The sequence below is a fragment of the Oncorhynchus nerka genome, unplaced genomic scaffold (genome assembly GCF_034236695.1).
Source record: "Oncorhynchus nerka isolate Pitt River unplaced genomic scaffold, Oner_Uvic_2.0 unplaced_scaffold_38___fragment_2___debris, whole genome shotgun sequence".
NCBI lineage: Eukaryota > Metazoa > Chordata > Actinopteri > Salmoniformes > Salmonidae > Oncorhynchus > Oncorhynchus nerka.
The window spans coordinates 101,052-245,230 of NW_027040320.1; the positions used below are offsets into that span (position 1 = coordinate 101,052).

Below are 144,179 nucleotides of genomic sequence, written 5' to 3' on the forward strand. Positions count from 1 at the left end.
GACAGTTGACCATTGGGGTCGGGGCTAATTGGGGAGGCCACCGCTCCACTGGGCATGGTGACGCGGGAGGATCACAAGGAGAAAACCTGTTTTTTCCTTATTGATTCTCCTGCGTTTCCCGTGGTGCTGGGTATACCCTGGTTGGCCTGTCATGACCCCACTGTTTCGTGGCAACAGAGGGCTCTCACGGGGTGGTCACGAGAGTGCTCGGGGAGGTGTTTAGGGGTTTCCATCGGTGCGACTACAGTGGAAAGTCCAGACCAGGTCTCCACCGTGCTCATCCCCCCTGCCGAGTTCACGTCCTAGACAGTCGACCATTGGCGTCGGGGCTAATTGGGGAGGCCACCGCTCCACTGGGCATGGTGACGCGGGAGGATCACAAGGAGAAAATCATTTTTTTCCTTATTGATTCTCCTGCGTTTCCCGTGGTGCTGACTCAATTACTACCCCATCGACGGGGGATTGTGTAATAAATCTCCTGGTAGACGCAGCACTTCCCGGGAGTCCCGTGTATTCCCTGTCACAAGAGGAGACGGCGGCTATGGAAAGATATGTCTTCCGAATCCCTGGAGCAGGGGTACATTCGGCCCTCCACTTCACCTGCCTCCTCAAGTTTCTTTTTTGTGTACTTAAAAGTGTGTAATTGTTTAGGTCAACTTACACATGTAAAGTTCACATGACTTCTCATCAGGTTTTGTGTCAGTACCACTTAAAGTGTTTGAGTGTGTGAAACGTTTGGGGATATTTAAATTCAGTCTACTCAATATATTTGTGCTAGTAAAGAATAAGGGTTTACAGTGTATAATGTCACCAAGTCAACTTTCACTTTCCTTTTGTTGGAGACTTTGAGTTGGCTCATTGAACCTCAGAGGCTCATGACTTGGAATACTTGGTGTTGCCATGACAAGCAGTCTGCTGCCTTTTTTATATCCAGAAAAAGATGTTTGAGTGTAATTATGGCAGGCATATTGGATTCCCAACATAATTGAATTGCACAAAAATAGTATTGAGTCCAGATCATAATAACAGACAAATCGGAATGTCTCTCATAAAACAGGTGATTAAACAGTAATTGAATGTTATTGTGGCAGCCATATTGGAGTTTCCTTTGCGGGGAGGGCTCTAACGTAATTGCAAGAGTGTGGGCTGAACAAATGAAATCCACAGATGAACCATTGACTGAAAAAAATTAGTTTTTAGCGTCTGAGCCTACTTGTTTTCCTTAGAGCCGATTAGATTACAATAGCCACAACATCAAAAACATGTGTAACTGTTTGTATTTTCGTCAGACAGGACCATACAGGAAATTTGACTTCTAAAGTGTTCTATTTATCAGCTTCCAAAACGTAAAACTTACATTCATTATAAATATTAATTGTAGATTTGTATGCCTATTGTATCTCTGTGTTTCCAGGTCTGTCCAAGATAAAATAAGATATCTTAATGCTATTTGTGTAAGTAGTGCATACGACTGACAACTTGTATTCCAAATTTGAGCAATATCAGAGCACATGATATTGGGTTGCATGAGTTATGTGCCCCATCACCACTCAAGCCAGGAATTATTCTGCACTTTTTGAGTTTAGGGGCAGGGGGTTGTCACAGTACCTATCAATTTAACCACTTTTGCGTAAAATATTTCTACACAACCATCCGTTTCATAAATGGGAGACAGTAGGGATGTGAAAAAAACGTTTGTATTGGGTAGGGTTATCTGAAAAAGATTGGGGGGCATTTTTTTTATATATATATATATATATTTTTTAAAGGGGTGGATCAGCTAAATATTGCAGAAATAAAGTAAAGGGGCTGAATAATTTTGCACGCCCAATTTTTCAGTTTTTGATTTGTTAAAAAAGTTTGAAATATCCAATAAATGTCGTTCCACTTCATGATTGTGTCCCACTTGTTGTTGATTCTTCACAAAAAATACAGTTTTATATCTTTATATTTGAAGCCTGAAATGTGGCAAAAGGTCGCAAAGTTCAAGGGGTCGAATACTTTCACAAGGCACTGTATATAGACATACATACTTTTTAAAAGAATATACCTTAATTATTATTCCCCGCAAACCCTACCACCGCTCCCCCAATTGGAGTAAACTAATAAACACTTGTCTTTTACCTTCAATTTATACATCTTAATACACATTTTACATTCACAGTCTATTTTACAATAGTTATTTTTTGTTTGTGTTTAGTCCTTCCTCTATTTCTGATGTCCATCCAGTTTGATTTCTATTTGTAACTGTGCTATTTCACAAAAGTTCTGAACATATATACATTTTACAGACCAGGTATGTTCTACGTGTTTTATCTTGCTATTAGTCCCACCCTTCAGCTCCATTCAACCTCTCCCATCTATCTCTCAACATCATCCATTTTGGATTTCTATTTGCCATATATTTTTCAACTGTGCTGTGATGCTTCACAAACGACTTGAACCTTTCTATGCTCATAGATTCTACAGATTGTAAATTAAAAATCAACATTTTTGCTTAAATAATTATATTATTGATTGATTGACTATGGCTTTTCAAATCACCCAGTATTGCTGTCTGCAGTGTTAGTTCTAGGCAAATGTTGCAATTCTTCAGCCATTCCTGGACCTGTGACCAAAAACGAGCTACATATGAACAATACCAAAATAAATGATCTAATGACTCTGCCTCCTCACAGCAGAATCTGCAGAGCTGGGAAGATTGTATCCCCCATATATATAACATTATATTAGTTGCAATAATTTTGCATAGAAATTTAAATTGAAAAATTAGAAGTTTTGCATCCGGCGTTGTTTTGCGTATCAATTCATAAACCATGTGCCATGGAATGGGTACATCGAAAATCTCTTCCCTACTATTTTGCAATTTATATGGCACGTTTGGTGTCCGTTTTTGGTCCTTAAATGAAATTGGTATATGTTTTTATTTATCACACTTTTCTTTAACCATTTACGTTCTTTAATACAAGGCCGACATACAAGTTCGTTACTTTTTTCCCCTTCTACTTGCCTCTTACATTTGTGGTAATGCTGCAATTAATTGGTTGTAATTTTGGGTAGAGCAGACATTTCCATATGTCTGTGTTAGCTGCATGTGGGACATAACTCCACCAGTCCTATTTATGATATCATTCACAAAAATTATACATTTTTTAAAAATTTCTTCGAAAAATACTGTTTTTTTAATCAATAAGTATTTTTGAATTTAACCACAATATTTGTTGTATTATTTGTTCTGTCTTTTCAGGTGAATTAAACTGAAATTACAACCAACTTTCTAAGGCTTGTTTTAAAAATAAAGATATATTGGAGATTATTTCCTTTTCAAACAATTGAAAGTGGGCCGTTGTAATCTGAATTAAGGGTTAAAGGCCCTTCTTGAACATAGGATGAGACATTCGTACCAATTTACTAGAGAACCAGTTTGGATTTAAGTATACCTTTTGTATGACTGATGCCTTTAGTGAGTAGTCTAATGCTTTAATATTTAATAATAATAATAATAATTTCTGCATATTCGTTATATAAATAGGCCCTTTTCATTTTATCTGGCTTGCCGTTCCAAATCAAATTATTTTATGTTCATATAATTTAAAAAGCAGGTCACTAGGTGTAGGCAAAACCATAAGCAAATAGCTCAACTGTGATATGACTAAAGAGTTAATCAGGGTGATTTTTCCACAAATAGACAGGTATTTTCCTATTCATGGTAGCAAGATCTTATCTATTTTTGCTAACTTTCTATTACAATTTATTGGAGTGAGAATTTCTTCCTTTTGGGATTTGTATACCGAGTATGTCCACTTCTCCATCAGACCATTTTATTGGTAAACTACATGGTAATGTAAATTTGCATTTTTTTAGTGATCCAATACGTAATATAGTACACTTATCATAATTTGGTTTTAATCCAGAGAGGATAGCAAAAGTATCTAGATCCTCTATGAGGCCGTGTAGTGACTCTAATTGTAATTTTAAAAGAAAACATGAATCATCAGCGTACATTGACACCTTAGTTTTTAAACCACGGATTTCTAATCCCTTAATTTTATTGTTTGATCTAATTTTAACAGCTAACATTTCGATGGCAATAATAAATAGATATGCCGATAGATTGTATTGGGTAGGGTTATCTGAAAAAGATTGGGGGCATTGCCACTTGCCCATTACATAACAAACACTGTTTGCAGAGAGAGAGAAAAACTGCCAGGAAATGTCGTAATGTCAGTAACCCACACACACATCAGCTAAATCATAAAAAATGTACCAGTTATTGGTGGGCAAGAATAATGGCTCAAACATCTATTTGGTCAAAGTTAAGTAGAAACAGAAATGTTGCATCTATCAGAAACCTACTTAGCCTATTGTTTTTCATTAGAGTCTCTCAGTTGAACTACTTCACACATTCATTTAATTTATCTAGCCACATGTTTCCCAAGTTCTCGTTTTTTTAAGATACCCACATGCCATCTTAAGCACTGACATGCATAGGTATAGACTTAACAGCAATAAATATAGAATTACACACAGTTAAGAGGAGTCTCATTAATTAGGTGGCAGAAGTAGGATTTAAGGGGAGTCTTGTATCTCGCTCCCAATTCTGCTAAGAACAAATAGAGGGAGGGAGGGTGAGCGTGTTGTCTGGCACCCGTCCCAATGTGGAGGGTCAAGGACAGTTTCGGTCAGGAAAATGCAACGATAAAAGCTTGAGCCTGGGTGAAGCAATTTCATTTGGATTTGAATCAGACTCACAATGAAGCGGGTCGAACTGGTGTTGCTGGCCGCTGTGGCTCTATCTCTCCCTCTGCTCTCCAATGGTGAAGTGCTGTGAGTACATCATAAAGAAGATAGTTTAACGTGGTACAACATTTGGTCCCACAATTGTAAAGGCAATACATCAGCCATCATTCCAAGAATTGTCATGGTAAACGTATCATAGAAACATTGATAAGTAGTACTTCTAAAAATGGTAGTAGTAATAGCTAGGTTTCCATCCAATTGGCGACATTGCGGATCTGTTACGGATAAAATTGACTAGTTGTGGATAAATATCTGCGTATAATGACGTAGTGCATTACAATTACGATAATAATAACAACAATAATGACGTAGTGCATTACACACAGAGGTTCAATGTGTTTCTATCGCATTTTCAATTTGCGTTAAATAGCAAATGTGCCTACCCTGGTCTTGGCAAATGCGCTCTAGCCAACCGCTCGCAGATACAGTGCGGGTAGGCTAGTCTAGTTGATGCGATTATTATGGATAAGAGCGAGAGAGAATATTTGTATTTGTCAAACGGCAGTCAAGCATCGATCATCATATCACCAGAATAAGACCCTCAATATTTATTGGAAAGAAGCATCAAGATCACTGTGCACTTTTAACCACCCTGTGAGGTTTATCATATTTTCATAATTTAATCTGTAGCCTAATAAACCGAATGGTTTACCAGATCGTAGTGGGAGGACCACACACTATATCACCGCGTGACTCACAAATGTAGCTCGATATTATGGTTATTATATCAATATTTGTGCATAAAGGACTTTCCACAGCAATTAATTTTACAGACACAAAAAGATGACATGTCAAACAAACAAATGATCTGTCTGCATTTATAAAATTGTACCGAAATTTATAGTTTCCATCACAACTGTCGTGAATTTTTTTTTTTTTGACGATGATTTTTACACTGTGGATGATACGTGGCTAGCGCCATACAATTTATTGTTTACCATTTGTAATCTGTGGTTAGGTTCTCTTTAAACAACCTCAACAAACATCAGCTTACTTTAGCCACCGTCTCGACCTCTGCTGTCTCCACCTCTGAATGATCGGCTATGAAAAGCCAACTGACATTTAGAATACTAGGGGGTAACTAGCCCCTCCTAAGAACAATGTCTAATTGTTGACAAGGTCATGCTTAGGCGAATAAACTATAAAGGGAAATAAATGGGTACAGTTTACATGTAAACTCCATTTAATACGTTTTATTTGGAAATTATTTAGTAAGTAATAATTCAAAGCTAAGTCTAGTTTGAATTATTTACATAAAATATGTGGGGGGGGGGGGAATGGTGTTGCACATGTCACTATTAATATCCACAGTATGAGGAGTTTTATTGTAAAGTGACTTTTTAATTCACCTGCACATGAATTTACTTTGTTATTTCTTTGTTTTGTTTTTTCCATACAATCCATTATTGTCACGTTCGATGTATGGAGGAGACCAAGGCGCAGCGTAAGATAAATACATACTTCTTTAATGAAGACGAAGAAACACTAGACAAACTTACAAAACAATAAACCAAACGTGATGCTATATAATATAAGTGCAGACACATAGGCAATAACCCACGAAATACACAAGTGCCTAAATATGGTTCCCAATCAGAGACAACGATAAAGGTGGGTGCTGTCGCTGGACGCTCTGGACTGGGTACTGTCGCCCGACGCTCTGGACTGCCGAGGCGCACTATAGGCCTGGTGCATGGTGCCCGCACTGGTGGTACCAGGCTGGGGACACGCAGCTCAGGGCGAGTGCGAGGAGCAGGGAGTACTGGACCCTGGAGACGCACTGGAGGCCTGGTGCATGGTACCGGCATTGGTGGTACCGGGCTGAGGACACGCACCTCGGGGCGAGTGCAGGGAGGAGGAACAGGGCGTACAGGGCTCTGGAGACGCACAGGAAGCCTGGTGCGTGGTATTGGCACTGGTGTTACTGGGCTGTGGACAAGCACCTCAGGGCGAGTGCGGGGAGCAGGCACAGGACATACTGGGCTGTGGAGGCGCACTGGAGGTCTGGAGTGTAGAGCTGACACAACCCGTCCTGGCTGGATGGTTATACTTGCCCTGCAAATGCAGGGCACTGGCACAGGACGCACAGAGCTGTGCAGACTCACAGTACGCAGAGCCGGCGCAGGATATCCTGGTCCATGGAGGTATACTGGAGACCAGGAGCGCTGAGCCGGCACCCTCCTTCCTGGTTGGATGCCCATTCTAGCCCGGCCAATGCGAGGAGCTGGAATAGAGCGCACTGGAGATGCGCACTGGAGACACACGGTGCCTGACCAGTAACACGCTCCCCACGGTAAGCACGAGGAGTTGGCTCAGGTCTCCTACATGACTCAACCAATCTCCTCCTGTGCCTCCCCCCAAAAAATGATTGGGGCTTCCGGGCTTCCGTGCTAGTCCCCTGCCATTACCTCCTCCCAGGTCCAGTATGTCCTCCACTCCTCTTTCTCCCAAGTCCACGATGTCCACTCCTCTTTTTCACGCTGCTTGGTCCTTATATGGTGGGTTATTCTGTCACGTTCGATGTATGGAGGAGACCAAGGCGCAGAGTAAGATGAATACATACTTCTTTAATGAAGACAAAGAAACACTAAACAAACTTACAAAACAATAAACCGAACGTGACGCTATATAATACACTGCTCAAAAAATAAAGGGAACACTAAAATAACACATCCTAGATCTGAATGAATGAAATATTCTTATTAAATACTTTTTTTCTTTACATAGTTGAATGTGCTGACAACAAAATCACGCACAAATTATCAATGGAAATCAAATTTATCAACCCATGGAGGTCTGGATTTGGACTCAAAATTAAAGTGGAAAACCACACTACAGGCTGATCCAACTTTGATGTAATGTCCTTAAAACAAGTCAAAATGAGGCTCAGTAGTGTGTGTGGCCTCCACGTGCCTGTATGACCTCCCTACAACGCCTGGGCATGCTCCTGATGAGGTGGCAGATGGTCTCCTGAGGGATCTCCTCCCAGACCTGGACTAAAGCATCCGCCAACTCCTGGACAGTCTGTGGTGCAACGTGGCGTTGGTGGATGGAGCGAGACATAATGTCCCAGATGTGCTCAATTGGATTCAGGTCTGGGGAACAGGCGGGCCAGTCCATAGCATCAATGCCTTCCTCTTGCAGGAACTGCTGACACACTCCAGCCACATGAGGTCTAGCATTGTCTTGCATTAGGAGGCACCCAGGGCCAACCGCACCAGCATATGGTCTCTCAAGGGGTCTGAGGATCTAATCTCGGTACCTAATGGCAGTCAGGCTACCTCTGGCGAGCACATGGAGGGCTGTGCGGCCCCCCAAAGAAATGCCACCCCACACCATGACTGACCCACCGCCAAACCGGTCATGCTGGAGGATGTTTCAGGCAGCAGAACGTTCCCCACGGAGTCTCCAGACTCTGTCACGTCTGTCACATGTGCTCAGTGTGAACCTGCTTTCATCTGTGAAGAGCACAGGGCGCCAGTGGCGAATTTGCCAATCTTGGTGTTCTCTGGCAAATGCCAAACGTCCTGCACGGAGTTGGGCTGTAAGCACAACCCCCACCTGTGGATGTCGGGCCCTCATACCACCCTCATGGCGTCTGTTTCTGACCGTTTGAGCAGACACATGCACATTTGTGGCCTGCTGGAGGTCATTTTGCAGGGCTCTGGCAGTGCTCCTCCTGCTCCTCCTTGCACAAAGGTGGAGGTAGCGGTCCTGCTGCTGGGTTGTTGCCCTCCTACGGCCTCCTCCAAGTCTCCTGATGTACTGGCCTGTCTCCTGGTAGCGCCTCCATGCTCTGGACACTACGCTGAAAGACACAGCAAACCTTCTTGCCACAGCTCGCATTGATGTGCCATCCTGGATTTGCTGCACTACCTGAGCCACTTGTGTGGGCTGTAGACTCCATCTTATGCTACCACTAGAGTGAAAGCACCGCCAGCATTCAAAAGTGACCAAAACATCAGCCAGGAAGCATTGGAACTGAGAAGTGGTCACCCCCTGCAGAACCACTCCTTTATTGGGGGTGTCTTGCTAATTGCCTATAATTTCCACCTGTTGTCTATTCCATTTGCACAACAGCATGTGAAATTTATTGTCAATCAGTGTTGCTTATTAAGTGGACAGTTTGATTTCACAGAAGTGTGATTGACTTGGAGTACATTGTGTTGTTTAAGTGTTCCCTTTATTTTTTTGAGCAGTGTATAAGTGCAGACACAAGCAACTAATACATAGACAATAACACACAAAATACCCAAGGAATATGGCTGCCTAAATATGGTTCCCAATCAGATACAACGATAAACAGCTGCCTCTAATTGAGAACCAATCTAGGCAACCATAGACATACATAACACCTAGATTAGTTAACACCCATAGACATACAAAACCCCTAGACAGGAACAAAAACACATACATCGCCCATGTCACACCCTGACCTAACCAAAATAATAAAGAAAACAAAGATACTAAGGTCAGGGCGTGACAATTATGTACAATTGCACGGAATATTATTTGAATAATGCAAGATTTTAAATCCCAGCAGTCAATAAAATTACATTTAGGAGCAAAAGGTTTTCAACAGTTGTTTTTAATAAATCCTGTTAGGGCTAGGCAGAATACTGCCCCCTTTGGATGAATAGTGTGCCCATAGTAAACTGAAAGAAAATCTTTCCAAAATTGCTAATATATGCATATAATAATTATTATTGGATAGAAAACACTCTAAAGCTTCTAAAAACCGAACTGAATTATGTCTGTAAGTATAGCAGAACTCACAGAGCAGGCAATCTCCCAAACTATTTTTGGAGTACTGAAAGTTGGGGCAACTTTGACGTCATCGCCCCCACCCTTCCCAACCAGCTATGGATCTGGAGACACTTTCTATGTCTTCCACTAGATGTCCTCATTCAGTACAGCGTTTAATTGTGCAAATCCCGCAAGTTTTGACCCTTTGGTAGGCAAAAGAGTGAGTGTCGCAAGAAAATACATGGTGACTAGAGCGCGCTTTTGGAACAGACCTTCCTTTGTTCCAGAATGCCTGAGAAGAAGCAAGATTGTCCGGTAGATTTGAGAATTGTTTTGTACGTTTAGAACATCCTAAAGCTTGATTCTGCACTTAGTTTGACCAGTTTAGTCGACATATAATATGTCATTTTGATGTTTTGATGCGCAACTGTTCGGGACCAGAAGTAATTTTGGATGCATTTCAGCTGGAACTCGTAGCATATGCTACTATAAAGGCACACGAAATGAAACCAAACGTTATATTAGGTAAGTATGACTCCTTCCACTACATTCTGATCGAAGACCATCAAAGGTAAGGGAATATTTATGTTGTAATTTTGTATTTCTGTTGACTCCAACATAGCGGAGAAATATTGCTTACGTCTGAGCGCCGTCTCAGATTATTACATAGTGAACTAATTCTGTAACGTTAAAAATAAATGTGGCACAGCGGTTGCATTAAGAAGCAGTGTATCTTTCTAACTATATGTAGAACATGTATATTTAGTCAAAGTTTATGATGTTTATTTCTGTTATCTGGCGGTGCTATCTATAATTTCTCCGGACATTTTTGTGCATTTTCTGAACATGGCGTCAATGTAAACGGAGATTTATGGATATAAATAGCATATTATTGAAAAAACCATAAATGTACTGTGTAACATGTCCTATTACTGTCATATGATGAAGATTTTCAAAAGGTTAGTGAATTATTTTTCTTTTAATCCTGCGTTTGTGATTGCATCTTTTGTTCGACAAAATGGCTGTATATCGTTTGTGTCTTTGGTGGTGGTTTGACATAAATATGTGCTATGTTTTCGCCGTAAAACATTTTAGAAATCTGACACGCTGGCTAGATGAACAAGGTGTTTATCTTTCATTTGAGCTATTGGACTTGTTAATGTGTGGAGGTTAAATATTTCTAAGAATATTTTTGCACGTTAACAGGTTCATATATATATTTTTTAAATATAATATTGGAATAGGAATATAACTAATAACATTGGAATATAACATTTAATAACAATAACTTAACTAATTAACAAATCCCTTCAGTGTAACATAGATATCTTATGCTCTGTTATTGCACAATTCTAATTTGTACATAAGCCTACTAGAACCTTGTTCAGGGGTAATACATTTCTAACACACAATGATGGTCTCTGCAATTTACAGAATTTTGCTATACTTTATGAATGGCGTGAGAAATGGGAACTAAAAAAGGATTATTATGCAGCTCCAAAAACAGCATGTTTCTGCAGACAGATGCCCAATAAACACATATGCAGACAGATGCAAGTACACACACACTGATCAGATGTCAGTCATTCCGTAACAAAAAGGTGTAGGCCGGGATTGAGTGCACTAGACAGTCAACAATATGCCTTTTAAAGGCATTTTCCCCAACATTCACTGAGATCACATTCATGGTAAATGCTGCTCATGTCAGCTCAACTGTAAATTACCTTTAAAGTCTGTTATTGTGTGCTGTGCTATGATGTGCCTTGAATTAAATCCCGGCCTTAGTCAAGTACAAATCAATCTTCCACCCTCCATATTTTTCATCTTCCTTTCTCCTCTCTTAACCACTGCAGGTATGTCATGTCTGCTCCCAACCCTCTACGGGTGGGTAGCATGGAGAGGGTCTTTGTTGAAGCTCAAGATTACTCAGGGGATGATTTCAATGTCAAAATCACGGTGAAGAACTTCCCTGCAAAAGATAAACAGCTCCCATCTACAAGTGTGTCCCTGAATTTAGTTAACAAATACCAGGCACTTATTGACGTTAACGTAAGTCTTTATATATGTTTCCTTACAGAAATGACATGTACAGTGGCTTCAGAAAGTATTCACACCCCTTGCCATTTTCCACATTTTGTGGTGCTACAGAGTGAATTAAAATTGATAATATTTAGATTTTTGTCACTGGCCTACACACAATACCCCATAATGTCAAAGTGTATTTTTTTATTTTTTATGTGACAAATTCAAAACTGAAAAGCTGAAATGTCCTGAGTCAATAAGTATTCAATTCCTTTGTTATGGCAAGCCTATATAAGTTCAGGAGTAAATGTGCTTAACTACTCACATAATTCATTGTATGCACTCACTCAAACACAGATTCAACCACAAAGACCAATGAGGGTTTCCAATGCCTCGGAAAGAAGCAGACATTGAATGTCCCTTTGAGCATGGTGAAGTTACTACTTACACTTTGGATGGTCTATCAATACACCCAGTCACTAAAAAGATACAGGCGTCCTTTGTAACATAGTTGCCGAAGAGGAAGGAAAACGCTCAGTGATTTCACCAGGAGGCCAATGGTGACTTTAAAAAAGAGTTTAATGGCTGTGATAGGAGAAAACTGAGGATGCATCAACAACATTGTAGTTCATCCACAATACTAACCTAATTGACAGAGTGAAAGAAGAAAGCCTGGACAAAATAAAAAATATTCCAAAACATGCATCTTGTTTTCAACAAGGCACTAAAGTAAAACTGCAAAATAATGTGGCATAGCAATCAAATCAAATGTAATTTTATTGGTCACATACACATATTTACCAGATGTTATTGCAGGCGTAGTGAAATGCTTGTGTTTATAGCTCCAACAGTGCAGTAATATATTTTTTAAACAATACACACCATGCACACAAATCTAAAAGTAAAATAATGGAATAAAGAAATATAGATATTAGGACGTGCAATGTCGGAGGGGCATGGACTAAAATACAGTAGAATAGAATACAGTTTATACATATGAGATGAGAAAAGCAAAAATATGTAAATATTATTAAAGTGACTAGTGTTCCATTATTGAAGTGGCCAGTGATTTCAAGTCTATGTATATAGGGCAGCAGCCTCTAAGGTGTCCTGAATACAAAGTGTTGTGTTTGGTGCAAATCCAATACAACACATTACCGAGTACCACTCCATATTTTCAATTATAGTGGTGGCTGCATCATGTTATGGGTATGCTTGTAATCATTAAGGACTGGGGAGTTTTTCAGGATAAAACAATTTATGAAATGGAGCTAAGCACAGGCAAAATCCTAGAGGAAAACATGGTTCAGCCTGCTTTCCACCAGACACTGGGAGACAAATTCACCTTTCAGCAGGAAAATAACCTGAAGCACAAGGCCAAATATACACTGGAGTTGAGTACAGTACCAGGAAGACTGTGAATGTTCCTGAGTGGCCGTTACAGTTTTGACTTAAATCTACTTGAAAATACTTGTCTAGCAATGATCAACAACCAATTTGACAGAGCTTGAAGAATTTTGAAAATTATAATGGGCAAATGTCGCACAATCCAGGTGTGGAAAGCTCTTAGAGACTTACCCAGAAAGACTTACAGCTGTAATCGTTGCCAAATGTGCTTCTGAAAAGTATTGACTCAAGATTGTGAATACTTGTGTAAATGAGATATTTCTGCATTTAATTTTCAATACATTTGCAAAAATGTCTAAAAACATTTTTTCAATTTGTCATAATGGGGTACTGTGTGTAGATGGGTGATGTTTTTTTTTTTGTTAACTTTTTTTCTTCTCAAACTTGTCAGATCTTGGATGGACCTGGCTTCTTTGATGAGGACTACACAGTGAACCAGTATGTGTACCTGCAAGCTGAGTTCCCAGGCCACCTTCTTGAAAAAGTAGTCCTGGTCTCCTTTCAAACCGGCTACATATTTGTACAAACGGACAAAACCATTTACACGCCAGAAAGTAAAGGTATGGCTAAGCCCACTGACCCAAAGCCTTCGAATTAACATTGCTCAGCAATCACCTCTGCTCAGGGGTGGACTGGAACCAGAAATCGACTCTATTATTTCCAACGAACCGGACCATTTTTTAAACTTGAGGCCACCACCATGTTTTTTCTTGGGGCCCCAAATATTAGCCAGATAAAAAAAACTAGTTAGACAGGCCCAATGGGCTAAAAATGGACCGGCCCATCTGTCATTTGCCTGAAATGCCAGACGGCCAGTCTACCCCTGTGATTCAGTTTGATTAATTTGGGGTCAGATCGAAAGTCACATGAAACATTAATGGACATTTATCTTCTTTAAAAAAAAAATATTTAACCTTTATTTAACCAACCAGGTAGACTAGTTGAGAACAAGTTCTCATTTGCAACTGCGATCTGGCCAAGATAAAGCAAAGCAGTTCGACACATACAACAACACAGAGTTACACATGGAATAAACAAACATACAATCAATAATACAGTAGAAAAATCTATATACAGCATGTGCAAATGAGGTATCTAGCTAGCTGGGAGATGAACATTGGGGTGATTGTGACCCAGAGTCAAAATCGTGTTGCTCTCATTTATCCACAGATAAAAGTTACACTATATAAACCTAACATCTTAAACTGCATTCTTAGTGTATTACAGAGTCTTTGCCTTAAACTCCGGTCTAGAGGCTGTATCAGATATCATCAATGTGGAAATTATGGTAAGTTGTCCTCATAAAAAATGAAACTGCATTGAGAATGCTTCCTTAGTCATGGTTGATGCATATGGCCAGATGACAAAATAGTTATTTTCTGGCATTACTAATGTTTACTACTGTCAATCTTGAGTAGCAACAGATTCATTATCTGTGATCTGTCCATGTATTCTTTCACATATCATGTACAGTTAAAGTCTGAAGTTTACATACACCTTAGCCAAATACATTTAAACTCAGTTTTTCACAATTCCTGTAAAAATTCCCTGTCTTAGGTCAGTTAGGATCACCACTTTATTTTAAGAATGTGAAATGTCCAAATAATAGTAGAGAGAATGAATCATTTCAGCTTTTATTTCTTTCATCACATTCCCAGTGGGTCAGAAGTTTACGTACACTCAATTAGTATTTCGTAGCATTGCCTTTAAATTGTTTAACTTGGGTCAAAGATTTTGGGTAGCCTTCCACAATAAGTTGGGTGAATTTTGGCCCATTCTTCCTGACAGAGCTGGTGTAACTGAGTCAGGTTTATTGGCCTCCTTGCTCACACACGCTTTTTAAGTTCTGCCAACAAATTATCTATAGGATTGAAGTCAGGGCTTTGTGATGGCCACTCCAATACCTTGACTTTGTTGTCCTTAAGCCATTTTGCCACAACTTTGGAAGTATGCTTGGGGTCATTGTCCATTTGGAAGACCCATTTGCCACCAACTTTAACTTTCTGACTGAAGTCTTGAGACGTTGCTTCAATATGGGGAGGCAGCGTAGCCTAGTGGTTAGAGCGTTGGACTAGTAACCGCAAGGTTGCAATATCGAATCCCTGAGCTGACAAGGAACATAAATCTGTCGTTCTGCCCCTGAACAAGGCAGTTAACCCACTATTCCTCGGCCGTCATTAAAAATTAGAATTTGTTCTTAACTGACTTGCCTAGTAAAATTAATAAAAAATATGTCCACATAATTTTCCTACCTCTATTTTGTGACGTTTTTTATTCTTTATATTTATATTTTACCTTTACTTAACTAGGCAAGTCAGTTAAGAACAAATTCTTATTTTCAATGACGGCCTAGGAACAGTGGGTTAACTGCATTGTTCAGGGGCAGAACGACAGATATTTACCATGTCTGCTCGGGGATTCAATCTTGCAACCTTTCGGTTACTAGTACAACACTCTAACCACTAGGCTAACCACTCTAACCACTAAGTGCACCGGTCTCTCCTGCAGCAAAGCACCCCGACTACATGATGCTGCCACCCCCGTGCTTCACGGTTGGGATGGTATTCTTCGATTTGCAAGCCTCCCCCTTTTTCCTCCAAACATAACGATGATCATTATGGCCAAACAGTTCTATTTTTGTTTCATCAGACCAGAGGACATTTCTCCAAAAAGTATGATCTTTGTCCCCATGTGCAGTTGCAAACCGTAGTCTGGCTTTTTTATGGTGGTTTTGCTGAGCGGCCTTTCAGGTTAGTCGATATAGGACTCGTTTTACTGTGGATATAACAAAGCAACGTCTGTACCTGTTTCCTCCAGCAGCTTCACAAGGTCCTTTGCTGTTGTTCTGGGAATGATTTGCACTTTTTGCAATAAAGTATGTTCATCTCTCTGTGACAGAACGTGTATTTTTTCTGAGCGGTATGACGGCTGCATGGTTCTAAGGTGTTTATACTTGCATACTATTGTTTGAACGTGGTACCTTCAGACATTTTGAAATTGCTCCCAAGGATGAACCAGACTTGTGGAGGTCTACAATTTCTTTCTGAGGTCTTGGCTGATTTCTTTTGATTTTCTCATGATGTCAAGCAAAGAGGCACTGAGTTTGAAGGCAGGCCTTGAAATACATCCACAGGTACACCTCCAATTGACTCAAATTATGTCTACTTGCCTATCAGAAGCTTCTAAAGACATTACATAATTTTCTGGAATTTTCCAAGCTGTTTAAAGGTACAGTCAACTTAGTGTATGTAAACTTCTGACCCACTGGAATTGTGATACATTGAATTATAATTTAAATTATCTGTAGTCTGTAAACATAGTCGGTAAAAATGACTTGAGTGATGCACAAAGTAGATGTCCTATCCGACTTTCCAAACCTATAGTTTGTTAACAAGAAATTTGTAGAGTGGTTGAAAAACGAGTTTTAATTACTCCAACCTTAGTGTATGTAAACTTCTGACTGTATATTGTTTACTTATAGAATCCTGATGGAATCACCTTAAAGCAGGACAATTACAAACCAACGAATGGAGTAATATCTGGACACTTCCCTATCCCAGAGATCACCAGGTTTGTTTTTGTTATTCAATCATCCTAACACACATATCATGAAAACGTTTGCCTGTGAACTCTTCTGCTCTCATTCTCTCTTAATATAGAAATGGAAACTGGAAAGTGGTGTCCAACTTCAAGAATAACCCACATAAGAACTTCACTGCAGATTTTGAGGTGAAAGAATATGGTAAGAAGGGTTTTCATTTGGGTAGCCGTTTATTAAAGGACAATTCCGCCACTTTCAACCTCATATTCATTATCTCCGGAACCATACTGTACCAGTCTACATATGTGAAAATGGCACATTTCTATAATCTGTGGTTAACAAAACAAGATGTTTTAATCTCTAATGATGCCATTATGTAGAACATTTTAGTTTCTATATTTTTTTCAATAAAATCTAGAAATGTACCATTTTCAATTTAAAAAAAAAGTGGTGGTGGAATTGTGTGGACAAGTGGCTTTTATACAGGTAACAAGTTGAAACAGGTGCAGTTAATACAGGTAATGAGTGGAGAACAGGAGGGATTCTTAAAGAAAACCTAACAGGTCTGTTGAGAGCCGGAATTCTTACTGGTTGGTAGGTGATCAAATACTTATGTCATGCAATAAAATGCAAATTAATTACTTAAAAATTATACAATGTGATTTTCTGGATCTTTGTTTTAGATTCTGTCTCACAAAGTTGAAATGTACCTATGATAAAAATTACAGACCTCTACATGCTTTGTAAGTAGGAAAACCTGCAAAAACGGCTGTGTATCAAGTACTTGTTCTCCCCACTGTACCTGCTGGAGCGCGTGCTAAGGTTGGGTGTTGTTATTGTGACCAGTGAGCTTAGATAAGGTGGAGCTTTACCAGCAAAGACTTATAGATGACCTGGAGCCAGTAGGTCTGGTGGCGAATATGTAGCGAGGGCCACCCGACGAGAGCATACAGGTCACAGTGGTGGGTGGTATATGGGGCTTTGGTGACAAAACAGATGGCACTGTGATAGACTGCATCCAGTTTGCTGATTAGAGTGTTGGAGGCTATTCTTTAAAAGACATCGCCGAAGTTGAGGATCGGTAGGATAGTCAGTTTTACGAGGGTATGTTTGGCAGCGTGAGTGAAGGAGGCATTTTTGCGAAATAGGAAGCAGATTCTAGATTTCATTTTGGATTGGAGATGCTTAATGTGAGTCTGGAAGGAGAGTTTACAGTCTAGCCAGACACCTAGGTATTGTAGTTGGCCACATATTCTAAGCCAGAACCGTCCAGAGTAGTGATGCTAGTCGGGCGGGCAGGTGCGGGCAGCGATCGGTTGAAAAGCATGCATTTAGTTTTACTAGCGTTTAAGAGCAGTTGGAGGCCACGGAATTGGAGTGTTGTATGGCATTGAAGCACGTTTGGAGGTTTGTTATTAACACAGTGTCCAAAGAAGGGCCAGATGTATACAGAATGATGTCGTCTGCGTAGAGGTGGATCAAGGAATCACCTGCAGCAACAGCGACGTCGTTGATTTATAGAGAGAAAAGAGTCGGCCCGAGAATTGAACCCTGTGGTTTAGTACCTTGAGTGTGGCTGAGGTGCATCCGTGAACAGCTCGGAAACCGGATTGCACAGTGGAGAAAGTACGGTGGGATTCGAAATGATCAGTAATTTGTTGGTTAACTTGGCTTTCGAAGACTTTAGAAAAGCAGGGCAGGATGGATATAGGTCTGTAACAGTTTTGGTCTAGAGTGTCACCCCCTTTGAAGAGGGGGATGACTGAGGCAGCTTTCCAATCTTTAGGAATCTTGGACGATACGAAAGAGAGGTTGAACAGACTAAAAATAAATTAGCTAATCTATGGATTTCACATGACTGGGAATGCAGATATGAATCTGTTGGTCACAGATACCTTAAAAAAGGTAGGGGTGTGGATTAGAAAATCGGTCAGTGTCTGGTGTGACCAACATTTGCCTCATGCAGATAGAGTTGATCAGGCTGTTGATCATGACCTGTGGATTGTTGTCCCACTCCTCTTCAACGGCTATGCGAAGTACCTGGATATTGGCGGGAACTAGAACACGATGTCATACACGTCGATCCAAAGCATTCCAAACGTGCTCAATGGGTGACATGTCTGGGGAGTATGCAGGCCATGGAAGAACTGGCACATTTTCATCTTCCAGGAATTGTGTAAAGACACTTGTGACATGGGGCCGTGCATTATCATGCTGAAACATGAGCTGATGGCGGCGGATGAATGGCACAACAATGGGCCTCAGGATCTCGTCACGGTATCTCTGTGCATTTAAATTGCCATCGCTAAGATGCAATTGCGTTCGTTGTCCGTAGCTTATGTCTGCCCATACCATAACCCCACCGCCAACATGGGGCACTTTGTTCACAACGTTGACATCAGCATTCCGCTCGCCCACGTGACGCCATACACACTGTCTGCCATCTACCCAGTACAGTTGAATCGAGCATTTGCCCACTGAAGTCGGTTATGACGCCAAACTGCAATCAGGTTAGTACCCTGGTGAGGATTAGAACGCAGATGATTTTCCCTGAGACGGTTTCTGACAGTTTGTGCAGAAATTCTTCAGCAAACCCCCAGTTTCATCTCTCATTCTTACAGTGCAACGCTCCCTCAAAACTTGAGACATCTGTGAAATCTGTGCACATTTTAGAGTTACCTTTTATTGTCCCCAATACAAGCTTCTTGATGTGCCACACCTGTCAGTTGGATGCATTATCTTGGCAAAGGAGAAAAATACTCACTAATAGGGATGTAAACACATTTTTGCACCAAATTTTTGAGAAGTACCCTTTGTGTGTTTACAAAATGTTGAGGATCTTTTAGTTCAGCTCATGAAACATGAGACCAACACTTTACATGTTGCATTTATATTTTTGTTTACTACATGAATTCTTCCTATCTAGTTCTACCCAGCTTTGAAGTCATATTGACAGTGAGCAAGTCCTTCTTCTACGTTGATGATGATGAGCTATCGGTCAACATTGATGCCAGGTTGGAGCTATTGTAGAATGTCAAAATATATCTATTGTTGTTATTTCCATGGTAACTAGTAACTAGAATTTCTACTTAACATATCATCTAATTTACCCCCTCCCTTAATTGTCTGTGGTGGTATTTCTGTATGGTTTGGGTGTGAAGGTACCTGTTTGGGGAGCCTGTGACAGGATTTGGTTTTGTGGTGTTCGGGGTGATCCAAGAAGATGGCAGGACGAGTTTTCCCAGCTCTCTCCAGAGAGTGGAGGTTTGTGAATGTAATATGGGAGGGAGTTTATTTGGATAATTCGGTACACATACAGGTATTCACAAACATTCACCATTGATGAGCTCTATAGCTATAATATCACAAGAAGTCTGATAGACAGACATTGTTTCTTTGTTTCTTACGAATGCAGCTTAGTAAAGGAGTGGGCAAAGCGGTTCTGAAGAAACAGCACATTAATGAAACTTTTCCAGACCTCAATAACCTTTTGCAGAAATCCCTCTACATATCAGTCAATGTGTTAACAGACACAGGTAAGTAGAATGTGTGTGGTACGTGCATACTTTTGCATCTTATGAAGTGTGCGTTTGTGTTCAATCTCAAAACAGGGAAGGTGTTGGTTTTATCCCTCAGGGAGTGAGATGGTGAAAGCAGAGAAAAAGGGAATCTTCATAGTCAAGTCACCGTATAGCATTCACTTCAAGAAGACCCCACTGTACTTCAAACCAGGAATGCCTTATGACATCTCGGTACATTTAAGAGCATTAAATCACTGTGTTCTACATGAACTCAATTACTATGCTATTCCAAAGTGTTGCCTAGTTATTTTAACCATGGAAACCTACCAAGTAACTGTGGTTAAAGGGGTAGGATGGTATATTGGGCTTGCACTGTCTTTCCCACCTATTGGTCTAATTGTACCACTTTCAATTTGTACCATTAGGTGTATGTGACCAATCCAGATGATTCTCCAGCCAACGATATTGAAGTGGAGGCTTTACACAAACACCAACGAGTGCAGGGGAAGACACATGAAAATGGTATTGCCAAAATGACAATTAACACGGATGTGGGCACTGCTGAGCTGCCTATCACGGCAAGTTCAAAACCCAAACTTGTTTTTTAATTGTGTCAAGAACAGTGTTGACACCTTGTAGTCATTCATTTTGTTGCTCTATTTCAACACAGGTGAAGACCAAAGTCAATGGACTTGGAGATGACAGGCAGGGCACACAGATGATGACTGCCAAGCCCTATAAATCAAAAGACAACTCACAGAACTACATTCACATAAACATCCATTCTGCAGAGGTCAAAATCGGAGAGCGACTCAAAGTAGACCTTAGCCTCGGCAGCAGTCCTGCGGCCCAGCATGACAAACATGAGATAACCTATCTGGTGTGTACCAGTCAACTTTAATCACTTAGACTTGTGCATTTGACCAAGCTGTGGTGCTATGGTTGGCAACATTACAGGGTAAAAATGCTGCATGGTGTGTATCGTGTGGTATGTAAAAAAAAAAAGAAGATATATATATACACTACCGTTCAAATGTTTGGGGTCACTTAGAAATGTCCTTGTTTTTGAAAGAAAAGCAAATTTTTTGTCCATTAAAATAACATAAAATTGATCAGAAATACAGTGTAGACATTGTTAATGTTTTTAAACCTACTTTATTTTTATTAGTTGATGGAAATGCCTGATTGTTAATGGAATATCTACATAGGCATACAGTGGCCCATTATCAGCAACCATCACTCCTGTATTCCATTGGCACATTGTGTTAACTAATCCAAGATAATAATTTCAAAAGGCCAATTGATCATTAGAAAACCCTTTTGCAATTATGTTATCACAGCTGAAAACTGTTGTTCTGATTAAAGAAGCAATAAAACTGGCCTTCAGACTAGTTGAGCATCTGGAGCATCAGCATTTGTGGGTTTGATTACAGGCTCAAACTGGCCAGAAACAAAGATCTTTCTTCTGAAACTCATCAGTCTCTTCTTGTTCTGAGAAATGAAGGCTATTCTATGCGAGAAATTGCCAAGAAACTGAAGACCTTCACAGAACAGCGCAAACTGGCTCTAACCAGAATAGAAAGAGGAGTGGGAGGCCCCGGTGCACAACTGAGCAAGAGGACAAGCACATTAGACTGTCTCGTCCTCAACTGGCAGCTTCAATAAATACTATCCGCAAAATACCAGTCTCAACGTCAACAGTGAAGAGGCGACTCCGGGATGCTGGCCTTCTAGGCAGAGTTCCTCTATCCAGTGTCTGTGTTATTTTGCCCATCTTAATCTTTTATTTTTATTGGTCAAGAAGGCCACCACCCTGGAGTTGCCTCTTCATTGTTGATGTTGAGACTGGTGTTTTGCGGGTACTATTTATTGAAGCTGCCAGTTGAGGACGAGACACTCTAATGTGCTTGTCCTCTTGCTCAGTTGTGCACCAAGGCCTCCCACTCTGTTCCTTACTTAAACCCGGGAACTCTCTGACTCCACCCATCACGGGCTGGCACTCTTTTCCAGTTAATGCCAGTTTGTCCCCCCCCTAGAGATGAATACTGACAAGTCTCTGTGTTCACAGATCTTGAGCAAAGGACAGCTCATTTTCTCCCAAAGGTTAGAGTGGAGGAAGGGACAAGGACTGGTGACACATTCTCTGACGGTGAACAAGGATATGATCCCCTCCTTCCGGATTGTGGCATATTACCACGTGGGCCAGAAAGAGGTTGTGTCTGACTCTGTGTGGGTCGACGTCAAGGATACGTGCATGGGATCGGTAAGAATGTTGCCTCGCAGTACAGAACCCATCGTCTAGTGGTTACACTCGGCTCTAGTCACATCTACCACTCTCCACCGGAGATCATGGTTCAATCCCTGTGTCCAACCTTTCTACTGTTATACACATTTGCCCATCTTCCCCTCTTAAAACGGTTGCCTTGCTGTGTTAGTATTTCTATGTGAGGTATTGCATTCAAGACAAACATTACCTCTGTCTGTGTCCCACAGCTAAAGGTGGAAGCTGTCAGTCCCAGGACTAGTTATACACCTGGGGCAGAAGTCACCCTGTCTGTCATTGGTGATTCAGAGGCCAGGGTGGGACTTGTGGCTGTGGATAATGGGGTCTACGTCTTGAATGACAAAAACCGACTTACTCAGACGAAGGTGAAGAACTGCAGACTGAACATACCCCATTTCTGACACCTAATTAATAAGACTCTTGAGTCTTCTCATCTAAATAGTCCATACTTTTTTATTTATTGATGTTAGTCCATACCTACAATGGGGTCCGGAAATGATTGACATGCTTGAAAAAGATGCGCAATAATGACTGTATAAAAGAAATACTGAGTTATATTGCATGTCCCCCCCAAAAATGGGAAATTATATTAATTTTATACTAATACAATTGCTCAGAGAAAGAGGTTTTGTTTAACAACTAATAAAAATAAAGTAGGGTTAAAAAATATTGATTCTTATAAATAAATAAAGTAGTCAAAAGTTGAGTATTTGGTCCCATATTCCTAGCACGCAATGACTACATAAAGCTTGTGACTCTACACACTTGTTGGATGCATTTGTGTTTCAGATTATTTTGTGCCCAATAGAAATGAATGGTAAATAGTGTATTTTGTCCTTTTAGAATAAAATGTGTTTTTAAACACTTCTACATTAATGTGGATGCCACCATGATTACGGACAGTCCTGAATGAATCGTGAATAATGATGATGAGAGGGTCCAAGATGACACCCCCCAAGACATGCTCACCTCCCCTGTTATTGGAACTGCAAATGCAAGCTTGATGTAGTCATTGTGTACTAGTAATATGCGACCAAATGCAAAAAAAAATGGACAACTTTATTTATAAGACTCTTTAGGGGTGTCCGTAATTTTGACACCTACCCATTTTTAGAATAAATAAATTAAACAATATCTCTTTCTCAGAGAAATGTATTAGCATAAAATAATATAATTTCCCAATTTTGGAGCGTACAATAGATGAGCTATTATTTTATACAGTCATTGTTGCAAATCTTTATCAATGGTGTCAAAAATTTCAGACCCCATGGAATGTAATTTCATGTCGGTATAAAAAAGTGACGTGTTTAAAAAAAAAGAAGCAATGTGGGTACAGTGCATTCGGAAGGTATTCAGACCCCTTGACTTTTTCCACATTTTGCTACGTTACAGCCTTATTCTAAAATGGATTAAATTGTTTTTTCCCCTCCTCAATCTACACACAATACCCCACAATGACAAAGCAAAAACACATTTTTTGAATTTTTGGCATATTTATATATATAAAAATTAAATATCACATGTAAATAAGTATTCAGACCCTTTACTCAGTGCTTTGTTGAAGCACCTTTGGCAGCGATTACAGGCTTGAGTCTTGATGGGTATGGCACTATAAGTTTGGCACACCTGTATTTGGGGAGTTTCTCCCATTCTCCTCTGCAGATCCTTTCAAGCTCTGTAAGGTTGGATAGGGAGAGTCGCTGCACAGCTATTTTCAGGTCTCTCCAGAGATTTTAGATCGGGTTCAAGTCCGGGCTCTGGCTGGGCTGCTCAAGGACATTCAGAGACTTGTCCTGAAGCCACTACTGCGTTGTCTTGGCTGTGTGCTTAGGGTCGTTGTCCTGTTGGAAAGTGAACCTTCACCCCAGTCTGAGGTCCTAAGCGCACTGGAGCAGGTTTTCATCAAGGGTCTCTTTGTAGTTTGCTCCGTTAATCTTTCCCTTGATCCTGACTAGTCTCCCAGTCCCTGCCGCTGAAAAACATCCCCACAGCATGATGCTGCCACCACCATGCTTCACCGTAGGGATGGTGCCAGCTTTCCTCCAGACGTGATGCTTGGCATTCAGGTCAAAGGGTTCAATCTTGGTTTCATCAGACCAGAGACTCTTGTTTCTCATGGTATGAGAGTCTTTTAGGTGACTTTTAGTAAACTCTAAGCGGGCTGTCATGTGCCTTTTACTGAGGAGTGGATTCCATCTGTCTACTCTACCATAAAGGTCTGCTTGGTGGAATGCTGCAGAGATGGTTGTCCTTCTGGAAGGTTCTCCCATCTCCATAGAGAAATTCTGGAGCTCTGTAAATGACCATTGGGTTCTTGGTCTTCTCCCGGACCAAGGCCCTTCTCCCCCAATTGCTCAGTTAGGCTGGGCGGCCAGCTCCATAAAGAGTCTTGGTGGTTCTAAACTTCTTCCATTTAAGAATGATGGAAGCCACTGTGTTCTCGGGGACCTTCAATGATGCAGACATTTTTTGGTACCCTTCCCCAGATCTGTGCCTCAACACAATCCTGTCTCGAAGCTCTACAGACAATTCCTTCGAACTCACGGCTTGGTATTTGCTCTGACATGCACTGTCAACTATGGAATATTATGTAGACAGTTGTGTCCCTTTCCAAATCATGTTCAACATCTCAACATCTCATGTTCTCAACATCTCAAGAATGAGCAATGGAAACAGGATGCACCTCAATTTCGAGTCTCATAGCAAAGGGTCTGAATAGTTACAGAAGTTTACATACACTTAGGTTGGAGTCATTGAAACTCGTTTTTCAACCACTCCACAAATTTCTTGTTAACAAACTATAGTTTTGGCAAGTTGGTTAGGACATCTACTTTGTGCATGACACAAGTCATTTTTCCAACAATTGTTTACAGACAGATTATTTCACTTATAATTCAATGTATCACATTTCCAATGGGTCAGAAGTTTACATACACTAAGTTGACTGTGCCTTTAAACAGCTTGGAAATTTCCTGGAAAATTATGTCATGGCTTTAGAAGCTTCTGATAGGCTAATTTACATAATTTTAGTCAATTGGAGGTGTACCTGTGGATGTATTTCAAGGCCTGACTTCAAACTCAGTGCCTCTTTGCTTGACATCATGGAAAAATCAAAAGAAATCAGCCAAGACCTCAGAAGAAAATTGTAAACCTCCACAAGTCTGGTTCATCCTTGGGAGAAATTTCCAAACACCAGCAGGTACCACGTTCATTTGTACAAAAAATAGTACGCAAGTATAAACACCATGGGACCACGCAGCCGTCAGACCGCTCAGGAAGGAGACGTGTTCTGTCTCCTAGAGAAGAACGTACTTTGGTGAGAAAAGTTCAAATCAATCCAAGAACAACAGCAAAGGACCTTGTGAAGATGCTGGAGGAAACAGGTACAAAAGTATCTATATCCACAGTAAAACGAGTCCTATATCGACTTAACCTGAAAGAACGCTCAGCAAGGAAGAAGCCACTGCTCGAAAACCGCCATAAAAAAGCCAGACTACGGTTTGCACCTGCACATGGGGACAAAGATCGTACTCTTTGGAGAAATTACCTCTGGTCTGATGAAACAAAAATAGAACTGTTTGGCCATAATGACCATCGTTATGTTTGGAGGAAAAAGGGTGAGGCTTGCAAGCCGAAGAACACCATCCCAACGGTGGAGCACGGAGATGGCAGCATCATGTTGTGGGGGTACTTTGCTGCAGGAGGGACTGGTGCACTTCACAAAATGGATGGCATCATGAGGGAGGAAAATTGTGTGGATATATTGAAGCAACAACTCAAGACATCAGTCAGGAAGTTAAAGCTTGGTCGCAAATGGGTCTTCCAAATGGACAATGACCCCAAGCATACTTCCAAAGTTGTGGCAAAATGTCTTAAGGACAACAAAGTCAAGGTATTGGAGTGGCCATCACAAAGTCCTGACCTCAATCCCATGGAAATTTGTGGGCAGAACTGAAAAAGTGTGTGTGAGCAAGGAGGCCTACAAACCTGACTCAGTTCCACCAGCTCTGTCAGGAGGGATGGGCCAAAATTCCCCCAACTTATTGTGGGAAGCTTGTGGAAGGCTACCCAGAACATTTGACCCAAGATAAACAATTTAAAGGCAATGCTACCAAATACTAATTGAGAGTACATAAACTTCTGACTCACTGGGAATGTGATGAAAGAAATAAAAGCTGAAATAAATCAATCATTCTCTCTAATATTATTCGGACATTTCACATTCTTAAAATAAAGTGGTGATCCTAACTGACCTAAAACAGAGAATTTTTACTAGGATTAAATGTCAAGAATTGAAAAACTGAGTTGAAATGTATTTGGCTAAGGTGTATGTAAACTTCCGACTTCAACTGTATGTAAATAAGTTATTTTATTTTTATACATTCGCAAAAAAAAGAAAAATCACTTTTCCATCATGTTGTGAGTAGATTGATGAGGATTTTTTTTTAAATGATCCTATTTAGGATTAAAACGTAAGAAAATGTAACGTAATAAAATGTGGGAAAAGGAAATGGGCCAGAATACTTTCCGAATGCACTGTATTTAACAAAATTCTGCTCAAATGAATTTACGAGGGAATTTACGAGGGAATTCAACTAGGAGAATCTATTGCTAAATGGGTTTTTGATAGATGCAACATTTCCGTTTGTTCTATGTCCTCTTTGACTTAAGTAATTTGGCCCAAACAGAAGATTGCGCCCTACTTGCCCACCAACACTTGGGAATGTATTCGGACTTAGGTGATTTGTGTGTTTGTGTGTTTTGGTTTTACTATCCTTGTGCTGACCAGAAGCAGACCAGAAGTCCTCACAAGGATAGTAAAATAGGAATGTTTGGACAAGTGTGGACATTTCGCCGGTCGCCACAAGGAAAATGGCTATTTTAGGCTTAGGGGTTAGGGTTAGAATTAGGGTTAGAGGTTTAGGTTTAGGGTTAAGTGCACGGTTGGGTTCGGGAAAATAGGATTATGAAATCAAATCAATTGTTTTGTCCCCACAAGAATAGGTAAATGTGTGTGTGTGTGTGTGTGTGTGTGTGTGTGTGTGTGTGTGTGTACATGGCATTGGTATGTGCATGAATCCATCCTTAGATCTGGGACATAATAGAGAAACATGACACAGGCTGCACTGCAGGGAGTGGAAAGGACAGCATGGGGGTTTTCTACGATGCTGGGCTGGTGTTTGCATCCAACGGTGCAGGGCACACCCCTGAGAGGACAGGTATGTGAAACCAAACTATAAGGCCTCTATATAAAAGCTGAAATACACATTCAGGCCTGCCTAGTCTTGCGTGGCCAGCCTTCCAAATTCCTATCTCGGTCACTTGACTATTGGAAGTCAGGCGAACTTCACAGTTGGATTTTTAGTTTGAATGGGAACGGCCGGAGTCAATTGCATTCAGCACTCGGATTTGATTGCCTTAGTAGAGGCAATTTTTCATATATTTTTTTGTTTTGTCCATGTCTCTGTTTTAGTAGCCTATGAGGCATTTGTTTTTTATCTTATGCACGCTAGCTTGCTGCAAGTCATAGGTATTTTTTTTCACTCAATGTCTCTTTGGAACTGCACCCATTCAAAATACTTTATTGGTTTGATAGAGGCAATGTGTCACTACCCACTGGGCACAAACTGGTTGAATCAACGTTATTTCAACATCATTTGTCAACATATTGTGACATTGAATCTATGTGGAAAATAAATTGGATTTTAAAAAAGTCAAACTTTTGGAAAAAGGGAAGGGAACTGTTGTTTTGAGGGTGAAATTTCAACCACAGGATTATGTCATCATGGTAACCCAATTGCATCATAGACAAACCTTTGTACCTTTAAAACAATGTCAGATCTTCAACGTTATATCCAGTATCAGAAAAAAACTATAGGCTGGGCAGGACCTCCAACTGGAGACTTGATCTATCAACAGCTGCCTTTTGGTCTCCCATCTAGGCTTTTAACCAAGCACTGCTTAGCTAGAAAAATCTCCACTTAAAACTAAATAGATTCACTGTTGCTATTGATATCAGGTATGAAGGTAAGACCCAGATGCAGACCACGTCAAATAAACAATAGTTTAATATTCCAACAGGGGCAGGCAATAGACAGGTCAAGGCAGGCAGGGGTTAGTCAACCAGAGGTGGGGCAAAGGTACTGGGCGGCAGGCAGGCTCAGGGTAAGGCAGAGGTTGGCAATCCAGAGGGGGGCAAATGTATAGGTCATTAGGTAGGCTCAGGGTCAGGCAGAGTGGTCAGGGCTCAGAGTCAGGACAGGCAAGGGTCAAAACTAGGAGTGTGAGAAAAGCGAGACTGGAAAAAGCAGGGGCTGTGAGACATGGGTTTGTCTCTGGACACGTGAAAGGTGGAATGTATATATGAAGGTTACGGGGCAACAGAAGATGAACAGCAGAGGGGCTAATGATCTTGGTGATGGGGAACGGGCCGATATTCCGGGGGGAGAGTTTGCAGAATTCCACCCAGAGGGGCAGATCCCGGGTGGATAGCCATACCTTCTACCCGAGACAATACCGGGGAGCCGGGATCCGATGGCGATCCGCTTGTCATTGATACCTGGAGGTGGTCTTGAGGAGGGCCGACCGAGCTCTCCTCCAAGGACGATGACAGCAGCGGAAAAACATCTGGGCAGAAGGTATGCCGACCTCATCTTCCTGCCCAGGGGAGAGCAGGGGCTGATACCGCAGGGAACAATAAAACTGTGATAGGCCCGTGGCAGAGCAGGGAAGGGTGTTGCGGGCGTATTCCACCCACACCAGCTGCTGGCTCCAGGTGGTGAGGTTGGCTGAGACCAGGCAGTGCAGGGTGGTCTCGAGGTCCTGGGTGGCTCGCTCCGACTGGCCGTTCGACTGGGGATGGAAGCCGGAGGACAGGCAGGCCAATGACCCAATGAGGGTGCAGAATGATTTCAAACTAATCTACTTTGTGAAGTGCACCAGTTCCTCCTGCAGCAAAGCAACCCCACAACACGATGCTGCCACCCCCGTGTTTCACGGTTGGGATGGTGTTCTTCAAACAGATCTATTTCTGTTTCATCAGACCAGAGGACATTTCTACAAAAAGTATGATATTTGTCCCCATGTGCATTTGCAAACCGTAGTCTGGCATTTTTATGTCGGTTTTGGAGCAGTGGCTTCCTTTGGCTGATTTCTTTTGATTTTCCCATTTTCCCAAGCAAAGAGGCACTGAGTTTGAAGGTAGGCCTTGAAAGACATCCACAGGTACACTTCCAATTGACTCAAATGATGTCAATTAGCCTATTAGAAGCTTCTAAAGCCATGACATCATTTTCTGGAATTTTCCAATCTGTTTGAAGGCACAGTCAACTTAGTGTATGTAACCTTCCGACCCACTGGAATTGTGATACAGTGAATTATAAGTGAAATAATCTGTCTGTAAACAATTGTTGAACATGTACTTGTGTCATGCACAAAGTAGATATCCTAACTGACCTGCCAAAACTATAGTTTGTTAACAAGAAATTTGTGGAGTGGTTGTAAAACTAGTTTTAAGTGTATGTAAACTTCTGACTTCAACTGTATATACTGTCCCACATTTGACAGTGCATGTCAAAGCAAAAACCAAGCCATGAGATCGAAGGAGCTCTGAGACAGGATCGTGTCGAGGCACAGATCTGGGGAAGGGTGCCAAAACATTTCTGCAGCTTGAAAGTACCCAAGAATAAAGTGGCCTCCATCGTCCTTGGAAGAAGTTAGGAACCGCAAAGACTCTTCCTAAAGCTGGTCAGGGAGGTGACCAAGAACCCTATGGTCACTCTGACAGAGCTCTAGAGTTCCTCTGTGGAGATGGGAGAAACTTCCAGAAGGACAACCATCTCTGCAGCACTCCACCAATCAGGCCTTTATGGTTGAGTGGCCAGACAGAAGCCACTCCTCAGTAAAGGGCACTTGACAGCTTGCTTGGAGTTTGCTAAAAGGCACCTAAAGGACTCTCAGACCATGAGAAACAAGATTCTCTGGTCTGATGAAACCAAGATTGAACTCTTTGGCCTGAATTCCAAGCGTCACGTCGGGAGGATACCTGGCACTACGGAGAAGCATGGTGGTGGCAGCATCATGCTGTGGGGATGTTTTTCAGCAGGAGGGGCTGGGAGGCTAGTCAGGCTCAAGGGAAAGATTAACTGAGTAAAGTACAGAGAGATCCTTGGTTAAAACCTGCTCCAGGTTGCCAAGGACCTCAGACTGGGGTGAAGATTCACCTTCCAACAGGACAACGACCCTAAGTTGACATCCAAGACAACACAGGAGTGGCTTCGGGAAAAGTCTTTGAATGTCCTTGAGTGGCCCAGCCAGAGCCCGGACTTGAACCAGATCGAACATCTCTGGAAAGACCTGAAAATAGCTGTGCATCGATGTTCCCCATCCAACCTGACGGAACTTGGGAGGATCTGTAGAGAAGAATGAGAGAACCTCCCCAAATACACGTATAGGTGTATAGGTCGGCACGTAGCCTAGTGTTTAGAGCGTTGGGCCAGCAACCGAAAGGTTGCTAGATTGAATCCCCGAGCTAACAAGGTAAAAATTGGTCGTTCTGCCCCTGAACAAGGCAGTTAGCCCACTGTTCCTGGGACATTGTAAATAATAATTTGTTCTTAACTGACTTTCCTAGTTCAATAAAGGTTAAATAGGTCTTTGGAGCTCTTCACATTGCTGTAATAATCTGCGCAGAATCTCAAAACGGCCTTAATCACTTGGACCATGTACTTTTAATGTAATCTCAACTGCAATCCAGGTGATTTGGTTCTGCTATTAGATGAAGCACAGTGATGACGCATTAATCCTTTGTATAAATAAACCAAATATATGACATTGTATTCCCATTTGAACTTTGCTGTGCATGTAAATGGTTGAAAGCGTAGTGATAGACATTTGGGTGACAACTAAACCAAAAATCTGACGTTGTTTTTCCATTGGAATTTGGTTATGCTTTTAGATGGTTGAAAGCATAGTGATAACACATTAGAGATTCAGTAACTGCCGGGTGTTTTTTGAGTGGGTGAATATAGGTTCTAATTTCATTGATCAATGCTAGCAATTTACTTCGAACTGCACAGAGACATAAAAATGGTATCCTTGAGTTAATCTGAAAATGGACAATCTTGCAATCTCTTTAATAACCTGATCTGAATGTGTGCAAAATATGTGTTGGCTGAAAATTGGATGTTGTGTGTCTCTCAAAACCATTGGCAGTCAGCTTACTTCTACTTCTGACCTTATAAGGGTTGATACCTCGGTTGGCCACGCAGAGTTATAATTTCTAGACACTTTGTAAAAGTCTTACAACGTAGCAAAAAGATGCCAATGACTACTAAGCGTTTGTTTTCGGACACACAGAACACCTGCTCACTCATTCGTACATTGATATATCACACTCATTCTCTTCATTGTGGCCTCCTTTCACTCTTTTTCATGTTTTTGTTTAGCCTGGCTTTGTTTTGACTACTGTTTTTTTTCTTCATTTCTACAATTGTTAAGTGACTTTGGTTATTTGCAAAGCGCTATAATAATCCCAAGTATTATTATTATTGTTGTTATTACTTAATTTATAATATTAATACTTAAGTTGTAAAATACACAATTGGCAATATCACATTTTAGCCCGTTTTAGCCAGTTATCAGCTGGTGTATCATATTTTACTTCACCATAGTATCTTCATTCTCACTGTGGAATTTGGTTGATGTAGGCCTAAAACATTTGTCCTTAATATTGCCTTGTCAAGTATCCCAGGCAGGTTTTGTGCATTGAAATCCATCTTCTTCTTTGTGTGCTTTAGTCTCCAGCTGCCCTGTCAACTCAAGGAGACGACGAGCAGTGACTATAAATGATGTTGTAACCACACTGGGTAGGACAGGAGTTTCTCTTCTTGTGATGCCTGATCTTAAAACTGGATGTTTTTGTTTTAACCATGTACATATATATGTATTTATTTATTAGTAGAACTTAGTACTTCTTTCTTACCAAACAGACATCTGTTGCAAGGATGTCAAATAGTGTTTTATTGTTTATGTTTTCAAAATCTGGGAATGAGAACCAATTACGAAATAGGAAGACTGCTGTCCACACTGGCCACTAAACAAACTTCAAATGATCAGTTTTTTTTTATTTCATTGAATTATATTCCTTTAAAATTCCTTTAACTCTCAGCACTGGGTTTCCCTAAAGGTTTTGCAGATCACTCTGCGATAATGCAGAATCTCACTGATAATGCACTTCTCTGTCCTAGCGAGCCAGTACACAGGCCTGGAGAGACAATGCTGCATGGACGGTATGAGGAAGAACATTCTAGATTACACATGCGAGCGGCGTGCCCAATACATCAGCGATGGAACAGACTGTGTGGAAGCCTTCCTGAAATGTTGTAGAGAAATGGCCACCAAACGTGAAGAGGCCAAGACTGACCAGCTCATATTAGCCCGCAGTAAGTGAAACAACTGTAGTGGACTGGAATGGTCAATTCTAAAATTGCACACCATGTAAATCCAGTGTGATGAAAAAAAAACAGAGTGTGAATGTATAAAATATTCTGGTATTCCCTTCTGTGTGAAATGGAAATACATTAACAGTGATGGGAACTGTCTGACTTTCTGTCACTCTTCGTAAGGTGAAGAAGAGGATGAAGATTTCGAAAGTTTTAACGACATCATTTCCCGTTCCTTCTTCCCTGAGAGTTGGCTGTGGAATGAGGAGAGTCTGCCGCTGTGTCCTGACAATAAGCAGTGGTAAGAGCAGTATTTATTGAGATCGTTCAATGCACTACAGTAAAATGCCTTCTAATCCATATTCCTTTTCCCATGTAATGAAAATCCTACATATTTTCTTTCTCTTTTTTACCATTTTAGTCCTGTGCATAACATAAAAATGACCTTACCGGGTTCCATCACCAGCTGGCAGATCACTGCCATTGGCCTGTCCAAAACACATGGTACTCACACTTACTTTTGCCCATCTTTCTATATTGGTGGCTACTCTTTCTACATCTTCCATCTTATGGCAACTCTCTTGCTCAATAGGAATCTGTGTGTCTGAACCCCTCAAAGTAATTGTTCGGAAGAACTTCTTCCTTGATCTGAAGCTGCCCTACTCTGCCGTACGCAATGAGCAGCTGGAAATCAAAGCCATTCTTCACAACTACATGGAGGAATCTATAACCGTAAGCTTATTGTCATTTAAAGGCAGGCACGCAACCGTGTTGAGTTGAACCTGCAGATGAAGGTAGTATACAGAGTAAACTGCTAGATTGCCCAAATATTTCATTCTAAAATCAGTATGACCTCTTCTGTGCCTTATTATAATTATTATTATACCATTCAGTGTGGTATTTATCTGATTAGATGCACGGCGATGTGACTACCCCTCTCCACCCCAATGGCAGGTCCGTGTAGAACTGAGGGAGACATCAGACGTGTGCAGCTCTGCCAGCAAGAAGGGGAGGTTCCTTGTTACTGTTATGGTGGACCCCAGGTCCACACGAAGTGTCCCCTTTGTCATCATCCCCATGAAGCTGGGCCTCCATACCATCGAGGTGAAGGCCTCCGTCCGAGATTGGGGTGGTCGCGACGGTGTTAAGAAGGAGCTACGTGTGGTGGTAAGGCAAACCATTGCTTCTTAACAGATGTAACTACCCTGAGGATGATATGTCATTTATATATGGACATGTGTCGATCAGTGTGAATCTGATTGATTGAGTCTGAAATCCCAGTCCTCGAAAAATGAGGGCATCCACCTTCCAATTACGCTAAGAGGTCAAACCTGGAAAGGAGCAGAAGGCGCTCAAACAAATTCAGATGAGGTGCCGCATAAAAAAAGAAACGGTCCAATTGTAACCAATAAGGGAGGGTTCTTTGGGCCAACATAGTGAAGGGGCCCTTGCCCTTCACAGAAACATCCTGTCGTCAATGTAGCCATTTCCAAATGTCTAAGTTATTGAAACAAGGTTTTGACTTCTCATTTAGAATGTGACCTTTCCCAACCTATCCCGAGGTGCAGGTTGGCTTTATTTGGTGCCACCCGTGTAACTACAATGTAAGAAGAACACTAAATAATTAGTGTTGCTAGAAAAAAGGAAGTTCACTTGTCACTGAAATCACTTGTCTTTATGATAAGATGGCAGAGTAGAAAGCTCCCAGTATCTGACACAAGGGGTCTGCCTGTCCAGGCCCTTGTGGATCTTTAGTTACTTGTAGAAGAGGGGGATGTTGGACATACATGAATGCTCCCTCATCAGTGATTTACTGCTTCCACCAATGTCTCCTTTACCCCTTTTTCATGATATCCAATTGGTAGTTACGATCTTGTCTCATCGCTGAAACTCCGCTGAGCTGGGGAAAGGCGAAGGTCGAGTCATGCATCCTCCGAAACGTGAACCGCCAAGCCGTGCTGCTTCTTAACACACTGCTCACTTAACCCGGAAGCCAGCCGCACCATTCAACTCATAATTGAGGTCAGCTTGCAGGTGCCTGACCCGCCACAAGGAGATGCTTGAGTGCGATGATCCAAGGAAAGCCCTCCGGCCAAACCCTCCCCTAACTTGGACGGCACTGGGCCAATTGTGTGCTGCCTTATGGAGTTCCCAGCCGGCTGTAACACAGCCTGGGATCGAACACAGACTGTAGACGCTCCTCGGCACTGCGCTGCAGTGGCTTTGACCGCTCCGCCACTCGAGAGGCACACCGATGTCTCCTTGTTCAGTTTGTTGCAGGTTGGGGTTGGGTCGGAGGACAATGGCCTGTATAAATTGAAGTCTGACAATTGTCTTTTGTATTCAACAATATAATTGCCAGTATCCATAATCACTGTCGCCCGCAGTGGTCCACTTGATGAAAATATTGAGTGTAGAATCTGCCTGTAGTTTGTTCAGGGACAGATTTTTGTTTTTTGTTTTGTTTATTCTGCTCCCACCAGACTTTACCTCGTCTTCCACAAGGTATTCATGGGTTTGAATTGAATCTCTTCAAGACAGGTGGAGTGGGTATCACTTGTGGGGGGGAAAAAACACAATCTGGTAGTGCTGAACATTTTCTGGTCAATAGAAATGTTAAAGTCAATAATAGGTGTTTTGGAACAAAATATGAATCTTGATTAAGAAGATTTCAGCTGGTGTGAGGTGCTTTTGGAAGAGGTTGACTTTTGGCTCGTCTGGTATTGTACTGTTGCCTCAAAACCTGTTAGCAAATACAGTGAGCTCTCCTTTAAAAATACACCTAATGGGACTTCTTGTACTAAGATCCGATGGTCCATGAGACCATTGTCCTCATTTTTGATACGAAAGTAATGTGGCAGTTCTTGAACTTTGTGGCGGATGTTGAATCTTGAATCTTTGGTAACTGGAAAGCCCAGCTATTTTACTGTGATTCCAGATCATTCCCATAAGAAGTAGGCCTATTTGCTGTTAAAGTAAATACTTTATCGTCCCTATTTGGAAAACCGAGGCCACCAGGTGAATTGTTGTAATTCAAGCAAAAAACATATATGCTGAGTTGATTAATAAGTAAATGAGCAAATTAACGTGTTTTCATTCTAACAATGACAGCCCGAAGGGGTGCTAACAAGGCTTCAAGTGAAGAAAGTGGAACTGGATCCCACCAAACACGGTGAGTGTATGGTAGCATATACAGATGTAGAGAATCTATAGTTCCAGTGACAGTATTACCATTCGTTGCACTGATGAGTATCATGATGGTTGATAATATACATTTTCCTCTCTTAATTAATATGCAAGTCAAATTGTATGTAGGTGAGATTGAATGGAAAAACTCATAACAACTGTTTACATTATTTGCTCTCTCTGTCTTTGTCGATGTCTCTCTCTCTGTCTCTGTCTTTCTCCGGTTAAAAGGGGGGGCGGATACTGTGCGTGTTAGGAGTGGTGCACTGGCTAACCAGGTTCCAAATACACCTGCCAGAACACACATAAGTGTGACAGGTGAGACGGAATGATCTGACACACATGGACCATTTAGAAATGTACTACGAATACGTGTTAACAACATTAGTTGAATAAGCTAGTTGCCCTAGGCTCACTAACGTCGTATTGGTTCACAAAGCTAGAGGACCACTGAGTAGCAAGTCTATTAGACCCATGGTATTCTTTATAGGTTAAGTTAAAAAAAAAGGTTAAAAGAAATAAATAAAAAGAAACTGTCTTTGTCATGTTGTCACTGACCATTGACTAAGTCATATTCCAGTTATTATTAGGTTTAATTGTGTGCATTTATAATGTTTTAACGTCTGCATTTATATATGTTTTACTATCTGCATCTTTTCAGGTGAGCAGTTGGCCAGAACGATAGAGGCAGCCATCAGTGGTTCACCCCTGGGCGACCTCCTTAGACAACCAGGTGGCTGTGGGGAGCAGAACATGATAGGCATGACTTTACCTCTCATCGCCACACATTACCTGGACACGACCAAACAGTGGGATAAGGTGGGATTAGAACGCAGAAATCAAGCAGTCAACTACATTCAAAGAGGTGAGAAAGTTATGAATTCCACATTTTAGTTTTGCATTTACAGTTGCACACCTCCCAGAGAGAATGGCATTGATTGGAAGTAAACACATTATAATTATGCTATAGGCCTAATGTTACAGTGCAGTTTTAACAATTAATGTTTTTGTTTCTCACATTTGATTTGGTTAACAACCACACAAAAAGCAATAGTTCGATTTTTTTGACATTTTTCTTTTTCTGCTTGAACAGATCAGGCGTGGGTTTCCTAGCCTTTGTAGCGAATTTGGTACTTTATCTTTCGACAATCAGTGATGTAGGGGTACATTAAAATAGGTGGGTAAATGCTGATCGTCGTTCGGGATGAGTAACTCTCCCTATATTTTCAAAATAAGTGTGTTTACTTCCACGACACAACTATTGACAACCCAGACTGAACGCTACTCGTACAAAAGAAAATAGCTTCATTTGTTGACATTTGTTTGTAAACGCACAGAAGCATAAACATAGATTTTTATCATTGTTACTCTGCTTTGTGACTGAGTTGTGGAGTGAAATAACATAACATGTTAGCTACAAAGGCTTTGGGAAACTCACCACACTACCTGTGGTGTTATCAATACAAGTTATTTCTTATCAGCACAAAACCAATCCGCTTTGATTATCTTCATGGTTCATGGTTTTCTTTTGTTATTATCAAGGTTATGAGCAAGAACTGGCCTACCGGAAAAAAGATGGATCATATGCTGCCTTTGATAAGGAGCCTAGTGGTACCTGGTGAGCTACACCTTCACCCACTTCCTCTCAATACCAGGGACACAACTTTAGTTGTACAACATATAGGCTGAGGTCTACTGTATGTTAAAGCAACAATCTGCGATTGGTGCGTCCATTTTTTAAACTAAACGAATGACATTGCCAATGATTCTTCAAGAATTTAACAGCTGTTTTACCCCATTAGAACCCAAAATATAAGCAAATTTTTACTAAAATGTTTGTAAAAATGTTTACAGTTTTTGATCTCATGAATGGTCGGTCCTTGCATCCACTGTATGTAAACCAATTTGGGTCTTTGCGTGTCAAAAAGATACACGTCAAATAACAAATCATTTGCTTCTTTAACTGAATAGTACAGTACCCCCCTGAATTATTGGCACCCTACGTAAATATGAACAAAAAAGGATGTGAAAAAATGTCGTGTTTGTTCATCAGATTGATTTTATACTCTAAATATCATGTCTATAACCTCAAATTTTTAAACCTCTAAAATTGTTCAAAGGAAAGAAAATGTCATCAAGAAATTATTATTTTATTCAAAAACATGCGTGTCACCATTATTGGCAGCCCTAGAAATTCTTATGAACATGAAGTTAGTCTGAGTCTTTGGGAACTCCTAAAACTTCTCTGGGATATGTGGGACACTCGCCAACAGCCAGTGAAATTGCCGGGCGCCAAATTAAAAACAACATAAATCCCATAATTAAAATTCCTCAAACATACAAGTATATCGCACCATTTTAAAGATAAACTTCTTGTAAATACAGCCACAGTGACCGACTTCAAATAGGCTTTACGGCGAAAGCACTCCAAACGATTATGTTAGGTCAGCACCTAGTCACGGAAAACCAAAGCCATTTTCCAGCCAAGGAGAGGGCTCACAAAAATCAGAAATAGCGATTAAATGAATCACTAACCTTTGATGATCTTCATCAGATGACACTCATAGGACTTCATGTTACACAATACATGTATGTTTTGTTTGATAAAGTTCATATTTATATAAAAAAATCTGATTCTACATTGGCGCGTTACATTCACTAGTTCCAAAAACATCAACATCAATTCAACAGAAATACTCATCATAAATGTAGATGCAAATACAAGTTATACACATAGATTTATAGATATACCTTTCCTTAATGCAACCGCTGTGTCAGATTTCAAAAATACTTTATGGAAAAAGCAAACCATGCAATAATCTGAGACGGCGCTCAGAAAATAAATACAATTATCCGTAATGTGGGAATCAACAGAAACCAGAAATAACATTATAAATATTCCCTTACCTTTGATGATCTTCATCAGAATGCACTCCCAGGAATCCTAGTTCCACAATAAATGCTTGATTTGTTCGATAATGTCCATTATTTATTTCCAAGTAGCTACTTTTGTTAGTAGCTACTTTTGTTAGGTATACAAATCCAAACGCTCGTGCAGGTCCAGCATAACTTCGGACAAAAACTTCAAAAAGTTATATTACAGGTCTTAGAAACATGTCAAACTAAGTATAGAATCAATCTTAAGGATGTTTTTATCATAAATCTTCAATAATGTTCCAACCGGAGAATTCCTTTGTGTGTAGAGAAGCCATGGAACGCAGGTCGCTATATCATGTGAAATGCGCATGACCAGGAAATGGCTCTCTGCCAGTAACCTGACTCATTCAGCTCCCATTCAGCCCCACAACACAGTAGAAGCCTCCTTCAAGTTTCTAAAGACGGTTGACATCTACTGGAATCCCAAGGAAGTGCAACTTCATCCATATCCCACTGTGAATTCAATAGGGGCTGGGTTGAAAATCGACCAACCTCACATTTCTCACTTCCTGTTTGGATTTCTTCTCAGGTTTTTGCCTGCCATATGAGTTCTGTTATACTCACAGACATCATTCAAACAGTTTTAGAAACTTCAGAGTGTTTTCTATCCAATACTAATAATAAATATGCATATATTAGCAACTGGGACTGAGGAGCAGGCCGTTTACTCTGGGCACCTTTCATCCAAGCTACTCAATACTGCCCCTGCAGCCATAAGAAGCTATAAAATAGATAGCTAAATGCCTGAAAATACCCATCTCCACTATTAGAGCATTAATTAAGAAATGTAAAACAACTGGATCTGTGATGAACCTGCCTGGAAGAGGACGCAAGTGTATTTTGCCCCCACGTACAGTGAGAAAGATAGTTCAAGTGGCACAACAATCTCCAAAGATCACAGTTGGAGAATTGTAGAAGTTGGTTTCATCTTGGGGTCACCAAGTCTCCAAAACTACAATTAGACGCCACCTTCATGCCAACAAATTATTTGTAAGAGTTGCCAGAAGAACGCCCCTGCTGTCACCAAACCACACATTTAAGCACCTGGAGTTTGCTAAATGTCATTGGAACCAGTTTTGATTGGAACCAGGCTCTATGGTTAAATGAGAGTAAAGTAGAGCTTTTTGGCAACAAACACCAGAGCTGGGTTTGGTGTAAAAAGAGTCACGGTCATGCAGAAAAGAACCTAATCCGCACTGTGATGTATAGTGGTGGATCTGTGCTGTTGTGAGACTGTTTGACTTCCAGAGGCCCTGCGAACCTTGTTAGGAGACATGGCATCATGGACTCCATCATGTACCAGGAGAGTTTAATCCCAAAACTGTCTGCCTCTGCCAGGAGTCTAAAACTTGGTCGTCGTTGGATCTACCAGCAGGACAACGATCCAAAGCATACCTCCAAATCCACACAAAAATGGTTCACTGACCATAGAATTAAGCTTTTGCAATGGCCATCCCAGTCCCCTGACCTAAACCCCATTGAAAACCTGTGGGGTGAGCTGAAGAGGAGAGTCCACAAGTGAGGACTAGGGACTCTGGAGAGTTACAAATGTTTACAAATGTAAAAAAGTAAAACATAATTTCACGTTTACATTATGGGGTATTGTGTGTAGACAAGTGACCCCCCCCCCCCATGGGAAAAGTCAAGGGGTGTGAATACTTTCTGAAGGCACTGTACAAGTTGACATTTCATTCATGGCAGGGTAAATTATACCTAACTGTACCTACATCTCATTCTTCCATCTAGGTTGACAGCTTATGTTGCTAAGGTATTTGCCATGGCAAACCCTTTAATCGTTATTTCGGAAGATGTCCTGTGCAGTGCAGTCAAGTGGCTTGTCATGAAAAGACAGCGACCCAATGGCATTTTCGAGGAAACTGGCAAACTCCTACATCCCACCATGATGGTACTGTTTGTGTTTCTGGCAGAAATGTTATTAAATACATTTATTAAACTATTTCATATTTAATTTATTTAATTGTATTAATCATATTATTTTGCAAAACTGATTTATCTAAGACTAATACATCGCACTCCTACCCGTGACAATATTTTCATTACCATTTGCCTTACAGGAATGATCTCTTGTGTTCAGAGTATCCATGTAAATGTAACAAGAATTATAAAAGAAATACTGAACAAAATATAAACACAAATGCAAGAATTTAAAAGATTTTACTGAGTTAGGTTTCATATAAGGAATCAGTCAATTGAAATAAATAAATCAGGCCCTAATCTATGGATTTGACATGACTAGGAATGCAGATATGCGTCTGCATCTGGTCACAGATAACTTAAAATAAAAGTTAAGGGTGTGGATCAGAAAACCAGTCAGTATCTGGTGTGACCACTCTTTTCCTCACCGTGACACATCTCCTTCACAAAGAGTTGATCAGGCTGTTGATTGTGGCCTGTGGAATATTGTCCCACTCCTCTTCAATGGCTGTGTGAAGTTGCTGGATATTGGCGGGAACTGGAACACGCTGCCATACACGTCGACCCAGAGCATTCCAAACATGCTCAATGAGTGACATTTCTGGTATACAGGCCATGGAAGAACTGGGACATTTTCAGCTTTCAGGAATTGTGTACAGAATCTTGCACCATGGGGCCGTGCTTTATCATGCTGAAACATAAGGTGATGGCGGCGGATGAAGGGCACGACAATGGGCCTCAGGATTTCGTCACGGTATCTCTGTGCATTTAAATTTCCATTGATAAAATGCAATTGTGTTCGTTGTCCATAGCTTATGCCTGCCCATACCATAACCACCATGGGGCACTCTGTTCACAATGTTGACATCAGCAAACCGCTCGCCCATATGACGCAATATACGTGGTCTGCGGTTGTGAGGCCTGTTGGATGTGCTGATAAATTCTCTAAAGCAAAGTTGGAGGCAGCTTATGGTAGAGAAATTAACATTCAATTCTCCGATGGACATTCCTGCAGTCAGCATGCCAATTGCATGCTCACTCAAAAAAAGATCTGTGGCATTGTGTTGTGTGACAAAACGGAACATTTTAGTGGACTTATATTGTCCCCATCACAAGGTGCACCTGTGTAAGGATCATGCTGTTTAATCAGCTTCTTGATATGCCACACCTGTCAGGTGGATTATCTTGGCGAAGGAGAAATGCTCACTAACAAGAATGCAAAATTTGCGCACAAAATTTCAGAAAAATAATGCAACATTTCAGGGATCTTTTATTTCAGCTCATGAAACATGGGACCAACACTTTACATGTTGCCTTTATATTTTTGTTCAGTGTATTTCTAAGTTGTATCTTGAGTTTTTGAGTCTGTAAAATATTGAGAACGTAAAATATTAAACAAAAAACCCAGATACCAACGTAGATATGGTTATTTCTGTCTGTGCCAATCTACAGGGAGATGTACTGGGGAAAGACGTGGATGACACCTTGACAGCATTTGTGCTCATAACCATGCAGGAAGCACGCACAATTTGCATAAAGTCAGATGGTATCAGTGTAAGTGGAATTTACACATTCTCATGTCCTCCTATTACTTCTCTCATACCCATGTTTTCTATGGCCATGCATATTCAAATAACAAAGGCATTGAGTAGTTTTTGAATGCCTTTTAGGATACTTAAAGAAGTTAGCAATTGCCTCTCTTCCTCTCCCTCCAGAACCTGCCAGAGAGCATTAAAAAGGCGAAGCAATACCTAGAATTTCGGTATCAACACCTGACCAACCCTTATTCAGTGGCTATGACCTCATACGCCCTGGCTAACGAGGGCAAGCTCAACCCGTTTATCCTATTCAAACACTCATCTAGAGGTGAGAGTATAAATCCTCCTTTATAGTAGGAAATATTGAGTAATTGAACCCTATGGACAGTATTATGTAGCCTAACCCATTTTTTACTTTTATAGACCGATACTCTCTGCATCAAAAAGCTACATTTTGCCAGTGTAGCAGATGTTTTTGTACAGTTTGGTTTTGTTAATAATAAATAATGTTTGTGTTTCCCCCACAGACCGGACCCACTGGCCTGTTTCAGAGAACCACCTTCTCACTCTGGAGGCCACAGCTTACGCCCTCTTGGCCCTGGTGAAGGCCGGTGAATTCCAGGAAGCTGGTCCCATCGTTAGGTGGCTCAAAAGCCAGGGTTTTCAAAGAGGAGGTGACTCATCCACTCAGGTACAGCCAGACCCATGTAACATCAAGCATCCAACAAGGGCAAACAGGCTGGTTAACCTTGGCTAAGACGGGCTAATGTCCATACATCGTTTGAAACAGGCTGCTTCGGGGTCATGCAACATTATAATTCAATATAAGGAAATATGCCTTGTGGGGATGCATCATGTTATAGAAATCTGCATTTAGGATACAACAAACAACACTCAAGAGCCACATACAGTGAGGTCCAAAATGATGGACACCTTTGGTAAAGCTGAGCAATAATGACTGTAAAATAAATAATTCAAATACTGAGTAATATTGTATTCTCAAAATGTTTTGGAAATTACGTTATTTTATACTAATACAATTGCTCAGAGAAAGAGATTTTGTTTAAGTATACATTTTTTTCTCAAAAAGGTAAGGGTCCAAACGGGAGGTTAGCATGTCTTGAGGGTATGATCTTCGACCCTTTGTAACTTTCTCACTCATCGTCATTCATATGATTCATCCAGGATTATCCGTAATCACGGTAGCATCCCAATTAATGTAGAAGTGTTTAGAAACATATTCTATTATTATTTACAATAAAAGTGACTCCAAAATAACACAATACAATTTACCATTCATTTCAATTAGGCACAAAAGAATCTGAAACACAACCAAAACTAACTGAACATGGTTCCAACAAGGTTGTAGTGTACTAGGAATATGGGACCAAATACTAAACTTTATTTATATGAATCTTTAGGGGTGTCAATAATTTTGACCCCTACCTTTTCAGAAAATAAAGTACTACTTGTAAAAAAATATATATATCTTTCTCTGAGCAATTCTATTAGACTCCACGAAAAATATAAATGCAACATGCAACAATTTAAAGGATTTTACTGAGTTACAGTTCACAGAAGGAAATCAGTCAATTGAAATAAATTCATTTAGGCCTTAATCTATCGATTTTACATGACTGGGATTTTTTTGCAGGATACAATATAGCTCATTATTTGAATGATTTATTTTATACATCATTATTGCTAGTCTTTATCAAGGGTGTCATTAATTCCGGACCCAACTGTATACAGGCTTGGTACACATTCAACCCCCTCCTTCTGTTTCTTCCAAAACAGTCCACTATCATGGTGTTCCAGGCTGTGGCAGAGTACATGGCGAAAGCAGGAAAAGTAAAAGACATTGATCTGAATGTGAACATTAATATCTCAGGGAGATCTGATGTCGTCAAGTGGTCATTTAGCAAGAGTACCGCCTTACTCACACGCACCGACAAGGTAAGGACGTATGCACACATAAGTCTCTTTGTAACACGTGAGAAGTGCAAACCTATTGTCCATGAGCCTAGAACACAGTCGAGACAAACTTTTGAGTCACTCGAATCACATTTCTCAGTCAGAATGTTGTGGTGTGAACATGGTTCCCTGAGGAAAGGAACAAGGCAACCTGCATCACAGAGGGGGGAAGGAGAAATGTATGTTAGAGAAAGTGAATTAAGAGAATAGTTGATATTAGTGAGAGACGGAGGAAATCTATATTGTCTGTTAGTCTTAAATGAAAGTTTGTATTCTGTATAGGTCCAGCTGCATGATAACTTCACAGTAACTGCCACAGGAACTGGTCTTGTGGAATTATTGGTAAGAAGGAAGGGGGGGGAGTTAAATTGCACTGGATTTAAATTAGCCTAATTAGTGTGTGAAGACATTTGATTGATAACATAAAGATAAAATTTGTACCCGGGGATAACCAAGTAACACCAACCCTCTCCTTGCCTATCCATGTCAAGGTTAAAACCATATACTATGCCATGCCCATAGAGAAGAACCAAGACTGCAAAAACTTTGTGCTTGATGTGGAACTAATAAAGCAGGCTAAAGGTAGGCTACTTGTCGTGGCTATTGTATTTGAACTTGTTGCCACTCAACAGTGATAACTGACGTTTTGTTTGTTTTGTTTAATTCATTGAAATGTGGAAAAGAGCTACTAGAGATACTAGTTTGGTGGTTGTTGATATCTGCATGACTGAAGTGGCCCCACTGTGTACGATGATGTCGTATTGCTAAATCTACCTTCAAAATGACATTTCTTGTCTTTAAAGTTGCACTCAACGGAGCCCAAGAGACATATATGCTCCACATTGACGTGTTGTAAGTAAACGAAAAACCTGATTACTCGGGCAATACTATAATCACCATCATACTTTGTCTTAGGCCAATATTATTGTTAGATTGTATTCTTATCCAGTGAGGAAAAGGAAGTCTTTCTTAAGGACACTCCTGTTCTCTCCCAAGGTTTAAATCTGACAGAAATGCCACCATGACCATTTTAGACATCAGCTTGCTGACTGGCTTTGTAGTTGACGTTGAGGATCTGAAACAGGTGAGTTAACAAATGTTGATGTAGCAGATGGCTTATGGTGCATCGCTACTGCCTTTCTGAGACCTAGAAGTACTGTTGCCCGGGCATGGATCCAGAAAACGTATGGTCAGGTACTGGGTCATTAGTATCGACTGTGCTTCTTGCAGATAGATTCGACTCCAGGTATTCTGGATTCATTGGATGTCAGAGAGGGATCACAGTGCTCCTTTTGGCTGGACAATTTCTGTTTCACATAGGAAAACAGCTTGCAGATATGCCATCTTAATTTGATCACTCCATTGTTGCAGAGAAATGCAAATTGTACTGTTTTTGAGGTTGAAAAAGGCTTCTAAAGATTCCACATGTCAGACTTGATTTGCCCTAAAGAAAAATGTATCAAACCCCACAACAAATGTTCAGTAGTTATAATCCACATGATAATTCAAATTTCTTGTTGCTGCAGTACTATCTTCCTGCTGTGAGAAACATGGTCAAATTAAGATAGCAGATCTGTATGTACTCTTATCCTTAATAGTCTTTCATTGGCCTAATTGTGATATTTCCCTGTAAAATTATTTAGGTCTATACTTGCAAACGTTTTTTTTTTTTTTTTTAGTTTAAAATTAAGCATCAGCCAATTAAATCGTTAATTCTTAGGGATAGCCCCCTTTTTTTCAATTTTTGCCTAAAATGACATCCACAAATCTAACTGCCTGTCGCTCAGGCCCTGAAGCAAGGATATGCATATTCTTCATACCATTTGAAAGGAAACACTGAAGTTTGTGGAAATGTGAATTGAATGTAGGAGAAAATAACACAATAGATCTGGTAGAAGTTTTTTTTCTACCACCATCTTTGAAATGCAACAGAGGTCCCAAATCTAGACATAACTCTGGTTGTAATTCTGATGGTGTCCACAAGAGGGCAGCAGTGTATGTGCAAAGTTTCAGACCGATACTTGAAGTATGAGCAAGCTACATGACATTTAGTGTGAAGTAACCCAGGTACATTTGGGCAAATCGTGAAGGACACATTTACATTTTTCTGCAAGAATATTGTTAAATCTGTATACTTGGACTTTGATTTAGCTTTTCCAGTATTAGTAGCCATATTGTAAGTTCAACATTTGCAAAACACCCAGTTTTCATAACTTCATATCTCTCAATATTTTTGCAATTTTTGTCCAAAAGGAAAAGGTTTGCTGTCGCACAAGGTTAGCAGCAAAATTGTGCAACAGATACGGGGGTTCCCAGCTCATTGGCTATCTAGATAGCTTTGCTTGACCCCGATTGGTGCTTTTGACAAAGTTACAGTCAATCAAGTGAAGACCGCCCGTGTCATCGGCACGCCATGAAGGTGTCGCTCTCTGACCAAATTTCGTGTCCTAGAGGATATACTACACTCCTAATGATATAATGAAGTCTGGTTACATTCTAGGATCTCTAAGGAATAAATACGAACATAATTTGACTGGCTGAAAAAACGTTTAGGGTTAGATTTTCACAGATTCCTTTCTTTGCAAATCGAATGAGTGGAAATACAAAATCGATTGTGCATGCTATATGGACCTTTTTAGGATGTGAAAAAGGCTTTTATCTGACGAAACTTCATGTTATCTCTGGGGACCCTTATGATGATAAATCAGAGCAAGATTTCAGAATGTAAGTAGACATTTCACCGTCAGAGGTGATTTTATCAAACCTGTCGTGGTGAAAAAAAGTGTTTGTTGTTTTGAGCTCTCCTCAAACAATAGCATGGCATTTTTTCACAGTAATAGCTACTGTAAATTGGACAGTGCAGTTATATTAACAAGAATTTAAGCTTTCAGTCGATATAAGACTGAATATGTTCCGATATTTGTTGTTTCTCTCAAATCTGAGATCATGACACACGGCGCTACATGATTTACAATTGTCCCGTTGATGGAACGCCTATCCCTAATTAACGTAGTTGCACTTGATCAAAGGCTACATTTAAGCTGTTTCCTGTTTCCTTTAACCTGGCAAATTTAGCCCTATGCTAACCTCACTATGTGAACATGATTATATCCGGTTAAAATTCCATATTAGGCCATTCAAATTGGCGATGTAGTTGGACGTGATAGAACACTTTTCCTTAACAGCAGTCAAACGGCAAAATCTAATCAGTTACTAAAACGAGCACCAACTTTTTGGATGATTAGCTCACCTGGTGAGGTTAGCATAGGGCAAACGTATGCCAGGTTAACTGATGGGACCAGCTACAATGTAGCGTTCTATCATGTGACACTAAGTCAACAATTTTAATTGGCTGGTGCTTAAACTTAACCTTGAATTGAAACTTTTCTGAATGTTCTCAAGTATGGTCCTACATATTTCCATTTCACACAATATAAACATGTAGCTAGCTATACATACAGATGAGAGGAGGCTGGTGGGAGGAGCTATACTAGGATGGGCTCATTGTAATGGCTGGAATGGAATCAATGGAACGGAGTCAAACACATCAAACATATGGAAACCACATGTTTGTCTCCGTTCCAATTATTCCATTCCAGCCATTACAATGAACCAGTCCTCCTATAGCTCCTCCCACCAGCCTCCTCTGATACAGATAGAACCAACTGAGTGTGGCAGAATATGGACAAAATGCATAAAACTGTTACACATTACATTCAGTGTCACCAGATTATTTAAACCATTAAATTGTGTCTATAGTCTTCTGCAACCATACTGTCTGCACTAAAGTCCCTTGTTAGCAGTTAAGTACCTTACTCTTTTAGTTTTCCATTAAAATAGGCAAAAATAAGAAAAAGTGCTTCCATTTTAGCAACAACATAAATTCCAGAGAAATAATTTTGCTAGGACTGTCTGAGAGTGGTCTGAGTGAGGGGCCGAATAGAAGGGATATGTATCCTGAAAACTAGCTGTTATTGTTGGCTGAGAGGTCATGCAAAACCTGATTACAAGGTCCTGTTTCAACCAGCAACAATCAGGAATAACACAGATCAATTTATGTCACACGTTTACAATGTTAGTTTCATCAGCTGTTGGTAGATAGAATAGAATACAAAAACACAGGCAAAACAGAATTGTGACTGCACTGGGCCTCACACGTGATTACACCTTTGGCGGAATTGATACTGAGGATATTATAAACATGTTATTTTTACATACATAATTTTACATACCTGTTATAGACAATAACTGGACACAAAAGTTACTGTGTTCGCAGTTCTGGTGCATTCTTTATTCTGAAGAATCTCAGCCAGAACTTCTTCCATCACTACTACCGCCACAGAGTAACAGCGCCATCTATTGGATTTATAGTAGAACTACAGATACAGCTTGAAAGGAGATACATGCGACATTAATTAGACAGTTTAACTTTTGGTTTAAAAAATATCAAAAGAATGTCTCTTTTTCTAGTGTCAAATTGTTCAACCCATTACAACTGCTTAAATGCCGCTCTGATGTAGTTATGGCAATACTCTTAAACCTTCAGGCTGCATGAACACACAGCATTGCCTTAAGTACACAGTTTTTCTTCATTTTGCGAAAAACAAATTGTGTGGATAATACCATAAACATTAATGGTTCAAAGTTCACTCTTGTGTTTCTGCTTGCAGTTGTCAACCGGGACGGAAAGGTACATTCAGAGGTTTGAAATGGACAAAAAGTTGTCAGAGAGGGGCTCCCTCATCATCTATCTTGTCCAGGTATCTGTTTGTGACATGCCACGCTGGTATTGAAATGGCTTTCTTCTTCTCTTGTGACATGTATACAATGGCGTGACTTAATTGTATTATTCAACGTTCACTATGTCTCCGGTATCCTTTAAGGTTTCTAATAAACTAGCAGACAAGGTGGCGTTCAGAATACACAAGGTACAAGATGTAGGTCTGCTTCAACCCGTCGGAGTCACCGTTTATGAATACTATGCTCAAGGTATGCATTCTTTTTAGAGGGGATATGAACCAGACCTGGTTTAAATAGAATTCACATTTCTTTCAAATACTTAACCTGTTCTTGATTCAGCTTGTCTGGTGGAATGGAACAAATGGAATAGATCCAAAAGTATAAAACCTGCCCATTTGGCATTCCAGGCAGGCTCAGTCAAACACTCAAAGTATTTGAAAGAAAACATATACTATTAGAACCCAGGTCTGATGTAAGCACAGACACTCACATGTGCCTCATAGACTACAATGCATTCACTAGAAATGCCAACGCACGGACGGAAATTGTCTTGAATAGGGACTTTTGTCATTTTAGAAAACCGCTGTGTGAAGTTCTACCACCCAAATAAGAAGGACGGAACCCTGAACAGGCTTTGTAAGGAAGATGTGTGCCGTTGTGCTGAAGGTACCATGCCTCGGTGGCCAAATAGCTGCCAAAAAAGTAGTTGCAGTTATAGGATCAGCTTACCCTACTCTGATCCTTTTACCATCATCCATTCAATGCTCAGGAAAGTCCAAAATATCATGTTCCATTTTCACATGGAATGATCATTTTGCCGGTACAATAATACGTTAATGTAGCCTGGGTAACAGTCTGTTTCTGCCATCATTCCACTCCAGAGTACAAGGAGTGGAATGTTTGCACCAAACAGGTTCTGAATTTCAGCTTAATGTTAATATACTGAATGGCAAAGTAATACTGTCTTCACTATATAGATTGGCTGGTTACTTTGACATGTTCATTCTCACACATGACCTTTCTTTCATAGAGAGCTGTAGCTTCCAGAAGAAACATGGAGACAAGAGTAAAGTGAAATTGTTGGACAAAGCCTGCGAAGCTGGAATGGATTATGGTAAGTCTCTAGTCTTTTGAGACAGACAATTGTGTTCAGTAGTATGGCACAATGATGCAAAGTGCTTTGCAATGGAATATTTGTATTTTCTCCCTATTGGACACAATTGTCTAATTAAAGTGAACAAAATTATAAACTCAGCAAAAAAAGAAACGGCCCTTTTTCAGGACCCTGTTTTTCAAAGATAATTCGTAAAAATCCAAATAACTTCACAGGTCTTCATTGTAAAGGGTTTAAACACTGTTTCTCATGCTTGTTCAATGGACCATAAACAATTAATGAACATGCACCTTTGGAACAGTCATTAAGACACTAACAGCTTACAGACAGTAGGCAATTAAGGTCACAGTTACGAAAACTTACGACACTAAAGAGGCCTTTCTACTGACTCTGAAAAACACCAAAAGAAAGATGCCCAGGGTCTCTGCTCATCTGTGTGAACGTGCCTTAGGCATGCTACAAGGAGGCATGAGGACTGCAGATGTGGCCAGGGAAATAAATTGCAATGTCTGTACTGTGAGACGCCTAAGACAGTGCTACAGGGAGACAGGTCGGACAGCTGATCGTCCTCGCAGTGGCAGACCACATGTAGCAACACCTGCACAGGATCGGTACATCCGAACATCACACCTGCAGGACAAGTACAGGATGGCGACAACAACTGCCCAAGTTACACCAGGAATGCACAATCCCTCCATCAGTGCTCAGACTGTCCGCAATAGGCAGATAGAGGCTGGACTGAGGGCTTGTAGGCCTGTTGTAAGGCAGACATGACAACAACTGACAACAACTGACAACAACTTCACCTATGGGCACAAATCCATCGTCGCTGGACCAGTCAGGACTGGCAAAAAGTGCTCTTCACTGATGAGTCGTGGTTTTGTCTCACCACTGGTGATGGTCGGATTTGCGTTTATCGAGATGGAGGGTCCGTCATGGTCTGGGGTGGTGTGTCACAGCATCATCGGAATGAGCTTGTTGTCATTGCAGGCAATCTCAACGCTGTGCGTTACAGGGAAGACATCCTCCTCCCTCATGTGGTACCCTTCCTGCAGGCTCATCCTGACATGAGCCTCCAGCATGACAATGCCACCAGCCATCCTACTCGTTCTGTGCATGATTTCCTGCAAGATAGGAATGTCAGTGTTCTGCCATGGCCAGCGAAGAGCCAGGCTCTTAATCCCATTGAGCACGTCTGGGACCTGTTGGCTTAGAGGGTGAGGGCTAGGGCCATTCCCCCCAGAAATGTCCAGCAACTTGTAGGTGCCTTGGTGGAAGAGTAGGGTAACATCTCACAGCAAGAACTGGCAAATCTGGTGCAGTCCATGAGGTGGAGATGCACTGCAGTACTTAATGCAACTGGTGGCCCACCAGATACTGACTGTTACTTTTGATTTTGACCCCCCTTTGTTCAGGGACACATTATTCTATTTCTGTTAGTCACATATCTGTGGAACTTGTTCAGTTTATGTCTCAGTTGTTGAATCTTGTTATGTTCATAAAAATATTTACACATGTTAAATTTGCTGAAAAGAAACGCAGTTGACAGTGAGGACGTTTATTTTTTTCTGAGTTTATGTTTACTTATTCATAGGACTGTCTTTTTTTCACAGTTTTCAAAGCCTCCTTGGTTAACGCAACACTGGAGTCCTACACCGATACATACCTAATGGAAATAAAAAGGATTATCAAAGAAGGTAGGATAAGTCCTTAATGTTTAGTCCGGAGTTTCCAAACGATAATCATTCACTGCTGGATTATTTTGAGGATGACTATGTGTATCAACAGTGACAGTTGATATTTTGTTAACATTTTCAAATGCTCCTCTCACTTTAACACAAATGTGTCATTCCACAAATTGAGTGGCTATTGGGTAGTGTAATTCGTCAAAAATAAATATTTTGAATTTTTCACCTAATTTTCACATTCTGTTCAACTTCATAAAAAACGTGTTTCCCCATCTCAAGAGGTTTAATTAAGAGGAATTAATATAAAAGTGACAGGGTTGATCGTAACAGTGTTGACAATTTCATCTTGAATCAACCATAACTTCCCTTCTGACAGGGGAAATGGAAGCTTGTAGTGTGTAACAGGGAGGGGCAATTGAATGCAATCTTTTAAAAATATTTCTAGCCTACCTATCGATTGGTAACAGGGTTGATTTATGTTCAATGTGCTCAGTTTTCCACCATTAAACAACGGAAAATTGAAAATGCTTTTACACTTTGATTTGACTATTAAATGTTCAATATTTAATTGGAAAAAATCTTAATTTTACCAGATTAAAACGAGACTTCAGGTTGACCTTAAAACTGAGGGACATATGTTAATGAATCCCTAATCACATGAAATAAGTAAACATATTCAGAAATGACTTTCCCAAAGCAACAAAGTAAATAGGGCTTCACAATGATGGTGAAAACTTGTGAAAATCTTGGGGTTATGTGGGATTACATTTTCCTGAGAAGTTGACATGATGTGGGACATGCCAAAAATGGGGATTTTCAGAGAAAACAAATCCCTTACTTGAATAAAAACACATTCCTATTGGAATTATTACCATGGTTTAGTTAAAGCATAGATATTTGTGATCCAAATGGTAAATCAAGTGTTATCAACATTTACACACAATGTCTGAAGTACATAAAAGGCAATGTATTCGTGGAGTGACACAAATATTCCCTAGAAATACAATATGGGTTTTACACACAAATGCAAATGTTTTTGTTTTGCAAGCCACTCTTTTTTCAGAAAGTTGAACACCAAGTTCTTTAGAAATGAGATCAACGTTAATGTTCAATTTCTCTTTAGGCACTGACCTTCTGTTGGACGGGGAAAAGCGCTTGTTCCTGGCCCACCCCTCCTGTAGAAAGGCACTGGATCTGGAAGAAGGCCAGAGCTACCTGCTCATGGGAGACAGGGCAGCTCTTATCCAGAGTGGTGACAGGTAAGAAATGTCTCATCATTACGCTAGTTTCAAAAGAGTTTTGAAGAGAAATCCTGCCTACGACTCATATTTTTGCAAAGAGCAACTTTCATGATACATTTTTTATTTTTACGAAAACCAGATGTTTTAGGCTCAGTTATAGTGAAACACGTCTATTCTGGTCTTCATTTGGACTGTTCATTGCAAAAGTGATATATTTAGGTATTTTAGTGGTAAATCTAGCTCTTTTCGCCCCTAGCAGTACCATTGGAATCGTAATGTAAAGTGACTCCACGCCATCTCAAGGGAAGGGTTCCGTATGACATACCCTCCCTTCTAGATGTGCTGGGTGGTACCACCTCAAGGGAGGGGTTCCGTATGAAATACCCTCCCTTCTAGATGTGCTGGGTGGTACCATCTCAAGGGAGGGGTTCCGTATGAAATACCCTCCCTTCTAGATGTGCTGGGTGGTACCACCTCAAGGGAGGGGTTCCGTATGAAATACCCTCCCTTCTAGATGTGCTGGGTGGTACCACCTCAAGGGAGGGGTTCCGTATGAAATACCCTCCCTTCTAGATGTGCTGGGTGGTACCACCTCAAGGAGGGTTCCGTATGAAATACCCTCCCTTCTAGATGTGCTGGGTGGTACCATCTCAAGGGAGGGATTCCGTATGAAATACCCTCCCTTCTAGATGTGCTGGGTGGTACCACCTCAAGGGAGGGGTTCCGTATGAAATACCCTCCCTTCTAGATGTGCTGGGTGGTACCACCTCAAGGGAGGGGTTCCGTATGAAATACCCTCCCTTCTAGATGTGCTGGGTGGTACCATCTCAAGGGAGGGGTTCCGTATGAAATACCCTCCCTTCTAGATGTGCTGGGTGGTACCACCTCAAGGGAGGGGTTCCGTATGAAATACCCTCCCTTCTAGATGTGCTGGGTGGTACCACCTCAAGGGAGGGGTTCCGTATGAAATACCCTCCCTTCTAGATGTGCTGGGTGGTACCACCTCAAGGGAGGGGTTCAGTATGAAATACCCTCCCTTCTAGATGTGCTGGGTGGTACCACCTCAAGTCTTTCTATAAAAGCAGGTGAAAGCCTGCCTTGTTTGGTAATGGTCTTGGTAATTGGAGTGTGCCAATATATTTTGCCCGATTCATCCTTGCCTAGACTACTGAAGTTACACAAAATTCAAAAGGCAGTAAGGCACATTTCCCAATTTGAACAACAATTCAAAGTTTTTGCTTACCGTTTCATACACATCTATGTATGTTACAAAAAAAACATGTAAGCTATGAGGATTATACATTTATATTTGTAGCTACATCCTAAGAAGAAATAGATGCCAATGGTGGTCATGTCAACTTGTATTTGTCCCCCAACCAATGACAGATTGGTGGTGCAGTCTGCTAAAACAGTTGGCTCATACTGTAGTTGAATGGTTGTGAGCTCTAATCAATATGTATAACTTTTTTAATTGAACCTTTAATTTAACTAGGCAAGTCAGTTATGAACAAATTATTATTTACAATAATGGTCTAGGAACAGTGGGTTAACTGCCTTGTTCAGGGGCAGAACGACAGATTTTTACCTTGTCAGCTTGGAGATTTGATCTAGCAACCTTTCAGGTATTGGCCCTAATGCTCTAACCCTGCCACCCTGGCAGGTAGCCTATAAGAGGGGCACTGTATTGAAGCCACCGCGCAGCCATCTTGGTACTACTCCTCATTTGTAAAAAAATATATATATTTAGGAAGCTATAGAAATACATTTATTACTGTCTACATTCCTTTTTGAGACATGTACAGTATTATATTACAGACCTTAATGCATACTTTTAAATGATATTATGTGAGCTAAACTTAAAAATGAAAAAAATAAATAACATTTTCCTTCAAGTATGTTTTGGAGTACTAATGTTACAACAAAAATACTTAAATACATGTAATTTTGTCCTTGAAACATTTAATTGAAATACTATATAATTCCATTCATTCCTATGGTGGACTGCTCCTACTTGGGAGTGCCAATATGGCCGACCGGTGGCTTCAAAGCCTCTCAATGGCCAATACATAGCATCAGAAATCCAGGGTTTATATACGTTATTGGTTCTAATTCCACATAAGGCAGATATCCATATACAGCTCTGGAAAAAACATAAAAGAGACCACTGTAAAATTATCAGTTTCTCTGGTTTTACTATTTGTAGGTATGTGTTTGGGTAAAATTAACATTTTAGTTTTATTCTATAAACTACTGACATTTCTCTCCACCAGTCTTTCACATTGATGATGGGTGAATTTATGCCACTCCTGGCACAAAAATTCAAGCAGCTTGGCTTTGTTTGATGGTTGTGACCATCCATCTTCCTCTTGATCACAATCCAGAGGTTTTCAATGGGGTTCAGGTCATGAGATTGGGTTGGCCATGACAGGGACTTGATCTGGTGGTCCTCCATCCACACTTTGATTGACCTGGTTGTGTGGTACAGAGCATTGTCCTGCTGGAAAAACCAATCCTCAGAGTTGGGGAACATTGTCAGAGCAGAAGGAAGCAAGTTTTCTTCCAGGACAACCTTGTACGTGGCTTAATTCAACCTTGTACGTGGCTTGTTTCACTGAGATGAGTGCCTTAGACTGCTACGCCACTCAGCAGCCCCCACACCGCGTTGTTCACCTGGAATGCTTTTCCAACAGCCTTGAAGGAGTTCCCACATATGCTGAGCACTTGTTGGCTGATTTTCCTTCACTCTGCGGTTGAAGTCGGGGGAATGTGGAGGCCAGGTCATCCGATGCAGAACTCCATCAATCCCCTTCTTGGTAAAATAGCCCTTACACAGCCTGGATGTGTGTTGGGTCATTGTCCTGTTGAAAAACAAATGATAGTCCCACTATGCCCAAACCAGATGGGATGGCGTATCGCAGCAGAATGCTGTGGTGGCCATGGTGACAGTGTCACCAGCAAAGCACTCCCACACCATAACACTTCCTCCTCCATCCTTTACGGTAGGAAATACACATGCGGAGATCATCCGTTCACCCACTCCGCGTCTCACAGACATGAAGTTGGAACCAAAAATCTCAAACTTGGACTCCAGACCAAAGGATACATTTCCACCAGTCTAATGTCCATTGCTTGTGTTTCTTGACCCAAGCAAGTCTCTTCTTCTTATTGGTGTCCTTTAGTAGTGGTTTCTTTGCAGCAATTCGACCATGAAGGCCTGATTCACACAATCTCGTCTGAACAGTTGATGTTGAGATATGTCTGTTTTATTTGGGCTGCAATTTCTGAGGCTGGTAAGTCTAATGAACTTGTCCTCTGCAGCAGAGGTAACTCTGTGTCTTCCATTGCTGTGGCGGTCCTCATGAGAGCCAGTTTCATCATAGTACTTGATGGGTTTTGGGACAGCACTTGAAGAAACTTTAAAAGTTCTTGAAATGTTCAGGGTTGGCTGACCTTCATGTCTTAAAGTAATGATGGACTGTCATTTCTCTTTGCTTATTTGAGCTGTTCTTGCCATAAAATGGACTTGGTATAGGGCTACCTTCTGTATACCCCCCTACCTTGTCACAACACAACTGACTGGCTTAAGAAGGAAAGAAATTCCATAAATGTACTTTTAGGAAGACACACCTGTTAATTGAAATGCATTCCAGGTGACTACCTCATGAAGCTGGTTGAGAGAATAACAAGAGTGTGCAAAGCTACCGTTAAGCCAAAGGGTGGCTACAAGGAAGAATCTCAAATATAAAATATATTTTGATTTGTTTAACATTTTTTGGTTACTACATGATTACATATGTGTTATTTCATAGTTGATGTCTGCACTATTATTCTACAATGTAGAAAAATAGTAAAAAATAATGTATTTACAATATTTATCCTGTGCCCACACACTTCTAATTGTGAAAATATACCTGTGAGAGGGGTCGCCCTGGTAGTAGTTGAAGGTTTTTATAAAGAGCTACTGTGTAAATACTGCAATGCGGGATTGAATTGAACCCCTAGTCTTCATTTTCAAGGTGATAATTGCACTTTTCTTCCCAACATAATCCCGCAATAAATGTGAGTCCACATTTCTCTGTGAGCTAACTGTTCAGAGCCGTATTTGCTTGTGATGCACATAATTTTATTATCAGTGTGCCAGTGTACTGGTAAGTGTGAGCAATTCCCCCCATTCACAACTTCTCATTTGAATGCATTCTTTTAAGGGGTTGGGCAAGCCTGAAATTGGGCTTGAAAGTTACACCCTGATGTTAAATCTGATTTTGGAATCAGATTCCTGATTAACCCTTCAAGTGTAGATCAGATGAAACAAACAATGGCATGCAGCATCCACTTTCAAGGAGTAGTTCAGTATTTTACTACTTGCTGTTAGATGGTTCCTCACCCGTAAAGCAGTCTATGGGCCAGGAAAAACTGTAATCCATGGTTCTGTTTTCGTTAAACAGCCATTACAAACTTCAACTAACTTTAGCCACCGCTAGCTAACAATCAATGGAAGTGATGTGGGGGATGTGAGCATGTTCTTTTTTGAATGACCAAATCACCTTTAAGTAACATCAAGCCGAATATGGAGTTGATTTTAACTTATTTCAGGTGATTTGGAGAAACAAAAAATGTTTATATGCTCTCATCAATTTCAATTATTTTTTATGCGAGCAGTGGCTAAAGTTTGTAGTGGCTGTTTAAAGAAAACTGAACCATGGATTACAGTTTCTCCTGACCCATAGACTACTTTCATCTAACATCAAGTTGTCAAAGCTATAAATTAGCTATTTCATTAACTGTAACTACATTTCTGTCACGCTACTAGACCGCAAACCCTGCTAAGAGCTATGTCTTTGTGTCTAGATTCGAGTACGTATTGGGTGAGCGGACATGGATCGAATCCTGGCCCACAAGTGATGAGTGCAATATCCAGGGTCCGACCAGGGAAAGATGTTTGGAAATCAATGACTTTGTTCACGTAATGGAAAACGAAGGATGTGTAAACTAGAGTGAACATGTGTTATTCTGTTTTCATTTGTCACAGTTACATTTTTTCCTTGCAAAAGAATGTCTGCACCAACTGTAGCCTAAATTAGCGCTGTACTTGTCAATTAAAATGCTTTGTTCGTTGTACTGGAAGATAATTGCAAAGAAAAAAAAACATGAATAAAGATGTTATTCCAATTTTCTGGTTTGACACCAGTCTCAGTCAGGGGGTTAAACCAGGGTCATCCATGTCCCATGCGGTCCTGTGTGGCTCAGTAGGTAAAGCAATTGACTTACACCGTCTGGGCATACCCATATGAAAATGTATGCATGTACCAGTTAAGAATAAAGACATATATCCATGAAGGTAAATCTACAAAGAAATTATGGCCTGGCTGGTTGGTGTTGTAATGCAATGCAGTTCTTTTTCAAACCAACTTTTAAATAGATCCAAAAAACAAACTCTACCAGTAGGTGGCCCACTTCATGAAATCACTTGTTCTAACGAGTCTGCACACATTTGAATGGTGTCTCTGAACTGCTCAGTGGATGTTTACATGCTGACCAGACCGGACGTTGATATTGTTCACCCACACCAGAAGCAATCAGAACACGTAGGTTGAAATATCAAAACAAACTCTGAACCGATTATATTACTTTGGGGACAGGTTGAAAAGCATTAAACGTTTAAGGCAATTTAGCTAGCTAGCTTACTGTTGCAAGCTATTTTGTCCTGGGATATAAACATTGCAGTTGTTGTTTATGGCCATCTCATGATAAAATAATTACATTTGGGTATGCCTGTTTAGGCGGAAATCAACATTTTGCCCAATCATATAAGACAATAACTGGCCAACTGTTGTTAGTGTTTGCTCTGAGATTGGAAGTTTAGGGGTTCAATCCCCTGTCGAGTCATACCAAAGACGTACAAAATGGGACCGATGCCCCTGCTTGGCACTCAGCATTAAGGAGATGGATTTATGGTATAGCCCTTTGATAGACTAGCGTTCCGTCCATGGGTGTACTTGTACGTCAAGCTGCCTCACGCTACAGAGGCAGGAGATGGGCATCTGCCCTATTGGCTGTTCTGGCTCGGACAGGGCTTACGTACATAGGCCATGACCAGAGATTTTGCGTTCGCCACAGTTCATTTTGAGATCTATTAGAAATATAATGCATTTACAAATGACAATGTGTATTTTCACAAACCACAAACTGGTATTATAGTTACTGTATGCTTTAAAAACAAAGACAAATATCTTCCTGATAACAAACATGTTACTGATAACTAACATGTCACTGGACTAACAAGAAAAAAGACCATGTACACCAAACTTGTAAAAATGTTAATAGGACAGCTGCATATAATGTAAATGTTCTTGTTTTTTCTCATAGTCACCGCACAGCTGCACACACAGTACACGCATTAACCTTATGTAACACTCCTATGGTGGGCTGTCAACCCTCTCAAGGGGAGAATGAGGTCATCAAAAGGCGATGGGCCAACTTCTCTCCAGATAGGCTTGTGGCAGCCAAACACCGACAACCTGGCGTTATGCCCAACAATCTGTACACCTTCACAGTAATAATCAGCTATAACTGGTCATCAAGAGCACCAATGGAAACGTGTACTTCAGATAATACGTCTATATTTCAGGTATTTATTTACAATACAAAAAAATACAATGTGACCTTTTATCAAATGGATCAGAAAATAATGGCAAAATAATTTGGGAGGTTTCAAATACACACCGTAACAGTAACAAGATCAAAGGACGAGATTAGGTGTAAGCAATAGGATAGCATCTCCACCTAACTAACCAGAGAACTACAGTAGAGATCGCTATCATATCCTTACAAACGACCCAATCCTCTCAGATCTGCCAGAGGGGATTCAACAATAAACTGAGCAGTAGAGGCCTAGCGATCTGAATGGATTTGGGCCACAGAGTAACCCCCACCCGGAGACAGTTTATCATTATTCCTCTACAGAGGAAGTTGGAAGGTACACGTGTCACAACCCCTTTGTGCAGTTAGGAGGAGAATCTACTATTCTCTCTTCACTCCTCACAAGTTCCTCTCCACACAGCTTCCGTCCACCACGTCTGGGCACCGGCAGGTGAAGCCGCCGTGGCGGGGTAGACAAAGGTGTGAACAGCCTCCGTTGTTCGAGCAGTAGTTATACGCTGCGGGAGACATTCGGATAACATTACCATCACATACAGGAGTTTCTAGTTACTTGGCACAATTGTACTTTAAATTGTACTTTGAAATCAAATGCACACTGCATGTGTGGTGAATAAGAATAAGAGCAAACCCCACCAAAAGCAGCAGTAGGTACATTTGAAGTCGGAAGTTTACATACACCTTAGCCAAATACATTTAAACTCAGTTTTTCACAATTCCTGACATTTAATCCTTGTAAAAAAAGTACCTGTCTTAGGTCAGTTAGTATCACCAATGTATTTTAAGAATGTGAAATGTCAGAATAATAGTAGAGAGAATTATTTATTTCGGCTTTTATTTCTTTCATCACATCCCAGTGGTTCAGAAGTTTACATACACTCAATTAGGATTTGGTAGCACTGCCTTTAAATTGTTTAACTTGGGTCAAACATTTCAGGTACCCTTCCACAAGCTTCCCAAAATAAGTTGTGTGAATTTCGGCCCATTCCTCCTGACAGAGCTGGTGTAACTGAGTCAGGTACAGTGCCTTACGAAAGTATTCGGCCCCCTTGAACTTTGCGACCTTTTGCCACATTTCAGGCTTCAAACATAAAGATATAAAACTGTATTTTTTGTGAAGAATCAACAACAAGTGGGACACAATCATGAAGTGGAACGACATTTATTGGATATTTCAAACTTTTTTAACAAATCAAAAACTGAAAAATTGGGCGTGCAAAATTATTCAGCCCCTTTACTTTCAGTGCAGCAAACTCTCTCCAGAAGTTCAGTGAGGATCTCTGAATGATCCAATGTTGACCTAAATGACTAATGATGATAAATACAATCCACCTGTGTGTAATCAAGTCTCCGTATAAATGCACGTGCACTGTGATAGTCTCAGAGGTCCGTTAAAAGCGCAGAGAGCATCATGAAGAACAAGGAACACACCAGGCAGGTCCGAGATACTGTTGTGAAGAAGTTTAAAGCCGGATTTGGATACAAAAAGCTTTAAACATCCCAAGGAGCACTGTGCAAGCGATAATATTGAAATGGAAGGAGTATCAGACCACTGCAAATCTACCAAGACCTGGCCGTCCCTCTAAACTTTCAGCTCATACAAGGAGAAGACTGATCAGAGATGCAGCCAAGAGGCCCATGATCACTCTGGATGAACTGCAGAGATCTACAGCTGAGGTGGGAGACTCTGTCCATAGGACAACAATCAGTCGTATATTGCACAAATCTGGCCTTTATGGAAGAGTGGCAAGAAGAATGCCATTTCTTAAAGATATCCATAAAAAGTGTCGTTTAAAGTTTGCCACAAGCCACCTGGGAGACACACCAAACATGTGGAAGAAGGTGCTCTGGTCAGATGAAACCAAAATTGAACTTTTTAGCAACAATGCAAAACGTTATGTTTGGCGTAAAAGCAACACAGCTCATCACCCTGAACACACCATCCCCACTGTCAAACATGGTGGTGGCAGCATCATGGTTTGGGCCTGCTTTTCTTCAGCAGGGACAGGGAAGATGGTTAAAATTGATGGGAAAATGGATGGAGCCAAATACAGGACCATTCTGGAAGAAAACCTGATGGAGTCTGCAAAAGACCTGAGACTGGGACGGAGATTTGTCTTCCAACAAGACAATGATCCAAAACATAAAGCAAAATCTACAATGGAATGGTTCAAAAATAAACATATCCAGGTGTTAGAATGGCCATGTCAAAGTCCAGACCTGAATCCAATCGAGAATCTGTGGAAAGAACTGAAAACTGCTGTTCACAAATGCTCTCCATCCAACCTCACTGAGCTCGAGCTGTTTTGCAAGGAGGAATGGGAAAAAATGTCAGTCTCTCGATGTGCAAAACTGATAGAGACATACCACAAGCGACTTACAGCTGTAATCGCAGCAAAAGGTGGCGCTACAAAGTATTAACTTAAGGGGGCTGAATAATTTTAACATCCACAGGTACACCTCCAATTGACACAAATTATGTAAATTAGCCTACCAGAAGCTTCTAAAGCCATGACATAATTATCTGGAATTTTCCAGGCTGTTTAAAGTCCCAGTCAACTTAGTGTATGTAAACTTCTGACCCACTGGAATTGTGATACAGTGAATTTTAAGTGAAATAATCTGTCTGTAAACATTTGTTGGAAAAAATTACTTGTGTCATGCACAAAGTAGATGTCCTAACCGACTTGCCAAAACTATAGTTTGTTAACAAGACATTTGTTGAGTGGTTGAAAAAGGAGTTTTAATGACTCCAACCTAAGTGTACGTAAACTGTAGCCAATATGCTGTGATAATGTATTAGGCCTACAGCACAAACCTCATTCCTACAGAACAGTTATTAGATTGTTACATTTTTGTAAGTCATGTTTTTTACCTGACAGGTCGATCTCGGCTTACTTTTTGACTACGAAAGTGATCTTGACTCAGAAAAGGTTGGTGACCACTGACCTCGACTATCCCAAAATGGCACCCTATTAGAGTGCCAATAGGGTGCCATTTGGGATGCAAACCAAGGCTATTGAGAGAGTGAGGAAGTGTGAGGAGGCTTACCTTGTGGGCATTGAGTTGGGGTCGTGGCAATGCCGTAAACTCGCGAACGCTTCTGTGGCAGAAACTCGTCCGTCTCTCTGTCCGTTGTGCGGTCCACGGCTACCACCGCCTCCCTGGCAACAGCAAACAACATTATCAAAACATTTTCCAAGCAGTCGCTGCTGCCCCCCCCCCCCCTCCCCTCCCCTCCCCGGAACCACACAACAATGTTTCAGCCACGTCAAATGATCATTGGCATTAAACAAACTTAAGACATTTATGAGACACTTGCGTTTTTAAATAAACAGTACTGTTTCAAATGGCTATGAAAAAACGCCTCGTACTCATAACTATGAGGTCTACTATCATTCTTTTGAAGGCTCTTACTCTTTTGACAACTGACAATTAGCAAATTAGAACTCAAATTATTGATCATGGAATTGATTTTTATATGATTTAAATATATAGGGATATGTAGCCTATAGGTCTAGACAGTATTTATATTTTAATGCAGTCATCTCTGTTTTAAAGTTGAAGCATCTTTTAATCCTTCGCTTGTTTGTAACAATTGCAAAGACATTGGCGACTTTGTATTTGTAGTCAACTTCGTTCTGCAGTTATCGTCAGTCACACAGAATAAAGATGTTTAGGCCTATCTGTCTCTATGTATAGCAGAGATTTTATGTGTATAGTAGGAGAATCTAAAGAAGGGCAGTCAGTAAATAACAAGCATTTTCAAGTGCAACTTTAGTAATAATAGTTTTAGGAAACAGCTTGGAGATTTAATGATGCTCCTACGAAAGTTCAAACAATGAACATAGCCTTAAGATGCTTTTGGGAAACCGGACCCAGGTGATCATACCTTCTCCAGTCAGTGTAGTAAAGGTTCCTCCCGTGGGATACGATGGCGAAAGGATACTGAATCCCCTCCACAATAGTCCTACGGTTCCTACCGTTGGGGTCCATACACTGTACCTTACGAGTACCTGTAAAGGTAAAAGAAAACATGCAGCAGTCAAACCAACATCCCTGTTGCTAGCACCATGCTTCAACTAACTAAGTCATCTGAACTGCCTCAGTAGAGTGGGATTTTCCCATGGATTGCTACATAGCATGTTTAGTGTAGCGTCTTTACCAGAAACGATAGGGTTAGCATGTTTAGCATAGTTTATTACCAGCACCACTAGTGTTAGCATTTTTAGCATACCTTCTCACCAACATCAATAGTGTAAGCACGTTTAGCATAGCTTTTTACAGATAGTGTTAGCATGTTTTCGTAACTTCTTACCAGCATCGATAGTGTTATGTTTAGCATAGCCTCTTACCAGCATCGGCCCAGCACAGCTGCTGGCTCTCAGGGTCGTATGTCAGGCCGTTGGGCAGCCCCAGGTCGTCCTTAACCAAGACTGTCCGGTCGGTTCCGTCCATGTTAGACATCTCGATTTTGGGCCCGTCTCTATTCCAGTCTGCCCAGTAGAGTCGTCTGGACAACAAGCCAGAGAAAACATGTTCCTGGCACGATGCTTAGAACCATATTTTTAAACCAACAGCTTTAAAAGGAACACAGCACTGGTGATTTGTGTTGTCAACCTACATTATGCTATCGAAATCATGAAACGGCTAACCTGCCAGATTCGCTAGCGAAATCATTCCAGGCCTTAGCGGTTAAGGATAATATATCTTCAGCACAAAGAACTAACTACTTATTTAATCACACATTTTCATCAAAAGAATCACTCAGACATTGTCCAAAAACACGTACCCATAGGAGGGGTCAGCGACGATGGGCCGAGGGTTGACCAGGTCGGTGTCGAAGAGGACACGGCGCTGGCTTCCGTCCAGTTTGGCCACCTCAATCCTGTCCTTCATGGAGTCCGTCCAGAACATTAGCCGGGCCAGGTGGTCGATAGCCAAACCCTCTGGACTCTCCAGGTCTAAGGAAGAGAGGAAGAGGACATCATTACGCCTAGATCAGACAGAAACTGCTGATTTTCTATGGGAGTCATCAGGGATGGAACTTAAGGAGTTGGGGCACTGGCCAGCTGGGGTAGTAGACTGCAATTCCTACAAGCCCGGGTCCAAAATCTTTCAGAAGAGAACATTTCAATAGACAGCAAGCTAGTTGGTCATATTTTCTACAAACCCAGGAAAAAAAATACTATCCTTAGGCAAGCAATATTTCCATCCCTGGGGGACACAACATTGTCAAAAGTATGTGGACACCTGCTCGTTGAACATCTCATTCCAAAATCATGGGCATTAATATGGTGCTGGTCCCTCCTTTGCTGCTATAAAGCCTCCACTCTTCTGGGAAGGCTATCCACTAGATTTTGGAACATTGCTGCAGAGACTTGCTTCCATTCAGCCACAAGAGCATTAGTGAGGTCGGGCACTGATGTTGGGCAATTAGAGCTGGCTCACAGTCAGTGGTCCAATTCATCCCAAAGATGTTCGATGGGGTTGAGGTCAGGGCTCTGTGTCAGGCCAGTCTTCCACACAGATCTCAACATAGAATTTTTGCTCTTGCTCTCTGTATGGAGGCATTGTCATGCTGAAACAGGAAAGGGCCTTCCCCAAACTGTTGCCACAAAAGTTGGAAGCACAGAATCATCTAGCATTGTATGCTGTAGCGTTAAGATTTCCCTTCACTGGAACTAAGGGGCCTAGCCCGAACCAGGAGAAATAGCCCCAGACCATTATTCCTCCTCCACCAAACTTTACAGTGGGCACTATGCATTCGGGCAGGTATTTGTCCGTCGGACTGCCAGATGGTGAAGCGTGATTCATCACTCCAGAGAACACGTTTCCACTGCTCCAGAGTCCAATGGCGGAGAGCTTTACACCAATCCAGTCGACGCTTGGCATTGCGCATGGTGATCTTAGGCTTGTGTGCATCTGCTTGGCCTTGGAAACCCATTTCATGAAGCTCCCGACGAACAGTTCTTGTGAAGACGTTGCTTCCAGAGGCAGTTTGGAACTCACTAGTGAGTGTTACGTGCTACGTGCTTCAGCACTCGGCAGTCCTGTTCTGTGAGCTTGTGTGGCCTACCACTTTGCGGCTGAGCCGTTGTTGCTACTAGAGCTGACCGGGGCAGCTCTAGCAGGGCAGAAATTTGACAAACGTACTTGTTGGAATGGTGGCATCCTATAACGGTGCCACATTGATAGTCACTGAGCTCTTCTGTAAGGCCATTCCACTGCCAATGTTTGTCAATGGAGATTACTTGGCCGTGTGCTCGATTTTATACACCTGTCATCAAAGGGGTGGCAGAAATAGCCGAATCCACTCATTTGAATGGGTGTCCACATACTTTCGTATATATAGTGAACATTGAAAGACTACCAAGACAATGGATGGCAATCTGCCATTTGTCCGTGTTGTTTCACACATGTCAAATGATGAAATGAATGGAACTTTTGATGGATAGACAGATCGCCAATGTGTTTTTGTGTGTCTCCTCCCTCCAGACTGGCCTGAGACCTGTGTACTAAAGATGTTGTGACGAGAGAGATGGTTTCTCCTCCCTACAGGCTACCTCAGACCTGTGAACAGCTCACCTGTTGTGACAAGAGAGATGGTGTCTCTTCTCTCCAGACTGGCCTGAGACCTGTGTACTGCTCACCTGTTGTGACGAGAGAAATGATGTCTCCTCCTTCCAGGCTGGCCTTGCTGATGGAGGGCCCAGTGATGTCCGTCCAGTACACCATCTTCTCCACACAGTCGTAGGCCACGGCGATCACCACTCTGTCCTGGGAGCAACACATAAAAACAGAGGGTTTTATTGATTAATGGTTTATTTAGATCGGGACAGATACAAACACATTGTCACATTGAAAAGACCACTCATCCGATGCACTTTGCACCGTAGTAGCGTGTGTAGCTGGCCTGGCACTAATACAAATAACATTGCCCTTCTTTTTTCCCTTCTTAACTGCTAATTGGAAACCATGCAAGTGTCAGAATATAGGATGTCACACACACTCAATAGAGCCCCTGTTCACAGCAAGAGAACAATTTATTATGTAATAAATTGTTTAACTAGACTGTCACATTTGCGTTGCAAGCAGAACAGGAACTACTTTAACAGTGATAATATCTCACCCCATTCATTTCACAGATGGGGTTCAACCAAATGACATATTGAAGAACATAATGTCACATTACATTTCAAAATGGCAGAATGCGGCTCGCCAAACAAATGAAGCTTTTATGGGGAAGAATCCCTCTGTATGTCCAGTTACACGTTCTGCCAGACCATTCCACGCCAGTGAGAAGAAAGATGACAAGTCTGAGGACGAGTATGGATGGTTGACTCACACAATCGGGAGATTGTTCAAATGGCATTTGGGACATTACAGAGAGTGGGTGCGTGGACCCACAACACCCATCAACGCACTCTCAGTCCGGTTAAAGGAAACATCTGATATGCGAGCAAGAGGTTAGCAAAACCCCCTCTTTTCATTCAACCTAAGACTGGGGGTCTGAGAAGACAGCTCTGGCCATCTGGTGAGCGGCCATCTTAACAAAGTGTGGTATGCCGGTGTAACAGTATAACTTTAGTCCGTCCCCTCGCCCCTACCCGGGCTCGAACCAGGGACCCTCTGCACACAGACAACAGTCACCCACGAAGCATCGTTACGCACCACCGCTAACTAGCTAGCCATTTCACATCGGTTACACCGGGGCTTACAGAGGAGTGACTTATTGACTGAGTGAATCTCTCACTCGGGAAGAGAGTGAGTGAGTTAACGTTTGTGAGTCAATAAGTCACTTCCCACAGTGCTTTTAGCGAGTGATGTGCAGTGCTTGACTGAATGAGTAGCTATCTGACTGTCTGTTTGAGATAATGTGAGGTGAGTTGAGGTGCGTCAATGTGGAGCCTCACAGGCAGGTGCAGCAGGGCTTTGGCCTCCCCTTTGTTCATGCTGTATCCGTCCAGAGGGATGTGCTCGATCTTCCCGCTCTGGGCAAACAGCAGGTGGGTCCCTGGGGCCACAGGAGAGACATCCGGCCTGGTGGTGGGTCCGATCGGGGGAGGAATCACTCCTTGGTCAATACCTGTCAAGGAAGGACAACTGAAGTTACATTTCCCACTGGACACAGACGCCCTATAAACATCTAGATTTGGTTTATATTCGATTGAGTTTTCAACTAACCTGATTTAAATGCGAAATCAACAAAACGTTCAACCATGCGATTGAATTTAGGTTAAAAGTTACTTTACTTTGATTACTTTTTGAAAATCGAATCAGTTTTTCACGTTGATTTAATGTCATCACATATATTTTTGTTGTTGAAATGACCTGGAAACAATGTTAATTCAACCAGTATGTGCCCAGTGGGTTCCTACTGTATGTTTATTCAACCAGTATGTGCCCAGTGGGTTCCTACTGTATGTTTATTCAACCAGTATGTGCCCAGTGGGTTCCTACTGTATGTTTATTCAACCAGTATATACCCAGTGGGTTCCTACTGTATGTTTATTCAACCAGTATGTGCCCAGTGGGTTCCTACTGTATGTTTATTCAACTAGTATGTGCCCAGTGGGTTCCTACTGTATGTTTATTCAACCAGTATGTGCCCAGTGGGTTCCTACTGTATGTTTATTCAGCCAGTACGTGCCCAGTGGGCTCCTACTGTATGTTTATTCAACCAGTATGTGCCCAGTGGGTTCCTACTGTATGTTTATTCAACCAGTATGTGCCCAGTGGGTTCCTACTGTATGTTTATTCAACCAGTACGTGCCCAGTGGGCTCCTACTGTATGTTAATTCAACCAGTATGTGCCCAGTGGGTTCCTACTGTATGTTAATTCAACCAGTATGTGCCCAGTGGGTTCCTACTGTATGTTTATTCAACCAGTATGTGCCCAGTGGGTTCCTACTGTATGTTTATTCAACCAGTATGTGCCCAGTGGGTTCCTACTGTATGTTTATTCAACCAGTATGTGCCCAGTGGGTTCCTACTGTATGTTAATTCAACCAGTATGTGCCCAGTGGGTTCCTACTGTATGTTTATTCAACCAGTACGTGCCCAGTGGGTTCCTACTGTATGTTTATTCAACCAGTATGTGCCCAGTGGGTTCCTACTGTATGTTTATTCAACCAGTACGTGCCCAGTGGGTTCCTACTGTATGTTAATTCAACCAGTATGTGCCCAGTGGGTTCCTACTGTATGTTTATTCAACCAGTATGTGCCCAGTGGGTTCCTACTGTATGTTTATTCAACCAGTATGTGCCCAGTGGGTTCCTACTGTATGTTTATTCAACCAGTATGTGCCCAGTGGGTTCCTACTGTATGTTTATTCAACCAGTATGTGCCCAGTGGGTTCCTACTGTATGTTTATTCAGCAAACGGGTACAAATGTTGAGTGTAATGGAATAAACATGAGTGCTATGAATGGATGAATATGTTGAATATGAATATTAAGGTAAAAGCCCAGGATGACCAAATCGGCCCCAACCACCTTTTGAGGCAGTCACTCACACAAAGGTCTTTGGCCGGGGCCAGTTCTAGTGTTGGGGACCTCCTGACCATTGCCGTCCACACACCAGCACTGCCCAATGCTACCGTGGCACTGGGTGGGCTCGTAGGCACCATGCTGGTCGCAGGTAGGAACGTACTGACTGACGGCGGGGCGTGGGCGGAAGAAGGAAAACGAGCCTGTGTCGGAAGAGACCTGGATGCTTTCTCTGTCTCGCTCGCACTGCGTCTTCTCAAGCTCTGGAATGAAACAGAAAGATGACATGAGAGAAGTAATAAAATAAATAGAGGAAATAGAAGGAAATAAAAATGATCCTACATGTCTTTTAGAAAGGTTTTGAAAGAAATTGCTTTCTTTTTAAAGCGCTGTATAGCTTTGGTTTAAATATAATTGCCTTACTGTACTACCTGGCACATGGCAGTTCAAAACTAAAGTTAATTGCCTGCTACTAATATGGAAAACATGGAATAAGGAGAGAGCCGATGAGCATATGATTCAATGTAGAATATTTTTGCAGTCCTGTAAATCTGACATAGGGGACACGGTGACATCTGGAATACAGTGTCTCATCCCCAGGGTATCTGTCTGGTTAACCACAGACTAGTCATAACAATCTCAAACAGCCGGAACATACAATCTGCGCTATGCACAACGTCTGGCCGCAACAATCAACAAAAGCCACCACATAAAGACAACTAGTCAACGATGGAAACAGTTTTTGTCAGACGGTCGTCAACCGTCGAGACGAGCGGAAGACAACCAGGTCAACTCTCACAGGGTCCAGACACTACAGTGTGTACTACAAGTAGAAGTTCATACAAAGGAGGACAAAATTAATCCCCTTTGCAGAAGGCTTGTACAAAATATGACAAAGCTGGAGGCAGAGGAGAAGGAGGTATAATTAGCGTGGTGGAGTACATACATGCAGTTGACACCTGGATTGGACTTGAACAAAGAGGTAACATCTGAGAAAGATGCCAACTCACAAACACCCAAGGCCAGCCTATAGAAAAATAATGGAACACTTGAATACACATACCCTATATTCCCAGATATACAGTGGTGAGTTGAATCAAAGAGAAAATGGACGTCAATAGGTGCAGTTGTTGTTGTTTATTAAACGTTTAAATTCCTGTTTGTAACTCCAGGGCATCTTTACTTTTTATGTTCAACTAAATTGGACTATTGGCCCTGGCCAAAAGTATTGCACTATATAGGCCATTAGGGACGCAGCTCAGGAGTCTGTATTCGGGAGTGTGGGACCATTGGCTCTATTCCAGCACATCCTTGTAACATGTTCCAGGCCTTTGGCCCTATTTGTATGGAGAATGAGCAGCTATGTTGGTCTTTCCTAACGGGGATCGTATGTTATGTATCAACACCAACCTCCCTTTCAATTCCTTTATCCTCCCTACATAACATCTGTGTGTTGTTATACCCATCCCCGCACAGGAAGGATGCACCGTGTCAAATGTCAACCTTTAAATGTCATTCAGGGGGAGGGAAGAGGGGGACATGTGGTCAAGGCACACCAGAAACCAACAGACACTCAGTTCAGAGTGAGTTTCAGGACCCCGAAGCACACGCACACACACCCTTCATCCATCCTCCCTCCCCCTAACAGTTCCATATTTTAGCAGTCTCATATAGTCTTATATCAGTCTTGTTGAAGTACACACTGTTCCGGCCTTCGCCTCAATCCACGTTCTGCCATGCTGGGAGCGTGCCAGGCGATGACGCAACACTGATAGACTTGTTTAACTTAGCGAACAGACCTCCGTTAATAAAATGCACTGTATGTACTGTTTAGTCCACTATGGCTTGTGTGGACTTTCAATATAAACAGTTAGTCTCTGGTATATTATGCTTTCCTTTGATAACAAATCTGTCTTGCTCCCCCGCCCCCCTCTCCCCCCCTCCCCCTCCCCCCTCCCTCTAAACCAAACTATACTGTTAGGAGCTTCACATGTTCCAGCTGTTGGCACTAAGCCAGAAAAGTAAAACTACGCAAATCCTAATGTTTTGAGGGGAAGAAGATGTCTGATGAGAGCTCGAGCTATACCCATGCAATGTACACTATTTAGATACTTCCGGACATAGCCATACAATTTAGAGGTTCCTTCTGAATGCATGTCTCTTGACTTCCCTTGACTATACTGCCTCTGGCTGCTGTTTAACTTATAAGTATCAGTAGCCTTGTCTGAGACAAAATGGCCCATAGGGTAGGAGCCTATATCCTGTTTCTGCAGCATGAGGCAGCTTAGTGTACACCCCCTGTCCATTTCCTTAAAGGGCCAATCTGCACATCAATAATAATGTATCGCTTTAAAACATGGTTAAAACTATAATTTTGATGTCATGGATGGTCAGTTCTTGCATCCATTGCTCCATCTATACACTTGAGAATGGTTACATTTCTCCAGCCCCATCCCGTAGCTATTTACCAAAGCACTGGCCGGGTGACAACTTTGTTAGTGTTTGAACTGCAGATTCACCCATTTTTAGAGTCATTGGTATGACTTGACCGGGGATCAAACTTCTGTTTGGTTCCAAATGACCATGACCCTGAGAAGAACTCCTCTCACACAACATGGGGTTTGAAAAGGGGATTTATTTACACCAAAAAGCACAGGGGTTACCTACCTGGGGAGCCAGGGGCACACTGGAAGCCATCGCCATGGAAACCAGGGCGGCACTGACAGGTGAAGGAGCCCTGAGCGTTATAACAGACGGCGTCCTGGTGACAGCGACCTTGCTCGCACTCGTCAATGTCTGTGTGTGAGGAACAACAGTCAATGAGAAGCAATAAGGACACAGATGCTAAATTCAACTGAAAATAAGGTTTCAAAATATTGTAATATACAGCTGAAATATACACAGTCAATTGGAATGTGAATATTAAATCCTGCTATGGAAATACAAAAAGTATTGGTATTGCACTACTATATAAAGGATCTAAATGTGAAACATACATTCATGGCATGTCACATACTGTGTTATGTAATGGTGTTAGATGGGGAAAGAAACATCATTCTTTAGAAAAGTACAGTCAATAAAACATTGTATCTGCATAACTAAAGTACTTTGTACACATGTTGAAGCTTAGCGTTCGATAAGGTCAGGGATACCATTCTTTGGATGCAACACACCCAGCTCACTACCTCAACCTCTAAAGTCTACTCTAAGGTCAACAAATGAAAAAGGAGTTCTACAAATCCACAAAATTCCTACTGCTTTCGTTTGGTGGTGGGCCATTGTTGCATTGGACGAGGGACAATAAGAAATACAGGGATGGATGGATGAATAAAACGCATGATCAACGGGCTCCCCAGCTGTAGGGCCGGGTTGTTTGCATTTCCTGTCCAGGTGGACACATTTCCTCTCGCAGGGGCCTCAGTGTGGGTGTATTACAACGAGAAGGACTCAGAGGGTCCAACGTAGAGAGACCCAGTTTAGAGAGAAGACATGGACTGTTTTTTTTAAAGATGAAGGGTTTGTGTGTTTCTGTGGTGTCTGGGGGATCCAAGAAAAGCAAAAGACAACTTTATTTTGCATGATGGACAGTAACGTATACTATTCTAATATGGCCTAGTAACTAGAGAAGGGCTACAAATGCAAGTCGAGACACATCTACAGTAACTCATGGAGGGGGGGGGGTCACACTCTGACAATCAGAGAGGGGGCATATTATTGTGGACCTGGTGGTACAAATAATCAAAGGTCTGACTGCACAGAGATGCTTGGGGAAATGGTCACAATTGGAGACCAGCGAGTGTGTGTTTTCAGGGGATCTCCATCACCTAGGACTTGACCAAGTTAACCAAATCTCCTCATTTTTGCTCAATTTTGCATGCCTGTTCTGTCGGTGGCACTGTGTGCTCTTTTCGAAGGATGGGTCCCGGTCTTTCGGGGTCCCTGGGATCCGGGGTGACGGGGGTGGTCTGCCGGTCACTGGGATGACAACCCATCTTGGGACAGGGAGGGGTTTTATTGGGTGGAATAGTGGGGAACAATTGGAGGTTTACTTAGTAGCAATGCAAATATCATGGTATAGCTATGGACACTCAATCATTATGGTACTTTTTAATGGTGAGTTTACACATATATTATGATAAATAAACTAAATGATATATTATTTTATGATAAATTTAAAAAATGTCCTCTCACTGTCAACTGTGTTTATTTTCAGCAAACTTAACATGTGTAAATATTTGTATGAACATAAGATTCAACAAACTGAGAGACAAACTGAACAAGCTCCCCAGACATGTTGAATAATGTGTCCCTGAACAAAGGGGGGTGGGTCAAAATCAAAAGTAACAGTCAGTATCTGGAGTGGCCACCAGCTGCATTAAGTACAGCAGTGCATCTCCTCCTCATAGACTGCACCAGATTTGCCCGTTCTTGCTGTGAGATGTTACCCCACTCTTCCACCAAGGGACCTGAAAGTTCCAGGACATTTCTGGGGGGTAATGGCCCTAGCCCTCACCCTCCGATCCAACAGGTCCCAGACGTGCTCAATGGGATTGAGATCCGGGCTCTTCGCTGGCCATGGCAGAACACTGACATTTCTGTCTTGCAGAAAATCATGCACAGAATGAGCAGGATGGCTGGTGGCAATGTCATGCTGGAGGGTCATGCCAGGATGAGCCTGCAGGAAGGGTACCACGAGGGAGGAGGATGTCTTCCCTGTAACGCACAGCGTTGAGAATGCCTGCAATGACAACAAGCTCAGTCCGATGATGCTGTGACACACCACCCCAGACCATGATGGACCCTCCACCTCGATAAACGCAAATCCGACCATCACCAGTGGTGAGACAAAACCGTGACTCATCAGTGAAGAGCACTTTTTGACAGTCCTATCTGGTCTAACGACTTTTTCCACATTTTGTCACGTTACAGCCTGCCTTACAACAGGCTTACAAGCCCTCAGTCCAGCCTCTCTCAACCTGACTGTCAGACTGACAGTCTGAGCACTGATGGAGGGATTGTGCGTTCCTAGTGTAACTTGGGCAGTTGTTGTTGCCATCCTGTACCTGTCCTGCAGGTGTGATGTTTGGATGTACCGATCCTGTGCAGGTGTTGTTACACGTGGTCTGCCACTGTGAGGACGATCAGTTGTCTGTCCTGTCTCCCTGTAGCGCTGTCTTAGGCGTCTCACAGTACGGACATTGCAATTTATTGCCCTGGCCACATATGTGGTCCTCATGCCTCCTTGCAGCATGCCTAATGCACATTCACACAGATGAGCAGGGACCCTGGGCATCTTTCTTTTGGTGTTTTTCAGAGTCAGTAGAAAGGCCTCTTTAGTGTCCTACGTTTTCATAACTGCGACCTTAATTGCCTACCGTCTGTAAGCTGTTAGTTTCTTAACGACCGTTCCACAGGTGCATGTACATTAATTGTTTATGGTTCATTGAACAAGCATGGGAAACAGTGTTTAAAACCTTTACAATGAAGATATGTGAAGTTACTTGGATTTTTACGAATTATCTTTGAAAGACAGGGTCCTGAAAAGGGGACGTTTCTTTTTTTGCTGAGTTTAGATTTGAAACTTGTATCTCATTATGGTAAATTGTGAAATAAGAATTGCCAGTTATAATGGCAATGGTGTAACAGATAATAATAAGACATAATCAGAAGGAATATAATATCTAGTGTTTACAGGAAACTCATTCAATTTCAGATGAAGTTGCGTGGAAAAAGGACTGGGGCGGCAAAATATATTTCACCCACGGGCAAAGAAATTTAAAAGGGTGATGATATTAATTAACAGTAATTTTGATCCGAATGTGCAAATTGTCCAAACAGATCCTCTAGGTACATGGATGATTTTAAATATGTTATTGAACCATAAACAGATATAGCTCATTAACTCCAAACAATGATGATCCACGCTTCTTTGAAAATATATATTATAATTGATCAACCCTACAAGCAATACAAGACTATTATGGTGGGAGATTATAATAAGGTTTTAAATACCTCTAAAGACAGTAAAATAAGTCACACTTCAAACTATCACCCTTAAGGAAATCAAGAATGTCATGGATATATTGGAACTATTGGATATATGGAGGAGTAAAAATCCTGACCGAGTGAGATATACATGGCGGAGGCTCAATCAAGCTAGTCGTCTTGACTACTTTCTTATGTCATTCTCTCTGGCACCAAAAGTTTAAAAAGTGCTTATAGGGGACAGAATGCGGTTAGACCATTAAATAATTGGCATTTATATTACTCTTACAGAATTTACACGTGGGCGAGGATATTGGAAATGTAATCAAAGCCTATGGGATGATAACTTGTTTTTAACTAGGACAGAAGAATGTATAACTGACTTTTTCAGACATAACATAGGTACAGCAGATCCCCTTATTGTATGGGACACTTTTAATTGTGCCTTTAGGGGCCATGAAATTCAGTACTCAAAAGCAATTTCGGTCAAAAGAGTCCATATTAACAAAGGAAATGGAAGGACTAACAGAACAGATAGATAGCTATAAAAACTTAACCATAGAGGCTCAGAATAAGTTAGAAGAAAAGCTAAAAGTAATGGAGGAACTTGTTCAAGAAAGATTGTGTGTAATAGATTATAAAAAATGAAGCGAACTGGATGGAATATGGAGAAAAATGCACCAAATAATTTTAATCTTCAACATGCTGCCAAAAATTATTTACTGAAACTTGTCACAAATGACAGTCACCCATGATTCACCAAACTATATTTTGAAAGAGGAAATGAAGTACTTTAAGCATATTTTTGTCTCCTTCATATCCACTAACCAAATTCACCTGTATGGATTTATTTTCTATTAATAAAGTAAAATAAACAGTTGTACAGAAATACTCATGTGAAGGCTAAATTACAGAGGAAAAACTTATTGATGCAATTCAAGTGTTTAGGTCTGGGAAAACTCCAGGGCTGGATGGCATAACAGTGGAGGTACACCAAACATTTTTTTATATACTGTACTTAGAGGACCGTTATTAGCCAGATTCAAAATTTAGAATTTTTCAATTTTAATTATTGTACAATATTCTTGAAACCAATAGAATGTTATATACAGTTGAAGTCGGAAGTTCACATACACTTAGGTTGGAGTCATTAAAACTCGTTTTTCAACCACTCCACAAATTTCTTGTTAACAACCTATAATTTTGGCAAGTCGGTTAGGACATCTACTTAATGTGTCTAACAACTGTTTACAGACAGATTATTTCACTTATAATTCACAGTATCACAATTCCAGTGGGTCAGAAGTGCCTCTTTGCTTGACAATCATGAGAAAATCAAAAGAAATCAGCCAAGTCCTCAGAAAAAAAATTGTAGACCTCCACAAGTTTGGTTTATCCTTGGGAGCAATTTCCAAATGCCTGAAGGTACCACATTCATCTGTACAAACAATAGTATAAACACCATGGGACCACGCAACCGTCATACCACTCAGGAAGGAGATACTGCTCTGTCTCCTAGAGATGAACGTACATTGGTGTGAAAAGTGCCGCTCAGCAAGGAAGAAGCCACTGCTCCAAAACTGCCATAAAATAAGAGTCAGACTACGGTTTGCAACTACACATGGGGACAAAGATCATACTTTTTGGAGAAATGTCCTCTGGTCTGATGAAACAAAATAGAACTGTTTGGCCATAATGGCCATTGTTATGTTTGGGGGAAAAAGGGGGAGGCTTGCAACCTGAAAAACACATTTACATTACATTTACATTTAAGTCATTTAGCAGACGCTCTTATCCAGAGCGACTTACAAATTGGTGCATTCACCTTATGACATCCAGTGGAACAGTAGTGCATCTAAATCTTTTAAGGGGGAGGGGGGGTGAGAGGGATTACTTTATCCTATCCTAGGTATTCCTTAAAGAGGTGGGGTTTCAGGTGTCTCCGGAAGGTGGTGATTGACTCCGCTGTCCTGGCGTCGTGAGAGAGTTTGTTCCACCATTGGGGGGCCAGAGCAGCGAACAGTTTTGACTGGGCTGAGCGGGAACTGTACTTCCTCAGTGGTAGGGAGGCGAGCAGGCCAGAGGTGGATGAACGCAGTGCCCTTGTTTGGGTGTAGGGCCTGATCAGAGCCTGGAGGTACTGAGGTGCCGTTCCCCTCACAGCTCCGTAGGCAAGCACCATGGTCTTGTAGCGGATGCGAGCTTCAACTGGAAGCCAGTGGAGGGAGCGGAGGAGCGGGGTGACGTGAGAGAACTTGGGAAGGTTGAACACCAGACGGGCTGCGGCGTTCTGGATGAGTTGTAGGGGTTTAATGGCACAGGCAGGGAGCCCAGCCAACAGCGAGTTGCAGTAATCCAGACGGGAGATGACAAGTGCCTGGATTAGGACCTGCGCCGCTTCCTGTGTGAGGCAGGGTCGTACTCTGCGGATGTTGTAGAGCATGAACCTACAGGAACGGGCCACCGCCTTGATGTTAGTTGAGAACGACAGGGTGTTGTCCAGGATCACGCCAAGGTTCTTAGCGCTCTGGGAGGAGGACACAATGGAGTTGTCAACCGTGATGGCGAGATCATGGAACGGGCAGTCCTTCCCCGGGAGGAAGAGCAGCTCCGTCTTGCCGAGGTTCAGCTTGAGGTGGTGATCCGTCATCCACACTGATATGTCATCCCAACCGTGAATCACGGGGGTGGCAGCATCATGTTGTGGGGGTGCTTTTCTGCAGGAGGGACTGGTGCACTTCACAAAATAGATGGCATCATGAGGTAGGAAAATTATGTGGATATATTGAAGCAAAATCTCAAGACATCAGTCAGGAAGTTAAAGCTTGGTCGCAAATGGGTCTTCCAAATGGACAATGACCCCAAGCATACTTCCAAAGTTGTGGCAAAATGGTTTAAGGACAACAAAGTCAAGTTATTGGAGTGGCCATCACAAAGTCCTGACCTCAATCCTACAGAAAATTTGTGGGCAAAACTGAAAAAGCGTGTGCGAGCAAGGAGGCCTACAAACCTGACTCAGTTCCACCAGCTCTGTCAGGAGGAATGGGCCAAAATTGACCCAACAAGCTTGTGGGAAGCTTGTGTAAGGCTACCTGAAATGTTTGACCCAGTTAAACAATTTAAAGGCAATGTGTATGTAATACTAATACTAATACAAATACTACTTGTGTATGTAAACTTCTGACCCACTGGGAATGTGATGAAAGAAACAAAAGCTTAAATAAATCCTTCTCTCAAACTTTATGACATTTCACATTCTTCAAATAAAGTGGTGATCCTAACTGACCTAAGACAGGGAATTATTACTAGGATTAAATGTCAGGAATTGTGAAAAACTGAGTTTAAATGTATTTGCCTAAGATGTATGCAAACTTCCGGCTTCAACTGTATATGGGTGATTCAACCTTCCCAGCTCTGCAGATTTTGCTGGGAAGAGACAGTCATTAGATCATTTATTTTGGTACTGTCCATACAGTGCATTCGGAAAGTATACCGACCCCTTTACTTTTTCCACATTATTACTTTACAGCCTTATTCTTAAATGGAGTGAATAGATATTTCCCTCATCAATCTGATGACAAAGTGAAACAGGTTTTTAGAAATGTTTACAAATTTGTAAAAACTAAAAAACTAAAATATAAAATGTACATAAGAATTCAGACCCTTTACTCAGTACTGTGCTGAAGCACCTTTGGCAGTGATTACAGCCTCGAGTCTTCTTGGGTACAAAGCTACAAGCTTGGCACACTTGTATTTGGCGGGTTTCTCCCATTCATCTCTGCAAATCCTCTCAAGCTCTCAAGGCTGGATAGGGAGTGTTGCTGCACAGCTATTTTCAGGTCTCTCCAAAGATGTTTGATCGGGTTCAAGTCTAGGCTCTGGCTGGGCCACTCAAGGACAGTCTCCCAGTCCCTGCCCCTGAAAAACATATTTCCCTCGATCCTGACTAGTCTCCCAGTCCCTGCCCCTGAAAAACATCCCCACAGCATGACTCTGCCACCACCAAGCTTCACCGTAGGGATGTTGCCAGGTGTCCTCCAGACATGACACTTGACATTCAGGCCAAATAGTTCAATCTTGGTTTCATCAGACCAGAGAATCTTGTTTCTGAGAGTCTTTAGGTGCCTTTTGGAAAGTTCCAAGCAGGCTGTCATGTGTCTTTTACGGAGGAGTGGCTTCCATCTGGCCACTCTACCATAAAGGCCTGATTGGTGAAGTGCTGCAGAGATGGTTGTCCTTCTGGAAGATTCTCCCATCTCCACAGAGGAATTCCGGAGCCCTGTCAGCGTGACCATCAGGTTCTTGGTCACCTCCCTGACCAAGGCCCTTCTCCCCTGATTGCTCAGTTTGGCCGGAGGGCCAGCTCTTGGAAGAGTCTTGGTGGTTCCAAACTTCTTTAATTTAAGAATGATGGAGGTCACTGTGTCCTTGTCTACAGACAATTCCTTCGACCTCATGGCTTGGTTTTTGCTCTGACATGCACTAACAATTGTGGGACCTTACATAGACAGGTGTGTGCTTTTCCAAATCATGTCCAATCAATTGAATTTATCACAGGTAAACTCCAAACAAGTTGTAGAAACATCTCAAGGATGAAAACAGGGTAGACCTGAGCTTAATACCAAGAATACCAAGAGTGTGCAAAGCTGTCATCAAGGCAATGTCACACTCTGATCTGTTTCACCTGTCTTTGTGATTGTCTCTACCCCCCTCCAGGTGTTGCCCATCTTCACCATTATCCCATGTGTATTTATACAGGTGTTCTCCGTTCGTCTGTTGCCAGTTCGCCTTGTTTGTCAAGCCAACTAGAGTTTTTGTGTCAGCTCCTGCAATTCCCCAGTCTCTTTTCTTGTCTTCCTGGTTTTTGACCCTTGCCTGTCCTGACCCTGTATCCACCTGCCTGACCACTCTGTCTGCCCCTGAGAACTGCCTGCCTGCCTGTACCTTTGCCCCACCTCTGGATTACCGACCTCTGCCAGACCTGAGCCTGCCTGCTGTCCTGTTCCGATGCCGCTGTTGCTGTAGTAAACATTGTTACTTCGACACGGTCTGCATCTGGGTCTTACCTTGATACCTGATAGGCAAAGGGCCGATACTTTGAAGAATCTCCAATAAAAAAAAGTTGTTTTATTTGTTTAACACTTTTTTTGTTACTAAGTGATTCCATATGTCTTATTTCATAGTTTTGATGTCTTCACTATTATTCTACATTGTAGAAAATAGTCAAAATAAAGAAAAACCCTTGAATGATTAGGTCTCCAAACGTTTGACTTGTACTGTACATATATTTACAAAAATATATATTGGGGATTGGAAATGATGCAGACAAATACATTGATGGAAGCTACAATCTACCTGCAATATTAAAGCTGACCGACCCCCTAATAACAACTAAAACATTTTAAAAAAGGTTAAGACCTAATGACAAATAAATATTGTTCCCGTGAGTGAGTTCAGATCATTTAAGTCAAATGAATCATTTAGTGTTTAGTATTAGTAAATAAAAACAGTGCTTCAACCTCAGAAAACAGGCTGCCACCAAGCATGTACGCACGCAGGCACACACACAGCACGGACGCAAACACAGCACACACACACTTGTACAGCTAACCTTGTGGGGACACACAATTCAGTCCCATTCAAAATCCTATTTTCCCTAACCCCTAACCCTAAACTTAACCCGTACTCTAACTCTAACCCTAGCTCCTAACCCTAGCTCCTAACCCTAAAACTAACCCTAGCTCCTAACCCTAACACTAATTCTAACCTTAACCCTAAACCCCCTAGAAATAGCATTTAACCTTGTGAGGACCAACAAAATGTCCCCAGTTGGTCCAATTTTTCTTTTTGGGCTTCTTGTCCCCACAAGAATAATTAAACATGCACCCTCAAACACACACACACAACTGTTTAAGTGTCACCCTACCCTGGCAAGTATGACCATCACCCACGAATCCGGACAGACAGGAGCAAATATAGGCGGACGCCCCCGTGTAGCTACAACGTGCCCGCTCTGGGATGTCGCAGTTATTGGTACCCCTCTGGCAGTGGTCTATGGGACGGTCCACTTCTACAAGGGATAGGGGGGAAAGGGAGGCAGATTTTAGACTTGGTGGAGACAGAAATCCCCTGAATCATTAGTTTGATTAAACTAAAACCATAAAAATGAGTAGCAAATGTGAGAAAGTTTCTGTAGACGGTTCGATAGACTAATGAAAACAACAGATTAATAGACTGATATGGCATAGAAACTCTTAAATTGGAGCTGAAGATTAATATAGATGCTATGAAAAAATCTGTAAAGGGTTAGTATCTTTAAGTGTGTATTAAGTTGTGTGAACTACAACAGTTATTTTGGGGGCCATGCAAGCAAAGACCAACACAGCTGCAAACACACTTTTTCAGCACTACATACCGACACAGGTCTTGCCATCGCTGGCGAACTGGAAACCGTCCACACACTCGCAGCGGAATGTTCCCGGTTGGTTGTTGCATACGGCGTGAGAACCACAGATCTCGGGTGTCTCTCTGCACTCGTCAATGTCTACAAAATGAGCACATTCAAATCAATTCAACTTAACTCAATCCAATTCAAAACAACTTTATTTGTCCCGAGGGCAATTCTGTTGCACCAGATTCATGTTTACCGCAAGTCATATCAACAGCCATAATAATACTTACATTATTTCATTGCATATTTGTAATACATTATTTAATGTGATCATTTGTGTCATTTGTAGTTTATGTAGCAATATACTGTACATTACAGTATATTAATAATATGAATTATTAGTGATGGGGTATTCCTAATGACATTGCTTGTTTTCCAGTCTCTCAGTCCTGTAATACTTGTTTCTCTCTTTGTGCGGTCTTGCCCTTTACTGATGTAAAGCGTTTGAGTTCTTAGAAAGTACAAAATAAGCTCAATGTAATATCATGACCACTGCTATGAAGATGCCATCTTACCAATATTACCTATTTTATGAAGATCAGTCATATGAAATGTAATGAGCTGTTTTCAGCCCAATCTTCCCCCAATCCTTAGTGGGGAAATTGCTAAACTGACCGAAGATCAATATCTAGGGCAACTTCACTTTCAGTCCTATTGCAGCTAGTATTTACTCAAGAAATTGCTACAATTGGTATGCTTTGCTATTGAAATCATTTAAGGAAATTGGTCACCACTAAATGGTGCCAAGTAGTCTTTAGTTCAAAGAAGCCCCATGAAACCGATTAAGTTTATTAGATAATAACAATGTAATAAAGTTATTACCATGCATTCTTTAATTAATTACCAGGTAAATAGGTAAAATAAAGTACAACCCAAACTTCAAGACTATTCCCCATGTCCCTTATGCATCAGCTGGCGTAGGTTTAAGCTGATATGTATAGTGTGCAGGGCCCCTACCATAGCATTGACGTCCGTCCCCAGTGAAACCAGTGGAACACTTGCAGGTGAACTGGATGCCTTCTCCGGGTCTGCAGGCGGCGTTGGTGTCGCAGCCGTGTCTGCCGGTAAAACATGGGTTCTGCTCTGGTGGGCCACCTGTCAATCAAAACAAAAGTCCGTTCTCTTGAGGGGTAGCAGTGGGTTCCGTGTTAGTGGGTGATGCCATCAATGCCTAGTTCAGGGATCGTTCTGATGTTATAGCTAGAATTTAAGTGAAATAGTTGCAGTAAACATGGAATGGACTAATTGGTTGCAATTCACTTATAGGCTACATATAGTCCTTCAGTAAGGCTTTTGTGTGGCTGTTTTCAGATGATGGATTTTGTAAAACAAGGGATCAGGGGAGTTCTACTTTGGAGTTACTTCAGTCTTTGAATACTTCAGTCTGAAAAGCCACAGTATAGTACTACAACCTGAAATTAATCGATTCCCAGTAACCCACACGTTAGTTATTGTTGGAAATGGCTTACGCTGTGGAATAGCTGGACAAGCTGTAGTGACATCAAACACACACACACACGTCTCAGTTTTGTATACACAGGCATGTAAGACACCTCTCCTGGCTGTTAGATGCGCCGACTGCTTATCAGACAGCTGCTTATTGGGGAGGGGGTGCACGTTTGAAGTCCCTGCTCCTCCAGACCCCACTGCGTCCTCACAGGAAACTCGGCACAGATGTTCCAATTTTGCCAATAAACTCCAGCTGAGTCAAGTTTGCTTGCATAACCCACCCCGGCCCCCTGATCGCAACCCCGGTCCCCTGATCGCCACCCCCGGCCCCCTGATCGCCACCCCCGGCCCCCTGATCGCCACCCCCGGTCCCCTGATCGCCACCCCCGGCCCCCTGATCGCCACCCCGGCCCCCTGATCGCCACCCCGGCCCCCTGATCGCCACCCCGGTCCCCTGATCGCCACCCCGGCCCCCTGATCGCCACCCCCGGCCCCCTGATCGCCACCCCGGCCCCCTGATCACCACCCCGGCCCCCTGATCGCCACCCCGGCCCCCTGATCGCCACCCCGGTCCCCTGATCGCCACCCCCGGCCCCCTGATCGCCACCCCGGTCCCCTGATCGCCACCCCCGGCCATCCCCTATGTACCTTTACCCCTCTCCCGGTTTCTTTACCCCCTCCCCCCCCCCTTCTTCTTACACCTCCTACCTGCAGTAAATAACCTTGTGTGAACTGAAGCACGGCCCCTTGTATACCTTATCCGCTAACCTTTACCCTGTCAAGGATTTGGGTGTCTTAGAAAGGCCAGCTGAGGAAATACAACACTAGGTTTTTGGTTTACCTACGGATAATGTTACACTACAGATAATTACTATTCATTTGGCTCGACATTCCATACTGTGTATAGTCAGGAATTCAAACGCTCTTGAAGCGAAATGTATGTAATACGATGGTCCATTGAGACAACAAATGAGTGGTAACAACATCCCCCCAGATGTCTAAAGAAGACACACGTACGAGTAGAGACAGAGGAATCTGTTGGGAAAATGTATACTGTTACAATCGCAGGTCCTGAATCCGAATCTCTTAGAACCAGCTGTTCTGGAAACACCAGCAAGAATCTCACAACATTAGGAACCACCGGTGTCTTTGGTTTTCCCGTTTGACGTCAATATGTTTCATAATCATTTTGCGATTCATAGATGCTACTGAATGCAAGTGCAAGTTTAAATGTAATCCTTTAGCTACATATGTGGACTTTTTAGAGATCCAACACTCCACTCCGTTCAATAAATTGAACAGTCGTCATTATCATCAGATGGGCTTCACATATGTCCTTGTCCCCGTCTAGTCTATTGAGATGAGCTAAACCAACATTTGCCGTGTTACAATCTATCTCCCTGTAAAGGGTTAGCTAATTAATGTACAGTGCGTGGCTTTCGGACTTATTCATAAAATGAATTAAGTCCCCTTGATACAGAGTTTCGTCCGATTCTCTTATGGAGTTTCCTCCGGGTTCTCATGAACTTGTTTTGAATTTCCATTGTCATTCCCCACACCAGACTCACACACAGCAGCATCCACCAGTCACAAAACAAAATACACTTTCGTAAACTTTGCTCTTCTCACTAACATCAGTAAGCTGACCAGACCTCTAAGTCCTTACTGTACCGGGGCTTTACTTACAATTGCTTTCTCGGAGCAGTTCTTGATATCCTGATGCCAAGGGTACATCTTATCTTTATCCTTAACTTGACTGCCAGATGTGCTCGGGAGGGAGATGCTACAGCTATTTAGGTCAGAGGCGTTGTGCTGTGATGTGTTGCAAAAAAAAAATTTTTAACTACTGTTGCTTGATTGAGTGATTTGAGACGGCAGGGAGTTCCATGCTATCATTGACATTCATCTTTTGGGGCTTTAGGGACTATGAAGATACCTTTAGTTGCATGCCTTGTGGCATATGAATGTCTGTCAGAGCTGTGTGTCAGTGGATTGAATAGACGGTTTGGAGTTTTTAACACCTTAATATTTCTAACAAAATTGAGAAGCGACGCAGACAATGTCTCCTGTACTTCGGGCCAGGAAAGGCCAACATGAATTTTGTTGACATTAGATCTCTTGGAACATTGCAGGGCAAGACGTGCTGTTCTGTTTTGAGCCAGATTTAGCTTTATTATGTCTTTCTTTGCAGCACCTGACCATATTACTAGGAAGTAGACAAGATATGATCCAACTACAGCCCGTATGACTTGTTCGGCCAGTTGTGGTGTTAAGAATGCTGAGCATCTCCTTTCCCCAGCTCCCCGTCTTGTCAACAATTGAATCAATATACCTCGACCATGACCATTCACAGTCTACGGTGACACCAGGAAGTTTAGTTTCCTCAACTTGTTCTATAGTCACATTTTTCATAACCAGGTCCATCTTAGGTCTAGAGCTTAAAGGGATACTTCGGGATTTCGGCAATGAGGCCCTTAATCTACTTCCCCCAGAGTCAGAGTTGCAGTGATTTCGCTAGCTGTGGCCGCTGATGTGTATAGGGTTGAATACTCATCATACATCGACACGCAGGCTTTGTTTGAGGCTAGAAAACAGTAACGGGGCTTGCGGAATTTCACACTCTACATGTATTACGTTAGAGAGGCTTCCATTGAAGAAATCCCTCTGTGTTCTATTAGATAGATAGCTTTTAATTCATGATATGCGTGTAAAGCCATAACACATACATTTTTCCATTAACAGATTAGGGTCAATATCAAAGGCTGCACTGCAATCTAACAGTACAGCTTCCACCGTCTGTTTATTATCCATTTCTTTCAGCCATTTGTATTAGTGCAGTATGTGCAGAATGCCCATCATGCTTAAAGTCTGTTGTTAATTTGTTCATGAAGTAATAACATTGTGTCTGGTTAAACACAATTCTTTCCGAACGTTTTCTCAAGCCAGCAGTAGACTTATTGATCTGCTATTAGAACCAGAAAAGAGCGCTTTACCATTCATGGGTAGCGTAATGACTTTAGCTTCCCTTCAGGTCTGAGATTTTTGATTTTTTTTGTTTTCTCCAAGCTCATATCGAAGATATGAGACATAGGAGCGGCAAACATATTCCGTTGCTATCCCCAGGAGCTTTCCATCCAAGTTGTCAATAACAGGTGGTTTCTCCATTTTTTTTCACCTCTTCCACACTAACTTTATGACGTTTAAATGAACCTTGCTTTTCTTTCATAATTCGGTATTTTATGCTTGAATATGATGGCTCACAGTTTGTTTTTGGAGTTTAATGCCTGAATTTGCCCACTTTGCCAATGAAGTAGTTGTTGAAATAATTGGCCACATCACAGGGTTTCGTGACGAATGAGCTATCTGATTCAATAAAAGACGGTGTTGAATTAGTCTTTCTGCCCATAATTGAATCTAATGCTCTACAAAGCTTTTTTCCATCATATTTTATATATTTTATCATAGTTTCATAATATAGTTTCTTCTTCTTTTTGTTTAGTTTAGTCACACCATTTCTCAATTTACAGTAGGTTTGCCAATCAGGTGTGCAGCAAGACACATTAGCCACTCCACTCTTTTTTTCACTTCCTCATCGATCCACGTCTCAGCAGTTCTAACAGTCCGTTTCTTAATAGGTGCATGTTTATCAATAACTGGAAGGAGCAATTTCAGAAATGTATTACAGCGTCTGGATGCTCCCCACTACACACATTTGACCAATCAATCTTCTTTACATCTTCAGCATAGGAATCACTACAAAAATTGTTGTATGATCTCTTAAACACTATTTTAGGCCCTGCCTTTGGAACCTTGGCTTTTCTGGATGCAGCTATTATATTGTGGTCACAACATCCAATGGGTGTGGATGCACCTATAGAACAAAGTTCTGCAGCATTACAAAAAATATAATCAATACACGTGGATGATATACAGTAGTTCCTGTACTGTTTGTAGCTTGATTAATAACCTGAAGCAGATTATAGGCATTGGTTACAGTAAGCAGTTTCTTCTTGAGCGGGACAACTTGATGAAAACTATATTTTTAGGTCACCCGGAAATTAGACCTCTCTGTTAACATCATATACACTATCAAGCATTGCACATATATTATCCGGATAATTAATGTTAGCACTTGGTGGCCAGTAGCAGCACCACAAAAGAAGGCTTTAGATGGGGCAGATGAACCTGAAACCACAACACTGGAACAACCGTTGGCAAGGTATGATCTCTGAGCTTCACTGGAATTTGGCTCTGAACATACAGTGCATTCGGAAAGTATTCAGACCCCTTGACTTTTTCCACATTTTGTTACCTTACAGCCTTATTATAGATTTTTTGGGGGGGTTTTATCCCTCATCACTCTAACCACAATACCCCATAATGTCAAAGCAAAAAGAGGTTTTTAGATTTTTCTTTACAAATGTATTAAAAATGAACATCTGAAATATCACATTTACATAAGTATTCAGACCCTTTACTCAGTACTTTGTTGACGCACTCTTCTCAGCGATTACAGCCTTGAGACTTCTTGGGTATGGCGCTACAAGCTTGGCACACCTGTATTTGGGGAGTTTCTCCCATTCTTCTCTGCAGATCCCTCAAGCTCTGTCAGGTTGGATGACTGCAGTTATTTTCAGGTCTCACCAGTGATAATTGATCAGGTTTAAGTCCGGACTCTGGCTGGGCCACTCAAAGACATTCAGAGATTTGTCCTGAAGCCACTCCTGCATTGTCTTGGCTGTGTGCTTAGGGTTGTTGTCCTGTTGGAAGGTGAACATTCACCCCAGTCTGAGGCCCTGAGTGCTTGGAGCAGGATCTCTCTGTACTTGGCTCCGTTCATCTTTCCCTCGATCCTGACTAGTTGCCCAGTCCCTGCCGCTGAAAAACATCCCCACAACATGATGCTGCCACCACGTGCTTCACCGTAAGGATGGTGCCAGGTTTCCTCCAGGCGTGACGCTTGGCATTCAGGCCAAAGAGTTCAAGCTTGGTTTCATCAGACCTGGGAATCTTGTTTCTCATGGTCCGAAAGTCCTTTAGGTCCCTTTTGGCAAGCTCCAAGCGGCCTGTCATGTGCCTTTTACTGAGAAGTGGCTTCCATCTGGCCACTATGAAATAAAGGCCTGATTGGTGGAGTGCTGCAGAGATGGTTGTCCTTCTGGAAGGTTCTCCCATCTCCACAAATCATATGCAATCTCAAGGATAATCAATGGAAACAGAATGCACCTGAGCTCAATTTTGAGTCTCATAGCAAAGGGTCTGTAAAAAGGGTCTGTTTTGGTGTTTCAATACATTTAAACATTTCTAAAAACCTGTTTTCACTTCGTCATTATTGGGTATTGTATGTAGATTGATGAGGGGGAAAATGTATTTTAATCTATTTTAGAATAATGCTGTAACGTAAGAAAACGTGAAAAAGGGGAAGGGGTCTGAATACTTTCCGAATGCAATGTATACAGAGACACCTCCTCCGGATTTATTCCTGTCTTTTTTGGGATGTTATATCCCTGTAATGCTACTGCTGTGTTGTCAAATTAATTATCTAAGTGAGTCTCAGTGATGGCTAACATACACTATATATGCAAAAGTATGTGGACACCCCTTCAAATTAGTTGATTCATCTATTTCAGCAAAACCAGACTTTCAACGTGGCACCGTCAAAGGATACCACCTTTCCAACAAGTCAGTTTGTCAAATTTCTGCCCTGCTAGAGCTGCCCCGGTGAACTGTAAGTGCTGTTATTGTGAAGAGTAAATGTCTAGCATTAACAACGGCTCAGTTGTGAAGTGGTAGGCCACACAAGCTCACAGAATGGGACCGCCGAGTGCTGAAGCGGGTACTGCTTAAAAATCGCCTGTCCTCGGTTGCAACACTCACTACCAAGTTCCAAACTGCCTCTGGAAGCAACGTCAGAACAATAACTGTTCGTCGGGAGCTTCATGAAATGGATTTCCATGGCCGAGCAGCCACACACAAGCCTAAGATCACCATGCGCAATGCCAGGCATCGGCTAGAGTGGTGTAAAACTCGCCGCCATTGGACTCTGGAGCTATGGAAATGCGTTATCTGGAGTGATGAATCATGCTTCACCATCTGGCAGTCCGACAGACAAATCTGTGTCAGGAGAAGGAGAACGCTACCTGCCTGAATGGATAGTGTCAACTGTACATATTAGTGGAGGAGAAATAATGGTCAGGGGCTGTTTTTCATGGTTCGGGTTAGGCCCCTTAGTTCCAGTGAAGTGACATATTAATGCTACCACATACAATGACCGAGACAATTCTGTACTTCCAACTTTGTGGCAACAGTTTGTGGAAGGCCCTTTCCTGTTTCAGCATAACAATGCCCTCTTGCACAAAGCGAGGTCCATACAGAAATGTTTTGTCTGTGTGGAAGAACTTGACACCTCAATCTTCTTATGATCTAGCTGCAGCTTTTCAGCAATCATTTTTCTCACTTTCTCCTCAGATTCCGTCCAGGTCTTGTGTGGAGACTGGGATTCCTTCCACAACAATGTTATTTTGCCTTGATTGTCCTTCTTGGTACTCCTGTTTGCCTGTCATTACTAACATCGATCATATGATCTTGTCGCAAATCCACGCAGGGTTTCCACCACCATTTAAATTTAAGCATCAGGTGTCTGTCTTACAGCCACATCCAGCCAAACATAGTGGATAAGCCAGATGTAGCGGGAAAGTTAGCAGAAATATAGCAGAACATAAGCCCAACGTTAGCTGAAGATTATCAGTATTTACATGAAAGGCTATACTCACTGAGGATGGGCCCAATCCTGTTAGCAGATGGTTAGCAGAACATTAGCAGAATATTAACAGAAGACTAACACAACTAGCAGAACATTAGCGGAACATTAGAAGAATGTGAACACAACTAGCAGAGCTTAAGCACAAGGTTAGAATAACATTATAGTTAGCTGTAACACAAGGGGTTCTACTCACCGTGGATGGAGCCGATCTTGTTGCTCATAGCGTAGCGGATCAGCTGGTTGCCCGAGTCGTACATGACGAAGATCTGGTCGACGCTGAGCTGCTGGGTAGGTTGCACGGCCCTGACCGCCTCGTCATTGGGACAGCTCTGGTAGGTGATGGTCTGACGCCACTGGTAGGTCTTGGTCTGGACGCTGCCGTCCAGTAGGCTCACGGTGTAGTCGCGGTTGGAGGAGGAGGTGATCCCTGAAGAGAATTTGAAGAAGTGGAACGTTGCTACATTGAACATCCATATACAGTTGGTATCATAAGTATTCATCCCCTTGGCTTTTTTGTCCCACATTTTGTTGCGTTACGAAGTTGGATTGGATTTTGATTGGATTTTGATTTGATTGAAATAGATTTCATTTCGATTTTTTTTGTCATTGATCTAGACAAAATAGTCCATAATGTCAAAGTGAGAGAAAAAAGTTTTTTTTTTAAATTCGCAAATTTCGCTTAACAAATCACATTGTGTGAAATAATAAGGGTTGAAATTAATATTTTATGACTACCCCTTCCTCTCTCCCCCATATATACAATATCTGTAAGGTCCCTCAGTCAAGTGTTGAATTTCAACCACAAAGAGCTTTTCCATTGGTAGATTGGTAACAACAAGTCAGACAATGAATATCTCTTTAAGCATTGGCTAGTAATAAGTATGCTGTGGATGATGTATTGAACCACCCAGGCACATCAAAGATACAGTTGTTCTTCTGAACTGAGCTGCAGGACAGGAAGGAAACTGCTCAGTGATTTCACCATGAGGCCATTGGTGATTTTAAATGGCTGTGATGGGAGAGAACTGAGGATGGGAGCAACAACATTGTAGTGACTCCACAATAATGACCTAAATTAAGAATAAAAATGTGCAGAATATATACAGAATAGTCCAAAACATGTATTCTGTATGCAACCAGGCAAGAAAATACTACTGCAATAAAAGCACGCAAAGGAATATACTTTTTGGCCTAAATGGAAAGTATTGTGTTTGGGGCTAATCCAACACAACACATCACTGAGTAATTGCCTCCTTATTGTCAGGCATTGTGATGGTTGCATCATGGTATGGGTATTCTTGAGGCAAAGACTGGGACATTTTCAGGATAAATAGAAACAGGATGGAGCTAATCACAGGCAAAATCCTAGAGGAAAACCTGGTTCATTCTGCTTTCCAACAAACACTGGGAGAGGAATTCCCCTTTCAGAAGGACAACCTAAAACACAAGGCCAAGTCTACACTGGAGTTGCTTTACCAAGTTACAGTTTTGACTTAAATCTGCTTGAAAATCTATGGCAAGACTTGAATATGACACCTTGAAAGAGCTTGAAGAATTTTTAAAAGAATAATGGGCAAATATTGCGCAATCCAGGTGTGCAGAGCTCTTAGAGAATTAACCCAAGAAGACTCACAGCTGTAATTGCTGCCAAAAGTGTTTCTAAGACTATGTGTCTCATGAAAAGAATAAGATAGACTACTACCTGGTCGCACGTAAGAGCAATTGGACTAATAACAACATTGGGATTAATGCTGACCTTTCTTATGTGATTAGATGTATTACAAACTGTGACAGTGTTGAGTTCCAGGTTTGGGGTTACTCAATTCAGGAGATCAAAATCATTTTTGTGAATCGACTCAATTGAAATGGAATTGACTGCATTCCATGTTATATTGGTGTGGTCATGACTTACGGTTACTGCCATACTGGTAGAGCTCCTTGTATGGGTCGATCTGGACAGTGGAGCCGTGTGGGACCTCAGGGAGACGGCCCTCCAGCTCGGTGCTCACCACCAGGTGGTCGTGCTCGTCGACACCCTGGAACTCCTGCTTGATGGTCAGCCTCTCGTTGCCCGGTAAGAAGGTCACCTCGGCCTGCCTGGAGAACACGCCACCTGGGGAAGGGGGGGGGGGGGGGGGCGGTTGAGGATGGTTGTGGGGTTGAAGGGTGTTTGTGTGCGCGTGAGCAGAGATGGTGGTGGGAGAAGGAAAGTGAGAGATAACCAAGTCTCGTAGGATCTCTTCAGCTCCTGAGCACAAATGTAGGATCGTCTTGCCTTACCCAAAAGCTCAACCATTATGTGATGAAACACAAAACCTAGCCGTACTGAAGATCAGCATTTAGGGGCAACTTAATTCTGCATCCTCACCCATACCCTTGAGTGTATCCCCCACTTTTGGTTCTCCCTGAAGCCAACAACATTACACATCAAAGGGGAACATTTTGAAATAAGTGAAGTCAGCTGGAAGCAATGAGCTGGAGCAACATTTTGAGGCCCGAAAAGCAGAAAAATGCACCAAAAACGGGAACACAGAACAAATTCCCCATAATTTTACCCATCATCACTCTACCAACAAATCATGGGCTCACGAGTGGTGCAGCGGTCTAAGGCACTGCATCTGGCCATGATTGGGAGTCCCATAGGGCGGCGCACAATTGTCCCATCGTCGTCCAGGTTTGGCCGGGGTTGGCTGTCATTGTAAATAAGAATTTGTTCTTAACTGACATGCCTTGTTAAATAGAGGTTACATTTTTTTTAAACGTCCAAGTGGAAGACTAAAGTGGAGTTCAACTTGTTGAGGAATGTATCAAAAAGAGAAAGATAGTCCTAATCACTTGGCACAATTCACTTAAACTTCCACGTATACCACTCAAATGGCCTGTAGAGCATGTACTTTCCCTGAGCAAGGAGATTGGCAGTGTCCGAATACCCTTACTTGCGTTCTAAACAGTAGGGGGGAAAAAAAATGTATAGAACGTATGTCAAATGTCCAAAATGTTGTATGCTTTAAATGCCAGGACGTCATACACATTTCGGCTTTTAATCTTGTAGAATTCGCTACACACTAGCGAGGAATAGAATCGTCTTTCGAGACCAACGTGTGTTTGACAATAGCTGATAATCACCTGATGGGACGTGCTGTACCAAAATGAACGAATGGCAGGAATCAACGCAATTGTGCATTAGATGACACATTCTCCGTATGGATGAGCCTAGTATGCTGATATCTGTTGCTTACTGCATTCGTTTTTACTAAACAGTACATTCTTAACAGTGTGTACTACTATTAGTACACAGTATGCAATTTAGGTAAATAGTATGTAAGCCAGATTTTGGACATACACAAAAAAATCATCTGTCATTCAAAGAGAGCAAATAAATCAAACTAATCAAACTTAACTTGAATAAATGTTGACCTAAGCAGAAATCCCACAGCGGTCATTCACACCTGTCTTTGAAAGACATCTCATTAGACCACAGCAAACAAAGTTCCAAGCCCCAGGTGCCTTTGCAACAATGGAAGGAGAAGCAAAACCAAATGCGACCCTATTCACATTAGAAAAGCCTAATGTATTCAAATCACCTGCTGCCTTTTTAATGACACTATGGCACTTTCTCAACTGTTTTTCCAGTTGTTCGTCGCCTCTTTCTCCAAACGCATTGAAGCAGAAGATCAGAGTTCCCTTCTCATGGACATTCTCCAGGGCAAGGAAGTCTTGAGAAAGACGCTATGAATCAAGGAAGCGAGGAATCACTTTCGTGATTCACCCAATGTCAGCTCTTACCTTAAAACAACTCTTAATGACACAACAATGTGCAAGATAATAGGCGAACCAGTTCTTACCGATGATGCTGAAGCCGTTCTCATAGCCGGGCTGCTCCAGAGCGAAGGCCCAGCCGATGACCCCTCCCAGGGAAGAGAGGGGCTGCAGAGAGGGTCCCAAGCCGGCCGGGATGGTGCTGATGGCCACGTAGGCGCGCCCATCGTTGGCCACCACATACGAGTGCAGGTCATTGTTGTAAAACTCCAGTGGCGAGGGCGAGTTGCCCACGAACACCCGGCCGCTCACTTTGCCGTTCATCCGCTGGGGCTTACCTGGGTGTGGAATGTAAGGAAATTAACTTAATTGAATTCGATTTTAATTAATATAAGTTCAAATGTAACTGATGTGGGACTGTGTGTCAAGTATTCAGGTTTTCAATTTCATTATGAAATTTTGAATAATTCTAAAACTTTATTTCACATGTTTCATTAACGAAAGGTAGCAGGATAGCCCTAACCCTTACTACACAAATACTGTATGTACTTTGGGTATGGGGTTACTCCTACCTTCAGCCACACAATCCTTGCCGTTGCCATAGAAACCAGGCCTACAGTGGCAGCAGTAGCCATTGGTGTAGTCCTTACAGTCAGCGAAAGACGAGCACTTCTGCCTGTTACTGGCGCATGTCTCAGAACTGTACGCAAACACTGCCGAAAAGAAGACAAACAACATTCTTAGAAAAAATACAATTTTAGAAAAAAAAGGTGCTGTCTAGAACCTAAAAGGGTTATCCAGCTGTCCCCATAGGAGAAACCTTTGAAGAACCCTACATGGAACCCAAAAAAGGGTTCTACCTGGAACCAAAAATAGTTTTACCTAGAATCAATAAGGTTTCTCCTATGGGGACAGTGAAATAACCATTTTGGAACCCTTTTTTTCTAAGATTGTAATTTAATTGGAGCTCTTGTTTGCTACAAAATACTTTAGTAGGCCGGTTAAACAAAGAAGCATGGCCAAAGACTAAGGAGCACAAAACAAAGCAGCATGCCTTGCCCTAACTGCACACACAGAACTAACATCAACAATATGCATGATAGTCTATCATGGTTGAGGGTTGAGGAGAAACATACTTCTTCTCTTCTAGTCTTTTTAAGAAACGTGTGTGTTGAAAATGCCTAACCAATTGTATAATCTATTTGCATACACTTCAAACAGACATACATTCGGAAAGTATTCAGACCCCTTGACTTTTTCCATATTTTGTTACGTTACTGCATTATTCTAAAATTGATTATATGCAAATCAATCTACATGCAATACCCCATAAAAACAAAGCAAAAACAGTTTTTCAGAAATGTGTGCAAATTTATAAAAACAAAACAACAAATACCTTATTTACATAAGCATTCAGACCCTTTGCTATGAGACTAGAAATTGAGCTCAGGTGCATCCTGTTTCCATTGATCATCCTTGAGATGTTTCTAAAACTTGACTGGTATACACCTGTGGTAAATTCAATTGATTGGATAGGATTTGGAAAGGCACACAACTGTCTATTTATTTATTTTTTCACCTTTATTTAACCAGGTAGGCCAGTTGAGAACAAGTTCTCATTTACAACTGCGACCTAGCCAAGATAAAGCAAAGCAGTGCGACACAAACAACACAGAGTTACACATCGGATAAACAAACGTACAGTCAAATAACACAATAGAAAGGTCTATACACAGTGTGTGCAAATGTAGTACGATTACGGAGGGAAGGCAATAAATAGGCCATAGTGGCGAAATAATTACAATTTAGCAATTAAACACTGGAGTGATAGATGTGCAGAGGATGAATCTGCAAGTAGAGATACTGGGGTGCAAAGGCAAAATAATAAATAACAATATGGGGATGAGGTAGTTGAGTGGGCTATTTACAGATGGGCTGTGTACAGGTGCAATGATCGGTAAGCTGCTGTGACAGCTGATGCTTAAAGTTAGTGAGGGAGATATAAGACTCCAGCTTCAGTGATTTTTGCAATTCGTTCCAGTCATTAGCAGCAGAGAACTGGAAGGAAAGGCGGCCAAAGAAGGAGTTGGCTTTGGGGATGTATAGTGAAATATACCTGCTGGAGCGCGTGATACGGGTGGGTGCTGCTGTGGTGACCAGTGAGCTGAGATAAGGCGGGGTTTAACCTAGCAAAGACGTATAGACGACCTGGAGCCAGTGGGTTTGGCGATGAATATGAAGCGAGGGCCAGCCAACGAGAACATACAGGTCGCAGTGGTGGGTAGTATATTGAGCTCTGGTGACGAAACGGATGGCACTGTGATAAACTACATCCAATTTGCTGCATAGAGTGTTGGAGGCTATTTTGTAAATGACATCGCCGAAGTCAAGGATCAGCAGGATTTACGAGGGTATGTTTGGCAGCATGAGTGAAGGATGCTTTGTTGCGAAATAGGAAGCCAATTCTAGATTTAATTTTGGATTGGAGATGCTTAATGTGAGTCTGGAACGAGAGTTTACAGTCTAACCAGACACATAGGTATTTGTAGTTGTCCACATATTCTAAGTCAGAACTGTCCAGAATAGTGATGCCAGACGGGCGGGCGGGTGCAGGCAGCAATTGGTTGAAGAGCATGCATTTAGTTTTACTTGCATTTAAGAGCAGTTGGAGGCCACGGAAGTGGAGTGTTGTATGGCATTGAAGCTCGTCTGAAGGGTTGTTAACACAGTGTCAAAAGAAGGGCTAGAAGTATACAGAATGGTGTTGTCTGCGTAGAGGTGGATCAGAGAATCACCAGCAGCAAGAGCAACATCATTGATGTATACAGAGAAAAGACTTGGCCCGAGAATTGAACCCTGTGGCACCCCCATAGAGACCGCCAGAGGTCCAGACAACAGGCCCTCCGATTTGACACACTGAACTCTATATGAGAAGTAGTTGGTGAGACCAGGCGAGGCAGTCATTTGAGAAACCAAGGCTGTTGAGTCTGCCGATAAGAATGTGGTGACTGACAGAGTGGAAAGCCTTGGCCAGGTCGATGAAGACGGCTGCACAGTATCGTCTTTTATCGATGGCAGTTATGATATTGTTTAGGATCTTGAGTGTGGCTGAGGTGCACCCATGACCAGCTCGGAAACCAGATTGCATAGCGGAGAAGGTACGGTCGGATTCGAAATGGTCAGTGATCTGTTTGTTAACTTGGCTTTTGAAGACTTTAGAAAGGCAGGGTAGGATAGATATAGGTCTGTAACAGTTTGGGTCTAGAGTGTCTCCCCCTTTTAAGAAGGGGATGACCGCGGCAGCTTTCCAATCTTTAGGGATCTCAGACAATACGAAAGAGAGGTTGAACAGTCTAGTACTAGGGGTTACAACAAATGCAGCGGAAAATTTTAGAAAGAGAAGGTCCAGATTGTTTAGCCCAGCTGATTTGAAGGGGTCCAGATTTTGCAGCTCTTTCAGAACATCAGCTATCTGGAGTTGGGTGAAGGAGAAATGGGGGAGTTGCTGTGGGGGGTGCAGAGCTGTTGACCGGGGTAGGGGTAGCCAGTTTTAAAACATGGCCAGCCGTAGAAAAATCCTTGTTGAAATTCTCGATTATCGTGGATTTATCAGTGGTGACAGTGTTTCCCAGCCTCAGTGCAGTGGGTAGCTGTGAGGAGGTGCTCTTATTCTCCATGGACTTTACAGTGTCCCAGAACTTTTTGGAGTTTGTGCTACAGGATGCAAATTTCCTTTGAAAAAGCTAGCTTTGCTTTCCTAACTTTCTGTGTATATTGGTTCCTAACTTCCCTGAAAAGTTGCATATCGCGGGGGCTATTCAATGCTAATGCAGTACGCCACAGGATGTTTTTGTGCTGGTCAAGGGCAGTCAAGTCTGAAGTGAACCAAGGGCTGTTCTTAGTTCAACATTTTTTGAATGGGGCATGCTTATTTAAGACGGTGAGGAAAGCACTTTTAAAGAATAACCAGGCATCCTCTACTGATGGAATGAGGTCAATATCCTTCCAGGATACCCGGGCCAGGTCGATTAGAAAGGCCTGCTCGCTGAAGTGTTTTAGGGAGCGTTTGACAGCGATGAGGGGTGGTCGTTTGACCGCAGATCCATTATAGATGCAGGCAATGAGGCAGTGATCGCTGAGATCCTGGTACAAGACAGCAGAGGTGTATTTAGTGGGCAGGTTGGTCAGGATGATATCTATGGCGGTGCCCATGTTTACGGATTTAGGGTTGTACCTGGTAGGTTCCATGATCATTTGTGTGAGAATGAGGGCATCTAGTTTAGATTGTAGGACGGCCGAGGTGTTAAGGTATATCCCAGTTTAGGTCACCTAACAGTACAAACTCTGAAGATAAATGGGGGGCAATTAATTCATATATGGTGTCCAGGGCACCGCTGGGGCCTGAGGGGGGTCTATAACAAGCAGTAAGAGACTAATTTCTGGAAAGGTGGATTTTTAAAAGTAGAAGCTCAAACAGTTTAGACACAGACCTGAATAGCATGACAGAACTCTGCAGGCTATCTCTACAGTAGATTGCAACTCCACCACCTTCGGCAGTTCTATCTTGGTGGAAAATGTGGTAATTGGTCAGAATTTTTGGTGGCCTTCCTAAGCTAGGATTCAGACACGGCTAGGACATCAGGGATGGCAGAATGTGCTAAAGCAGTGAATAAAACAAACTTAGGGAGGAGGCTTCTGATGTTAACATGCATGAAACCAAGGCTTTTACGGTTACAGAAGTCAACAAATGATAGTGCCTGGGGAATAGGAGTGGAATAGAAGATACACCAGTTGACACTGCATGTCAGAGCAAAAACCAAGCCACGAGGTCGAAGGAATTGTCACTCCAATAGAGCTCCAAGACAGGATTGTGACGAGGCACAGATCTGGGGAAGGGTACCAAAAAATGTCTCCAGCATTGAAGGTCCCCAAGAACATAGAGGCCTCCATCATTCTTAAATGGAAGAAGTTTGGAACCAACAAGACTCATCATAGAGCTGGCCAAGCTGGCCACTCCTCAGTAAAAGGCACATGACATCCCTCTTGAAGATTACCGAAGGGCACCTACAGGACTTTCAGACCATGAGAAACAAGATTCTCTGGTCTGATGAAACCAAGATTGAACTCTTTGGCCTGAATGTCAAGTAGGAATGTCTGAAGGAAACCTGGCACCATCCCTATGGTGAAGCATGGTGGTAGCAGCATCATGCTGTGGGGATGTTATTCAGCGGCAGGGACTGAGGTAAAGATGAACGGAGCAAAGTACTGAGAGATCCTCGATGAAAACCTTGCTCCAGAGTGCTCAGGACCTCAGACTGGGGCGAAGGTTCACCTTCCAACAGGACAATGACCCTAAGCACACAGCCAAGACAACGGAGAAGTGGCTTTGGGACAAGTCTTTGAACATCCTTGAATGAATATCTCTAGAAAGACCGGAAAATAGCTGTGCAGCGACGCTTCCCATTCAACCTGACAGAGCTTGAGAGGATCTGCAGAGAAGAATGGGAGAAACTCCCCAAATACAGGTGTGCCAAGCTTGTAGCGTCATACCCAAGAAGACTGGAGTCTGTAATTACAGCCAAAGGTGCTTCAACAAACTACTGAGTAAAGGGTCTGAAAACTTATGTAAATGTGATATTTCAGTTTTATATTTCAAAAATGTCTAAAAACACGTTTGTGCTTTGTCATTATGGTGTATTCTGTGTAGATTGATGAGGAGAAAAAACAATTTCATCAATTTTAGAATAAGGCTGTAATGTAACAAAATATGCAAAAAGTCAAGGGGTCTGAATACTTTCCGAATGCACTATACATACCCCACCAGAGTTTCTTCACGTTACCCAAACCAAAAACAGATTTAATACGTCGCTCAGAATGCTCTGCCTCCAGAGGTTACTCAGGCAAAACCTGAGCCGTAATTTTTTTTTAAAATGTATCACAGTGCCTCTCCTCTTTCTAAACATCTAATTTAACTGTACTGTATGAATATGAATAGTGTGTAAATAGTATTTTTGTCTTTCCTATTTTTAACTTATTTCGTTACATTTTTTTAATTTAATGTAATATCTTATGTTGTTCTTGTCTATACCTGTTTGGTACTTTGTCATGTATTTGTATGTTTTATGTGGATCCCAGGAAGCGTAGCTGCTGCATGTGCAGTAGCTAACGGGGATCCTAATAAACTAAACTAAACTAAACCAATGTTTATGTCATGGCAGTCTTGACTGTTTCTATTTCAGACACAGATTCAATTGGTGTTGTTTCTTTCATGGGTCACCATCAACATCAAGGGCATCATCTTCATCCACGACCACCACCTGTGGGGTTTGAGGCTGGTAGCGGGGTGGCTGCAGCTGGGCAGGCTGGACCGGCTCAGGGTATCTGGTCTGGACTGTCTCAGGGTACCTGGTCTGGACCAGCTCAGGGTACCTGGTCTGGACTGTCTCAGGGTACCTGGTCTTGACTGTCTCAGGGTACCTGGTCTGGACCGGCTCAGGGTAGCTGGTCTGGACCGGCTCAGGGTAGCTGGTCTGGACCGGTTCAGGGTACCTGGGCTGGGGCGACTCAGGGACAACAGGGTATCTGGGCTGGTACTGGACCGGGTAGACAGTTGGGGGCAGCTCCGGCTCAGGTGTCTCCTCTTCCTCCTCATGCTCATAGGGAGGGAATTCAATCTCCTGTTGTTCTCCAGTGTTTCTGGGTGGAGACTCTGACACCGGCTCCACCTGCCCAACTGCCACGCCCTCCTCCGGGGACAGGTTGGTGACCAGGCCTGGGGTGATGGAGGAGAAGAACGGGGAGGTGCCGATCTCGTACACCCACACACCATGCCTGCCTGAGTTGGTCTCCCTAGCGGGAGACAGAATGCATCATTTTGACACCTACCTCTATGAAGAAGCTTTATGCATATGTCAGGGTATATGTAATCATTAAATAATTACCATAATGCAATGTAACTATGCAAATACCAGTTCAAAACATAATGACAGAAACCTAACCAAGTTTTCTATGAACAACACTTATTAAGCCTATGTAAAGTTCTTGGAGCATCTGGAAGCGTACTACAGAAATCCAATCAATCATCCAATCGATCAATCAATCAACCAATCAACCAATCAACCAACCCAACCAACCCACCCACCCACCCACCAACCAATCAACTTACTCGGAGAGCTGTCTGACGGACGCCTCGTCGTCGGTGGTGATGCGGTAGTAGGGCCCCTGGCTGCTGCTCCAGCTGAACCAGGCCTGAACCAGGCCCTGGCTGAAACCGGTGTGAACTGGTACGCTCTGGCCCGCCACAGGCGTGGAGATGTACTGCAGCCCCTCCCTGGGGTAGAACAAGATGGCATAGGAGGCGGACTCCATAGACGCCACCACCAGCTGGAACGTGTTTCTCTACATGGTAGAAAGAAAAGATAGAAGTGGGACACTGAGTCCTAGCACCCTATTACCTCTTTCGTGCACTACCTTTGAGTTTGGCTTGAGAGAGTGAACTAAATATGTAACTAAAAAAATCTATGTAGCCCACCATAAAAACTGCAAACACAGTTGGAAGGACTATGTAGCCATGTGTAACAATACTCTAACTATACTGTACCTGCAACTACATTGTACAATGTATGGGTTTTAGGCAACTTCATATTAGGTGGATAGAAAAAATGGTGTCAAATTATAATTTCAAATGCTATCCATATCAACGTTGCATTAAAACAAGTTCATCAACAGTTCAATATATCCAATGACATATTTTAAAAGACATAAAAATTAATATGACCCTATCTAGGCCAATCTATGAGGGTTCTCCTTACCTTTCTGTCCAGCCCATCTCCTCGACCATGCTCGCCATGCGCAGCCACGTTCTCCCATGTGATGATTAAGGCGTGGGTGGGCTTGATCTCATCGTCCTGAGGGAATGCCTGGCTGATGTGGTCAATGGTGCGGAGAAGCACGGAGGGCCTGCTGTCCTGCCGGTAGTACACCTTCCCCACTCCGTCGCTGTTGTCCAGATCTCCGAGGAAAATCGCAATCATTCCGAAGCTGGCAGGCATCTTTCCCAGGTACTCTGACTCCACCTTAGGTTCTTCTACTGCCAGAAAGCCATTGGTGTTGATCTGGGATTGGAATATCACAAATGTGTTATCATCAGCAAGACATGAATGATCATTTTTCGGCAAAATTTTCTGCAACTTCAAGATTTTCTCACAACGCCAAAGTTAAATATAGCCTACAGTTCAAATAGGTTTTTGGATAATGATGGTTATGAACCACAATGTGGTTGAAGTCACAATTGTCAATGTCCATGATACAATCGGAAATCCTGTCACTTTCTACCCCAAAACTGCTGGGAATGACCGGCTGTTGGGTTCAGAAAGTACATTTTATCATGATGACTTCAACTAGAATTGAAATCGTAGGAATTTTGACAATGTGAAGCAATTGTAGCTATGAAAACATGCTCAAGTGAACCCTCTTCTGCTGCAAACTCGGTTAAGTAAATATCTGGTTTTCCAGCACGGTCAGGGTCCTCGTGAAAATAGTTGCCCAGTAAATCTTAACATGCCATGACACCTCCTTCACATTAGTTAAGGCTTTCTCCCCTCCCCCCAGGGAACATGGAGTATCTTTCTCCCCCAGTTGTGAAAGATGTCTGAGGTTCCCCTACTGATCTAGGATCAGTTTATTCTAGAGCAGACCTTATACATGTGATATGGTTCACCTACTGATCTAGGAGCAGTTCAACCTGGACAAGGCCTGACTGCTTTATTTATACACTTCATGACCAAAAGTATGTGGACACCTGCTTGTCGAACATCTCGTTTCAAAATCATAGGCATTACTATTGAGTTGGTCCCCCCTTTGCTGCTATAACAATACTTATTTTCCACCATAATTTGCAAATAAATTCATTAAAAATCCTACAATGTGATTTTCTGGATTTTTTTTCTCTCATTTTGTCTGTCATAGTTGAAGTGTACCTATGATGAAAATTACAGGCCTCTCTCATCTTTTTAAGTGGGAGAACTTGCACAATTGGTGGCTGACTAAATACTTTTTTGTCCCACTGTACAATGCTTTCGGAAGGTATTCAGACCCCTTCGGTTTTTCGACATTTTGATCCAAATCAAATCAAATTTTATTTATCAAATACACCGGATACAACAGGTGTTGACCTCACTGTGAAATGCTTACTTACAAGCCCTTAACCAACGATGTAGTTAAGAAAAATAAGAAATAAAAGTAACAAATACGTTACAGCCTTTTTCTAAAATTGAATGAAAAAATCCTCAATCTACAAACAAAACCCCATAATGACAATGCAAAAACAGATTTTTGATATTTTTACAAATGTATAAAAAATGTAAAACAGAAATACCTTATTTACAAAATATTCAGACCCTTTGCTATGAGACTCGAAATTGAGGTCAGGTGCATCCAGTTTGCATTGATCAACCTTGAGATGTTTCTACAACTTGATTGGTCCCACAGTTGACAATGCATGTCAGAGCAAAAACCAAGCCATGAGGTTGAAGGAATTGTCCGTAGAGCTTCGAGACAGGGTTGTGGGGAGGCACAGATCTGGAGAAGGGTACCAAAAATGTATGCAGCATTGAAAGTCCCCAAGCACACAGTGGCCTCCATCATTCTTAAATGGAAGAAGTTTGGAACTACCAAGACTACAGAGCTGGCCACCCGGCCAAACTGAGCCATCAGGGTAGAAGGGCCTTGGTCAGGGAGGCGACCAAGATGGTCAATCTGACAGATCTCCAGAGTTCCTCTGTGGAGGTGGGAGAACCTTCCAGAAGGACAACCATCTCTGCAGCACTCCACCAATCAGGCCTGTATGGTAGTGGCCAGACAGAAGCCACTCCTCAGTAAAAGGCACATGACAGCCCACATGGAGCTTGCTAAAAGTCACCTAAACAAGACTCTCTGGTCTGATGAAACCAAGATTGAACTCTTTGGCATGAATGCCAAATGTCAAACGTCTGGAAGAAACCTGGCACCATCCTTACCGTGAAGCGTAATGGTGGCAGCATCATGCTGTGGGGATGTTTTTCAATGGTAGGGACTAGGTAACTAGTCAGGATCGAGGGAAATATTAACAGAGAAAAGTACAGAGAGATCCTTGATGAAAACCTGCTCCAGTGCGCTCAGGACCTCAGACTGGAGCGAAGGTTCACCTTCCAACAGGACAACAACCCTAAGCACACAGTCAAGACAATGCAGGAGGAGCTTCGGGACAAGTCTCTGAATGTCGTTGAGTGTCCCAGCCAGAGCCTGGACTTGAACCCGATCAAACATCTCTGGAGAGACCTGAAAATAGATGTGCAGCGACGCTCCCATCCAACCTGACAGAGCTTGAGATGATCTGCAGAGAGGAATCGAAGAAACTCCCCAAATACAGGTCTGCCAAGCTTGTAGCAACATACCCAAGAAGACTTGAGGCTATAATTGCTGCCAAAGGTGCTTCAACAAAGTACTGAGTAAAGAGTCTGAATACTTAAGTAAATGTGATATTTCCGTTGTTTTTTAAATACATTTGCAAAAATGTCTAAAAAACTGTTTTTGCTTTGTCATTATGACGTACTGTAACGTAACAAAATGTGGAAAAAGTCAAGGGGTCTAAATACTTTCCGAATGCATTGTAGTGTAGTCAAATCATAATAAAGAACAGAGAAAAACTGGTCTAAGGCCAGTGCTTGGGAATTTCCTCCTATACTGTGAAATATGGATATGACTCGCTGACCTATATTGTATTGTGATACACAGAGTATACCAAACATTAGAAACACCTTCTTACTATTGATTTGTACTGCAAAAACACTACAGTACATACTGTAGTATTTATTGTCGTATACTGTAGTATTTACAGTTAACTATAGTCCCAAAAAAATGTATACTCTAGTAATTCATGTAGTGTTTTTACGGACTGTAGTATACTGTAGTATTTACTATTGTGTTTTTGCGTAAATTACTGTAGTACAGTGTCTTCAGAAAATATTCACACCTCTTGACTTTTTACAGTTGTGTTACAGCCTGTATTTAAAATAGATTGTGTCACTGGCCTACACACAATACTCCATAATGTCAAAGTGCAATTATGTTTCAATCGATTTTTACAAATTTAATTTAAAATGAAACCTGAAATGTCTTGAGTCAATAAGTATTCAACCCCTTTATTATTGCAACCATAAACACATTCAGGAGTAAAAATGAGCTTAACAAGTCACATAATAAGTTGCATGGATTCACTGTGTAAAATAATAGTGTTTAACATGATTTTTGAATGACTACCTTATCTCTGTACCCCACACATACAATTATCTACTAGAGAAATACTACAAGAGCACAATTCCCATAACCTGTAGGTAAGACTGGGGTCTGAATAGATAGTTCAGAGCCTCTGCTCTTTCCAATAACCTTTAGGGAACACAATATATGGTCTATACTTTATACTAGCTACCAGACAACAAAGCCATAAGCCTCAGGTGCCTTTGCCACAACGGAAGAAGCAATGTGACGCAAATCACATCTGACAAGTCTCATGTATTTAAATCAACTGTGTTTAGCCTAAAGAAAAATAGTTCAAATAGAATTTGAAATCTTTCAAATAGTTTAGCTGTGCTTGACTGAACTTGCCTGGCACAATGGAACTAATTGATACGTCTCAAAAGTGCACCTGGCAGGTGCAAGCAAACACACATAGTTCTTGACAGATTTTGAATATTTGAGCCTAGGTCTAGCTGGAATTACTTGTGAATTTAGCTCTCTAGAAGAAGAAAGAAGAAAACGGCGGATAACAACTACATACGGCACAAGGAGAAATAGCGGAATTAAACCAATGTTATGTCCATTCTCCCATCCGGTTGAATGAATTTGAAAAGCCGGAGGGATTTAGCTGGCTAAACTATTTGAAAGATTTCAAATAATATTTGAAATATTTGTCTTTAGGCTAAACACTATTGATTTAAATACATGAGACTTGTATCCACACATGACAGAAAGTCGCTTTTGGATAAAAGCGTCTGCTAAATACCATATATTATTATTTTATTATTATTAGCTGGACCAAAGGGAATCTAGACTACAGTACTACATCTGTTTCAGGCTCTCAGGCTCAGCCTTTGGCTTGGACCAAAGGGGAATCTAGACTACAGTACTACATCTGTTTCAGGCTCTCAGACTCAGCCTTTGGCTTGGACCAAAGGGGAATCTAGACTACAGTACTACATCTGTTTCAGGCTCTCAGACTCAGCCTTTGGCTTGGACCAAAGGGGAATCTAGACTACAGTACTACATCTGTTTCAGGGTCTCAGGCTCAGCCTTTGGCTTGGACCAACGGGGAATCTAGACTACAGTACTACATCTGTTTCAGGCTCTCAGGCTCAGCCTTTGGCTTGGACCAACGGGGAATCTAGACTACAGTACTACATCTGTTTCAGGCTCTCAGACTCAGCCTTTGGCTTGGACCAAAGGGGAATCTAGACTACAGTACTACATCTGTTTCAGGCTCTCAGGCTCAGCCTTTGGCTTGGACCAAAGGGGAATCTAGACTACAGTACTACATCTGTTTCAGGCTCTCAGGCTCAGCCTTTGGCTTGGACCAAAGGGGAATCTAGACTACAGTACTACATCTGTTTCAGGCTCTCAGGCTCAGCCTTTGGCTTGGACCAAAGGGGAATCTAGACTACAGTACTACATCTGTTTCAGGCTCTCAGACTCAGCCTTTGGCTCTCGTCTCTAAACGACACTTCATCCAAAGGAATGCATGAATGACAAAAGCATCTGGGTGAATAGCTGCCCTCACAGCAGGTATTTGACTTGAAGAAAATGCCTGTAGTGCAGGAGTCGCTTGGTTGCAATGTGACAAGAATTTGGCTTAAAGTCCTCCAGGGGTTGAGAAGACAGGAAGCCCTTCTCTTTGTTTCGGATATGGTATTGGACATCAAACTAAAGCCGCCCGTAGGCATTACCAATATCACTTTAAGAGACCCTTTCCATTTACCCAAATTAAGCCACTCCTGGATTTTGAAAGCCTGCTCAATAGAGAATCTGACATTCTCCACTGAGCAGGCTTTCAGAATCCAGGAGTGGGCTTAATCTGGATACGTGGGCTTAAAAAATGACTTTTTAGTCCAGGAATATGGGGGGTCTTGGTCTGGAAAAGCACACCCAAGAGAAAACTGTGAAGTTCAAGGCTGTAAAGTTATGCAAGGCTGTAAAGCTTTCCTGAGAGGTACGAACAGGAACAGCATCTTGGTTACATCATACAGACACTTGGGATCATAATTATCAGTTGAGGGGAAAGACAAGCAGAGCGAGAGAGACAGGGAGAGAGAGAGAGAGAGAGAGCGAGAGGAGGAAGTGAGAAGATGAACCAACTACTTGTTTTCTTAGACAGAAAGAGCGAGAGAGAGAGAGAGAGAGAGAGAGAGAGAGAGGGGGGAGAGAGAGAGAGAGAGAAAACAAACCAAGCAGTCTTGCCTCCTGTCCAGCTTTAGAGATGTGTTAGTCTAATAATGGCATTGTTTGTGGGTAAATCCTTAAGATTCCCACTGAAAAAATATTACCTGGGTCATTCCACGAATAGAGTGCCTTTTGCATCCATTTGATATTTTAAGTAGAAATTGTGCACCAATATTGCATTTTAAAAGCCTGGTATATTAAATAAGGTGCACTTAAATATATACGGAGTGTACAAAACATTAAGAACACCTCCTCTTTCCATGACATAGACTGACCAGGTGGATCCAGGTGAAGGCTATGATCCCTTATTGATGTCACTTGTTAAATCCACTTAAATCAGTGTAGATGAAGGTGAGGAGACAGGATAAAGCCTTGAGACAATTGAGTCATGGATTGTGTATGTGTGCCATTCAGAGGGGTATAGTAGTAGGTGCCAGGCACATCGGTTTGTGTCAAGGACTGCAACGCTGCTGGATTTCCCATGCTCAACAGTTTCCAGTGTGTATCAAGAATGGTCCACCACCCGAAGGACAACCAGCCAACTTGACACAACTGTGGGAATCATTGGGAGTCAACATGGGCCAGCATCCCTGTGGAACACTTACGACACCTTATAGAGTCCACGCCCTGACAAATTGAGGCTGTCCTGAGGGCAAAAAAGAGGGGTGCAACTCAATATTAGGAAAGTGTCAAAATCAAATTTTATTGTTCAGATACACATGGTTAGCAAATGTTATTGCTAGTATAGCGAAATGCTTGCCATTATATAGTTAGTCAGAAGTACACTGAGTTAGAGAATCAACATTGACCATCTCAATGCACTTTAACACCCAAAATATAACAAGTCGCAAAACTTCTTCCTGAACAAACACACCCTTCTCCTACTCCTACAGAGCACTGAAAGAATTAAACTCCCCAACTTCCCACTCACACATACATATCCACCCTCTACCCCAACCTCTAAACATTCCCTCCTGGAGGTAGGTGTGTGTGTGTGTGTGGGGGGGGGAAATTTCAAAGACAGCTGCTGGGACAGCTGGAAAGGCACTGACTAGAGCAACACAGCCTCGACCTGTGCATCAGAGGAGGGGGAGAGGGAAAGAGGGAAGAAACCGAGGGAGAGAGGGAGCAACGGATGGAGGGAGGGGTAGCTCTCGGCATTTGCTGAAGCTCGACTGACCGCGATTGAGAGTGAAGGGGAAATCCCACATGCACAAGGGGGTGTGGGAGCAGAGTTTGGTGGGAGGAAAGCAGATCTTAGAACTCGTTGCTGAAGCTTACAGATGACACGCAACAGACCACGACGGTGAAGGACAAGCAGGAAAACGTCACTCTGATTTATCTTAAACAAACTCACACCAGTGACCATACAACACAAACGGAAGATTTTCATCTTCCGTTTGCTGTCACGCATTGAAACATTCTGGGCTTTTTGTGGGGTTTTTTAGAAGGAAATGAGATCAAAACTGAACAGAAAAAACATGCAATGCATGATTCCATTGCAATCAACAAAATAATAATATATACACTGCCGTTCAAAAGTTTGGGGTCACTCGGAAATGTCCTTTAAAAAAAAAAAATTAAGCACATCTTTTGTCCATTTAAAATAACATCAAATTGATCACACCTAAGTCATTCAAGGGTTTTTCTTTATTTTACTATTTTCTACATTGTAGAACAATAGTGAAGACATCAAAACTTTTAAATAACACACATGGAATCATGTAGTAACCCAAAAAGTGTTAAACAAATCAAAATATATTTTATATTTGAGATTCTTCAAAGTAGCCACCCTTTGCCTTGATGACAGCTTTGCACACTCTTGGCATTCTCTCATCCAGCTTTTTTGTCCGTACATCCAGGGATGAGCCAGTCACATTTCATATGCAATGTAGGCTATGGGATGGTAGCTAGCTAAGCGCATAGACGCAATGCATACAACACTAAATACTTCCTCCAAGCTAGCTAACCACTGTAGCTAGTATTGACATTATAACTAAATCACAATGTATTAGCTAGTTTCCATGAAACAGCTGCCTGTGTTAGCTGCCAAGTTAGTGCAGTTCACTGGGAAAACTCCAGACCTGGATGGAACCAGTGGAAGTATACAAAACGTTTTTTTGATGTACTCAGAGGACCTTTATTAGCATGTTTTAACCACTCCTATATAAATGGTAGATTATCAGACACGCAACAAGAAGGTCTGATATCATTATTACTGAAACAGGACCCAAGTAGTATATATAAAGATCCAGTCCATTAAAACAATTGGAGACCTCTTACACTTCAGTGTTGTGATGCAAAAATCCTAGCAAAATGCTTAGCAAAATGCTTGGCACATAGAATTAAAAAAGTATTGTCAGATATTATTCATCCTAATCAGACATGTTTTTTTTACATGGTCAATACATTGGAGTTAATATAAGACAAGTACTGGAAACAATAGAATAATATGAAATTTCGGGGACACCAAGCCTGGTTTTCATAGCTGATTTTGAAAAGATTTTTGATAAACTATAAAGTATGAGTTTATATATAAATGCCTAGAATATTTCGATTTTGGGGAATCTCTTATAAAATGGGTTAAAGTTATGTATAGTAACCCTAGGTGTAAAATAGTAAATAATGGCTACATCTCAAAAAGTTTGAAACTATCTAGATGAGTAAAACAAGGTTGTCCACTATCGGCATATCTATTTATTATTGCCATCGAAATGTTAGCTGATAAAATTAGATCAAACAATAATATTAAGGGATTAGAAATCCGTGGCTTAAAAACTAAGGTGTCATTGTACGCTGATGATTCATGTTTTCTTTTAAAATTACAATTAAAATCTCTCCACGGCCTCATAGAGGATCTAGATACTTTTGCTATCCTCTCTGGATTAAAACTAAATTATGATAAGTGTACTATATTACGTATTGGATCAATAAAAAAATGCAAATGTTACATTACTGTGTAGTTTACCAATTAAATGGTCTGACAGATATGTGGACATACTCGGTATACAAATCCCAAAAGAAAGAAATATTCTCACTCCAATACATTTTTATAGAAAGTTAGCAAAAATAGATAAGATCTTGCTACCATGGAAAGGAAAATACCTTTCTATTTGTGGTAAAATCACCCTGATTAACTCTTTAATCATATCACAGTTGACCTATTTGCTTACGGTTTTGCCTACACCTAGTGACCTGCTTTTTAAATTATATGAACAAAATATATTCAAATGTATTTAGAACGGCAAGCCAGACAAAATTAAAAGAGCATATTTATATAACGAATATGAATCCGGAGGGCAGAAATGATTAAATATTAAAGCATTAGACCTCTCACTAAAGGCATCAGTCATACATAAGTTATACTTAAGTCCAAACTGGTTCTCTAGTAAATTGGTAGGAATGTCTCATCCTATGTTCAAGAATAGCCTTTTTCCCTTTATTCAGATTACACCTGCTCACTTTCGGTTGTTTGAAAAGGAAATAATCTCCAAAATATCGTTATTTAAAAAAGCCTTAGAAAGTTGGTGGCAATTTCAGTTTAATCCACCTGAAAAGACAGAACAAATAATACAACAAATATTCTGGTTAAATTCAAATATACTTATTGATTAAAAAAACAGTATTTTTCGAAGAAATGTTTAAAAAATTTATAATTTTTGTGAATGGTATCATAAATAGGACTGGTGGAGTTATGTCCCACATGAAGCTAACACAGACATATGGAAATGTCTGCTCTACCCAAAATTACAACCATTTAATTTCAGCATTACCACAAAAATGGAAGAGGCAAGTAGAAGGGGAAAAATTAAGGAACTTGTATCAAACTGGATGGACATCAGAAATAGAGGAAGGACTAAAAACAAACATAATATAACTATTGTAAAATAGATTGTGTCTGTAAAATGTGTATAAGATGTATAAACTGAAGATAGAAGCCTAAGTGTTTATTAGTTTACTTCAATTGCGGGAAGGGTGGTAGGCTTTGCGGGGAATAATAAAGGTATATTCTTTAAAAAGTGTGTATATCAATATAGGTATGTGTATGTATATATGTGTACATGTATGCATACGTGTATGTACAGTGGGGAGAACAAGTATTTGATACACTTACAAAGCATGTAGAGCATGTAGAGGTCTGTAATTTTTATCATAGGTACACTTCAACTGTGAGAGACGGAATCTAAAACAAAAATCCAGAATATCACATTGTATGATTTTTAAGTAATTAATTTGCATTTTATTGCATGACATAAGTATTTGATCACCTACCAACCAGTAAGAATTCCGGCTCTCACAGACCTGTTCGTTTTTCTTTAAGAAGCCCTCCTGTTCTCCACTCATTACCTGTATTAACTGCACCTGTTTGAACTCGTTACCTGTATTAACTGCACCTGTCCACACACTTAATCAAACAGACTCCAACCTCTCAACAATGGCCAAGACCAAAGAGCTGTGTAAGGACATCAGAGATAAAATTGTAGACCTGCACAAGGCTGGGATGAGCTACAGGACAATAGGCAAGCAGCTTGGTGAGAAGGCAACAACTGTTGGCGCATTGATATGATCCAAGATGGCGTAGCAGTAAGTTGTCCTGTCGTGTCGTGTCCCTTGTATATATCGTATATATCGTTTATTTTTCGTTTTTACATATTTTTCTTCGCATATCTCTTTAAAAACATTTTGCTAAACCTAAGCTTCCAAATACTCTCCTGCAACCCGCCTCACCCAATGTAGCTATTTTTCCTAAAGTATTTATATTTACTTCGGAACCGGAACCCCTCAACTGAAGCTAGCCAGCTAACCACCAGCTATGCTAGCGGTCTTCAGCTAACCGGTCATCAGCTAACCTTTAGCTCGGAAAGCTCTTGCCAGTTCGAACAACGCGACTCTAACCAGAGCATAACGGACCTATTTATTTTTCATCCCCGGATTCCCACCGCAAACGGAACATTTTTCAGCTGGATCTTCACAACTAGCTATCTAGCTAAACCGCAACCCCGGATGATTACTCATGGCTAGCGTTTCCACCCACTTAGCTTGAAGCTAGCCCGGCCAGAGCACCTGTGCTACCACCGTAGCATACTCCTGGGCTACAATACCCGGGCCCACAACCGGTCTATCGATGTCACCGCATGAAGAGGAATAAACAGACTCACCCCATCGCGACGTCCCCCAAAGGCTAACTCTCTAGCCGTTGCTATCTCCTTGCTTGCTAATTCGGCCTGCTAACTGCTAGCTTGTTTAGCTCTTTCTATCTCTTTTCGATTTTTTATTTGTTTATACCTTCCGGAAACCTGCCTCACCCAATGTGATACGGAATCGCTATTATTTTTATTTTTAGAACACACTCCAGAAGCTCACCAGCTAACTAGCTACAAGCTATTTAGTCATTGTTAGTTTTTTTAACCTGGATAACACTCGCCAGTCCAGCTTCCCTGCCCCATCCACCGCTGCCCCCTGGACACTGATCTCTTGGCTACATAGCTGATGCACGCTGGACTGTCCATTAATCACGGTACTCCATTCTGCTTGTTTGTTTTATCTGTCGGTCCCGTTGCCTAGTCAACGCCATTTTACCTGCTGTTGTTGTGCTAGCTGATTAGCTGTTGTTGTCTCACCTACTGTTTTAGCTAGCTTTCCCAATTCAACACCTGTGATTACTGTATGCCTCGCTGTATGTCTCTCTCAGATGTCAATATGCCTTGTATACTGTTGTTCAGGTTAGTTATCATTGTTTTAGTTCACAATGGAGCCCCTAGTTCCACTCTTCATACCCCTGATACCTCCTTTGTCCCACCTCCCACACATGCGGTGACCTCACCCATTACAACCAGCATGTCCAGAGATACAACCTCTCTCATCATCACCCAGTGCCTGGGCTTACCTCCGCTGTACCCGCACCCCACCATACCCCTGTCTGCGCATTATGCCCTGAATATATTCTACCATGCCCAGAAACCTGCTCCTCTTATTCTCTGTCCCCAACGCTCTAGGCGACCAGTTTTGATAGCCTTTAGCCGCACCCTCATACTACTCCTTCTCTGTTCCGCGGGTGATGTGGAGGTAAACCCAGGCCCTGCATGTCCCCAGGCACCCTCATTTCTTGACTTCTGTGATCGAAAAAGCCTTGGTTTCATGCATGTCAACATCAGAAGCCTCCTCCCTAAGTTTGTTTTACTCACTGCTTTAGCACACTCTGCTAACCCTGATGTCCTTGCCGTGTCTGAATCCTGGCTCAGGAAGGCCACCAAAAATTCAGAGATTTCCATACCCAACTATAACATCTTCCGTCAAGATAGAACTGCCAAAGGGGGAGGAGTTGCAGTCTACTGCAGAGATAGCCTGCAAAGTAATGTCATACTTTCCAGGTCCATACCCAAACAGTTCGAACTACTAATTTTGAAAATTACTCTCTCCAGAAATAAGTCTCCCACTGTTGCCGCCTGCTACCGACCCCCCCTCAGCTCCCAGCTGTGCCCTGGACACCATTTGTGAATTGATCGCCCCCCCATCTAGCTTCAGAGTTTGTTCTGTTAGGTGACCTAAACTGGGATATGCTTAACACCCCGGCAGTCCTACAATCTAAGCTAGATGCCCTCAATCTCACACAAATCACCAAGGAACCCACCAGGTACAACCCTAACTCTGTAAACAAGGGCACCCTCATAGACGTCATCCTGACCAACTGGCCCTCCAAATACACCTCCGCTGTCTTCAACCAGGATCTCAGCGATCACTGCCTCATTGCCTGTATCCGCTACGGAGCCGCAGTCAAACGACCACCCCTCATCACTGTCAAACGCTCCCTAAAACACTTCTGTGAGCAGGCCTTTCTAATCGACCTGGCCCGGGTATCCTGGAAGGACATTGACCTCATCCCGTCAGTTGAGGATGCCTGGTCAATCTTTAAAAGTAACTTCCTCACCATTTTAGATAAGCATGCTCCGTTCAAAAAATGCAGAACTAAGAACAGATACAGCCCTTGGTTCACTCCAGACCTGACTGCCCTCGACTAGCACAAAAACATCCTGTGGCGGACTGCAATAGCATCGAATAGTCCCCGCGATATGCAACTGTTCAGGGAAGTCAGGAACCAATACACGCAGTCAGTCAGGAAAGTTAAGGCCAGCTTCTTCAGGCAGAAGTTTGCATCCTGTAGCTCCAGCTCCAAAATGTTCTGGTACACTGTGAAGTCCATGGAGAACAAGAGCACCTCCTCCCAGCTGCCCACTGCACTGAGGCTAGGTAACACGGTCACCACCGATAAATCCATGATTATCGAAAACTTCAATAAGCATTTCTCAACGGTTGGCCATGCCTTCCGCCTGGCTACTCCAACCTCGGCCAACAGCTCCCCCCCCCCGCAGCTCCTCGCCCAAGCCTCTCCAGGTTCTCCTTTACCCAAATCCAGATAGCAGATGTTCTGAAAGAGCTGCAAAACCTGGACCCGTACAAATCAGCTGGGCTTGACAATCTGGACCCTCTATTTCTGAAACTATCCGCCGCCATTGTCGCAACCCCTATTACCAGCCTGTTCAACCTCTCTTTCATATCGTCTGAGATCCCCAAGGATTGGAAAGCTGCCGCAGTCATCCCCCTCTTCAAAGGGGAGACACCCTGGACCCAAACTGTTACAGACCTATATCCATCCTGCCCTGAAAGCCAAGTCAACAAACAGGTCACTGACCATCTCGAATCCCACCGTACCTTCTCCGCTGTGCAATCTGGTTTCCGAGCCGGTCACGGGTGCACCTCAGCCACACTCAAGGTACTAAACGATATCATAACCGCCATCGATAAAAGACAGTACTGTGCAGCCGTCTTCATCGACCTTGCCAAGGCTTTCGACTCTGTCAATCACCATATTCTTATCGGCAGACTCAGTAGCCTCGGTTTTTCGGATGACTGCCTTGCCTGGTTCACCAATTACTTTGCAGACAGAGTTCAGTGTGTCAAATCGGAGGGCATGCTGTCCGGTCCTCTGGCAGTCTCTATGGGGGTGCCACAGGGTTCAATTCTCGGGCCGACTCTTTTCTCTGTATATATCAATGATGTTGCTCTTGCTGCGGGCGATTCCCTGATCCACCTCTACGCAAACGACACCATTCTATATACTTTCGGCCCGTCATTGGACACTGTGCTATCTAACCTCCAAACGAGCTTCAATGCCATACAACACTCCTTCCGTGGCCTCCAACTGCTCTTACACGCTAGTAAAACCAAATGCATGCTTTTCAACCGATCGCTGCCTGCACCCGCATGCCCGACTAGCATCACCACCCTGGATGGTTCCGACCTTGAATATGTGGACATCATCTATAAGTACCTGGCTAGACTGCAAACTCTCCTTCCAGACTCATATCAAACATCTCCAATCGAAAATCAAATCAAGAGTCGGCTTTCTATTCCGCAACAAAGCCTCCTTCACTCACGCTGCCAAGCTTACCCTAGTAAAACTGACTATCCTACCGATCCTCGACTTCGGCGATGTCATCTACAAAATGGCTTCCAACACTCTACTCAGCAAACTGGATGCAGTTTATCACAGTGCAATCCGTTTTGTCACTAAAGCACCTTATACCACCCACCACTGCGACTTGTATTCTCTAGTCGGCTGGCCCTCGCTACATATTCGTCGCCAGACCCACTGGCTCCAGGTCATCTACAAGTCCATGCTAGGTAAAGCTCCGCCTTATCTCAGTTCACTGGTCACGATGGCAACACCCATCCGTAGCACGCGCTCCAGCAGGTGTATCTCACTGATCATCCCTAAAGCCAACACCTCATTTGGCCGCCTTTCGTTCCAGTACTCTGCTGCCTGTGACTGGAACGAATTTCAAAAATCGCTGAAGTTGGAGACTTTTATCTCCCTCACCAACTTCAAACATCAGCTAACCGATCGCTGCAGCTGTACATAGTCTATTGGTAAATAGCCCACCCATTTTCACCTACCTCATCCCCATACTGTTTTTATTTATTTACTTTTCTGCTCTTTTGCACACCAATATCTCTACCTGTACATGACCATCTGATCATTTATCACTCCAGTGTTAATCTGCAAAATTGTAATTATTCGCTTACCTCCTCATGCCTTTTGCACACATTGTATATAGACTCCCCTTTTTTTCTACTGTGTTATTGACTTGTTAATTGTTTACTCCATGTGTAACTCTGTGTTGTCTGTTCACACTGCTATGCTTTATCTTGGCCAGGTCGCAGTTGCAAATGAGAACTTGTTCTCAACTAGCCTACCTGGTTAAATAAAGGTGAAATAAAAATAAAAATAAAATAAAAATTATTAGAAAATGGAAGAAGTTCAAGATGACGGTCAATCACCCTCGGTCTGGGGCTCCATGCAAGATCTCACCTCGTGGGGCATCAATGATCATGAGGAACGTGAGGGATCAGCCCAGAACTACACGGCAGGACCTGGTCAATGACCTGAAGAGAGCTGGGACCACAGTCTCAAAGAAAATCATTAGTAACACACTATGCCGTCATGGATTAAAATCCGCATACAAGGTCCCCCTGCTCAAGCCAGTGCATGTCCAGGCCCGTCTGAAGTTTGCCAATGACCATCTGGATGATCCAGAGGAGGAATGGGAGAAGGTCATGTGGTCTGATGAGACAAAAATAGAGCTTTTTGGTCTAAACTCCACTCGCTGTGTTTGGAGGAAGAAGAAGGATGAGTACAACCCCAATAACACCATCCCAACTGTGAAGCATGGAGGTGGAAACATCATTCTTTGGGGATGCTTTTCTGCAAAGGGGACAGGACGACTGCACCGTATTGAGGGGAAGATGGATGGGGCCATGTATGCGAGATCTTGGCCCAACAACCTCCTTCCCACATTGAAGATGGGTCGTGGCTGGGTCTTCCAGCATGACAACAACCCAAAACATACAGCCAGGGCAAGTAAGGAGTGGCTCCGTAAGACGCATCTCAAGGTCCCGGAGTGGCCTAGCCAGTCTCCAGACCTGAACCCAATGGAAAAACTTTGGAGGGAGCTGAAAGTCTGTATTGCCCAGCGACAGCCCCGAAACCTGAAGGATCTGGAGAAGGTCTGTATGGAGGAGTGCGCCAAAATCATTGCTGCAGTGTGTGCAAACCTGGTCAAGAACTACAGGAAACGTATGATCTCTGTAATTGCAAAAAAAGGTTTCTGTACCAAATATTAAGTTCTGCTTTTCTGATGTATCAAATACTTATGTCATGCAATAAAATGCTAATTAATTACTTAAAAATCATACAATGTGATTTTCTTGATGTTTGTTTTAGATTCTGTCTCTCACAGTTGAAGTGTACCTATGATAAAAAAATGACAGACCTCCTCATGCTTTGTAAGTAGGAATACCTGCAAAATCGGCAGTGTATCAAATACTTGTTCTCCCCACTGTATATGGATATACAGTTGGGCAAAAAAGTATTTAGTCAGCCACCAATTGTGCAAGTTCTCCCACTTAAAAAGATGAGAGAGGCCTGTAATTTTCATCATAGGTTCACTTCAACTATGACAGACAAAATGAGGGGAAAAAATCCAGAAAATCACATTGTAGGATTTTTTATTAATTTATTTGCAAATTATGGTGGAAAATAAGTATTTGGTCAATAACAAAAGTTTATCTCAATACTTTGTTATATACCCTTTGTTGGCAATGACAGAGGTCAAACGTTTTCTGTAAGTCTTCACAAGGTTTTCACACACTGTTGCTGGTATTTTGGCCCATTCCTCCATGCAGATCTCCTCTAGAGCAGTGATGTTTTGGGGCTGTTGCTGGGCAACACGGACTTTCAACTCCCTCCAAAGATTTTCTATGGGGTTGAAAATCGCGACTCAAAACGCATAAATAAAAATATAATTCATGTCTTACCTTTGATATCCCATAAACATCACAAATGGTCCTTTTGTTTGATTAATTCCGTCGATATACATCCAAAATGCAATTTATTCGGTGCATTTGATCCAGAAAAACACCGGTTCCAACTTGCTCAACGTGACTACAAAATATCTCAAAAGTTACCTGTGAACTTTGCCAAAACATTTCAAACTACTCTTGTAATACAACTTTAGGTATTTTTTAACGTAAATAATCGATCAAATTGAAGACGGGATGATCTGTGTTCAATACAGGTAGAAAACAAACTGAAGCATGCTTTCTGGTCACACACCTCTATCTAACAGTACACTTCAAGTGACCCTCGTTCAAGATGGCCATACTTCTTCATTACACAAAGGAATAACCTCAACCAATTTCTAAAGACTCTTGACATCCAGTGGAAGTGATAGGAACTGCAAGAAGGTCCCTTAGAAATCGGGATTCCCAATGAAATCCCATTGAAAAGAGAGTGACCTCAAACCCAAAAAAATTCGGAACGGTTTGTCCTCGCAGTTTCGCCTGTTAAATATGTTCTGTTATACTCACAGACTTGATTCAAACAGTTTTAGAAACTTCAGAGTGTTTTCTATCCAAATATAATAATATTCATATCTTCTGGGGATGAGTAGCAGACAGTTGAATTTGGGCATGCATTTCATCCGGACGAGAAAATACTGCCCCCTGTCACCAAGAAGTTAACAATACTGAGTGGCTGACACCTTCCAAGGTCTTTGCTGTGTGAACACAAAAGAGATTGACAACCGACGCTGTTCAAGGGTGCTAAGTACAGTCGGCAGACAAACGTTTGACAATCATACCGGTATGTCAGAGCCTTAAGGTTACTCTGTAGCCATCTTTGGAGATAAATCAAAAATAGTCCTGAGGTGTGGGGACCTCATCAGTTCTCTGTGCCGTCTCTGTCTTTTGATCCGGCAAAAGGCGGGTCACGTCACAGACAAAGCTTTCTAATGGGGCATTGGGATGAGTTTACCTGGACCTTCTGGGTTGAATGTTTTGTCAATCTTCAACAATGGGGCTCAGCGCTTTTTAATGAACAGACTAGTCATTGTTTGGGTTAATTAAGCCTTACACTGCACTGTCTGGGGTCCATAGTTAAAGAGAAATTCACTTATAATGCAGTATATATATCATACAAAGATGTAGGAGAGAGAGAGCGAGAGAGAGAGGGAGAGAGGGAACTTGGAACTTCTGTGAGTGTAATGTTAACTTTTAATTTTTGTTTATTTAACTTTTGTGTATTATCTACTCCACTTGCTTTGACAATGTTAACATTTGTTTCCCATGCCAATAAAGCCCTTGAATTGAATAGAGAGAGAGAGAGAGGGGGGGACATTTGGGGACAACAGGGGTGACAATTGCCAATGTGACATTTTGGGCAACATTCAAGCGCTTGGGAAGATCTGAAACATTCTAAACTAAAGACATTTGTGGATCAATGAATGTATCATTCTCTATCAACCATCATCACATGATTTGTTGGTATGTGATATTCTACAGTATAAGGAGGCACAGAGCCAAGACATTGTTTATGAAGGTGGGAATTGATAGCCTTATCAGTCACATAATGAATTGACTGACATTCCACACCCTCCCAGCAACATTCCACATGGCCTTTCATCCCCCCAATTCATGGGATTTGAGCAATTTATGCTAATGTAATTATCATCAAAGAGTACTTTAATATGTGAACAGATTTTGAATGATGTGGCACATGCATGAGATGGTAAACTAATTGAGAACATAGGATGTAATTGTTTTGTTAGCTATCTTTCATGGATAAAATAGCCTATCACAATGGATGCAATGGAAGGGGTTCTCAACTGTCAACATGCACGTGAATATCATAATTGATGGCTGTGCATGTTTGCCATTGATATATTTCCCCGCTATTCTCGTGTATAATTAAGCTACTATTTTCGCATGTGCATAAAACATCATTATACTCACATAAACAGTGTCATATGCGCCATCGAAGAAGAACATTGACTGGTTCAAAATAAGTGCTTGAGTTTGGTCGGTCCCCTGCTCCAACAGTTGGTCTCCAGCTTGCTCTCCATAATCAAACATGTCGTGTTTGCTCAAACTGTTCACTGATAACGCAATGGCAAACAGAGTTGCCCATCGTAACCAACCTCGTTGATGAAGATCCATGTTTAAATAGGTCTATGCCCAGAACTCTTATTAGTTTTGACCTATAGGCTTGGCTACCCAGTTCGCCAAAGCGGTTCCGATGCAAAGCACACCTCAGGGCGCACAATAACGGAATGAATCGGCGGTAGCAAAATCCAATATAAAGGGAGGGTGGAGTTGGAGAAAGCAGAGACATTTGCATTGGACATTTGCGCGGGGTTGCCTGTCTCACATGCAGGTTTTCCGACAAGGTAAAGTCAGTTTCAGGTTGGATATTCGACGGCTATTCACGTTTTCAAACCTCAATAACCTCCAAACCACTTGAGCCACAGACTCCAAATAAGTGTCATGATTTTGGAAAAATTGCGCACAACAACGCACATGTCTTATTTTCAAGATTTGGACATTAATTCGCTTTCCAAATGAAAAAACGTGGAAATTTGAGCAGCATTTTGTATTCCTAGTTTAATTAGTTAGGGAGCATAAACAAAGTACACACTTTTTTACATTCAAATTTCAATAGCTCCTTGATCATATGAACTACTGGCCTCTAACAAGGTTCCGAATGTACAATCAGTGGGCCTACACATTGCACACCCTTTTGTTTGTCCATTTTCATCTCACGCAATTTGACATTAATTTTCAATGTTTATCAATGTTTCTCATTTCAATAGCTCCTTGGTCATGTTGACCTCAAACAAGGTTCAGAATGTCCACTTCTATATTGCACACCCTTTAGTTTGTCCATTTTCATCTCACACGATTTTACATTAATTTGGTCAACTTTAGCATTTCAATAGCTCCTTGGTCATGTGACCTACTGACCTCAAACAAGGTTGAGAATGTACACTCAGTGGGCCTACACATTGCACACCCTTTAATTTGTCAATTTTCATCCCACACGATTTTACATTAATTTTGTAATCTTTAGAATTTCAATAGCTCCTTGGTCATGTGACCTACTGACCACTAACAAGGTTCAGACTGTGCAATTAAACTACTTTCAGAATGTCCACGGACCAGCGTCCAGTGTGGAAACGCGACAGATCCCGGAGAAGCTGGTGGGAGCCCCGGGGAGAGTTCTCTTTTCTTTGTGAAGGGCAGGGCGCCCTGGAATGGGTTCACCCTGAGAGAGGGGCCCAAGCCCTGGAAAGCATTGTGGTTCCGGCGGTGTCCGGTGAGTTCTCGCTGGCCCTTTAAAATCCAGGGGAGAGGGTGTAAATCTCAAGCTGGGCCATACCCATATCCCACAGCAGGTCTTCAAGGTGAACAGCCTCTGGCATGTTATAACAATGTAGGTAAGGGAAGTTGGCAAGTCAGATCCGTAACTTTGGGATAAGGATTGGCTCTAAGGGCTGGGTCGGTCAGGTTGTGGTGCGAAGCGGGGCTTGAGCCATGGCTAGGGGAGCAGTCGCTCCGTCGCCCTCCTTTTGCCACTGTTGGAAGTTCGTAATGCGGACCATCTTGCAGTCTCTCGTGCGGGGTCTCACAAGGGGCTGCGTGCGGGGGTTTGTCAGGGTGGTGTCTGTTGGCGGGCCGGTGGGGGTTGGTTCCAATGGTTAGCAGCGTTGACTCTGGATGCACGCTGGGCCCTTCTCGCGGATCTCCCCACCTACGTTTGCACGGGGAGTCTCCGACGGTTCGCCTTACCATTGGCTAACCCTACCAGGCCTCAGGTTTGCCTGAGTGCGGGACACCACACATTGTAGGTGGGGAGGTCTCCTCAACACTCACTAGACTCGAGGCAGAGACTAACCCCATTGGCCCTCCAGTGATAGGACATTGCATGGATCTGGCTACCATCCACGCTCATTGATTTGCTGCGGACCCACAAAACGGACGGAAGAAGCCTAGGTTCCCACTGGGCACGGATCAATGAATGTCAACTTGATGGAATTCAAAAGGAACGTACCCACCTGTAGTAATTCTGCTCAGTACGAGAGGAACCGCAAGTTCAGACATTTGGTGTATGTGCTTGGCTGAGGAGCTAATGGTACGAAGCTGCCATCTGTGGGATTATGACTGAATGCCTCTAAGTCAAAATCCCCTCGAAACGTAATGATACCGTAGTGGCATGGGTCTTCGGTTGGCCTGGGATAGCCTCTTTTGGCAGGTGAGTAGAGCTGTTAGTGATGGGGTTGGAGTGCCGCCCCTCTCCTGATGCGCACAGCATGTTTGTGGGGAACGCAGGCTGTGGAGGTTGGAGTAGGTAAAAAAGTGGGTGGGTCACCAGGTAAATAGGGCCTGTTTCGGGTTACCAGGTGCACAGAGCCTGTTTTGGGTTACCAGGTGCACAGATCCTGTTTAGGGTTACTAGATACAGAGCCTGTTTCGGGTTACCAGGTGCACGTGGTTCCTGACAGCGGGACTATAGACGTCTTAGTAATTCCAGGGTCTAGGGTGTTGACCGGGTAGGGAGAGTAGGTGTGGAGGCCTGGAGGTCTGTAGTTCCAGGGAGTAAGCTATACACTCTCAGGCCCAGGGAGAGGGCAGGCAGGCAGGCGGGCAGGGAGTGTAGGCCTGGAGGCCAGAAGTCAGAAGTCACCAGGTCAAAGGGGGCCTGCCTGAAGGTCAGGAAGGCCCCAGGGAGAAGGCCCAAGTGAATAGGTGTGTGAGTGACACTGTCCTTCAGGGGAGCAGAGCAGGCAAATTAATGTAAAATCATGTGAGAAAATGGACAGACAAAAAGGTGTGCAATGTGTAGGCCCACTAAGTGTGTAATGGGGTGTGTGCTGGTGGCAGGGAAGTCAGGCGCAGGAGAACGAAATTGGTATAAACATAGTTATTTAAATTCTTACAAACCCCCGAAAACCAACATACACAATAAAGAAAGTGGGTAAAAACCCGTCGCACACCATAACATACTTGGCACCAATACATACAACAAACAATTCCTGACAAGGACATAGGGGAAAACACCTGTTACCAAAAAATTGCTGTTTCGAATCCCCGAGCTGACTAGGTGAAATATCTGTTGATGAACGCTTGAGCAAGGCACTTAACAAAGAGAGTCTGCTGAATATTAAAATGTAAACAACAACACTGTTGAGTAGAGCGTCATGCCAATATATTTAACAGCTGAAAGGTGTTGCCTATGTTAACCTTCAACCGACATTGTGTTCCAAGTTAAGTAACAGATTGTAAACAATTGCAAACTTTTGCAAAATAACTATATAATATGTGTGCAACATGGAGTAGTGTTGCAATGGCAGGTCGACGTTTTCTTTTTCCAGACCTGATGAACTAGTTAAGCAAATTAATAACAAGGGAGAGAATACGAATATAAAGGTACTATAAACATACTGTAGTTGCCTTATTCTTTATTGTAATCGTCGTCTTTCTTTTTCATTTGACACTGCCACCTGCTGACTTGAGTCTGAAATTGAATGTCAAAGAGTCTTTAACAATCCATTTGAATGGATGCGAAGCATTTAATCATCTATTTTTGTGTGTGATATATTTGCTTTTTGATTTAAATGAAAGATACATTTACCTGTTTTACACATGTAGTCACTACATTCAGTGGTAGTATTTCAACATCCTCTCTCTTCCTATCAGGGCATGGGCAGTTTGACGTACAGTGCAGTCTTTATTGACAGATGTTAAATTTAACTCAAATATAAATAGTGAATAAAAACACATCACTGACTGATTGTTTGCTAATTAAAATATTTATTACAAAAATATTTGTGTGTGTGTGTGTGTGTGTGTGTGTGTGTGTGTGTGTGTGTGTGTGTGTGTGTGTGTGTCTTTGTATATGTGTGCCAGGGTTGGAGTCAATTCCTTTTAATTTCTCTCATTTTAGGAAATAAACTGACTTTCCACTTCCCATTCCAATACTCCTCAATGCCTTGCTTTAATAATTTGTTTTAATGGAAACTGGGATTTCAGTTTACTTTCTGATTTGACTGAATTGAAATGGAATTGATCCCAACCCTGATGTGTGCATATGAATGGGTGAATATCAGTGACTATGGCCCCTTGTCTTTTTTGCGATCTGGGGTCTCCTCCTTCTTCAATCTGGCTATATGCTCTCTTGAGCCCCTTGCTGCCAAACGCCGTATCTGACATACCAGCAGGCCTCTCGTTGTTGCTTCAGTATAGGCCTTTTTGACTTTCTCAGTTCCTGATCGAGACTATACCTCAGCCGCTTCCAGGAAAGGTACGCAGACACCTGACAACTTTGGCACTGGCCTCCACATGCTGCACAGATTTAACTCAGGGGATGACAGTTGAGGTCTCTTGAGCTGGCTCACTTCCTGATTGACGGGATGACTATCCATCAAGCGCTCCCATGTCAGGGGGCAGCGAAGGTACCCAGAAACCTGACTGGCATTGGCACTGGCCTCCACATACTGCACAGCACTCTGAGACAGGTCTAGACATTGCAAGTGTAACGGGTCTTGTATGGCTCATCGACAATGGACACAGTACTGCTCTCATTCACGGTTTATTCTGTGAATACATACACAACACTGTGTCAATTTCAGCACAACTGCAAACCCACCATGAAATCTCCATCAGAGTTTAACAACTCATCGGCTGGATCTGTAATAATTTTAGAACAGTTAAATGTCTATTTATAATATACATTTTATACATTATTACATTTACAGTTGATGTTGGAAGTTTTTCAACCACTCCACATATTTCTTGGTATCAAACTATAGTTTTGGCAAGTTGGTTAGTACATCTACTTTGTGCATGACACAAGTAATTTTTCCAACAATTGTTTACAGGCAGATTATTTCACTTATAATTCACTGTATCACAATTCCAGTGGGTCAGAAGTTGACAGTGCCTTTAAACAGCTTGGAAAGTTCCAGAAAATTATGTCATGGCTTTTGAAGCTTCTGATAGGCTCATTTATTTAACCTTTATTTAACTAGGCAAGTCAGTTAAGAACAAATTCTTATTTTCAATGACAGCCTTGGAACAGTGGGTTAACTGCCTTGTTCAGGGGCAGAACGACAGATTTTTACCTTGTCAGCTCGGGGATTCAACCTTGCAACCTTTCGGTTAGTAGTCCAACACTCTAACCACTAGGCTACCTGCCACCCCATTTGAGTCAATTGGAGGTGTACCTGTGGATGTATTTCAAGGCTTACATTCAAACTCAGTGCCTCTTTGCTTGACATCATGGGAAAATCAAAAGAAATCAGCCAAGACCTCAGAAAAAAATGATAGACCTCCACAAGTCTGGTTCATCCTTGGGAGCAATTTCCAAATGCCTGAAGGTACCATGTTCATCTGTACAAACAATAGTACGCAAGTATAAACACCATGGGACCACGCAGCCGTCATACCGTGCAGGAAGGAGACGCGTTCTGTCTCCTAGAGATGAATGTACTTTGGTGTGAAAAGAGAAAATCAATCCCAGAACAAAAGCAAAGGACCTTGTGAAGATGCTGGAGGAAACAGGTACAAAAGTACCTATATCCACAGTAAAACGAGTCCTATATCAACATAACCTGAAAGGCCGCTCAGCAAGGAATAAATCACTGCTCCAAAACCGCCATAAAAAAAGCCAGACTACAGTTTGCAACTGCACATGGGGACCATGTGAAAGAAACAAAGATCATACTTTTTGGAGAAATGTCCTCTGGTCTGATGAAACAAAAATAGAACTGTTTGGCCATAATGACCATCCTTATGTTTGGAGGAAAAAGGGGGAGGCTTGCAAGCCGAAAAACAACATCCCCACCGTGAAGCACGGGGGTGGCAGCATCATGTTGTGGGTGTGCTTTGCTGCAGGAGGGACTGGTGCACTTCACAAAATAGATGGCATCATGAGGAAAGGAAAATTATGTGGATATATTGAAGCAACATCTCAAGACATCAGTCAGGAAGTTAAAGCTTAGTCACAAATGGGTCTTCCAAATTTACAATGACCCCAAGCATACTTCCAAAGTTGTGGCAAAATGGCTTAAGGACAACAAAGTCAAGGTATTGGAGTGCCATCACAAAGCCCTGACCTCAATCCCATAGAACATTTTTGGGCAGAACTGAAAAAGCGTGTGTGAGCAACGAGGCCTACAAACTGGACTCGGTTACGCCAGCTCTGTCGGGAGGGATGGGCCAAAATTCACCCAACTTAATGTGGGAAGCTTGTGGAAGGCTTCCCGAAACATTTGACCCAAGTTAAAAAATGTAAAGGCAATGCCAGCAAATACTAATTGGGAATGTGATGAAAGAAATAAAAGCTGAAATAAATCATTCTCTCTACTATTATTCTGACATTTCACATTCTTAAAATAAAGTGGTTATCCTAACTGACCTAAGACAGGGAATTTTTACTCTGATTAAATGTCAGGAATTGTGAAAAACTGAGGTTAAATGTATTTGACGAAGGTGTATGTAAACTTCCGACTTCAACTGTATAACAACATGGCTACAGAGGAGTGCTCAACATAGGACTCCGTCTGACTGCCATAACAAATCACCACAGCACATAGGCTACACGTGTACAGTAGCATATCATTATTCAATATAATTTGGGAGCACGTACCTGCAAATACATACACAACACTGTGTAATCTTCAGCACAACTGCAAACCCAACATGCAATCTGAGTGATGTGAAACATCATAAAATTAAAATACATTTACACTTCAAGAGATGACTAGCCTCATTAGCTAAGAATGTACAAGGTGAACGTTAGCTAACCTTTAGCATAACGCAGCGTGCAAATTTTGTGAATGTCCATAAAATTATAAATACATGACACAACTCTGTAACACTATCACTTAACAACATTGATAATGATTATAAAACAATATGGTTTTCAGCCTAACACGCACTAGATAAACTCAGCAAAAAAAGAAACGTCCTCTCACTGTCAACTGCGTTTATTTTCAGCAAACTTATCATGTGTAAATATTTGTATGAACATAACAAGATTCAACAACTGAGACATAAACTGAACAAGTTCCACAGACATGTGACTAACAGAAATTGAATAATGTGTCCCTGAAAAAAGGGTGGGTCAAAATCAAAAGAAACAGTCAGTATCTGGTGTGGCCACCAGCTGCATTAAGTACTGCAGTGCATCTCCTCCTCATGGACTGCACCAGATTTGCCAGTTCTTGCTGTGATTTGTTACCCCACTCTTCCACGAAGGCACTTGCAAGTTCCCGGACATTTCTGAGGAGAATGGCCCTAGCCCTCACCCTCCGATCCAACAGGCCCCAGACGTGCTCAATGGGATTGAGATCCAGGCTCTTTGCTGGCCATAGCAGAACACTGACATTCCTGTCTTGCTGGAAATCACGCACAGAACGAGCAGCATAGCTGGTGGCATTGTCATACTGGAGGGTCATGTCAGGATGAGCCTGCAGGAAGGGTACCACATGAGGGAGGAGGAAGTCTTCCCTGTAACGCACAGTGTTAAGATTGCCTGCAATGACAACAAGCTCAGTCCGATAATGCTGTGACACACCGCCCTAGACCATGACGGACCCTCCACCTCCAAATCGATCCCGCTCCAGAGTACAGGCCTCAGTGCAACGCTCATTTCTTTGACGATAAACGCGAATCCGACCATCACCCCTGGTTAGACAAAACTGCGACTCATCAGTGAAGAGCACTTTGCCAGGCCTGTCTGGTCCGGTGACGGTGGGTTTGTGCCCATAGGTGACCTTGTTGCTGGTGATATCTGGTGAGGACTTGCTTTAGAACAGGCCTACAAGCCCTCAGTCCAGCCTCTCTCAGCCTATTGCGGACAGTCTGAGCACTGATGGAGGGATAGTGCGTTCCTGGTGTAACCTGGTGTAAGTTGTTGTTGCCATCCTGTACCTGTCCCGCAGGTGTGATGTTCGGATGTACCGATCCTGTGCAGGTGTTGTTACACGTGGTCTGCCACTGCGAGGACGATCAGCTGTCCATCCTGTCTCCCTGTAGCGCTGTCTTAGGCGTCTCATAGTACAGACATTGCAATGTATTGCCCTGGACACATCTGCAGTACTCATGCCTCTTTGCAGCATGCCTAAGGCATATTCGCGCAGATGAGCAGGGACCCTGGGCATCTTTCTTTTGGTGTTTTTCAGAGTCAGTAGAAAGGCCTCTTTAGTGTCCTAAGTTTTCATAACTGTGACCTTAATTGCCTACCGTCTGTAAGCTGTTAGTGTCTTAACGACCGTTCCACAGGTGCATGTTTATTAACTGTTTATGGTTCATTGAACAAGCATGGGAAACAGTGTTTAAACCCTTTACAATGAAGATCTGTGAAGTTATTTGGATTTTTACGAATTGTCTTTGAAAGATAGGGTCCTGCAAAAGGGACGTTTCTTTTTTTGCTGAATGTAATCATTTTAAAAGTTAAAACACTGAGTGCAGCATGGATCACAATACATACCCCCATCAAAGTTGAACAACTCTTTGGCTGGATGATGCGTGATCCTGCGCACAGATACACACGGGGATGCAGTTACTCAAATACAGCAGCTGGCTTCACAGCTATACATACATAACCTGACTGCTTAATTATGACAAAACTCATACAACTAACCCATGCACAAACCGGACGCCCGTGTGCGTCCACGTGCGCAAATTGATTTCGTCCCGCCCACACCAAACACGATCACGACACGTAGGTTGAAATATGAAAACAAACTCTGAACCAATTATATTAATTTGGGGACAGGTCAAAAAGCATTAAACATTTATGGCAATTTAGCTAGCTAGCTTGCAGTTGCTAGCTAATTTGTCCTATTTAGCTAGCTAGCTTGCTGTTGCTAGCTGATTTGTCCTGGGATATAAACATTGATTTGTTATTTTACCTGAAATGCACAAGGTCCTCTACTCGGACAATCTACACATAAAATGGTCAACCGAATCGTTTCTAGTCATCTCCCCCCTTCTAAAAGCCAATGAGGAGATGGGAGAGGCAGGACTTGCATCACGTTCTGCTTCACAAATAGAAGCAACTTCAATTTTAACGCCTGGCAACGCAGGCGCTCATTGGCACACGCAAGCAGTGTGGGTGCAATGATTGAATAACATGTATGTGTACATTTATTTTGCAATGCGCATGACGCGAGCAGTGTGGTCAGCATGAGGATGTCTATTTCAACCTTGTTACACAAGGCCTGCTGGGTCAGCTTGGGACCTGACACAACCTTCTGAGATGAGCCTGGAGAACCAACTTTCTTCAGGATCATCCTGATTGCAGAGGGGTTTCTTGGGGTTAGCACACAGGATGCACTCCCAGAGGACTTTGGCCTTGCACCGTTCAACAGCTCTGACTTTGGCGCCAAGAGATTGGGTCTGTAGCTGGGCTGTTGGAGACCAAAACTTTTTTTGTTGTTGAATTTTTACCCCTTTTTCTCCCCAATTTCGTGGTATCCAATTGTTGTAGTAGCTACTATCTTGTCTCATCGCTACAACTCCCATACGGGCTCGGGAGAGACAAAGGTTGAATGTCATGCGTCCTCCGATACACAACCCAACCAGCTGTACTGCTTCTTAACACAGTGCGCATCCAACCCGGCCAGCCGCACCAATGTGTCGGAGGCTACACCGTCCACCTGGCAACCTTGGCTAGCGCGCACTGCGCCCGGCCCGCCACAGGAGTCGCTGGTGCGCGATGAGACAAGGACATCCCTACCAAGCCCTCCCTAACCTGGACGACGCTAGGCCTCCCGGTCGCGGCCGGTTACGACAGAGCCTGCACGCCCAGGGACTCTGATGGCACAGCTGGCGCTGTAGTACAGCGCCCTTAACCACTCGCCACCCGGGAGGCGAGACCAAAACCTTGACCTGTAGGCCACTGTCACTATGAAAACTGGGGTTCTCTTCAGAGTTGAATCCTATGTAACCCAGTGCAGTTATCTAGGCCCTCTACTCTTTTCTATTGTTACCAATGACTTGCCACAGGCATTAAACCAGTCCACTTTTACTAACATTTTAAGTCGCTGCACAACAGTAAATTAACAAAAAAGAGAGGAAAAAACTACTCATGTTGTCCATTTGAAGTATTCCTTTGTTGAAAGGTTTGGATCAATATTCTATTTGTGTTTGAATGTTTGCAACAAAAAAAGCTCTTGTTTTGTGTCATCCATGGTATAAATAGTAATTGTTAGAATTCTTAATTTTGGCAAATATCACAATATTCTCGAAAGGAACGTCATAATAAATTAGAGCATGGAATATTGTTGTTGCAGCTCATATATTGGCATAGAAACTTCACAATAAATTTGATTTGGCTACGAGACCCCCCAGTTCCAATACCAAATCAAACAAGAAATTGTCCCCCAAAAAATTGCATCGAGTCCTGTCAAGGCTTTAAACTTACTAGTCTCCCATTGGCAGACAGGTTGCCACCCACATTAACTGTTGCCCTAGATCTGCTATTTACGAAACTAGGCTTAATGTACATTTACGAGTCAGCAAATATCCCTCTCATAAACCTCTGCTGACTAGCGTTCAAAACAAAGTCTGCAATCTGTGTGGGTGGCAACCGGCATCTTTAAATCAACCAGCTTTAAATCGTGAAGTAGCCTACACATTTCCTGAAGCCCAGTCGCGATGCTCGGGTCGGTCGTGTTGTTGTGCTTCTTTTCCCTCCTTCTATTCTTCTTCACCAGGGTCCGCCGACCTAAAAACTTCCCACCAGGACCCCGTCCCCTGCCCATCCTCGGCAATCTGCTACAGCTGGATCCTGTCAACCCTCTCAAAGACCTGGAAAGGGTAAAGTGGGCAATATGTTGTAGGCTAGGGTTAGACCTAGTCTCGATACCTGTTACGATAACCCTGCTGGAAATAACTTTTTTTGTTACTCTAATATTTGTGATAAAGCTTTCTACAAGCAGTCCGTAATATAGGTAAAGGGATTTATATTATTCTGTATAGTAAATCCGAGACACTCCATTTAGTATGTATGATATGTTACGTTTCGTATGGTATGTATTATGGATGTCCATCACCCATTTCGTATGATATGTTACGTATTACGATTTAACGAATTTGCTAAATGTACAATAGTGTAACGACCCTGGGTTTATAACCGCGGAAATCGAACCTGCCGCACGAGCATGCTTTTGCGGCACAGTCGATAGCGCGCTGGACCTCGGGCTCGAAGGTCGAGGGTTCGAGACCTGCTCCCTGCTGTTTCATTACAATATGTTATGAGCCCCACGTCTATTTCTATGGGCACGAGCACTGTTTATGACACAAACTGTTCACACCCTTCTTGTTGGTGGAGAGAATTTTGCAGGTTTAAAGCATATTTCCTGCAATTCCACAGATTATGTCATGGGGTGCAAAGAAAATGTTGCCGTTTTAAAGCTACATTTTTAATAATTCTATACATTTTGCCATGTCTAATGTGTATTCATGTGATATTTGAGTGACAACAAAATACAACAAAATCTATGGGACAACCTTCAAGAGTAAGTTTAAAGCCGGACATAGTTCTTAAAAAGAGCAAAAAAGTTTGGGAATCACTGCCTTAAGTATCTGTCTTATGTAACCATACCAGAGGTAACATATCATGCTAACATTTACTATGTTAGGTCTAGTCTATGAGACCAGTCTGACTGAATGGGTATTAAGTCTGATGTAGACTAAAGTTTTAGGACAATGAGCAACAATAGTGGAATCGGTGGTTCACCTTCAAAATAAAGGTCTTGCATTAAAACTGATGCAAAAGGATACAAACAGTAGAATCATGCAACAATTGGACTTCTGTGCTTCAGCTGAAGAGGCGCTATGGTAACGTGTTCAGTCTGTACATCGGCTCACGGCCTGCTGTGGTTCTGAATGGCCTGGAGGTGGTTCGTGAAGCACTAGTGACACACGCAGAGGAATATGCTGGACGACCAACCCATCTCCTCATCAGCCACCTCTTTGAAAGCAAAGGTAGTAGGTTCTTGACCCATTTTGAAATATGTGGTATAATAAGGGTAGTGTGTGTGTGTGTGTGTGTGTGTGGGGGGAATTAGCCCAACAGGAAATCCCCCCTTGGGCTGAGGGTGACACTGATTTTAAAGTAGCAGGCATGAGACCGTGAGCCCGACCCACGTATGTTCCGTGTGTGTTTGTATGTGTGTGTGCCGATCAGGGATCGTCCTGGCCAATTATGGCTCCAGCTGGAGGGACCACCGGCGCTTTGCTCTGACCACGCTGAGAAAATTTGGTCTGGGCAAACGCTCCATGGAAGAGCGCATCCTAGAGGAGGTGTCCCACATCTGCACTGAGCTGGAGAGCAGTGCTGGTACAGTCCCACACATACAACGTCCTCGTAATCATAATCATCATGTACATATTCATGTCATTATCAGCGCTTAGTATCCACCCCAAAGATCCTCCAAATACTGTATCAAACAATTACACTATTAACCCCTTCTAGTTGTAACAAGCTTCCATAAACCACACAAACTTCACAGAAGTAAGATACCCTCAGTAATATTCCCGGTATGACTATATTTACTATACTTGTTTTAACATTAGGTATAAAGACTGTGGGGATTGTTACTTTATCTATCCTGTCAGTGTGTTCAATTCAGTAGCTCTGTGATCGTTGTTATTACCTTGTCTGTGTATATTGCCTCATGTGGTGACCGTTGCTGTGTCCTGGTAGGCGGTTCGATGGACCCTCAGCACTTGTTCCATCTGACTGCGTCTAACATCATCTGCTCACTGATTTTCGGAGAGAGGTTCGAATATGACGACCCGGTCATCCTCACCCTCATCCAGAGGTTAGAGGAGTTGACCAAGGAAGCTTTCGGACCTTGGGCCATGGTACAGTCTAAGCCCTGTGTCACTCCATGCTTACTAAAAAAAAAGGATCCCAAAATGGTTCTTTCGGCCGTCTCCAGGTAGAACCCTTTTGGGTTCCAGGTAGAACTCTCTGTGGAAAGGGTTCTACACTGAACCCAAAAGTGTTCTTCAAATGCGTTCTTCAAAGTGTTCTCTCATGGGGACAGCCAAAGATTCCTTTTAGGTTCTAGATGGAACCTTTCATAATTTTTTTTAAGTGTACATGATCCTCACTGACCTCTCTGTGCTAGACATGGCATGTGCTAGACATGACACACTGATCCACATTCCCCTCTGTTTTACATCCATTTCCTCCAATCTATATTTTGTAGCTCTATGAAATCATTCCAGTCTTGAGGCCCTTCCCTTTGCCCTTCAGGAACATTTTACACAAATTTAATCAAATGAAGGAACATATCAAGAAGATTGTGACCAAGCACAAAAGTTCAAGGGTCGTGGGAGAGCCCAGAGACCTCCTTGACTGCTACCTGGACCAGATTGACAAGGTAGGAGAACAATAGAACTAGGGTTCTAGAAGTAAAATAAATAAGATAAGATAAAAAAGTAAGTAGCCTTGTACAAGTAAGCCTGAACGGTACATGGGGCAGGAGCCTATCTCCTGTTTCTGTAGCATTTAAGCAGCTTGATGTAGAAGTACAACCCTGGATAGGACACTAGTCTGTCGCAGGACATTACCCTGAGTATCTGCCAATCAGAGGCATCGGATCCCATTTTTAGAGTCTTTGGTATGACTTCCGTGAGAAGGGCAAAAACATTTTTTGGGCTGGTGGAAGAGGGGGAAGTACTTTACAGGATGGAGCAGAATTTAATGTAGAGGCATTTGGTGTGTGTGTGTGTTTCAGACAGCTAATGGAGGCTCCACATTTAATGACACTCATATGGTGTTTCTACTACTTGACCTGTTCATGGCTGGGACAGACACCACTTCCAACACCCTCCGCTCTGCCGTGCTACACCTGATGACCAACCAGCATGTACAGGGTGAGGAAATACACACACAACACACACACACTGGAATACGTTTCATTCAATTCGATGGCGCTTGTAGACAATGTGTCGGCATTCATGGTAAACACTGCATATCAAATCAGATTTTATTTGTCACATACACATGGTTAGCAGATGTTAATGCAAGTGTAGTGAAATGCTTGTGCTTCTAGTTCTGACCAGGCAGTAATATCTACCAAGTAATCTAACCTAACAATTTCACTACAACTACCGTATACACAAGTAAGTGTAAAGGAATGAATAAGAATATGTACATAAAAATATATGAATGAGCGATGGCCGAACGGCATAGGCAAGATGCAGTAGATGGTATAGAGTACCGTATATATATATTTCTATACATATGTATATGAGATGAGTATGTCGGCTAAATAGGAAATTGTTCTACAAAGCTTGATCGGATTGAATCCCGGCCAAAGAGTGTGTGTTTGTCCCAGATCGCTGTTACCGAGAGATCACCAACATTCTTGAGGGACGTGCAGACGCTTCGTTTGAGGACAGACATGCCATATGTTCAAGCCATGATCCATGAGGTACAGCGCATGAGTGACACCGTTCCTCTTGGCGTGTTTCGTACTACCTGCAGCGACACGCAACTCCACAGCTACCAACTGCCCCAGGTGAGCATTACCATGACGACTGATATGCTTTCTGTTGTTGACCTTAGAACTATAAAGGTCGCCTGGGCTAGAGGGAGTGATGTCATGATGGGTGCTGTGTCAATCGTTAGTGTACCTCTCCACCGCACCCTTAATCCCTCATCTGTTCCAGGGCACTATGGTAATTCCTAACCTGTCTTCAGTGCTGCATGAAGAAGGCCAGTGGAAATTCCCTCACGAGTTCAACCCTGAAAATTTCCTCAACGAGGTCGGAGAGTTTGTGAAACCGGAAGCATTTCTGCCATTCTCAGCAGGTGCCTTTTTGCAAAAGCGTCAATATCTATGGCTTATAAATGATAGTGTGTTGTACAGAGACAGGAGAATATGTTGACCTAAAATGCCAGGCTGCATGCATATGAAGGTATGAGTGAAATGTTGTTCTCATTGATAGCCGTGTGTGTGTGTTCCCCAGGATCTCGTGTGTGTCTGGGGGAGGGGTTAGCACGTATGGAGCTCTTCCTGGTTCTAGTGACATTGCTTCGGCGTTTCCGATTCGTCTGGCCTGAGGATGGAGGTGTCCCAGATTTCAGCCTCATCTTTGGTGGGACACAGTCTCAAAAGCCCTTCCGCCTGGGAGTGCACCTGAGGAGCAGCGAGAGAGGGTGAGCTACCCACACTCTCCACGAGAGCACTAGTTCTGCCAGACAGCTACAGATCTTATTCTGTAATAATTCACCTTATTTGAAGAGTTACTAAAAATTAAGTCATTTTCAATAATGTGTAACCCACCATTGAATGCCTTATTATCTGTGTCATCTTCTGTAAGGATCAGATCATTCACCAACTAGATCTTTCAGTATGCTTGCATGCATTTTGTAATACATACCTTCTTAAAACCATTGGTTTTGTGTTTCTGTTACTGACAACTAATTGTATTTTCTTATCAAGTGATATTAAGTAAAATAACAATTGCTAAAAACATGTGATTTGGATTTTTTTTTTAAAGGTGGACCACCCGGCACACTTAACAAAATACAAGGGGGCGGAAAGCCCAGGTGTTACCTAGTGTGCGTAGACAGATTAAATACTACGGTTATGTATGCCCGCAGGCCTCTTGCCTAACCGCTCTCAAGGTGCGTTCCCCTTCCCCTCCTGGGAACAAATGAAACAGAATAATTACTAATACTTAATACTTAATTACCCTATTGGCATACACATACCTCGGGAAGGATCGGCTACGACAATCAGTACAGGACATAAAAATATGCTCTCCTCCCTGACGCAGGAACTCTGGCTTTTATCAGGCTGGAGAAGGAGTTTGCAATAGCAGAGACAGCTGTATCCCCTGATGAGAGGGAGGGTCAGAGCTCCAATCTGCGATGGGACCGACCAATCAGCTGAATTAATCATTAGCTAGATTGTTCTCTCCAATATTATAGCTCAATATACTTGCCTAACACTGCAAGGTCATATTTTATAACTTAGCTAGTCATGTTGGCAATAGAATAAGCTTTCAAATGATACCCACCTGACCCAGATTTCGGGTCAATTTATATTGGACCGTGTTTGGATTCCGTAAAATTGGTGTCGATGCAGGGCTGTGTTCCAAAAAAGAATTTTAATGGGTGGTCAATTTTCAGGACTCTACACTGCAAAAATTACATTCCCATTTCTGAATTAAAATAGAGTAACAAGAATGAGCACGTGTGAGTTATAGCAGAACAATTCTGCAGTAGCTGTTTTCAAAGTATTTCTGTGGCTTATAATTGAAATACACTAACTTCTTCATCAGGTTGTGTATTGCTACTGGACCAAAAAAAGGTAAAAACTGTGAAAGACCAGACAAGACATAGAAAATGATACAATGGGGGCAGAATTCTGGAGACCACAGGTAAAGTGAATATGTTTTGAAAGTGATAGTATATATGAAATCTGGATTCAGTATGACCATCTAATAGGGTATGTCCGGTGTGGCATATCATTTCAAACAGATAACCATTGAATCATTATTTGTAACCCTATGTTATTGTTTTACTCATATGACAGAGCAAAGAAGAAAGCTAACTTGGCAGAGACAGATATTCATGAGAAAAAATTTTTATTCCAGGCCCCAAAAAAATTAAACTCACAGCGCGCACGACCCACGTGGAGTTCCAGGTCTCCGGTAGCCTCTGGAACTGCCGATCTGCGGCCAACAAGGCAGAGTTCATCTCAGCCTATGCCTCCCTCCAGTCCCTCGACTTTTTGGCACTGACGGAAACATGGATCACCACAGACAACACCGCTACTCCTACTGCTCTCTCTTCGTCCGCCCACGTGCTCTCGCACACCCCGAGAGCTTCTGGTCAGCGGGGTGGTGGCACCGGGATCCTCATCTCTCCCAAGTGGTCATTCTCTCTTTCTCCCCTTACCCATCTGTCTATCGCCTCCTTTGAATTCCATGCTGTCACAGTTACCAGCCCTTTCAAGCTTAACATCCTTATCATTTATCGCCCTCCAGGTTCCCTCGGAGAGTTCATCAATGAGCTTGATGCCTTGATAAGCTCCTTTCCTGAGGACGGCTCACCTCTCACAGTTCTGGGCGACTTTAACCTCCCCACGTCTACCTTTGACTCATTCCTCTCTGCCTCCTTCTTTCCACTCCTCTCCTCTTTTGACCTCACCCTCTCACCTTCCCCCTACTCACAAGGCAGGCAATACGCTCGACCTCATCTTTACTAGATGCTGTTCTTCCACTAACCTCATTGCAACTCCCCTCCAAGTCTCCGACCACTACCTTGTATCCTTTTCCCTCTCGCTCTCATCCAACACTTCCCACACTGCCCCTACTCGGATGGTATCGCGCCGTCCCAACCTTCACTCTCTCTCCCCCGCTACTCTCTCCTCTTCCATCCTATCATCTCTTCCCTCTGCTCAAACCTTCTCCAACCTATCTCCTGATTCTGCCTCCTCAACCCTCCTCTCCTCCCTTTCTGCATCCTTTGACTCTCTATGTCCCCTATCCTCCAGGCCGGCTCGGTCCTCCCCTCCCGCTCCGTGGCTCGACGACTCATTGCGTGCTCACAGAACAGGGCTCCGGGCAGCCGAGCGGAAATGGAGGAAAACTCGCCTCCCTGCGGACCTGGCATCCTTTCACTCCCTCCTCTCTACATTTTCCTCCTCTGTCTCTGCTGCTAAAGCCACTTTCTACCACTCTAAATTCCAAGCATCTGCCTCTAACCCTAGGAAGCTCTTTGCCACCTTCTCCTCCCTCTTGAATCCTCCTCCCCCTCCTCCCTCTCTGCAGATGACTTCGTCAACCATTTTGAAAAGAAGGTCGACGACATCCGATCCTCGTTTGCTAAGTCAAACGACACCGCTGGTTCTGCTCACACTGCCCTACCCTGTGCTCTGACCTCTTTCTCCCCTCTCTCTCCAGATGACATCTCGCGTCTTGTGACGGCCGGCCGCCCAACAACCTGTACGCTTGACCCTATCCCCTCCTCTCTTCTCCAGACCATCTCCGGTGACCTTCTCCCTTACCTCACCTCGCTCATCAACTCATCCCTGACCGCTAGCTACGTCCCTCCCGTCTTCAAGAGAGCGAGAGTTGCACCCCTTCTGAAAAAACCTACACTTGATCCCTCCGATGTCAACAACTACAGACCAGTATCCCTTCTTTCTTTTCTCTCCAAAACTCTTGAACGTGCCGTCCTTGGCCAGCTCTCCCGCTATCTCTCTCAGAATGACCTTCTTGATCCAAATCAGTCAGGTTTCAAGACTAGTCATTCAACTGAGACTGCTCTTCTCTGTATCACGGAGGCACTCCGCACTGCTAAAGCTAACTCTCTCTCCTCTGCTCTCATCCTTCTAGACCTATCGGCTGCCTTCGATACTGTGAACCATCAGATCCTCCTCTCCACCCTCTCCGAGTTGGGCATCTCCGGCGCGGCCCATGCTTGGATTGCGTCCTACCTGACAGGTCGCTCCTACCAGGTGGCGTGGCGAGAATCTGTCTCCTCACCACGCGCTCTCACCACTGGTGTCCCCCAGGGCTCTGTTCTAGGCCCTCTCCTATTCTCGCTATACACCAAGTCACTTGGCTCTGTCATAACCTCACATGGTCTCTCCTATCATTGCTATGCAGACGACACACAAATAATCTTCTCCTTTCCGCCCTCTGATGACCAGGTGGCAAATCGCATCTCTGCATGTCTGGCAGACATATCAGTGTGGATGACGGATCACCACTTCAAGCTGAACCTCGGCAAGACGGAGCTGCTCTTCCTCCCGGGGAAGGACTGCCCGTTCCATGATCTCGCCATCATGGTTGACAACTCCATTGTGTCCTCCTCCCAGAGCGCTAAGAACCTTGGCGTGATCCTGGACAACACCCTGTCGTTCTCAACTAACATCAAGGCGGTGGCCCGTTCCTGTAGGTTCATGCTCTACAACATCCGTAGAGTACGACCCTGCCTCACACAGGAAGCGGCGCAGGTCCTAATCCAGGCACTTGTCATCTCCCGTCTGGATTACTGCAACTCGCTGTTGGCTGGGCTCCCTGCCTGTGCCATTAAACCCCTACAACTCATCCAGAACGCCGCAGCCCGTCTGGTGTTCAACCTTCCCAAGTTCTCTCACGTCACCCCGCTCCTCCGCTCTCTCCACTGGCTTCCAGTTGAAGCTCGCATCCGCTACAAGACCATGGTGCTTGCCTACGGAGCTGTGAGGGGAACGGCACCTCAGTACCTCCAGGCTCTGATCAGGCCCTACACCCAAACAAGGGCACTGCGTTCATCCACCTCTGGCCTGCTCGCCTCCCTACCACTGAGGAAGTACAGTTCCCGCTCAGCCCAGTCAAAACTGTTCGCTGCTCTGGCCCCCCAATGGTGGAACAAACTCCCTCACGACGCCAGGACAGCGGAGTCAATCACCACCTTCCGGAGACACCTGAAACCCCACCTCTTTAAGGAATACCTAGGATAGGATAAAGTAATCCTTCTCACCCCCTCACCCCTTAAAAGACCTAGATGCACTATTGTAAAGTGGCTGTTCCACTGGATGTCATAAGGTGAAAGCACCAATTTGTAAGTCGCTCTGGATAAGAGCGTCTGCTAAATGACTTAAATGTAAATGTAAATGTAAATTTTCAAAACTATCAGTCATGGCAATACCAGTAATCTATATAACTATCCATTAACATTACGGTGCCCTAGCAGGCCACGTTTAACTTACATTTTTTTTTATTTTTATTTTTTATTTATTTCACCTTTATTTAACCAGGTAGGCTAGTTGAGAACAAGTTCTCATTTGCAACTGCGACCTGGCCAAGATAAAGCATAGCAGTGTGAACAGACAACACAGAGTTACACATGGAATAAACAATTAACAAGTCAATAACACAGTAGAAAAAAAATGGGCAGTCTATATACAATGTGTGCAAAAGGCATGAGGAGGTAGGCAAATAATAAAATTTTGCAGATTAACACTGGGGTGATAAATGATCAGATGGTCATGTACAGGTAGAGATATTGGTGTGCAAAAGAGCAGAAAAGTAAATAAATAAATAAAAAAAACAGTATAAAAACAGTATGGGAATGAGGTAGGTGAAAATGGGTGGGCTATTTACCAATAGACTATGTACAGCTGCAGCGATCGGTTAGCTGCTTGGATAGCTGATGTTTGAAGTTGGTGAGGGAGATAAAAGTCTCCAACTTCAGCGATTTTTGCAGTTCGTTCCAGTCACAGGCAGCAGAGTACTGGAACGAAAGGCGGCCAAATGAGGTGTTGGCTTTAGGGATGATCAGTGAGATACACCTGCTGGAGCGTGTGCTGCGGATGGGTGTTGCCATCGTGACCAGTGAACTGAGATACGGCGGAGCTTTACCTAGCATGGACTTGTAGATGACCTGGAGCCAGTGGGTCTGGCGACGAATATGTAGCGAGGGCCAGCCGACTAGAGCATACAAGTCGCAGTGGTGGGTGGTATAAGGTGCTTTGGTGACAAAACGGATGGCACTATGATAGACTGCATCCAGTTTGCTGAGTAGAGTGTTGGAAACCATTTTGTAGATGACATCGCCGAAATCGAGGATCGGTAGGATAGTCAGTTTTACTAGGGTAAGCTTGGCGGCGTGAGTGAAGGAGGCTTTGTTGCGGAATAGAAAGCCGACTCTTGATTTGATTTTCGATTGGAGATGTTTGATGTGAGTCTGGAAGGAGAGTTTGCAGTCTAGCCAGACACCTAGGTACTTATAGATGTCCACATATTCAAGGTCGGAACCATCCAGGGTGGTGATGCTAGTCGGGCATGCGGGTGCAGGCAGCGATCGGTTGAAAAGCATGCATTTGGTTTTACTCGCGTTTAAGAGCAGTTGGAGGCCACGGAAGGAGTGCTGTATGGCATTGAAGCTCGTTTGGAGGTTAGATAGCACAGTGTCCAATGACGGGCCGAAAGTATATAGAATGGTGTTGTCTGCGTAGAGGTGGATCAGGGAATCGCCGCAGCAAGAGCAACATCATTGATATATACAGAGAAAAGAGTCGGCCCGAGAATTGAACCCTGTGGCACCCCCATAGAGACTGCCAGAGGACCGGACAGCATGCCCTCCGATTTGACACACTGAACTCTGTCTGCAAAGTAATTGGTGAACCAGGCAAGGCAGTCATCCGAGAAACCGAGGCTATTGAGTCTGCCGATAAGAATATGGTGATTGACAGAGTCGAAAGCCTTGGCGAGGTCGATGAAGACGGCTGCACAGTACTGTCTTTTATCGATGGCGGTAATGATATCGTTTAGTACCTTGAGCGTGGCTGAGGTGCACCCGTGACCGGCTCGGAAACCAGATTGCACAGCGGAGAAGGTACGGTGGGATTCGAGATGGTCAGTGACCTGTTTGTTGACTTGGCTTTCGAAGACCTTAGATAGGCAGGGCAGGATGGATATAGGTCTATAGCAGTTTGGGTCCAGGGTGTCTCCGCCTTTGAAGAGGGGGATGACTGCGGCAGCTTTCAATCCTTGGGGATCTCAGACGATATGAAAGAGAGGTTGAACAGGCTGGTAATAGGGGTTGCGACAATGGCGGCAGATAGTTTCAGAAATAGAGGGTCCAGATTGTCAAGCCCAGCTGATTTGTACGGGTCTAGGTTTTGCAGCTCTTTCAGAACATCTGCTATCTGGATTTGGGTAAAGGAGAACCTGGAGAGGCTTGGGCGAGGAGCTGCGGGGCGGAGCTGTTGGCCGAGGTTGGAGTAGCCAGGCGGAAGGCATGGCCAGCCGTTGAGAAGTGCTTATTGAAGCTTTCGATAATCGTGGATTTATCGGTGGAGACCGTGTTACCTAGCCTCAGTGCAGTGGGCAGCTGGGAGGAGGTGCTCTTGTTCTCCATGGACTTCACAGTGTCCCAGAACTTTTGGAGTTGGAGCTACAGGATGCAAACTTCTGCCTGAAGAAGCTGGCCTTAGCTTTCCTGACTGACTGCGTGTATTGGTTCCTGACTTCCTGAACAGTTGCATATCACGGGGCTATTCGATGCTATTGCAGTCCGCCACAGGATGTTTTTGTGCTGGTCGAGGGCAGTCAGGTCTGGAGTGAACCAAGGGCTGTATCTGTTCTTGGTTCTGCATTTTTTGAACGGAGCATGCTTATCTAAAATGGTGAGGAAGTTACTTTTAAAGAATGACCAGGCATCCTCAACTGACGGGATGAGGTCAATGTCCTTCCAGGATACCCGGGCCAGGTCGATTAGAAAGGCCTGCTCACAGAAGTGTTTTAGGGAGCGTTTGACAGTGATGAGGAGTGGTCGTTTGACTGCGGCTCCGTGGCGGATACAGGCAATGAGGCAGTGATCGCTGAGATCCTGGTTGAAGACCGCGGAGGTGTATTTGGAGGGCCAGTTGGTCAGGATGACGTCTATGAGGGTGCCCTTGTTTACAGAGTTAGGGTTGTACCTGGTGGGTTCCTTGATGATTTGAGTGAGATTGAGGGCATCTAGCTTACATTGTAGGACTGCCGGGGTGTTAAGCATATCCCAGTTTAGGTCACCTAACAGAACAAACTCTGAAGCTAGATGGGGGGCGATCAATTCACAAATGGTGTCCAGGGCACAGCTGGGAGCTGAGGGTGGCCGGTAGCAGGCGGCAACAGTGAGAGACTTATTTCTGGAGAGGGTAATGTTGCCATTGCATTGATTGTATGGAACTTACAGGTCCTTCAGGTCAAAAAGGCGAAGAGGCAGAGCAGAGAAAGGAGGCAGACAGACTGTGAAAGTAAGCACAAGTGCAGGCTGTTCTTGATCTATACTGAATCACACCTGTTTTGTTCAATTGTGGTGTAGTCATTGACAAAACAATACATGTTTGATTCTCACTTTTATTTAAAGTATATTAAACATTTATTAAAAATGTCAGCTCAGAAAACATCAATGTCTGCAGCACTATAGGTACACTGCAGTGACTCTAAATTAGGAACATTCAAAATAAATGTGAAAACACATTCATATACAGTACCAGTCAAAAGTTTGGACACACCTAATCATTCAAGGGTTTTTCTTTATTTGGTCTATTTTCTACATTGTAGAATAATAGAGAAGACATCAAAACGACGAAAGAACACATATGGAATCATGTAGTAACCAAAAAAGTGTTAAACAAATAAAGATATATTTAGGCACCCTTTGACTTGAAAGCTTTGGACACTCTTCGCATTCTCTCAACCAGCTTTATGAGGCAGTCACCAGGTTGCAGATTTCTGAATTGTTAACTAAAATTATAAATGTGTTAACTGTTAAAATGATACATTTTTAAAAACAATACTAATCCACATCCAAACAACAGCACAAAAACATCAATGTCATCACATCTGGCCAGACCTATCTGCTCACCCCCATTCATCTCCAGCACCAGCATCAATTTCTGCCACATGGCCTAAAACTGCACCATTTTGTTTCTCTCTGTCACCCACGCACTTTCAACATTTAGATAATAAAGTATTTGACCTTTCCATCGTGTTAGCGATGGACGATTGGTTGATTTCCAGTTAAGTGTGCATTTTTTCAAGATGGTTGATGAGAAAAGTATCATCCAGCCCGTCAGGTATCTCACTGCTCATTCGTATGCCATGTCTTGAAATATGCAGACAGACGAATTAAAAGTACATTTACATTTTGATACTTCTGACAGACAACTTTCTAACTAGTTTTACACTTATACAACAGATGGGTCTAATCCTGAATGCTGATTGCTTAAAACCGCATTCCAGCCTGTGTCTATTCCACAAGTTACCACCGGCTAAGTCTATGATGTTAAAATGCCTATTTACTCTGTTCCATCTGCCTGTGCAATCCTCTGTCTCATCAGCCCAGCCAGGCAATTTATAAACTTGATCTCCACTATAAAAAGCATGTAGACATTACTTCCCATTTCTTTTAGACTAACATCTAGTTTTCAACATCGGAGATTTGTATAAACCTTGCTGTCTGTCTCTCCGACATTTGCTAAATTGTTTCAATATTCAAATTCGATCTCCACCTGTCCCATAGTAATGAAAGTGTTGGGATGAGACAGACAGGTAGGCAGCTTTTCTCAGCCAGTTCGAAATCATGAAATCAACATAATTTTTATGGATATATACAAAGAACTAGCAA

At 42.5% G+C, this 144,179-nt stretch overlaps 2 protein-coding genes and 1 pseudogene across 2 annotated transcripts; 2 read left to right on the forward strand and 1 right to left on the reverse strand.

Moving 5' to 3' along the window:
• Positions 1-4,720: 4,720 nt before the first annotated feature.
• LOC115142627 (complement C3-like) lies at positions 4,721-58,285 on the forward strand. Its single transcript, XM_029682223.2, has 41 exons — positions 4,721-4,827; positions 11,400-11,595; positions 13,367-13,535; positions 14,193-14,263; positions 16,457-16,545; positions 16,635-16,717; positions 19,443-19,530; positions 19,678-19,780; positions 19,932-20,052; positions 20,153-20,268; positions 20,463-20,615; positions 20,708-20,917; positions 22,106-22,300; positions 22,531-22,686; positions 27,411-27,540; positions 32,119-32,187; positions 32,569-32,763; positions 32,947-33,064; positions 33,185-33,267; positions 33,356-33,495; positions 33,718-33,930; positions 35,875-35,935; positions 36,181-36,267; positions 36,611-36,814; positions 37,492-37,567; positions 40,633-40,792; positions 42,274-42,375; positions 42,537-42,687; positions 42,887-43,050; positions 44,157-44,315; positions 44,616-44,675; positions 44,825-44,915; positions 45,137-45,185; positions 45,330-45,417; positions 49,004-49,093; positions 49,217-49,322; positions 49,650-49,739; positions 50,104-50,187; positions 51,801-51,884; positions 52,999-53,134; positions 57,965-58,285. Exons 1-41 carry the CDS (start codon positions 4,754-4,756, stop codon positions 58,107-58,109), a joined length of 4,959 nt encoding a protein of 1,652 aa, XP_029538083.1. The 5' UTR covers positions 4,721-4,753; the 3' UTR covers positions 58,110-58,285.
• A 1,434-nt stretch (positions 58,286-59,719) lies between these two features.
• Positions 59,720-120,325, reverse strand: LOC115142626 (nidogen-1-like). The gene is made up of 20 exons (XM_029682222.2): positions 119,990-120,325; positions 101,482-101,784; positions 100,836-101,068; positions 99,948-100,519; positions 94,243-94,383; positions 93,757-94,008; positions 91,824-92,024; positions 90,105-90,338; positions 82,657-82,794; positions 81,664-81,792; positions 81,175-81,318; positions 71,931-72,059; positions 69,290-69,526; positions 67,690-67,862; positions 66,427-66,553; positions 64,566-64,737; positions 64,129-64,286; positions 63,666-63,789; positions 62,825-62,937; positions 59,720-60,273 (listed from the first exon to the last, which is right to left on the reverse strand). Exons 1-20 carry the CDS (start codon positions 120,191-120,193, stop codon positions 60,155-60,157), a joined length of 3,903 nt encoding a protein of 1,300 aa, XP_029538082.1. The 5' UTR covers positions 120,194-120,325; the 3' UTR covers positions 59,720-60,154.
• A 10,186-nt stretch (positions 120,326-130,511) lies between these two features.
• Positions 130,512-135,560, forward strand: LOC115142625 (cytochrome P450 2B4-like; annotated as a pseudogene).
• The last annotated feature ends 8,619 nt before the right edge of the window (positions 135,561-144,179 follow it).

Coding starts and splice junctions, on each gene's coding strand:
- LOC115142627 (XM_029682223.2), top strand. CDS start 4,754: ATGAAGCGGGTCGAACTGGTGTTGCTGGCCGCTGTGGCTCTATCTCTC. Junction 11,596..13,366: donor AGGCACTTATTGACGTTAAC/GTAAGTCTTTAT, acceptor CAAACTTGTCAG/ATCTTGGATGGACCTGGCTT. Junction 33,931..35,874: donor AGAAGGAGCTACGTGTGGTG/GTAAGGCAAACC, acceptor TAACAATGACAG/CCCGAAGGGGTGCTAACAAG.
- LOC115142626 (XM_029682222.2), bottom strand. CDS start 120,193: ATGGATCTTCATCAACGAGGTTGGTTACGATGGGCAACTCTGTTTGCC. Junction 92,025..93,756: donor GAACGGCTTCAGCATCATCG/GTAAGAACTGGT, acceptor CCCCTTCCCCAG/GTGGCGTGTTCTCCAGGCAG. Junction 81,793..82,656: donor GGACGGACGTCAATGCTATG/GTAGGGGCCCTG, acceptor CTCATTTTGTAG/ACATTGACGAGTGCAGAGAG.